General features: G+C 47.4%; 2 protein-coding genes across 8 annotated transcripts; one reads left to right on the top strand and one right to left on the bottom strand.

Annotated features, from left to right (window-relative positions):
• Window positions 1–24,901: 24,901 nt before the first annotated feature.
• On the top strand, window positions 24,902–86,415 carry BCL9 (BCL9 transcription coactivator). 6 transcript variants are annotated; one of them, XM_071563704.1, is made up of 10 exons: window positions 24,902–25,086; window positions 70,718–70,800; window positions 73,948–74,030; window positions 74,304–74,610; window positions 76,181–76,494; window positions 77,416–77,605; window positions 78,068–78,167; window positions 78,593–80,822; window positions 82,643–82,903; window positions 84,237–86,415. In XM_071563704.1, the coding sequence occupies exons 4-10, from the start codon at window positions 74,558–74,560 to the stop codon at window positions 85,352–85,354; spliced, it is 4,266 nt and encodes a 1,421-aa protein (XP_071419805.1). In that variant the 5' UTR covers window positions 24,902–25,086; window positions 70,718–70,800; window positions 73,948–74,030; window positions 74,304–74,557; the 3' UTR covers window positions 85,355–86,415. The 6 variants fall into 6 exon arrangements, with proteins under 6 accessions (XP_071419805.1, XP_071419774.1, XP_071419781.1 ...); XM_071563673.1 differs by lacking the exon at window positions 73,948–74,030; XM_071563680.1 differs by lacking the exons at window positions 24,902–25,086; window positions 73,948–74,030 and adding an exon at window positions 53,064–53,130.
• Window positions 86,416–92,719: 6,304 nt separating this feature from the next.
• ACP6 (acid phosphatase 6, lysophosphatidic) lies at window positions 92,720–100,870 on the bottom strand. 2 transcript variants are annotated; one of them, XM_071572990.1, is made up of 10 exons: window positions 100,607–100,870; window positions 98,848–98,979; window positions 98,624–98,754; window positions 97,916–97,995; window positions 97,057–97,144; window positions 95,525–95,657; window positions 94,739–94,839; window positions 93,367–93,462; window positions 93,007–93,172; window positions 92,720–92,892 (listed from the first exon to the last, which is right to left on the bottom strand). In XM_071572990.1, the coding sequence occupies exons 1-10, from the start codon at window positions 100,775–100,777 to the stop codon at window positions 92,752–92,754; spliced, it is 1,239 nt and encodes a 412-aa protein (XP_071429091.1). In that variant the 5' UTR covers window positions 100,778–100,870; the 3' UTR covers window positions 92,720–92,751. The 2 variants fall into 2 exon arrangements, with proteins under 2 accessions (XP_071429091.1, XP_071429099.1); XM_071572998.1 differs by having other exon boundaries at window positions 98,848–98,976.
• Window positions 100,871–105,885: the final 5,015 nt, after the last annotated feature.

Below are 105,885 nucleotides of genomic sequence, written 5' to 3'. Positions count from 1 at the left end.
TGTAAACTGTAGCAGGCACCAAACTGCAACTTGAGCAAATGAACTCAGAGTTCCCCCTGCACTGTCCTCCTACAAAAATAATAATTGTACTTTACCTGTCAGTTAGGCAAACCCTACTGTTATTACAGTTTATATTTTTATATTATTTGCAGGTGAATAATTACCAGCTATTGAAGATCTGGGGAGCAGGAGATGCATGCATTCAAAAGAGATTTGAAACAATTGGCACAGAGTTCAACAGACAGCTTGTACTCCTCTACAGCACTCTGGGACATCTTGTAACAGGACTGGAAAGAATATCCTTGGGCTGGGGATCAGGGCCCTGGGACCTTGTGCTGCAAGCAGCTGTGTTTATGTAGAGAGTATCCACAAGGCTAAAAGTGCTTGACTTAGTCCTCAAAGCAAGGTAAATCCTGTCCCAATAGCATTGCTGGGAAGAGAAGTAGAAAGCATAAGGAAAAGTGCTAATTAACGTAAGGGGCATAAAGGAGAAAAGGTAGAGATTGATTTTGGCTTTATTGAGGTAGAAAATTTGAGAAAGGCTTTTACTGATCAGAGAGCAGAGCTTCTGGAAGAGAATTCCAAAAGCAGTAGTTGGTTTTCTTGTCACCTCCTACTGTCAGAGAACTAGAACTCTCTTAAAAGAGGTACAGGTTCAGAGACGCCCACCACTCTGAAACAAGCAGTGAAACTTTTCTTCTTATCAAATACAGTATCACTGAAAAGTCAGAAAATAGGACTCAAAGATGCATTGGGGTGCCTTCTAGTCCATCCTTCTATCTGCTAGCATGGGTGGCTGTATCTGTCATTCTTGACCAACATTTGCCCTTTTCTTAAAGACATACAGTGATGGAGCCTTCTCAGACTTGTAGCAGTTTTTAGCTCATTTTGGGCTTGCTTCCCTCGTAAGTTCAAGTCCTACCTTCCAGTGCTGACATTTTAACTCCCGTGCAGCCAGTCCTACCCCTGTCTACTACATTTGAATAGCTGATTTTTCCTAAGTAACTGTAGAATTTTTCATGTCTTTTTGGAATAACATATTTTTTTTCTTCCCCAGACTTTCTCCGATAACCAAAGATGTTTTGAATACTCAGTCTGTTTTCCAGCATATTTTCAGCCCCTCCCAAAAAGGTGCCATCTAAAAGTTTAATAAGCTCAGCCTCTGTTTCTTTGCTCTTTTCATTCAAGAAAATATTGAATAATACAAGTTCTGAGAGAGTTCTCTACCAAAGTCTTGTTTGATGCGTCTTTCCCATCTGATGGAGAAGTTGCTGTAACTTCACTGGATATGAAGTTTCCCTCTCCTCCAACTGACAGTCAAGAACAATAATTTTCACAGATTGTGAAACATTCCATGTTTAAAACCTTTCACAAAGAAAAGTCTCCAAAGGCTGAGGAAGCATACAATATGCCTGACAGCAGAATTTATTCACAGATTGTAGAGGATCCATGCTCTAGTCATAAAATCCATAAACATTTAAAGGGAGATGATCTGCTCAAGGAAATTCTTTAAGTATTTATGGTACCCTGCCAGATACACACCAGGCCAAGACACTTTCTGGCCTTAAAGCTGGAGTGTTACAGAAATAGTCTCAGGAGATTGCTGGAAAACAAACAAACAAACCAAACCTTTGGATCTAAGCCTTTTGGAACAGGTATGACCTCCAGAGAAAGCCTGGAGATTCCTTAAAGGTTTTATTTCTTTGAGAAAAACTCTGTGCTAATTTTGAGTCACACAGTGATCTCATACTGGTGGTACACTGATCTGTAAGTAGTTAAGTCCCTCTCAGACATAATTCTAATTATGCTTAGACATTCAAATGACCAAGAGGAGTGCTTGAATTTTTCAAGGAAATCATGTCTTGTACCTTCAGAATTTAAGTCAACCTCCAACTTTTTGGTATCAGGAAGAGTGCTCTGCAGAAGGCAGATTATTCCAAATGGTTCTGCTACCATTCAAAGAGACCTCAACAGCTTGGAGAAATGGGTGAAAAGGAGCCTCATGAAGCTCTACAAAGGGAAATGCCAAGCTCTGTCCCTGGGCAGTAACAACCCTGAGTCACCAGAACAGATCAGGGACTGAGAGGCTGGAAAGCAGCTTTGCAGAGAAGGACTTGTGGGTCCAGGTGGGTACCAAGTTGAACATCAGTCAGGAGTGTGTCCTTTTGGCAATAAAGGCAAACATCCTAAAAAAACACCAGGCCAAGGGAGGTCATCCTTCCCCTCTGCTCAGCACTGATGAGGCACATCTGGAGTGGTGCCCAGTCCTGGGTTCCTCAGTACAAAACGTACACGGGCTACTGGAACAATTCCAGCAAAGGACAAGAAAAATAGTTACAGGCTTGGAGCACTTCTTACATGAGGAAGGGCTGAGAGGGCTGAGACTGTCCAGCCTGGAGAAGAGAAGGCTCAGGGGGATCTTATCAATTTGTATAAATGCCTGATGGGTGGCAGTAAAGATGACAGAGCCAGACTCTTCTCCATGGTAATCAGTGAAAGGACAAGAGGCCACAGGCAGAAACTGAAACACAAGAATTTTTGTCTGAACATAAGAAAAAAAACACTTTTTTTTTCTTTTACTGCGATGAGGGGTAGAATATTGGAACAGGTTGTCCAGAGAGGTTACAAAGAAGTCCCAGGGTCTATGAAGACATTAAAAATTCTGACTGGATATAGTCCTAAGTAACCTGCTTTAGTTGATGTGGCTTTGACCAGGGTTGAAACAGGCAACTCTCAGAGGTGCCTTCCCACCTCATTGATTTTATGATTCTTGGGAATGCTGTTACATGTTACTCCAGAGCACCATGTGTGGCACCATCATAAGCAGGGCACTGAATTGAGCCCCAGTTTACACAGAAGTCCAAAGAAGGGGATTTGCATTTTGATGTAGGAGAATGAGAGAAAGGTGTCTGTTCCTTGCATCTCTCACACTTAGCAGAGACACCTTTATGTGTGCCAACTGATGCCAAATCAGCCTTTTACACAAAACTAACTCTGGAAAGGAAAAAGGAGGCAGTGAAGAAAGCCCTGTGTGATATAAGTGCAGCCCTTTCCATATGTACAGGTCTGGATATATAATCAACAAAGCTCTCACTCCGTTATACACTTCATCCTTTATTATCATAGTGTTTTCCTATCATTATATTTGTAATTACAAGCATAGATAGATCTCTCATCTGACCTAATGAGGAAGCAATTACATTTTCTTTCTGTGGGAAAGGACACAGCTGAAGCCAGTGCCCAAAGCCACAGCCCTGACAGAAACGTATCATTAGTTCAAATGATGTGTTAGAAAAACAGGGGATGGGGAACTGTGGAGCTGCCACCTGGAAGGTCCATGGAAAAACCTGGGAGCAACAATTAGTGAGGAACATGGGACAGAGCTTGCTCCAAAGGCAGACTCCCACTTCTCTACAGGGAAATCACCTGTCCTAGTGCATTCCCACAGGGTGTGGTGAAAGGGGACTGGAACAGAAGACATAGGCTGCGTATCACGAAACGCTTTGCTGGTGCAATTGATTTCTTCTCCCCATAGAAACAACCCAGCAGTGCATTAAAAGCCAGACAATGAGCAAAGAGAATACTGGATTTTTCTGTAAGGTACATGAACATTATGTATTTTTCTCAGCTTGTCAGGTAGACTTTTCCCTGTTCTGTCTATATCTTATTGCAACATCCTTTTTTCCCAAGTTGTGCAGTCTTTTTGTGCACTGCACTGACACTTCTGTGCATACAGTCTGGCCAATAGGCCCCAATATGTTGTTAAGTGCTGCTTTCTCAAGGCATCCATAGAGCCTTTAAAAAAAAGTATTTCTTTACTTCACAAGTAGATCAGAGAGCATTGCCTATTGCACAAATACAGGATTCCTCTCCTACTGTGGGTGCAGAACCTGGTGTCCTGAATTCAGGTTGTTTTGTGACAGAGCTGCTTGGGTTACCCTGTAACAAAAGAAGGGACATCCTTGTAAGGGCCATTTTAACATGTGTGTAAAGTCTGATTGATATTTCCGTACTGCTTCTCTGTATCACAGAGCAACAGTGCTCCAATCTTTCCATGCTAACATCCAGTAATTCTGGACTGTTACTGGGATGCAACTGGTGCTGTTTGAGGGAGAGCAGCAAAAGAGGCCATTGTACCACTGCATCTGGATGTCATATAAAGTTCCTGTTGCCAACAGCTGCCCAGGTGGTTTGGATTGGAATTGCAAAGTGCTGCCATGACGCTGGTATCTGCAAGTTCTGGCTGCATAGTTGTCAGCCTCTGAGTGCCACCTTCTGTGGAGTTGGACTGGCTTTCCATGAGGGCTTTTCCAACAGATTTCAAGATGTGGTGACAACAGCTGCCTGCCACTGTGACACACAGCCAATGTGGCACACCTTCCCTGGTACAGCTGGCTGCTGAGCTCTCTGAGTCCCAGCCTTGCCATCCCCATAGGACCTCTGTAGTAAAATAAAATGGCCTGCAGGTCTGGGGTGAGGCTGCTGGAGCTTCTATTATCCCAGATCTGAGACTCCAGGGGAAGAAGGAAGCATTCCTCCTTCCCAGAAGTGTTTCTAATTAGTCTAGTCCCAGGCAAATAATTTTTGGATGAACTGACCACCTTCATCAGGACAATAATACCTTAATACCTTTCAGGATCCTGTGCTTTGTGCATTAGTCCCTCCTGCCTTGAAAGCAGAGATGTTTGTATTTACAGGTTTATCCAGATAGCATTGTATCCACATGGAATAGCATACACTGAAACTTTAAAATGTGCCAGACTCCCTGGTTTTTTTTCCTTTAAGCCGTAGGGTGTTTCTGACTTGCTCTTTACTGTGCCCTCTTTGAAAGGGGGGAATGCTGTGTTGCTGAAGTGGCAGCCTTGGGCAAGATGTGGTATGCTCATTCTCTCACCAGCTCTGGGGTTCAGTGCCAGCATCACTATACTTTGCCTTGCTCTCCTCTCTTGTCCTTTTTTCCCTCCCAAAAAGGAGAAAATACAGCCCCCGTCATTTACCTGTATCCACTCAGGACAATGGGGGATCCTGCCTCGGTTGCCAGAAGTGGGAGCAGCCCCTGCTGCTGGAGCATCTTCAGCTGCAGCCCTGCTGAGGTGCCCCTCCTGCTGCTGAAGTGTAAATCCCCAGTAGCTCTTTTAACCACCCTCCTCATGCTACTTGAAAAATAACTTTCTCTTGTCATTAACACTGATCTATAGCCACATTAATGTGTGAAATCACTGGGTGTGAAAATAGTGTACTAACCACTACTTAATGTAATATTACCACAGTAATGTCTCTAAAAATATCTTGTCCACTTGATTGCTTTCATTGTGAACTAGAGATAATGTACCACTTACAGCTGATGATTAAAATTCATAAAGCTTTGGTTCTTAATTACAGCAACTTGCAATCAAAGCGAAATGTCAGATCCTGAATGTTGTTTATCTGTATACAAATTCTCAAAACCAAGAAAATATAAGGATCGTCTACACAACAAAGCTGAGCTGCTTTGCTTTAAGGTTAAGTAAAATAAATATGCGTGTGGGTATTATATTTTGACAGGCTGGAATCAGCGAGCGTGAGATCTTTGACATGGCAGAACTCACCTCATACGAAACACACATCTTTGGAAAATATATTGATGAAGATGGAAACGTAAACTACTTAGAAAACTGTTGTGGGTGGATGGAAGGAACTATTTGATGTGCTGCAAATAGAAATTTTGCAATTCAGGCTCAAGCTTAAACCAAAGATAGAGACATCTGAAAATACAGAGATGGATTCCCACTGCCGTGGGTTATTACTGAGGTGGCTGGAAGGAGAGGGTGGGGTCCTTGGTTTCCAGTGTCAAAATGACCTAACTATAATCATGCTCTTGATCAACAGTGGCACTGCACAGCAAAATCACATTCTTTTGGATGCCCTTAGCACTGCATTTCCAGACATATGTTTTTATTTTTGTTTTGTTTTGTTTTTAAATTAATGCTAAGCCCTGAGGGTTTACAGTGCTCTGAGATGTATCTTACCCTAAATTTACTAACATGTACTCCCAGCCCTAACACTACGTCAACATAGCTCCTCCTTATGCCTTTTAAATTTTTTTTTAGTTCTAGTATGTGAGATACAGGCATAGCTAAGTGTAGAAACTACAGTTCTATTCCATTTATAGTCCTACTGGCGTTCTTCATTTGTTGTATCTGTCCTGTGCCAGTCTGGAAAAATCCAAACCAGAGGGAGCCAATTTCTCATCATTTTTCTGTCAGTAAAACAAAGTAACATTAAAACAATAGGATCACTTCCTTACTAAATCTGAGCAGCTCCATTTCTTTCTTCTGATTAAATGTCACTTTGAAGGTATCTGATCCATTGTTTGTAAACTTCTTTAGAAAAGGTAAGGTTTTTTTTCACAGGATACACCCACTATCTACACACTGATTTTTTTTTTGCCAGTAGATTAAAACCAGAAATATTTGCATAAATGGCAAAACAAACTTTGACAACAGTATTCATTTCCCTAGGCTTTTCATACCACCTGCCCCTTCAGGTGTTACTCTTCCTGGTGGTTTGGTCAACTTCGCAGTGACACTGATGAAGAAAATGCTCAATTTTAAAGCTGTTCCAGAACACCCTGTCAGTTTGTCTCATAGACGTTTTCTGTTTGCCTACCTCTGTTCCAGCGAAGAACAGCAAACGTTTCCGAAACATGAACACCATTTCCCACACTGGCCACATCATGCAGCTCTGGTTCACTGTGATTTGTCTTGGCTTGAAGTTGTCCTGCTGGCTCTGGTGGCTTGTGACAATTTTGTAGCTGTCTGTTCGTGTTTTAGACTACTTGCATGTCTTGAACAGCATGGTTAGTTTGCAGTGGGAAGGATGTCTATGGCTGTGTGGCTTGGTGAGTTCCTCGGTATACACTCTCTAATGCCAGGCTTAACTATCAGCAGTTCCTAACAGTTCAGCACTTCTGGAGTGTCCTGCTGCTACTGTACCTCACCTGCATGGACTGCTGCTACAACAAAAGATGTTCTCCACAGGAATCATGTTTAGACTGGTATGAGCCAGTTCCTTGTGCTCCTCTGTACCTCTTTCATGAGTGCCATCCAGAAGACACCACAAGCAAAGCAGAAGCCTCTCAGCAAGCAGAGGCAAAACAAGTCCCCTTCCCTCCCCACTTCTGCCCCTCACCAACTTCAGGCTAACCCCTTTGCCTAGGGCATGGTGTGAGCTTGCTGGGATGGTAGCTCTTTGTGGCAGCTTCAAATGGCCTCACACCTAGTCATGCTTGGACTTCCCCCCCAACTTAGTACTTGATCCCTTTTCCAGTGTATAAGGTGTACGTGGCACAATCCAGGACAAAAAGGAATGTTCTCATAATGAAAAAATGGTGTCTTGTTCCTCCTCTTGACATCCCAGACAGAAGACTAGCAGGAAATTTGATGCAAGGGTCTTGTTTGTCTTTATGTTGCAGATAACTTGGCCCTTCACATCTCAAGCAAGACGTTAGTAATATATTACTTTCTGCAAAATCTTTAAGTGAGTTACCCACACATTCTACTGCCAATGTCAAGTGGTTTATGTCAAGAGGCTTGCAGCTGCAGGCAGCTTTTGTATATGTACCTCCTAGTCTGCTTCCAGAGCCCCCAGTCTGCTTCCAGAGCCCTCAGTCTGCTTCCAGAGCCCCCAGTCTGCTTCCAGAGCCTGAACAAGCTCATTTGCAGGTAGTTGAGGTATCCCTCCATTCTGTGGCACTGTATTCCTCTCAGCTTACTTTTCAGTCCCACTGTTGGGACTGTTCATGGTTGCTGGGAGGGTTAGATGCTTCTCTTGGGAGCTCACAGCTGCAGTGAGGATGTGAAACGAGGTGCCCTGAGCTAAACTGTGTCTATGTGGAGTACAGAGGTACAGATGAATGCCCCAATTTTCATGGTGCAGTTGCAGCAGGCAGAATGTGGCAAAGTAGTGCAGAGACAGGTAACCAGGAGCTGCCTGGCTTGGGTGAAGATCCAGGATTTTCTGAGCAGCCCAAGCCCACTGAGGAACGTGTCCTCAAGAGACAACGTCTGACAGCTATCCCACTCGCATGAAACACCACATGTCGAGGAATTTAAGGTGAGCACAGTGGGCTAGGCTTGCATTTCGCCTGTTGCCTCCTCACACTTCCCAAATATTGAAAAAAGGCCCAAGCATCAATGGGAAAGCAGTCCCTGGCAGTCATGCTCTGTGCCACTGGAAATCCTGCAGGTTCTTGCTGCCATATGCTGCAGATTGCTCAGGGAGGGAAGGCTCTCTTGTGCCTCTTGCATTAGCCTTTTATTCAGTGTAACAGGTTCAGGGCTGGTGATGACAGCTTTACACCTAGGGGTGAGACAGTTAATTTAGATTGGGCACTTGTTGCTCCCTTGGCCTCTCTGGCTGAGGATAATCTCCTTTAAATACTGCATTCATTACCTACTCTGTGAGCAAGAAATCAGACTGTGCAAAGGAGGCGAAGAGGTACAACATGTAAAAAACATGTCCTCCCACTCTTGCTTTTCCACAGGATAGGCGATGTTTGACTTCGCACTCGAGGAAGCAGCTGAGAAACCCTTCAGATGGTTAAACATTTCAAATGGTTTGGATGGGTAAATGTCCTAGATTTTAAAAATTTCATGCAAGTGCTTGAGTTACAAAGTGGACCATGAAATGTTTATGGAAATGTTCTATCCTCCTGCTGCTGACATCAGAACAAATAATGTAGTAAGGAAGAGGAGGTGGGAATTTTAGGGTAACAGGAAAGTAAATGGGTGATGCTAGGCTTCAAAATGAACTTCTCATCCTTAGAAAGGAAAAGTTACACTTGCCTGATTTCCCTTGTTTCAGAGAATATTTAATTTCTGTGAAAATTTGCCCTTTTGATTAGAAAGCATTTATATTTTGAGTGATGCTTTCTCTCTCAGAGGTCTGCAGTTCTGGTGACCCCGGGCTAAGGCTTGGACTAATCCACAGTCACCAAGGAATCCAAAAGGGAATATTGCCAGCGCTGGTAAATTACCAGTTAGTAAAAGGAAAATGTGTATTCTGGAATGAATAGTGCTGCTCCTCAGGATGCTTGGCTTCAGCTTCTCATTCAGCAGTATGAAGTGAGCGATTCTTCTTACTCTCTGCAGTGAATACGATGTTGGTGAAAGGTCCTGGCCTGAGCGCCCTGGAAATTGAGCCCTGTGTAAGCCCTCAGCAGAGAGGCAAAGGGTCCTGGCTACAGGCTGTTCTCATCCGGTTTCAATGATGAAGAGGAAACAGAGTTTACACGAAACCTAGCCCAACCCCCAGAAACATCTCGCTTTGTTTATGTTTCGAGCTAAGCCTGCGACTCTCGCTGTTTGGAAGAGCTATCCAGACATTTCTCCATCTGACTGACTTCACATCTATTCCTTGATCTCATCGAGAGATCTGGCTTTTAGCTCCCGCTCATGACGTCCCACTTTTCTCTCTCTCTCTCGCTCTGCTCTCCGGAGTCTGAAAGATCCCTGTATAACGTGATTATGCAACCATGCAAATGGACACGGTTCTTTTCATTTGCTGCTAACCCCGCTTTGGGTCTCCCGTTAGGAAAATAAAATTGTCTGCGAGAGACACGCTGGAGAAGGTAGTAGGAAGGGAGTTTTATGTGTCTGTGTTTCAATGCTTGAAGGTGGTATTAGAGATGGAAACAGACTATTTGAAGTAAACCAGTGTGCCACCATCTCTCCACAGGAATCAGCATCAGTTAATAGACTCAGACAGCTCTCCTCTGAATCCTTTTCCCCTAGGAAATGGCAGATACTCGCCTTCCTTGTTGTTTTCCTCAGCTGGAGGTCTCCCCCTCCCTCCAGCCCAACCCGAGCTGCAGGGAAATCAGCGGTGCTGCTCTCCCCGAAGGCCAATTTGCACCCTCCCACTGTAAACAGGCAGCTGCTTCTCCACTTCGCACCCAGGCGGGAGGGCCTCAGGGGGCTGTTAAACACACCCTGTGCTGCTGCTGCTGCTGTTGCTGCTGTTGCTGTACCCGGCGCTCGGCCAAGGGCTCCCAGGACCTGGCCAAGGGCGACTGCAGAGGAGAAGGAGGAGGAGTGTGGGAGTCCCTTACACAGGGAGGAATTTAAAAACTGCCCAAAAATTGTACTACTTGGTTAAAGGTTCAAGGCACTTTGGTCACCCCGTGTTATGCCTGTAAGTGAAGATGACCCTCTCTACTGCGGAAGGAGGACGACCCCTTCAGTTCTAGTGGCCTTTCTCATCGCAGCACCCCGGTCCCTTGCCAGGGCCCTTACCCCACGGGATGATGGATCATCCCTGCCCTACATGTGCTAAGAGCAAAGCTGTGGGGCAGGCTGAGGTCTGCCAGTGGTGTGGGCTGCAAGCTTGTGTCTGTCTCTCTCCAGGAGCCCCTTCCTCACTGTGGTGCAGGGGATACATTAGCTCCCTCCCTGAAAGCTGTTCCTCCATCTCCCTGCCCCTTGAGGAGGGTTTCATCTACACAGAAAACTCGCCTTACGGAGCAGGCAGGGCTCCCTCCCAGACTGGGGCAGCAGTTTGCAGCTGCAGGGTTCTGGCAAGCAGTGAGAGGGAGGGAGGAAGGAAATCCGTGATCCCGCGGGAACGCTGCAGCAGGGGAGACGGCAGACACAGCGAAGGCGCCGAGCAGGGGTCTCCCATCACGGCTCTCCCGGTGCGGGGACAGGGGGTGCGGGAGGGACCCCCGGGATTTGGGGCGCGGCCCCGGCCGGCCGCCAGGGGGCAGGCGCGGAGCTGCCCGCGGGACCGAGCGCGCCTCGCCCTCCCTCCCTCCCCTGCCTCCCTTCTCTCCCTCCCTTCTTCCCTCCCTTTTTCCCTCCCTCCTTCCCTCCCCTTCCTCCTTCTTCCTACCTTTCCCCTCCTTTTTTCCTCACGTTTTTGTTATTTTTGGGGAGGGTTTTTTATTTTTTTTCTTCCAGTTTTCCCCTTTTTTTCTCCCTTCCTTCTCGGGTGTGCGCCGTTGTCGCTGCCTCTCCCCTCGAGTTTCATCTGCTGCCTCCTCTCCCATCTCCTTCCCGCTCCCTCTGTGTAGCCTGGCGTGTTTCTCTATTCCTCTCCCCGCCACGCAGCCCTCGCCCTGTGCAGCTCTCTCCATGAAATGGAGCTAAACAATCGCACCGGAGCAGCTTTTTCTGTTCCTGCCAAAATGCCTGTGTGCCGAGGCACTCCTGCTCTTGCAGTATTTTGGGTGCATTCGTGGTGGAAATACTAGGACAATAACAAAACTGTGGATTTCTGCCCGTGCCTTTTTGGATCATAATGAGATTTGAAATCCAGCGTGAACGAGATGTGATGGATGGCTATACTGATATTTTGAGCCAGGTTAGTTCACAGTCATTCAAGATGCCCAGGATGAATAAAGGAGAGCACGGCCCTGAATGTTACCTGCCATCCAAGCACCAAGAGGACATACCAAGTTGCTGAAGTGACAGCATCATTTCTATCTTTTTTCTACAATCAAAGAACCTCTAGTAATTGCCCCATTCCTTAAATACAAAAAGAAGATGCATGTCTTCATCTGCAGGGTAGCTGAAATGACAGTATCTGTGATCAGTGCACACTGCTCCATTCATCTTAATAAATACAGTGTTAGCTGAGGGAGCCTCTGTCTCACCTTGTCCTGTGATCTGCCACCTTAAAATCCCTGCTGGAGCACCCTGTAGGTCTGACCCCTGTCATGCACAGGGGATGCACAGCCCTGGTCCTTTCTGCTCAAAAGGAGCTTTGAGACTGGGAGCTGTGCTGCCCTGTAATTAATGTACACTCAGCTTCAAATATGCAGTGACAACTTAAATGTCAACATCCCTAGTTAATCCCTTGCTAACAAAATGTGCCTGGAAAGAGATGGTTCTGCATAATCTCCAGTGAACAAGATTTTATTTTAGCAGTACAAGCACTTGGGAGATTTCCCCAGTTTGACCAATGAAACCAAAAGATTGGCTTTGATAATCACAGCTGTAAATGATGCGTTTGATCCTCTCAGAGAAGGAAACGGCTGCATGTGGCAGAGCATACAAACCCTTCTCTGCCTGAGCCCTCCTTCAGAGCAGCACCAGGCTGGTCTTCCTGGGTGGTGTATGTATGACAAGGGATGTGATTTCTGCTCTCTGATGTTCGCTGCTCTACTCTTTGTTCAGTGAGATGTCCATGGACTCTTCCCGAGTCACATTTTCCAGACCCAACAGCTAGCAATACTGAAAAGGAAGTTATAGGGGAAAACATTATTTTAATATCCTTGTAGGAGGATTGGAGCAGGGACCATAGACATGTGGTGTTTGGATCCCTCTGTGTGCTGAGGACAGCCTCGCGTTTATCCTGGGGAGCTCAGGCAGACCTAGAGTGGTGTTTCTGTGTCTCCCTGTGGCTATTTTAAGCCTTCAGCGTAGGCGAAAGGCAGAGCACCCAAGGTGAGGAGATGAACCTCCTCACTGTTCAAAGGAGTCTGATGTTTCCAGCACCCTGCCTCCCTGCAGGCAGGATTCCTGCACTTCCAGGGCTGGCATCCTCAGACACAGGCCAGTAGCTTCCTCCCCAGCAGGCTGTGGAACCATGGGGCACAAACACTGGGTCTCTTGCCTGGGGTGTATCAATGCCAGAGCTCCAGGCCTAGCACAGAAACACAGTAGGAAGGGTGGTGGGCCATTCTTCTGGGCATCACCCCAATATAATGTGTCCTTGCACCCTCGGGTTATTTGTGCCTGTGGTGTGCAAGCACATGTTGAGGAATTTACCATTCTGCACATGCTTTTCAGTCACTGGGTGCCTGCACACCAGTGTCACCTTACACTCAGTGATTAAATTATACCCACATCTTTCCTTTGCATTTTATGGGGTCTTTTCAACTCTTTATCACTTGTTTTCTGAAGGATGTCTGAGGGGTGCTCTCCCCACCATTATTTCAGTTTCTCATTTCACCCTGACTGTGCTCATGCTGTCGTCCTCACATTGCCTCTTTTATTTTGCTTTGTTCTTCCACCACCACCTGTCACCAAAGTCTCTTCCTTCCCTACTGTGTTATCTAGAGACCCGTCTATCTCTTTTAGCTCTATTCCTAATCAATTCTTTCCATTATTTTCTAAAATATCCTTTTTGTCTCCCTCTTTTCCACTGCCCAGCACTTTCCCATGCCTCAGCCATCTCTCCCCAGCTTTCCACCATGGAAACGCCCCTCATTGAAGTTGCAGTTGCTCCATGCATGTTGTACACCACAGCTGTGCAGCAACACTCCCTTTTGCAGCACTGTGGCACTGCTCATATTCCCTTGGTGACCTGAGTGGGCAGGCTGTGTACCCACTGCCATCTCTGTGCACATAAACAGCCACAGTTCAGGCTGAGAGGATAGTGCCTGGGAAGGCTGCTCACCCAAACCTGTACTGCTTTGTTCTCCAGCATCTCCTGCTCGTGGCACTTGGAGACAGTCTACAGGGCTGGCCTGAGCTTTGATTTGGCCCAGCACAGCTGTGCTTATGGGTGGACGTGCCCGCTTTTCTGAGCGTCCTTCCTGCAACCTTTCTTTCCCTGAAAGGAGTCCTTCCCCATAGATGTATTTGCCCTGGTATTCTTTATTGCTCCTCCATAGTGGCTCTTGGGGGCTGTAGTTGTTGCCCCTCCCCATCACTCCTACTCACAGCTGCCTTATCTGCTCTGGGGCCCTGAGCACTGCTAGAGCTGCCACACTGCTGGTTCCCTGGATCCCAGTGGGATAGAAACTCCAGGACTTTGTTCAGCTTAAGCCAGAGTGGAAAGATCTAACTTCTGGGCTAGGATGGACTCTCTAATTATTTAATAATAGTCTAAGATGTTTGAATCCAAATAACTGTTAGAGATGGCTTCGTGTAGCCCTGAGCCACCCTCTTTACCATCTTGGTGTGCAGCACACAGATTCTGGAGATAATTGGGTATTTTTGAAGCCTCCATTCTTCTGCAGAACTTGTAGTGCTGCCTTATTCCTGTCTCTCTTCCCATCCACTTGTGACTGTTTTCTATTTTTATTCTTGACAAAGGGTTGTGGGCTTGGAGGCTGCTCTTGTTGCTGTAGATGTAAAATGCCTGCTGTGTGGTGTTTGTAATGAAAGAACCGCTCCTGGAAATTAACCAATTCACAGACCTGACTAATTAACTCTGCAGCCACATGGAGCTGTGGAGGAGTGTCAGTGTGGTTTCACCGCTGAGGGTCCTGGGCTGGGGGAGAGGGAGAGAAGGGAGGAGGAGAGACTTGTGCCTGTGATCCCAGCTCTTCTCCTGGCCCATGCCATGGGAAGCAAGTAATTTCCCACCTCTGTCCCCCTTTTTCTGTGCACTTGCTCTCTTCTTCAGGGCAGGAGCTGTTTCTCATTATGCCTATTCAGTACAGGCAGTCCTTGACCTTGGTGGGGGCACTAATGGCTCCTGTTGTAGAAACAGTAAGTACTGGAGAGACAAAGAGTTATGGAGTCAGATAGCTCCAGATGTCAGTTTGTTCCTTTCTGGGAGTTCTTCCTTTAGTATCTGCCTCCAGGAGAAGGGCTCTATGGCTCTGAGAAGTGCAGGTTGATTCCTCCATGGTGGCATCACCTTCCATCTCTTCTCCTTCCCTCAGGCCCAAACTGAGTCTTCCCTGGAGACAGTGAAGAGGTTCCTGCAGAACTGCATTGGCTCTTTCACCCTATGGAGCACAGTTTTGACATCAACCATGTGTTTGATATATATATGTATATATGAGGTCACCTATACTATTTCAAGGCTAGATTTTTGACAGGAAAGGTTTCCTTACATGCATCCTCTCATGAAGGTCTGGTAGGTGCACACTACCTGCCCTGGCTCGCTCTTCCTTCCACACATGCCACTGGAGCTTCTCAGGGAGCTCTCTTGGGCATCTGTGCACCTGTGGATGGGATGAATCCTCTGCCCAGGGGCCTCCTGAGAGACTGCCAGGACCTTTCCTGACCCACGGGAGGGCCACCTCCTCTTTCTGCCAACTGCCTTCCCCGAGCAGGCAGCACAATAACCACAGCTTTTCCTTGCTGGGATGGTGGTTAGGTTGGGGCTTACTGAGTAATGCTCAGCTTGGGTGGGTTTCTGAGGCTTGGGGCAGGCAGAGTGTGCAAACTAGAAAAACCCCATTCCACCAAGTCCCAGAGGGTTGAAGTGGTGACAGCTGGTGCTGTTTGGGATCAGGGATCATGCCTGATGTGGCTGCATGTGCTCCCAGCTGACACTCAGGACTGAGCAGTGCTGGGACTGAATCCAGCGTGCACTGAGGCAGAGGCACTCAGACTGCAGACCTAGAATGAGAAGAGGAAGCAGAATAATTGCTGGACAAGGAAGGAGGTATATTCAGCTCCTCGATTTAGGCATGTCTTCCCACAGGATTGCTGGGCTGTGCTTGCCAAATGTAAGCTCTGGCCACCAGGGACAACAGAGGAGCTTTTCTGGCAGTTCATGGAAACTCGAGGAGAAGGCTCAGAGCCAGGCAGTGCCCACTGAGGGAAGCAGGACAAGAACTGCCAGGCTGTGACTATGTGGGGGTGTGTGCTGAAGCATACCTGGCACTGGCGCAGGTGACAAAACACACCTGGGATCACTTTGGGATGAGTTCTCTGGATTGTTCCATCAGAAGCAAATCTCCTGGAGTCACTCATTTTTCCTTTTGCTCCCTGTGGATACCGGAAACATCTTCATACTGTCATGCAAAAGGTGGTGCAAGGATGTCCTGCCAGTGAAGACCCAAGTCACTATGCCCACTCAGTGGGTTTCAAAACTGTGGCCTTGATCCCATGGAGCCATGGCCCCTTTTTGAAGCTGTGCACAAAGTAATGAGGGTAAGGTTGTTACAGAAGTCACGTGGCTGAAAGGAGGAAGCAGGACTAATACTGGCCCCAAGCCACTTCATGTCCTACCAGTTCTGCTATGCCTGTATGCTCTGCTACAGATTTATCAGCAGCAGAACTCTCTGCTCTGTACTGCATAGATGTCAGGGTCACCAAGGTGGCAAATGCTGCAGGACCATGCAGATCGGCTTTTCAGGGCATTGGCTGACCTGACAGATGCATGAGGTGTACCTTTCATAAGAACTGCCTTGTCACCAAGTGTCATCCCCATCACTGTAGATATGTATCCAACTGTGAATCCCAAGTACCTTTAGATCTACCCCTGGTTCGGCACTCCTGCCTTGCCTCATAAGGATCAACCTGATTATTGCTATGGTTGGTGTCTGTGAACTTGTAGAGAACCTAAAGACAAATGAAAGTTATTTGAGTGTTGAAAGCCTCTTCTTTGTAACTTCATTCTTCAAGTATTTAAGGGTTTGTCAGAGCAGATGGTCAGAGGTCAACTATGAGGGCAGAGCCAGAGCCAAGGAGATGAAAGGATTAACGTAGCAAAACCACTATCTGTGGTTCAACATTTGTGCTTTCAAGTTTTGCCAGGATACCAGGGCTGGAGGTGATGTCAGTCTCCTGTACCTGGCTCACACATGACTTGGAGGCTGCACTCCTCTCCATACCAGATCTGCCACAGGTCTGGAGAACCAGCTACTGGACCATGTAGTTCAGAAGAACAACAGCTGAGGACAATTACTGCAGCAGAGTTTTTTCCCAGCAACTTCACTTGTGAATTTGCCTGATAATAACAACAGATATCAGGCAGGGAAAAATCAGCAATCAAACATGAATTAGCAGTTTGAAATTTCAATTCCGCCACTGTCCCTTGTTCATGACACCCAGACTCCAGGTCCCAGCTGTAATGCCCCATCTTTGCTAGGTTTCTTTGGACCAGCACACACAGGTACATGCCATTACCATACCTTTGCCTCATCCCATCCCATCCCATCCCATCCCATCCCATCCCATCCCATCCCATCCCATCCCATCCCATCCCATCCCATCCCATTTCATCCTGTCCCTATTGTGCTGGCCTAATGCATGCCCCTGAGTTCACCCTGCAGCTCTGTAGCCACTCAGAGGCTCCTGGGTGGAAGGTTGGGATGGGGATCATTTGGGCTGGAGAAAGGGAACATGAGGGACCCTCCTACAGCACACACTTCACTTGCAGGTGACTTGAGCACTCTGCCCCAGCTCTGAGAGCAACTGGCTTGTGCTTGAGCATCATTGAGCTGGAAACATAGTCTCTGTAATTTAGGTTCATCCGCCTGAATCCAACACAAACCTGAGCCTGTCGTGTAACTGCTGCTGTGCAGGACAAGCTGCCAGCCCCCAGGCACCACCCCTGGAACCCGCAGGACATCCCTGCCTTGCAGAGCCGTGCTTGGGCAGCTGTGCCAGTGCTGGTCGCTGCTGCAAGTGCTGGGTGCAGGCAGAGGAAGGCAGCCAGCTGTGCCCCCTGCGCTGAGAGCTGGGGGGGAAGCACTGTCAGCTCCAGCCTTGGCTTCAGCGGCAGCGGGAGGGGTGTGTGTGCAGCTGCAGCATTGGGCAAGAGATGCTAATGGGAAACAGAAACAATTCAAGCTGCATGGTGGTGGGAGAAACACTAACAACGTTATGGCTTGGAGCTCTTAACAGTCCTGCTAGTGAAATAACTGCCGGTGAAATTACAGCTTTTTTCCTTTTCTTTTTTTTTTTTTCATTAGGACACAGAAGTTTTCCAGCTTGTTATACCAGGGCCAACAATATCCTTCAGTGTCAACAGAGGCTTGGGTAAGCCAACATTTTTTCTGCTCAGCAAGAAGAGCAGGACGTTGTATGCCTTTCCAGTGTGCTAGTCACTAAGAGCACTGCCTGTCTCCTCAGTCCGTGGGCAGGGAGGGGTCCGTGGCAGGGCAGCAGCTGCTCTCAGGGGAGTGCTGTCCCTCTTTCCCAGCAGAAGTCCGCAAGGCAAGCGCATTGCAAATGTCACCCTTTGGAGAGAGAAGCTGCAAGGACTGGGGCGAGTCCTTTTTCCTCTGGGAGGTGGCAGAGCACATTCTGGATAATCATTTCATGCTGCTTGGGAGTGGTGCATAGTTTGGTTTCTCTTTGGTTGTGTTAATTGTGTGGTAAGGTGCCTAGAGCCTTCTATTGGCATCTTTATTTATTTAAATACAAATGAAGAAGGCATTAAATCAATTGTTCTTTTTTCTTTGCTCTCTCTTGCCTTATCATTGTTTCTATCACGTACTGGGCTTTTGCTCTTTCAGCTGAATCAGTGAGAGCACTAAGTGAGAGTCCCAGGCTGAATTTCCTGCAGACTCATGGAGGCTGTCCTGAGGAAGCACACCTTTCATTGCTGGCTTTCTCCTACTGATATTTCACTTACGTTTCAGGGCACTTCCTAACCTTACTTGCTGGCCAAAACTTCAGTCTGTGATCCCTTGCATGTCTAACCCTCCTGCAATGCTAAAACAAAGAAAAAAGCTGTACAGTATGGCATTCACTGAGAGTAGAATACATTTCTCTTACTCCTTCAGCTACTCTGCCTTTAATCTGGATGGGCTAAATCTATGTTACTCGATCGACCCCTCTACTATTTTAACCCATCAATCCTATAGCTAGGAACAGATCCCAGTATTCCTGGATTTGATAATTCTCCTGCTATTTAGCAAGTAGTTTTTAACCAAATAGTAAGCTAGGAGTTGAGGCCCTCTCTCCTCTCCAAACTCCATAAAATATAATTACTCCTGGAGTTCAAGTGGTGGCATGTTTTGTGAGAGTTCTGGAAGCCTAGTATGCAGCTTTCAGATAGACGTTGTAATTGTGCTTATGATTATCCCCCCCTCCTTTTTTGTTCCCAACGATTTATTAAATTCGCATATTGAAAACTTGCTGGAAAACTATGGTGTCTGTCAACAATCTGCTCACCATGGTCTGACAGAGATCAAAATACCTCAATGCTGATTTGGAGGCATTTTTTATGTGTATGGACCAGTGAAATCAGAAGTGTGGGGTCCTGAGGGCTGAGGTGTCTGCATCTCTCCTTGTGTGCCAGTAGCAGGACAAAGGCAGACTTGGTCCTTCCCAGAGGTACAACTAAGTCTGCACCATGCAGAGGTCAGAGCAAGGGACACTTCACTAGGTACTGGGTTCCCTCTGCTTGGAGTCTTCTTTTCTTGTAAACTTTGACACTTCTTTGGTGATATCTATTGCAGAGGGATGCTGGCTTCATTGCTTGTCCTAAATTCTGTTGTACTTACCTCATTACTCTCCTAATGACAAGCTGACAAATGCTTTTGCCTGATTTACTGGCAGTGTTACAGGTGTGTGGAACACTTGTCAGTACCTTGCTACTACATGCTTAATTTTTCAAATGGCTGGGTGTGCTTGCTTCCTTTGCAAAATGTCCCTGCACATTTACCTGGTGTTATCCCTCTGCCCTGGGCTTTATCACATCCCTGCACCCAAAGCTTCCAGAGCTATGCCCTAGAATTTAAAAGTCATGGAATCTTAGAACATTTTGAGTTGTAAGGGACCTTAAAGATCCTCTAGTTCCACATCCTCTAGTTCCAAATCCTCCTGCCATGGGCAGGGACACCATCCACTAGACCAGGTTGCTCCAAGCCCCATCCAACCTGGCCTTGAACACTTCCAAGGATGGGGCACCCACAGCTTCTCTGGGCAACTTGTGCCAGGGTCCCATCAGACTCACTCCACCTCTCCAAAAGTATAAATCAGGCCCTGCATGCAGGTATTGATGTAAGTGGCCTTTGGATAAGAAGTGAACAGAGGAATGGCACGATGCAGGAGCCCTTTCACCTCGTTGTGGGTACACCGGACCAAGGATAGTCTGGCACCCACCCTGGGACAGGCAGCAGGGCAGGAGATGTCCCTGCTCAAACCCTTGCCAGGAACTCCCGGCCGCCACAGCCAACGGCACAGATTTCCACCCCACCTTTCACCTCTCATCTCTTGGTCGTTTTAAGGACATTTTCACTGATCAAACCCCAGGAAACAGACCTTTCCACTACCTACACGAGCACATCACTGAGCCCAAACACAGCTTTTGGGGCGAGTGAGCGTGGCAGGTGAGAGGTCTGCAGGCATCACACAACGACGGAGTGACAACTGCTCGGGTAGGGAGAAACACCAACATTTCGCGCACACATTTCTCCACCAGTTGGGCAGAGCTCTCCTGCTCTTCTCCTGGCTGTGTTGCTAGGAGAGGAGAGCTCTGCCCTCCTCATGGCTATGAATAGCTCTCGCTTGTTTATCCAGCCCAGCTCCGCCTGCTGGTTACAACCACAGCCGGCACCACCTCACGGCATGACACCACCGGAAAACAATGCGACTGCCAGGGAACAGCCCCCTCCGGCTCAGGACGCTTCAGGATACCTCTGGTGCACCGTTCCAGAGCCACCCTTCTCCTTGTCTTACCACACTCCCCGGCGCATTCTCTGCCTCCAGCAGAACGGGCTAAACCCAGCGGAACGGTGCACTGTCACTCCCAGAGAGCAATGCTGAGAGCCAGGACCTGAAAATCAGGGCATCAGCTCAAAAATCCGCCTCCAAAACACACACACAACCACTTCAGGGTCCTTTTCTGCTATTCCAGTGTCAGAGCCTTTCATGAGCTAGAAAAGTTAGTTTTCTTTATTCAGTGAAGGCTGAGAATCTTGTGTAAGCCCATGAATCTAAGACAAGGGACTTCAAGAAAAGTAACAGATGGCTTGAAAATTGGCAATAATGGGATTCCTGCAATTTTCTTGAGAATATTTTGTCTGAGGTCTGACCGGGAAATGAAACATCTATAGCAATGAAATTAGATGGGTTGTATTGACAATGGGAAATACTACTGGGGTTGAGCAAAAGATTCTCCAGAGTGCTGCAAAATGTGCCCAAGCACAGCCTTCCAGAACATTTACTCCAAGGGATGAGGAATAGGCAGCAAACACAACCCGTTTGCACATTATGAGACAGGATGTGTGTGTACAAGCAACCAGAGAGAGCCGTGGAAGTTCAGAGCAGCAGAGCAGACACAAAACTGAAGTTTTTGGAACAGCCTGGGCACTCAGCTGAGAAGAATAAGCACTGGGCAAGACAGAGCAACACAGATCAGAAGATCTATGGGTTGCTGCTGCCCAGGTGCAGACGAACCACCCCTTCTTTTCCAGCATCATGAGCTTCCACGTGTGCCTATTTTCTTGGACATCTTGTCTTTCTCCACTTTGGAATTTTGTTGGGATGAAATCTCAATACCACATACGCTTATCCAGAATTTCCACATGCCCATCAGGCCTTTCAGATAGTTGGGCTGCTGAACATCCAGAAATCAGGATAGGTTGACTGCACACTGGGGAGGTGAACTGTATAGCATTCATGCACAATGTCTAATGAATCCAAAAATTGTCAGACCTGCTGTGCATATGCTGTGCAGATGATTTGCATATGTACAGTTTGCCCAGTGTGCTCTGAAGGTGTCTGGTCTACCCTGCACGTGCAGAACATCTATATGGTGCAGCTATACATATTCCTACTTGGGAAACAGGACAGACATAGGAGATTTTTGCACATTCATGATGTATTTGTAGAGCAGGGAACAGCTTCACTGCAGCAGGAAAGGAAACTTAAGTATATTCAGACGTATGGAGACTAGGTTGTCCTATGCCATGCTACTTATTTTACAGCAGTCACCTATACATAACTGAGGTCAGGGTCCTATTATTTAAGACCTTATACAGGCACATAGTGAAACGATGTTATTTTCCCTGCTGTCCCTCCAAAGCCCTCACCATATAATCTAAACTAGTAGAAATGCAAGAAAGGGGCATTGCAGTTCTTCCTTGAGAGACAATGAGCCAAATAAAAGTAAGTTCCTGGTCTCCTACAGCAGCACACAGGTGAATTTTAGACACATGAGGGCAAAAATGATCCTGCACATCCTTGTTCAGCTTGTATCTTGCACTGGGGGTGCCCAGATTGCTCAAGCACACCAGATTTGATAATGAGGTCCCACAGCTTCAGTAGCTCTGCTCCACACCTACCTCTTGACAAGGTTAAGCACAATGACAGCAGCAGGAGAAGCCAGACATGAAATGCCTCCTTGCCTAGGGGAGCATAACTCCAGGATGGGCTCTGTGCAAGCTCCCAGAGAGGATGACACTTCTTTTTAAGGTGCAGTGTCCAAAGGGGTTAAAGCAACCATGGAAGATATATGGAAGACCCAACCTGTGTTGCCTCCTCTCCCTCAGAACTTTCATGTCTGCATCTCCCATGGATGTGCTCTAGTTCCCAAGGTGTCGGTTGTTTTGGAGAGAGGGCATGCTCACCTCTTCTGCCAAAGGCATTATGATTTTCTTAAAATAGTTGTGACTTCCCTGGGCACACACACACACACACAGAAGAGGAAGCATCTGCTGGAATCGCCAGGCCTGGCTGTTTGGGGTTTCTGCAAAGAGGGGGGGGAAGCCCATGCTTCAGTCCACTCTTAGTGACCACTTCTGACTTTCGCCTCATGTCTCTTTAACATAAAGTTCATAAACAGGAGCTGGGCAAAGGGACCCATGTTTCCCTCATATGTGAAGTGCCATGAGATCAATGAGATTAAACATGTGCTTACATGCTGTCCTGAATTGGGGCCATGAGGAGAGCAATGGGAAAGTAAACAGTAGGGAAACATTATGGAAATGAAGGAAGAGGGAAAATCCACCCTGCTAAGTGCAGCAGCTCTCAGCAGTTGCAAGAAGATATGGCCTCACTCAGAGATGATTAGGCATTAGGAAGCCCAGGGACTGGAAAAGAAGACAAAGTCATCTTCATCAAGGTTGAAAGGCATCCCAAAAGATGAGACTTAGAGCAGAGAAGAAAGGCTATCCATTTGGTACAGCAGTCCCCAGAGGAGGTAAGTTTAGCTTAAGTTGTTTTACCCCATTAACGGAATGTTGATCCTTGAAATGATCAGGATTCACCTTGTGACAATACAAATCAGAAACAGACTCAGGAGATGTGTCAGAGCCTTTCTGCAGAACCCTGGGCACCTGTGGGCATGGCTGTAGCCCTGCATTCTGCTGGAGAGGCTGTGGGAGATGAAGCTGGACATGATGACCACTCTGCACATAATCTGGCTTTGCTTTCAACAGGCTGAGTGTGGCAGTCATCTTCTTTTGAGGACCTGCAGTGCCAGCTCCCAGCACTTGCCAAAACAGCCTGCTCAGTGGGGCTCACTGACACCATGGCCAAAGCTTTGGTGAGAGTGTGGTCTGCCAAATCCCAAGTACCTAAATGGCACAAAGGGCTGGATTTGGTTTTCCTGCCTGTTAAAAATTCTAGACTTTATGTTATTCCACCTTTTTATATTCTCCACATTGCCCTCAGACCTTTCACCCAGATCTCTTGGTGCTACCTTGCTCTTCCAGCTGGGAAATTTGTAGGTGTGTCCCTGATTTTCCAGCCTTCTCTTCTGGCTTTGCTCTTCCACTTCTCCTTTCTCCCCAGTCAATCTTGATTTCAGTCTCCCTTCACCACTCGACCTCTATTTTTCTTTCCTGGGAAGGACCTCATTTGCATCTGTCATAGTATCCATGCTACAAACAAGACTTGGCTAAGATTTCTTACAGCAAAAATGTGGCTTGTATAAGACTTTTAAGTTTTGGGGGGATTGTAGTAACTCTATTTTTGGGAAGTGGCTTTTCTGTTGAGCACTTGAATCCAAAAATGTACATTCTCCCTTCTGCCACAGGTTCAGAATATGACCTTGAGTAGGTCACTTCGTCTGCTTCAATCTGTTTTAGCACTTGATAAATTGAGATAAAAATACTTGCCTAGGTTAGTAAAATGTCTTTGGGACCACTGAACAACAAAAACTATCCAGGAGGTGATTATTACGGTTATTGTAATTACTTTTATTAAATGAAATCAGCTGATGGTTGTGCAACACTCTTCTGGACTCCGCAAACCTTTTCGGCTGAGACTCAGAGAAAAAAACTTTTGTTGTCCCTGGACAGGGATGTGTTTTTTGAGATTGAGCTTTGTGGTTTTGTTACGAAACCTATGACAGTCGGTCATGTGGTTTGCTTTCTGGGCTGGCTGAACCCTGCTGAATCCCTACATAAGGCAGCAGAGTTTAATGATTCACGTGGGCTGTGTTTTGGTTTAGATTTTGCTGGATAGACGCCGTGCAAACCTGCATGGCCAAGGAACCCTTCGGGGTGAAGTCACAGAAAAAAATTTGCTTGCATCTCTGTGAGTCTGGGGCATTGAAATCACTGAAAAAACTTAGCTCAAATCTCTACAAGCCTGGGACATTGAAGTCAGTGAAATAACAGCTCAAATCTCTACAAGCCTGGGACATTGCAGTCAGTGAAAAAACTTAAGTCTCTGCGAGCCTGGGACATTGAAGTCACTGAAAAAACTTAGCTCAAACCTCTGCAAGCCTGGCCCCAACATGAACCTGCTGTTGGGCAAGACTCTTTTTGGGTGTCTTGGCCATACCATGAGACACCATGACTTTCCCACTGGAGAACTGGGCTCTCCTGCTTTTTACAGCAGTGGGGAGAGCTGCAAAAATTTTTGTGAGGGCTTGTTTTTTCTTTGTGATTCCTTGCCGCCGCAGGGTGAGGTTGTCCCCGAGGCCCTTGGCAGTGGGTCCGCACCGCTCGGTTTATCTGCACGACCTTGGAGCGGGGGGTAAATGGGGCGAATTCCCGGCTGGCGCATCCCGGAGGAGCCGCAGCGCCGGGAGCCATGGTTCGTGGCGGCGCTGCCCAGGGTGGGACGCGGCGGGACCGCGCTCTTTCCGTGGCGGGTCTGGCGCTCCCTTCCCTGCTGGAATGAGACTGGAACCCCTCGGTGCATCCCGGCGAGGGGCAAAGCGGCGCCTGCCGCGTTCGCGGGCGCCCTTCTCCCTGCCCCGCGCTGTCACCGGAGTTGGAGTTCGCATGGAGGAGGCCGGCGGAGGAGGAGGGAGGCGGGAGGCGGGAGGAGGAGGAGGGAGGGGGCCGCCTTGTTTGTGGCTTGTCAGCAGCCGCTGGAGACAAGCCTCCATGTGTGAAAGCCGCTTGGCATGAATGCCTGGGCCGTACCAAGCGCCGCGGCGCCCGCGGGGGGAGGCGGCCCCGCCGCCCCGCCGCCCCGCGCAGACAAAAGGCCCGGCACGGCTTCCCCGTGAGTTTTCCCGGTGCTGCCGTAGCGCCCGCCCGCTCCCCGCCATGGCCGCCTGAGCCAGGTAAGCGCCGGCCCGCGGCCCGAGGGGACGGGGCTGCCGCCGCCGCCGCTCCCCCGGGGCGCTCCCCGCCCGCCGCCGCTCCCGCGGTGCGGGCACTGTGTGCGGTGGCGCGGGCGGGATGCTGCGTGTGCCGCGGGCAGCCCCGCATCCGTGCCCAGCCCTGCGTCCCTGCCCGACCCCGCATCGCTGCCCGGCCCTGCATCCCCGCCTGGCCCTGCATCCCTGCCCAGCTCCGCATCGCTGCCCGGCCCCGCATCGCTGCCTGGCCACGCATCGCTGCCCTGCCTCGGGGCATCGCTGCCCGGCCCCGCATCGCTTCCCGGCTCCCTCCTGCTCGGCCGCCCAAAGTTTTGCGGCTGCCGTGCCTCAGTTTCCTTCCCCGACTCAGTTTCCACCGCCGACTCAGCCTCCCCACCGCGGGGCGATGCCGGCGCTGAGCGCGGAAGGCACAAAAAGCGCCTCCTTCTCCACCTGTTGGCTCCTGTCCCGCCGGCTTTTGGGAATGGGGATGGGGTGTGGGGGGAAGCCCCGCGGGAAGGGTGGAAAAGCCGAGGTCTTTTGTCAGCGCTCCATCCCGCTCCCTCCGGAGCCGGGCAGAGCGCCGCGGGGATGGGAATGTGTTTTTTTTTCCTCCCTCCGGGATGTCGGGAGATTAGACGAGATGTATTTACAGTTGCCATTTATCGGCAAGTAAATATCGAGCTCGGCGTGAGAGCAGCAATGCTTTGCTTGCTCGCTTGCCGGAGGTTTTGTAGCTGTTAACCTGCTGTTGGTTAGGTGATAATGTGCAAGAGCGAAAAAAAAAAAAGGAAATAAAAGGCAGAGAGGGGAAAAACGCTGATCCTCACTCCCGGGCTCATCACGGCATCGGCACTGGTTTTGGTTAAAATTTGGGGGGGATATTTTTTTCCTTTTGGCATGAGGCACAGAAAGCCGCCTGAAATACTAGGTGTATCCTCACGAGGTCTTTTAAGTTTGTCGTGTGCCATCATTGAGGTTTCATTGATTCTAGTTGTTTTGTTAAAAAATAACCTACAAGAATCTGAGCTGCACAAATGTTCGTCATCCTAATGTCCTGACACAACCTATGCCAGGCAGGAGCCGAAAGAGGGGGAGAGAGTGAGGATATGTGCTTTCCCAGTCAAGGCTGGGAGGAGAGCATCATGTGTTGAAGAATATGAGCAGAAATGGGAGATGGGAGGAGGGAGTCTAAATTGTCCTGAGACCCTATTCAATCCAGCAAGGAAGATGGAGGATCTTGCTGCTGCTGCAAAAAAATGTACAGCAGAAATCTCAGCCAGCTTCTCTCTGACTTGTTACCTCCCTTCAAAAAATAAATAAATAAGCAGAGAAAGAATCAAAGCGAAGCCCCATGATTTGCTGTAACGTTTTCCATGATACCTTTATCCTGCATGCTTTACAGTCAGAGAGTCCAGTGATGGAGGTATGTGAGAAGCAGGGAGAGAGACTCTGAGGTTTATCGTCACAGAAGGGGGAGAAGTATCAGATCATGTTTGAAAGGAGACTTGTCAGGCAATGAGGTAGGAAGGAAAAATGCCTGTTCCAGGCAGCTGGACCTGGAGAGGAAAAGGAGGTGGCTCCAGCACCTACGGTTCTGAGGATGGCTGGAAAACCTGTGGAGAGGGGATGTAGACAGATGGGGAGTGGGGAGGAAGGATGTCTAAGGAAGACCTTGGACTCTCTCCTTGGAGGACTTTTAAAAGAGGGGGAATTTTGAACTGAATCAGGACGTAAGCAAGGCTGAGTGTGATAGCTCAACTGAATGTGATGTAGCAGGACTTTTCAACATGGAAGAACGCAGAGGTTGAGTTTTCTGACTTGGCAGAGTTTGGGGCATTTGGTGGGGGAAAGAGATTTTTGTAGGCAGCTCCAGAGGTGTATGTAACTCAGACAAGGATTCCAGCTGAGGAGATGGGAAGAGAACATGTGGTTTGACTTTTCCATAGGTAGTTTGTCTGGTAAAGAGGCCTTCTGTTAAAATGTCTTTGTAAATTTCTGTTCATTTCATTGGAATCTGGCAATAGCAAGGAGAAAATATCTATCCCTTGTGAAAATAAGTGTGGGGATGGAAAAAAGCTTCATCAAGAACACTTCCATCCACCCAGCACCTCCACACGCATGGAAAGAGCAAGTTTGTGCAAACACACCTGCCTGTGTAGCACATCCTTCCTCCTGAGGGGCAATGTGCACATGTTGTAAGCGTGGCTCCTGCACAGACACAGCCCAACTCTTGTGTTTTCCTCAGTTTACAGAATAGTTTATTCTATCAGCCTGGTAGTGGTAGTGTTTGGCAGCCAACTTTGCGATAGCGCAAATCGCAACGTGAGGTGGCTAAGGCTTGAAACCAGTGTGTGCCATGTTTTAGCTTTCCCATTCACGGCAGCATTCCCATGACAGAGAAGGCACATACCACAGGCATTGCATGCACAAGTGATGCCATAAAAATGTTATGCACATTCACACGCAGAGGACGCATCCCGGGTCAAATGTACTCCAAGTTGCTGTCTTGGAGAAGAAGCTGAAGCAGCACCAGCTCGTTGCAGACAGAGCTCACATGCTGCTCCCACACACACAGATCACACGTGTGCATTCTCCACATTTCCTCTCCAGGATCACCTGTTTGAATTCCAGCTGGGCTGGCAGTGTGGGGAAGTTTTGCACTCCCATGCATGGGGATTTGATGGCCTTTCTGTTCCAACTTGGCACTGGATGGGCTTGAGCCACAAAAGCTTAACAACAGGGAACACTAATGAGCCCCTGCTTGGCATGCTGAGAAGAAAGGCCAAGGGCTGAGTGGGCATAAAAACAGTGGCATGGAGCCCCTTGGCCAGAGCCTGAGACTCGGCATGAAGGCTGGGGAGGGAGCAGAGTCTCTGGAGTCAGGGAACGAGATGGTAGTGCTGCAGCAAAGGCATGAGAGGAGACCATGTTGGGGGGAGGAGAGCAGGCTGCTGTTTCCACATCATCTGAAAACTCAACCTGCTGTCAGGACAGAAGGAAGGCTTGTGCATATTTTATGTCACTTTTCTCCTTCTAGGACAAGCTGCTGATCTGATCAGCTATGCACTTTAAAATCCTCAACGTGCCAATCAGCAAGTATGACTTGAGGCCAATAACCAGCCTTGGCCTCCTGCCTCCACTCCTTTGTGGACATCCCATGCCGCCCTTCCCTGGAGAACGTGTGCACAATTAAACTCTGCACGCCACTTCTCAACTATGGCACGGGATGTGACTGGCTGCATGGAGATGGGGACAGAAAATGGCAACGTGTCAGGGCTGGGGGGTGGAGGCAGGGAGGGGAGTTGGCCATTTCTCATGCTGTTTGCTGTTGTCTAGAAAGAGACTAAATGGGTGAATCAGTTTTCCTTTGAACTGGTGGTGTGTTGCTCCAGTCAGCTGCCCTCACCTCTGAGGTCTTCAGTGGCAGCACAGGAGTTGGTGGGACTGGCAGTAAACAAAACGTATTTCACTCCTTCAGCCTGAATTTTGTAGGGGGTTGCCAGGCAAGAGGATTTTTCCTCAGCAGTTTTTCAGTACTGCTTCTGTGTGGCAGAGCCACTCTAGCCACTGGCATTGCTCCTACCCTCTGGAGATGTGAGCACCACCAGTGCTCCCTGCCCTGCACCTAAGGGTGTAGTTCTGACAGCAGTGTCACACATGCTAACACATTATTCCTGTGTCCTATAAGCAAACTCACTGCCCTGAAACACCATTTTGGGTCACATAGGGAAGCAAGTATTTTTGCTGGGTGATGCGGAGTTATGCATCTAGCTGAGTTAAGGTTGACCCTGCTTTATCCTTCACTTGTCCCGTTTGAGAAATGTCCATCTCGGCCGTGGAGGTCTCACAAAACTTGAGATCCTGATGCTGATTTGATGGCCTTAGGCAAATTGCTTTAAAGCTCAGCTTGATCTTCCTGCTGAAATCTGCAGTGGGGGTAATGCCTGCCCAGCTCCCTGGGAAGGAGCAGCACATGGGATGGGTTGTGTACGTCTGTGCTTCTGTGCAGACACTGCGGGCTCGCACACCGCCCCACAAACAAAGCGTGTGGGTTTGCACCGAGCGTAACTCACGCTACGATAAATGTTGCTAGAAGTATGTGCACACTCGGTGCTCTGTTGGACAGTGGATTCTGTTTTGTCCTTCCAGCAGAAAACAGTGCAACTTGCCAGTGACATGGGCTGTACATGTATTCGCATAACAACCATATTATAAACATATGGTAAACCTGGTGTAACAACTGCTGTCCGTGTCTCCACGCAAAACAAGGAGCCAGTTAACAAAAACTTGAGGCTGTCTGGGGCTGTATCTCCCCAGACTGTGATCTCATCAGCTTTCCCAAGCTAACCTCAACCTGGTCACTGCTTGGATTGTAAACTGGGAGTAGAGAGGAGGGGGTGGTGCGAGACCAGTTTGCAGGAATGGCTGTTTGTGATTCAGTCCACTTCCCTGTGACTCAGAACTGAACCATCCCTTGGTGGGGTATTTGGGGATAGTACACTTCAGACATCGCCCGTCAGTCTAGTTCTTAGAAGTTCTGCAGTACTTGGCCTTGCTTACAACTGGGTTTTCTCAGCATCTTTTGTGAAAACAAGACCCTAAAAGCTTCTTCTGACTACTAAAGACGCCATGGTAATTTTTGCCAAAAGAAGAAGGGGGAGTGGTCTTAGCCCTGGGCACTTTGCCAGATTCGAGCTCAGGAAATTGCAGTCTATCTAGGTAAAACTCCCTATAGTTTAAATGAAAAAAAGTATTCATCTCTTACTGTCTTAAAGAGTAAGCACTGTGTTTCTCTGGAGCCTTAAATAGGCAGTACATTCTGGCTGGAGAGGTGGTTACAGTTGCTTGCTGGGAGAATTTTTTTATGCAAAAACTGTGGCCTTTTTTGCATTTTTTGGATGCTTCTAATTGCAAAATGCTGTATACATTTTAAGTTATTGCAGAGCTTGAATGGATATGTGGATCAACATACAAATGTAAGTGCAAGGGAATATGCTGGTGTGGTGTTTGCACAGGAAGCAGGCACAGTGAGCAAATACATGTCTTTTCTGTGGCAGAAAAATAAGGACCAGTATTTAGTCTTGTGCGTGTGCATCTGGGGCTGGATTTTGTATGTTTAGCAGCAATTGCTTTTGTAAGCTGCTGCTAAGGCACGTAACTGGCTGTGTGCAATTGCAGTAATGGAATGTGAAAATGCAACTAACACACAGACCTGTAATCTTGCATGCAAAATACTGCTGGTCTAGTTCTCCAGGTACAAAAAATGGCCTGAGATTGTACTTGCCTTTCCATTTGACTGTGTTGACCTGCATTTTTCAGGTGGCAGCTCTGTGTATGGAGTGCTGAATGATTATCCTTTTATTTTTGCTCCAAGAAGGAGGAAATTAAATCATTACTAGTGATCGTGGTAGTGCGTGTATTGTAATAAGGTCAGGATGGAGTTGGTTAGGGGGGTTGCATTGAAAATTCTGTAACTCTTTGAAATCATGGGGAAATCCGTGGGCAAAGAAGGAGAGCTAAGAGGTGAACTTCTGTTCCCCCCACAGACAAGGAGTTGAACCATTGAGTTGGTCAGTGGTGCCAGGACCTGCCTTACCTTCTGCCAAATGCAGTACTTTCAGGGCCCCCCAAAGCAGAATGTGCATTTGGGCACAGGTGGATGCAGGGATAAATATCAACACTGAGAAGAGTGTCTTTGGATATTCCAGCCCAGGGCAGTGCGAACCCCTGAAGTGTGAAACAGGTTTCCTCCTCCTCAGTCAGCAGATGTGTCTCAGCCCTGCCCTAGTGAGGCACTGGCAGCTGGGGGGACACACGGGAGAACAGCTCACTTTCTCTGCCACTTCACTCTCCAGCTTCTCTGGTGACAATGATAACAAAGGACTGCTCAGCATTAGGTGATATGGATCTCTCAGCCCACTAAACCTGAGTCCTGCAGGCTTCTCACTAGCCCTTGGGCTTGGGTGTCACTGCACACTTGCAGCCTGGGGTGGCCTGGGACAGTCTCCCTGGAGACTGAAGGCTGAACCATCTCCAGGAGCTCTGGAAGCACAGATTTCTTCTTTACTGAAGATAATGATTTTATTTTTATTTTGGGGTTATTTCTTGCCATTCTGGGTCCTTGACTGCAATCACTTCCATTTTGCATGCTGCTCTTTGTAATTGAATCTATCGATGTATATTTAATCCACTTGGCACCATGGTTGGTAACTAGGCACTGCTTCCCAGCCTTCTGTCACTTGTTTTCACAATTACCGTCTGAAGTTCGGGTGGGTGCCTGTCGCTCAGCTCTGTGCCCAATTGCTAGACTGTCTTGGAAATCCTGTGCTTGACAGTCAGGTCCACAGCTGGTGCAGCTCCTGTCCTGTGGTCTGGACATCAGCCAGGTGTGCAGGACCTGGGTCATGGAAGCTAAGCCTGTTGGGTTTAATTCTCCTCTCTGCCACTGATTTGCTTTGTGTGATCATGGGCAAGTCCTTTAACCTCAGATGGCCTCAGCTGAGTTATCTACTACAGAAAGGTGTTGTAATGCTTAATTATTGCCAGCTCTTCAGAAACCCCTGGCGGGGAAAAATGCATTTTATTCAAAATGTCTCTGACCTCCCTGGCCTTTCTAAGCCATCTCAGTGGTGCTAGGAAATACTCTTTTTCCTCCCTCGATAATGTTTCTTCAATTTTTCATCTGTACATTCACCCACTCTTTCAGCTGCATGTAAAAATGCCAAGCTGTCTGAAGTAATGGAAATATTTTTATGAACTTGACAGCCACGACAAACATTCCTCCTTGGCAATAAACAAACAAGGTACACAACCTGCCATTAACATCAGTTTACAGCAGAGACGACCTTCGTCACTCATTGATGAGGGAATCCGAGACAATTTCTGTGCTAGTAAGCCATAAAGTAGTGTTGTCTGCGATTGGAAAATACTGGATCCTTCGGGTTCCTGTGTGCAGTGAGTAACTGGGAAGCTCTGTTTGCCCAGGTGTATGCGGGAGGTTGAGCAGGCACCAAGTATTTGGTTTATTCAAGGTTCTTATAAACTATGTTTGGCTTGGGTGTATGTGTGTCACTGGGGGCTTGGTGTTTGTTTGTATGCACAAAGAGCCTGTTTTCCATAGTGACATTTGAAACAAAATAAAGGTGGTACAAATTCAACTGCATAAATGTTAGACACCTGAAAAAAAAAAGCTGCAAGTGAAAGATGTTTCTGAGCATTGCAGGAGCAGAGCCCCTGTTGTGCAGCCTCCCACGCACCCCCTTCCATTTTCCTTGCAGCTGGCTGTGAGCTGGTGGGGTTGGCAAGTACCTGAACCCACACTGCAACATCTTCTCCCTGTGGGCAATTCTCCACGCAAGCACTCAGACAGTGCTTGTTTTGGTGCATTCTATGTTAATTTGCTCTGAACACCTCTAAACTCAGATCTTGAGAGACACTGGTGGTGCTGGCAAAAAAGAGCAGGTACCCCTCTTTTTCTTATATTACTCTGAGTTATCTCTTATTCTTCTAGAGGGCCATCTTCCTACTATATTTGAGTAGTGGACTATTTCTGATGTGCTCAGAAGAAGAAAAATCTGTTCTTCACCTGTATCTCTGATGGAAGACTCAGCAGGGAGCTAAGCTTCTCTATACCACCTTATTCACTGCCTCTCAGTCTTTGCACCTTAGTTCCTCCTTTCTTAAAACAAGGATGACAACCTCCACTCTGCTTCCACAAAGCCTTTGAAAACTAAGGAGAAAAACATGCAAGGCATTTGTCTTCCTTCTCCAGGAAACCATAAATCCCTCCTCCCCTCTCTCTCTCTTTCCTCTCCCTTCTCCCTTTTCTCCTCTCTCCACTCTCCTCTCCTCTTTCCGCTTTTCCTCTCATTCTAAGAGTTATTATTATATTCTGTCCCTCTAGGTCTCCTCTACTTCCACCGCTCTTGCAATCTGTCTCTCTCTGCTGTTTCCATATCCCCTTCTATTTGCAGCTCTCTTCCTTCTGTTCATGTCATTTTCTTCTCTCACCCTGTATCTCCTACCCTCCCCCACTATTCATGCGCCGCACACTCCTATCGCTTCTCCCTGGTTTAGCCTCCAAATTCCTCCCGTATGTGTCTCTCCCCTTTTTATTGTCCCCGGCAGCCTGGCTGCCTGGGAGCTGCCTGGGGGCTGACTGGTCAGGGCCGGAGGGAGAAGGACAGGGCGTGGGATCAGCTGGACAGCCCCCTGCTGCGGCCAGGCGGGGTGGAGCTGCCCTCTGAGCAGCAAGGTGAGACTCCCTCCACTTGTGTGCCGCCGGCTTTGGATGAAGCCGCCTCAAGTCTCGTTCTGAGCCACAGCACGGTTGTCACTTTAATGTCTGAGTACTTTATTTCTGCCTGGAAGGTTGATGAAGTCTGTAGTCTGAAATTTTGTCTCCTGACGTCACCTTACCTCCTTGGACATGACCTTGTGACTTACTGCTGGTCCTGGTCCGTTGTCCTGTTCCCATTCTCCCAACTTCCCCATGGCTTTAGACACTTTGCCCTGGAAACATGGATTGTGTTGTGCCTGGCAGTGTGGTGGTATCTGCGGTTGTTGAGAGGAGGGTGACTGTCCCACTGTGTCACTTCCAGCTGAGTTCAGGGTCCTGTGGTCTGCCAGGGATAGCCATGATGGAGGAAGGAGGGGAATAGCACCAAAGGTTTGGAGAGGCCTCTGCATCTTGTTGGAGAGTTGCACTGAGCCCACAAGCCAGTGCCCAGCAGGTCAGGACAGCTGTGCTCATTCCTGGGAGACCTTTGCTTAGGGGGGTAAGAGAGTGGCTGCTGCAACAGGACAGGAACAACAGTGTTACTGGATTAGGGAAAACCCCTCTCCCATCTGCCTGAGAAAGCCACCTGATCCCACAAAGAGGCTATCCCACTATCTGGTGTGAACAGAGTTTCTTCCAGGTCAGCCAGAGTGGCTGGATTGTATCTAACTGCCTCTCTTCAGAGATGGGATTTTGGCTGCAAGGATCCTGTCCAGCAGCAACACTTGAAAGATGGTAGTTTTTTTATATCTCCTCATGAACTCTGTTTTATTCCCACAATAGCGACATGTGGCATGGAGAAGATCCTTCCTCAGGGCAGGGAGAGGTGGCTGCATCTAGGCTGATGGGAGAGACAGGCAAATCAGGGCTCCTCAGGTGTTCCTGACAGCAAGGCACAAAGAGGTCACCCAGACGGCCACGTGCTGAAATTCATCCAGTGTCCTACAGGACAGGACATGGTGACCTTCTGGCCTCCACGGGAGTTTAGCTCTGTTCCTGGGTGGCACCACATTTGCCCCGCCAGGCATCAGTCAGTCCCAAGTTCATTAAAGTCATGAGCCTCACCTCTCCTGAACAGACAGTTCCTGCTTTCTCCCTTCTGTCTCTTCCTTGGTGTGCTGAGATCCCTCATGCTCCATGCAAGGTGCCGTACACCTTTTCCCATTTTTCCCACAGCCGTTTCTCTCCCTCTCCATACCTGCTTCACCTGTTTTACCTGCTTTTTCCTTCCTGCTCTGCCTCTGGGCTAGGTCTCTCTCCAGACTGTCTAAAACCCTCGGCTTCGTTTGCCTTCCCGTCTGGACTTCCTTGTCTCTCTGGTCATGCTATGCATTGTCAGCAGCTGGGGCAGAAGGAATATTTCAAGAGCAAGGCAGAGGACTGGAGAGCAGAGGGGGAAGGCAGATTCCTAAATCAGGGTCCATCTTTTGCTGGTGTTTTTGGCTTCTCTCAGCTGTGTGCTGTTAACTACACTGCAGAAGTCCCCTTTTCCCAGAAGTGTGATTTTCCCATTGCTTCTACTTCACTATTGGCAAGCTCCTGAAAGGTTAATGAAGTCATTCACTGCAAAAGGAAAAAGCACATCTTCCCATGTTTTGCATAAATTAATCTTGGAGATTATGGAGCAGCCCGTGCAGAGGGCACAGGACATGCAGTATGTCCCTGAGTCTTGTCACCCAAACTGCAGCTCTGGGAGTATCACGTAGGTGATCCTGTCCACTCCAGTCCTTGAGATCAGCTTAGGCTAAAACTTAGGTAAAAAGCTGTGGCCATCCAAGGCATCTTTATTCATGTCTCATTGTGTGTAACAGGGACTGGGGAGGAGGTACCTAGGAATGTCCACAAGCCCTTCCTCCCACTGCGGTGGATCCTTTTTTCCCACAGATCCTCTTTAGAAAATGCCCTGTATCAGGTTTCATTACCCCTGGATTTTTTTTTCTGTCTGGGAAGTATGCAGAAAATCATTCAATTGGTTTTGAACCACATGAGTGGGAGCAGGAACCAGCCCCAGATGATAAGTGTTCTGACCTTTACCGCGCTCAGATAACTGAAAATAATAACAAATAAATGCATCTTGTTTCTAAACTTCAGACTTGGGGATGTGTCCCTGCCTTATGCAACAAGAGTCTGAGGAGGCTCTTGGGAGGGTTGAGGATAGAACCTGGCAGCTGACTGCAGTAAGCAGCAGCCCCTTTGCTTTCCTTTTGGAAATGGAGCTGGTACCAGTCCAGATATTCAGGATATGAGGGGACAGGGCCAACATCCCCACAATCCTGCCATCTTGCTGCTGGGACCCTGCATGTTTTCCCATGGCTAGTGGTCTGGGAGAATGAAAGTTTGATTATTTCTGGCCCATGTATGTTTCTTTGCACTTTCTGCCTCTTGTTTTCACATATAGGGTTGACCATTTAGGGCCATGCAGGGCTGGCCACCAACTGGGCCTCTGCACATAGGCAGACCCTGGATAAAAGTGCAGAATTTGCTCTGCAAAAAAGGTGTAAACCCCCCCAAATCAGTGAGAAAAATAACTGAGGGAACATGTCTGGAAAGAAGATGCTGCACAGTGACTCACAGAGAGCTGCCCAGGTCTGGGTCTTAGGTCACTAACTCAGACCTCCATCATCTCTGCAGATGCCCCTGGGGAGGTCCGTCTGAGACAGCCTCTCTCTGCGGGGCTCTGGTGACAGTAAATATTTGTACACTGCATGCTGAAGTGCTGATATGGGGCTGGAGTCCTGTTGTGCAGTGTGCTGTCCAGATCCTGCAAAGAGACTGTCCCTGTCCTGAAGGACTAATTGCAGTCACAAATTAGAGCATTCATAGTGCTTTCTGTAGTGGCTGTGACTTGATGTTCCCTCACCAGGATGTTGCTTCCCTTCCCTCCTCTCTTACATAGGGAGCTTGTTTGCTTGGTTTCTGCTTCCAGCTGAGGAGGCGCCTGTGTGCAGACCATGGCAGGATGTTAGGAGTTTTCTGGCACTCTGTCAGTGTAAAGCACCTTATTTACTAGAGTCTAATGCCTGATTGGGATGCACTTCTGATCTGAATTCCTCCCTTTTAATTCTAAAGATGCCATTCAGAGGCCCCCTGGGCCCAATGTGTGCTTTTGCTGAACACTGTCCTGATCATACATCTACCACTGTCCTGCCCAGGCTTTGGGTTCAGCGATTTTGTTTTCATTAGATCTCCCCCAACTCACCTCTTCCTAGAGGGCTTCCAGCAAATACTCAAATAAATATGATATTCAGCGGGCCATGCACATGTTTCCATATGCTATTGCAGCGTATGGAAATATGCATTTTCAACATGCAACCTGATACGTGTCTGGATGTTTGCATTTGTGTTGTATGGATGCTTGCATTCATGTCTTTTAATATTTGGGCTGGAGGAGGTAGCAGCCAAGGCCCTGGCAGCTGGGAAGAAAGGAATGACAGGCTTGCTAGAGGAGGGAGGAGTGAGTTTGGTAGCTGAGATGAGGATTGGGTAACAGCTGGAGAGGGAGATCAGATTTAGGATCCATGTTGCTCACTTAAGAAAATAAGAGAAGAAGCAGTACATTGTTTATTGGGGATTGTGTTATTCCTGTGCATTATTTATTAGTCTTCTGCTAATGGTGCTGCATAAAGTAGTGGCACTTCTACAGAAATTTCACAGACAGCTGGAGGATCAGTTCCAGGAGGTATTGTAACCAGGTCAGGTTGGTGTAGGGAATCCTGCTGGGCTCAGTTTTGACAGGCTTTGGAAAAGAGAAGATTGTTCAGGAGGCATTTGGAGGGGAGAAAGGGGGGGTGTCTGTGACTCACCAGGGAACAATGATTGCTGTGAGGATAAAGGGGCAAGCTGGAAGAAGACCTGGAGACAATGGTGAATTCCTGAGTTCGGCAGCTTCAGGATTCCAGCCTGAAGTACAAGAAAGCGTGAGAAAATGAAGTGTTTAGGAGGAAGCTTTAGGAGTAATAAAGGCAGCTGGTGAGAGAAAGCCAGAAGTAAAGGAAAGCAGGTTTTACTACATGCTACACCTTGAAGCGGGTCCTGGAAGGCTTGAATGTGAGGCAGGAGTTGGAAAAAGGGATGTGCAGTGAGTGTGACTGAACCTTTCTTGCCTTACCTGTACTGTCTGATAGCACAGACCTGCTGGTTTGCAGCCTCTGCAGACATGTCAGGCAAAACAGGGGTGTTGAGGTACTCTGATTACCCAGGGGCAGGAGACAATGTAGGTTTGTGAAGTTCGTACTGCAGACAGATGGGTGCCAGGATGGGCGCTCCCAGCCAGTTCTTGGATAATAGCCCTTCCTTACATTTGAAAGATGCCTGGTCACTTTGAGAGATGGGACAGGAATTTTGGGAGGTGGCATTCATCTTTCACTCAGCCAGGAATCTGAAACTGGCAAATACCACAGGAGGAAATGATGCCACTGGTGCAAACCATCTTTGGGTGGAAACCTAACTCATAGTCCCCAAAATACCCAGACAAAAATGCAAAGGTTTTGGTTTTAAGGTTTGTTTTACCCTGCTATGTTCAACCATTAGGTGGGGAACACCCTACTTGCTGCTTGTGACTGTGTCCAGAAGCTAAGAGCAGGTCTAAGTGGGAGTTGCCTTGGTGCCTCTTCAACCTGAGAATCAGATTGCTGAGCTGCTGAAGAATTTTGGGGTTGGAGGGAAGGAGGAGAAGCTGCAATATAAACACACCTTCCTGGGCTGTCCTTTATTTTTCTGGCTGCAGTATGAAGCCAGCTTTGTTAGATACAGTCAGACTGTGAGCACAGAGAGTCTTGTAGCACAGATGGGCTTCACAAGGAGCTCCATCAGCTGGAGTCAGCCTCTGCCCTCAGTCACCACATATAGCACAGCTGGGCCACCACCACTGAATGGTGTTGGAATGCCATTTCTAATTATATGCAGCATTGATGCAAATCATTCAACAAGTACATGTGTCTGTCTGCATGTTTAAGAGTTGTTTTGGTTTTTGCAAACCTTACTCTTTGCAGCAATTCTGGTGGTGTGGGTAGTGCTAAGTGCACTGAGAACTGTCACCATAACTGTGTGAGCATGGCCTGTAGGTTTGGAAGGAACCAAACCACAATAGGACATGGCTCTGTTAATCCACTGTGTTGATTAGAGTAGAAGGTGATTTGGGACAACCAACTGAAACGCTTTCAGAGAGCATTTGTCTACCTTGGGAAATTGTGATCATCTGAGATTTGGGACTTGAGTTCCAGCAGGGATTATCCATTGGGAAGGGACAGTCCATTTCGAAAGCAAAGTGTGGATGAGTCCAGGAATGATAAAATCACCCTTGGATTTTTTTTTTTGTGTGAACTCCTAGAAGTCATCTATGTTGGTATAAATGAGATCATTTGGCCTAATTAGTTCCAAGCTTAATTAGCAGTAATTATCCCAACATGGGAGTAATACTCGAGTAGGAAGTACTGAGTCCTCGATTAGATAGATCTCTAATTGGTGTTACAATATTGTAATTAAAGCATGCTTGTACGCCTCTGCCTCTGCAAGTGATTTGTTTTATGTCTGATTAAACAGGGAGTCCGGCAGCCTCAAGGAGGCCAGGACATCACCACTGATTGAAACAGTGTATTATTCTTTGTTATAGGAAAGAAATGATGAATCACATATACTAGGAAACACTGTGGGCCAAATTAGTCCTTTGAGTAATTGCTACTGGAGTTAGGGAAATTACAACAGGGGTAAATTTGGCCTCAAGTGCATAAGCTCTATCTGTGTATCACACAGTTAAACAAATACTCATTTGAATGTGCAGTCTGGCAATTACACCATCAGACAAACACAAGTAAGTTAATCTGCATTTGCGATCAGTGGATTGCAGGGTGAGTTTGGCTGCTGTGTGGTGGTTTTTAGGTTGCACATTCTGCTCAGATTTTGCAGGGGGTGGTGCTGTGCTCCCCAGGACGAGCTGCACCCTTAAACAGCCGTGAGAGTTTCAGATGGCCACTACGGCTGCAGCTTCCTCTCTTTGTTAGGGTGACATCCAAAAGGTACCGCTACGGTCATGGGAGCACCGTGCAACTGGAGGAGATGGACAGATAAAGTGTCCTCTTCCAGCATTGTTTCCTTTTATCTAGCCAGTTTGACCTTCCCTGGCAGAACACACTTCAGAAGAGCAGGTAAACATGTTTTCTGAAGAAGTTTAGGATCAAGAGAGCAAAACGGGAACTTTCTGAAATTAGTCAGCATCAAAATATGAAAGCTTCCTATGACTTTTTAAGAAACCACCTCCTTAGGAGTTGGCAAGTGTGCTGCTTTATTACTTATCTGTTTGCTACATGAGTGGGCGACTGTACTTCCTGATTTGGTTCTCCAGTATAGAGATCATCAGCACAGGTCTGTAGAGGACAGTAACTCCTCGCCTACAGAAAGTAACAAATAGGAATAAGGATGCATGCATCTTCTGGCTGTCACAAAGGATTTCAAAGCACATTCAAGCCATATCTGAAGCAGGATGTCGTCTTACTTCCATTTTACAGCTGCAGAAACTGAGACACAGATCAGTTACTCCTCTTGCTGTAGCTCACGGAGCTGGTGTATATGGCAGCACCAGGAGTGCAGTGCAGGTCTCATCACCTTCTGCTTCACCCATACAAACATCCTTCTTTTCCAAGGGGGAGAGTCCTCTGAGAAAGAGGGAGATGACTTGAGCAAGGAAATAAAGTACACAGAATTCTGTTAAAGCAGTATTAGGGGTAAGAATTTAAATACCCCATATACAGGAATTCAACGCAAAGGTTTCCATAGCAGCGTTGCTTGGCCATATTGTATATACACTGTATTGCATTGCATTCATGATGTCAAAGGCATATTCTAATATCTGTGTGTGCAATATGTCTGAATCAGAGTTGCTATGAAACTTAGGGCTGAATTACACCATGGAGGCATATTCTTGTGTGGTGTTGGGAGGAAATAATAGAACTAGGTTTAGTTAGGATTTTTCTCCAGGGATAATTTTTCTCAGAAAATTGCTGATTTGCCAAAACTGTTGCTATTTTCAGGAAAAGTTGATTCCAGTTTTGTGTTTCATCTTGGAAAAAAAAATGGAGAAAAGTTTTGAAGCTGTCAAAATGTAGTGTTTCAAGAAGGTAAAATGAAATCTTGCATTTAGTTCATTTGGTCTTAGTTTCTAGGCATAATTTTTGAAAACTACTTTTTTTTTTTTTAACCTGATCAGATACAGAACAATTATTTGAAATTTCTGAAAACCTCGAAGGAATAAAAAGCATTTCCTTTCACATTATGTAGTTCTGAACTCTTCTGGGAGTGGCAGCTGACAAGGGAGCACTGCATCACCCAACACCCAACACCATCACCCTGCTGCAGTGAGAGCAGTGGGAGATCTTTCCCCCTGAGTACCTCTCTGCCTACCTGGTATGGGCAGTTGTAAGGTAGTAAAAAATGCCTGCACTCAATAAACTGCTCAAATCTTTCACAAGGATTAACTCTCTCTGAAATCCCCAGTATCACTTGGATATGATAAGATTAAGCCTTTGGACCAGGAGGGTTTTGTGTGGTAGCCACTGTCTCTCACATGTTTAGAAGTCCCTTCAGCAGATGATGGGATTTCAAAGAGGAGAGAGACAGCGGCACCTCTCCCTGATTGATGGCCCACACTAGGGATGATGGGATCTGCCCTTACCACCTCTGCAGAGGGCTTTCTGAGTGGCAGCACAGCTCTCCCTGTGCTCACCCCTCTCTGCCCCTTGCTTCCAGCACCTCGTCCATGCTCTGAAGCTGTCTGAGGGAGAAGAAGGAATGCTGTGCCCTGGGCTGGGTAGCAGTGCTCACACTCATGGAAAAGCCCTGTGAGTTATTTTGGCACCACTCTTCCTGCTGGCAGCAGTGTTTCCTCACTGCCAGCTTTCCCAAATGTTGGTGTAGCCCGTATGCCAACGTCTCCTTTCTCCCTGCCCCCTCATGTTGCAATCACTAATTTCTGTGCCTGTGCCTGAAGAGCTGTGGTTTAGACTTGTTTTACCATGCATTGAAGCCATTCTTGTTTAGGGAAGAAACTGCAAAAGGGGTGTGGGAGAGAGGAAAAAAGAAGAGAGCTGGGGTTTTTTTCCCTATGTGGCAGCGGCGGATGATGGGTATTCTAGAGAGACAAGCTGACAAACATCTGAATGAGTGGAAGAGACTTCTAACCCAAAGGGAGGAGTTGTGGTTTAGGTTAAAGCCACAAAGGAAGTGAAGGAGGTTACCACTTTCCTGTCTGTGGGCAGGAGGTTCTCCTTGTGCTCATTTGAAGGCTTAGCTCTAGCTCTTTCTTCCCTAGGAACATACTCGTGTGTACTTCTTGAAAGGCATTCGAGCTGGTGTCTGATCTTGGGAGTGACAAACATCCCCTTTATACTCAGAAAACAGCAGGAGCTGGGAGCTAAAGAACTTGGAATCACAGACTAATTTATGGAGCCAGATATTCTAAAGCGTCTCGTTAAGCCATGTGTCTTGTTTGGTGCTAGATCATGTAGTGTATTTCTCTGTGCTTCTTCCTCTTGCTGCTTCCACTCAGATTTTTTGTTGCAAATATCTGTACCTCCAGGGCCTGTTGGCTCCCCACAGTTTCACTTCTCTCTTGTTCCTGAGTGATTGGCAAATTGCATAGCCATCCTGCCTGGATTGGCAGTCTCCTGTGCTGATGCAGGACAGATTCTGAATGTCATCAGGTTCCTACCAGCATGGCATGTGATCAGGATTTTCCTTCATTCTCAGTGCCTGCTTTTCTTTTAATGGTGCAGAGGCTTTAGCTGTACGTGGTGGAAAAGTTTGTTGTCTCGGCTCTGTAGCTTCACTCTTCATCTGTGAGGAGAGAGCAAGTGGTTAACCCTGGTGTGCTGCAGAAGGCATACCAGGAGGGAGATGAAAGAATACAGAATTGCTTTTAGAAGAGAGCGAGCCTTCTCCTGAGTCAGAGGAGCACGGCGGTGCCAGCCGGTATCTTAATCTGAGCTATCAACTGGTGACTGCACAGCTGGAACCACTGTCAGTGACAGTGACTTTAGTATGTGCTGCCAGTGCCTTCTGATTACTGTGCACTGCTGTACATGAAAAGAGCATCTGAAAGGTGCTCCCTGAAGAGCCGTTTTGTGGTCTCTAACCTTCCATTAACAGCTCACCTTAGCCCCTAACCCTGGCCTTGGGATGCAGCAGAGTAATTTCATTTACCAGGTGTGAAAATCATATTTTGCCATGTGAGGATGATTGCCCTCTCAGGTGTATTACAGCAACTGAGGTTGGTTTTTTGTTTGGGTTTTTTAATGCTTTGTTAAAACTACAAGATATCATTAAAGATTTATATGTGGCAAATGTGTCCTTTTTTTGCAGAGTGTTTCCTTTTAGAGACATTCATGGTATTGATTTTAAGTAGGTTTTCTTTCTCTGTTTTAAAACATTTCCTTTGCCTATGGATTTTCGACATTACTCACTGGAGCAGTACATTCCCCAGACAATTATCAAGCCGAAGTCCCTTATTGCTGCTCTTCAGGGGCCACTTCTGAATGTGGAAGGACCATTCATTTGCTGTGTTCACTCAGTCCTGAGCAACTCTCCAGCATTGCATCCTTATTGCTCCAGGATGTCATCTATCTGAGCCATGTGTCTGCTGAAAGCATGTGCCAGTGAATTCCAGACCTAGTCTGGCCACAGCCTTGAGCCATCCCTTCCTTAGAGTGAGTTGTGTTTGTTGGGATGTTTTAAATGTAAAGGGAAATCAAGCTGTATGGTGGGGAGGTGAAGAAACTGGAGTGGGAAGCAGCTGAAATTGTAAGGTCATTTGGTTTTGGTATTAGTATTTTATTTCTCAAACTCACCGTTGTGAGTCATTAGAGTGGGGAGTGGGGGTTTCTTTTCAGAGGGGGCAGAGGGAGGCTGGGAATGCAGGCACAGCACAGATCCCAGAGGAATGAGGTACCACTGCACTTTGAAGGAGCAGAGTGATGTCCACCAGCATTGCTGTGCTCCACGATGAGGCCCTGGGATCCATGTTCTCCTGGTGGGTCAAAGAGCTTGGTGACAGCCAGGTGAAGGTATGGGTCCAGCTATCTGCTTGTGGATCATATGTGTAAGATGTTGAAGACTTGGATTCAGACCTTAAAGCATCTGGCTTATGGAATTTGGCTTTGTTTACTGTAGTGTTATAGCCCGGGGGCCACAGAAAGTGCAGCTTTATTGAAATCATTGGAGTTGTGCTTGCTTATGGCAGCAGGGAGCTGGGGACATGTTTTTTTGGAACATGTTGCCAGGAACATAAGCCCTTTTATTTGGGAGATGCTTTGTAAGGATGACTCAAGTAAGTGCCTGGGAAATATTGTCTTAATGGAAACAAGACATGGAAATGATCAGGTCTCAGAACAATCTTATTTCTTTCTCACTTCTGTGACTCTCAGAGTCCACCAGCCTAAAACTCAGTCCTTCCCTCCTTCCTCATTACCATGAAGTCTTAGTTTTGAACATCCTATACACCATCAAGAGCGGGAACACCCCTGGGGAACACTGCTGCCTCTGCACATGGGGGAAGTAGGGACTTGAAAGAGGAAGACAGCTGACTTGCATGGGACCCAGGCAGGCTGTAGTTGTGTCACTGGACAAAGCAGCAGCAATCTTTGTTATCTGATTCTTAAGTGGAAGGTATCTGTGCTTCAGCATTTAAATGCTTACAGGAGATGCTTACAAGGGGGCATGGGCTCAAGCTCTGCCAGGGGAAATTTAAGCTGGAGATCAGAAAAAAATTCTTTACAGAGTGAGTAATCAGGCATTGGAATAGCCTGCCCAGAGAGAGGGTGGATTCCCCATCCCTGGAGGTTTTTAAGGTGAGATTGGCCGTGGCACTGAGTGCCATGATCTGGTAAAGGGAGTGGAGTTGGACCAAGGGTTGGACTTGATGATCTCGGAGGTCTTTTCCAACCCAATTGATTCTATGATTCTATGATTCTTGCTACAGCCTTTGATGCTGGATTCTCATATAAAAGAAATTACCAAAAGTACAAGTGGTTCCTAAAGGCACTGTACACAAAATATTACCTACATTTCTTGGATGCTTTGTGGACTGCTGGCATTCATTTTGTTGTGGTTTGACTGAGAGGACAGGCAAAAGGTGCAGGTTGTGTGTAGGAACAACTCATGTAGTAAGCAAGTCAAGGCACAGGGAGTGTCCCATCAGTGTTACATTACCAAGGCAGGTCCCCTAAACAGCATTTCATGTGTTAAATGGATACTCTAAAACATAAAGATATAGATGGAAAAGAGCCATGCCATCCTAGGTGTCTCTCAGGACCTGCAAGCAGGTATTGTCTGCAGATGTATTCATGCTAGAGAATAAATTGGTATGATTTAAAATAAGCTGGCAGATTTTGTGCTCAGATGGACTAGGAACATTCACACAGTCTGTTATTGCAGTTCAGCTGTGAGAGGCCAACACCATTAGCAGAGAGGGACTAGCAAAATGTTTGGGCAGAAGTATGTCCAGTTGTGACATCTGTTGCTAAAGTTGTTCACAGTTTGCACTGTCAAAGTGCAGAAGTAAAAATGCAAAAGAATGAAGCATTCTTTTTGCTAAGCCAAAACTATGCAGTGCCCTCTAATAATGAAGAGTCCTGGTTTTGTAGGTATTGTCCTCTATCTTCTAGGACCCTGCAGGTCTGAAAGTCAATGTTGATTACTGCAGGAGAAAGTGAGCACTACACCGATGATAAGCTGATGTCTAAATTAAAAAGCAAGGGGAGAAATCTGCTTATTTTCTTTGGAGGGATCTCACTGTTTTATGTAATCTTTATACAGCACCTGTAAATCAGTGACTGGTACTTTTGAAATGTGTTTCTTTCATCAAAATCTATTTGAAACAACAGGTAGCACCTATCCATTCAGTCTAAGCTCCCTTGACATTTTTAAATGACAGATAATGAAAACTGTCTTCATTATAACTCAAACAATTTCATCAGACTGTCACCAGCAAACAATGGCAAACTAGAGACTGAACAGCCCTCGACTCTACTCTCCTAAGTACCTGTGCGAGAATACCTGGTGCCTTTTCTACAGCTTCTGGGAAATATAAGAGGTGATCTTTTAGGTAGGAAGGGTTCTGTTGTGCCAGGCACTAGAGGTCAACAGGAACAAGTTAAAATCTATCTGGAAGCCAGTGGTCAGATGGCATAAAAATGGAGCACAAATGCGAGAATGATCATGAGTGAGAGACATGGCTTTTCTAATCAAGTGCTGAGTTCTGCACTGCCTTCAGTTTATGAATGGATTTGAAGCATGGTGCCAAACAGACCATATTGCAGTTGTCTAATCCTTAGGTGACAGAGGCAGGCATGATTGTAGGCAGAGCTGCATCCAAGAGGACTCATCAGAACAGCCCAGTCAGCCTGGCATTATTGCTACCTGATCTGCGGGAATTGGTCCAGGCCCTGGATCTGAACTGCCACAGGGAAACCTGGTTGAAGGAGCAGCTGTTGAGGTATGGTACTGGCTTATCTTACCCTATGTGTCTCTTCCCAGCCAACTGTGCTGCAGGGTTGCCTGGGCTAAGCATCAGTCACCCAGGTCCTTTCCCCTTTACCCTCTTCCCCTCAAAAAATCCATAGACTTAACCAAGCTTACCCCCCCCCCAGTTAGATTAAAGGGAGAGTGAGAGCAGAAGGGGCATTTCGCAATAAAACATTTATATGAGATGGCCACAGTATGGAAGAGGCTAGCAGGGAGTGAATTATAGGGGTCCAGAGAAGAGAGAGGCTGTGGCAGAGAGAGGGTTATTATTGGAGGACACAGAGCACAATGATGGAGCTGGGTGTGTAGATAAACAGTTAGAAATGGCCACAGTGGTGTGATTTGGAAGGAAAATCAGTCACTAGTTCAGTCACCAGTTTAGGGAGCTGAGTGGTAAATTATAGGCAGGTTGGGACTCCAAGAATGTCCGTGACCCTGTGAAATGCTGGAGAGAGAAAAGTTGAAGTAACAATGAGTAAGACTCAGATCTCATCTAACTGAGCATGAGTATCTCAAGGTGAAATAACAGAAGGAGAGGAGGCGGGAATATTGATTTCTGCCTCACAAAACAGACAACAACGCCTACTTTTTCATAGCAAGAATTTAACCATTCGCTTTAATGGGCCAGTCTGTGGTACAGTGGGGGCTTGGTTTCTTTGTGTGCAGTCTAGAGGGGAATTCATGCTAAAGGTGTTTCTATTTTATTGTAGCCTTGAAGGAGACATGAGCAAAATTTTACCCTCAAACATCTCTGTGCTGGCTGTAGGGGCAGGTGTAGTCTGTGAGTGTAACCTGTCTGTGTTGCTGCCCTGTTGAGCAGCAGGCGGGTACCCGGAGCAGCCGGATGCTGGAGCAGCAGCACTGGAAGGCACTAAAAGCCCGTTATGCCAAGAGAGTTGTTGTGTGTGTTGGCGACAGATGACTTCTTCTGTCTGTCTGAGAGCAGACTTAGCCTTCTTCTGTTTATTCTGTGAGAAGGATGTTCCTGATGGGAGGTGCTTTCTTCATCTGGTTATGGCTTTCTCAGAAATATTGCTTTGAAGTTTTTCTTTGCTTGCTTGTACACCATGAAAGTGCACGCATGTGTGCCCTGGTGCTGTGGGGCAGGCAGTGCAGAGAACACAGCTCTGTGGTTGTGCATGGGGGCTTGTTGTCTTGTACCAGGCTTAGCAGGTGGTTGAGTGGAAGAAGGAAGTGAGTTTGGCAATTTTGTGAGCTGCTACCATGTCTATTCTCATTGATGTTAAAGATGGCCATACACATACAAAGGGAGTGTAAAGCCTTGGCTGAGAATCCCCAAAGGCTCAAAGGTCAGGCAATTCCACAGACAAAATTGTCTGGCAGTACCACAGCACTCAGTGTATGTTAGCAGTTCCCGGTGAAACATGGGGACAGCGTGGTGGGAACAGTGTTTCTGGGCAATCATTGGTTTTGGAGTCTTCTGCATGCCAAAATTTCCCACCTTTGTTTAGTATGGATTCATATTTTTCATGTGTTGCATGAGCATATGTTTCCCCAGATTCTGTTTACCTATTTCCCTTCTGAATCAGTATCTGTTCTCTCCTTCTTCTTCCTTTTTTTTTAATCATAGGAGATAGAGCTGAGCATTTATCTCTGTGGCTGCCTGGTATTTGCCTCATACCTGCTTATTGACTTGAGAGATGACTTTCTAAATAGGACAAGAGCTTTCTGCAACTGGAATGTTATACTACGTGGGATTTGTTCATCACATCAGTTGTGATGTGGCATAATGTCTTGAAGGGTGGCAGATGGACAATAAGACTCTCTGGAGATCAGAAGAGTATTTTAACCACAGGCCCAGTCCCATGCTCCAGCCCAAGCTTGATTAAGGCTCAGATTGTTTGGATGTTCATATGAACAGGAAAACACAACATCAACTGTTTCTCTTTCTCCAGTGCAGGCAGGAAAGTGAGAGAAAGGCCTTTTTTTTTTCCAGGTGAATTTGCCATTATTTGTACACTATTGTCTTAGGGTGATGTTGTGCAACCAGCGCTGGACAGATCCATCAGCCAGTCTCCTTCCCTACACAGCTCTGTGCCCTGTGCAGCCAGCTGGGCACTAATCATTGCTGTAGGTGAGCTACAGGTTATTTTATGCCAGCAGTGGGGACAGAGGTTGGGATTTGTGTATGAGTGTTTTTGGGAGGGATGTGTGTGAGTGTATATGTGGATCCTGGCATTGATATGGATATAAATGCATTTCCCTCCTCTGTTAGTTTGTGAAGTCCCACACATGTTGGGGTGCAGAGAGACTGTTCACCCAGACCACGTTAAGAATGTTCTCTGGTGGTTTGCAGGACTGAGGTTCAGCAAAACTGAGGAGACTCGGGATAATGTCTAATACCCAAAAGACACTGAACAAGAAAGAAAGCCACAACAATCTCTGCCCCTCCCCCAGGCCTGATTTCCTAATCTTTTAGGAATGATTTACAATAAATAAAAGACTTTCTGAAAGAAGGTTTTTTTTCCAAGTTAACAATGGATGTTAAACTACCCCTCCCTGTAGTCCTTTCCCATCTCTTTCACATTGTCCAGCTTTAGACTTCATCCTGCAGCAAGATTCATGAAGGCAGCTCCCCTGTGCCCATGCAGAGAGATCACGGCGGTATGCAAACCATAATCACCTGGATTCCTTACAGAAATGGGTTGTTTCCTTTCGAGAAGGCTCATTAGAGCATGCAGCCCTGTAAAACTCAAAGCTGGTAAGAAAATGGTTTCATACAGCCTGATCTCTCTCTTGTCCTGCAGCTTCTCTGATCATCTACACCAGAGCAAAAAAACCCCCAAACCTAAAGCAAACAAACAAAGCAAAGCATCCTCCTAATGGTGTGTGTTCTTCACTTCCAACAGTGATGGTGTTTTACACCCACTTTGTTCAGGTGTACATGAATGCAGGTCGGGAGGCACTACAGAGAGCAAAGCTCTTAAGGAGTTAGTGGAGCTTCCCTGCTGGAAGGTTATAATTGCACTGAAAGAGAGAAACTTTGCCTCAGCAGACAGGAAATATGTGATGCAATTTAAGCATAGAGTTTCTGGAGATAAAATAGCCCATAAACTGAAAAAAAAAGAAAATGTAAGGAACATTTTGCATGGCCCCAATGTGCCATGTCAAAGCTAATAGCAAGGGATCCTGTGACTGCAGGAGCAGCGATGTACTGGCTACAGATGCACACAGCGATGACATTCTTTACCTGCAAGGAGGAGCACATGGCCCTGATCCTGGGTAAAGGAACTGTTAGAAGATTCTTACTGGTGACAGCTTTTCTCGAGGCAAGATTTTTAAGTTTTAATGACTGAAAAGACCCAATCTACTGTTGCATTTGAGGTGAAACTTGTTTCATGTGGAATGACTGTGTGGTTGGAGAAGGTTCCGCTTCAGAGAGTGGATGGTCAGGAGCAGGGTGTAACTTCAGAAGAGGGTAATGCCGCCAGCCTTCACACACTAAGCCTCAGTGTCTCCATTCCGGCTTCACTCAATCCCATCTTCAAAAGTTCCTGTTCCTCAGATGTTTCCACCTCCTCCAGTTGTGCCAGTTCAGTCGCTTGTGGGGATGAAATCTACATCGGAGCTGGTCTGGCGTTAAGGATTTGTTCTTGTTAGTAGGGCTTTTAAAAAGAAGTTGGATTGTTTAAGCAGCTCACCTATGAGTGTAGCTGCATGAATAGTTTAACTGGCACAAGTGAGCAGTGATAACAGAGAGCATGGCAGGATCCTCTAAAACTGGGTCTGCTGCAGATGGAATAGTGAAAAAGCCACAGCCCTACACACTCTCAATGTTATTTGCATGAGTAGCTTCATTGTGCTTCAGTGGGACTCTACTTACACATGTAAAATTAAGTGTTTGCAGGGCTGGGCCCTTAAAGAGAATAAGAGCTGCAATCGGGATGTGCCATGCTCTGAACCATGTACAGAAAGTGTCATGCAAATGTATTTAGCTGGCTGGGTTATCTCGTCTGATCTGTCTGCTCCACAGAACTGGAGCTCCTGTGGCAACTTTCCTTAGGATTGGTTTGCTCTAATGGAAGAGGACCTTGCTTTTGAATAGACCGGCCGATCTCCTGTCCTCTGTGCAGACAGGGAGTTGTGCGGAGAGAGTACACAGTGTGGTGAGAGCTGTAATGTTTCCAAGATGTTCTTGAATTTGCCAGTGCTCTAAAGAGCTGGGACAGCTGGTTTTTCTGGGGCAGCTTTTATGAGGTTGTTAGGGGGAGGGCAAGGCTCCCAAACAGGGGGCAGCTCCCGTGGCTGGCACTGACAGTCCCACTCTCTGAGGCTCTGCTACCTGAAATCCTGACTTACAACCTGTCTTCGCAGTTAAGTTCATTTGGGAGCCTGTTGCCAGTTCCCATGGTAAAACCCTTCAAGGACAGCGGGAGGGAGGGAGGGATTTCTCAGCTGAGAATTCCTGCCTTGGGAATTCACTGCCATGGCAGATTCCCAAAGGCAGTGGGTGAAGTAACAACCCTTGAGTGAAGCAAAACACCTTGATAACTGCTCTCTGGAGCCCCAAAGAGAGGAAGGAAGAGACTTAAAGCCGTTGGAGGGGAGAGGCTTGCTGTGGTTATTTGAGACCGCTGCCTGCAGAGTTGCACAGTCATTTATAACTGCTTGAAATGTGGGGGGATGGGGTCGGGGGATGGGAGGGGAGTCGGAGGAACCACAGCGTCTGCAAACTAGTAGAATTTTGTGCTCCTTTCCCCCGGTCTGACTCCTCAAGGGACAAGACAGCGAAGTACTTGGAGAGAGGAGGGAGGAGAACAAAAAAGGCAGTCCGCTAACACCCTGTAAATCGCTGCTGTCGCGTGTGTCAGGATTGAGGCACAGGGTAGGATTTTCAAAGGTACCCTTGGAAAACAGAAGTTGGGTGCCTGGCTGCCTTAGGCTCTCCCTAGAAAAATCTCAGCCTCTACTGCCCAGGGGAAACAAACCTCCTTTTAAGCAAACCACAATGGGTTTCTGGTGTCGGTGAAAGCGGGACTGGATCTTCTGTCTGAAGCACCGTGAGGCACATCCCTCTCATCCTTACACCAAGTCTGGCTGCCTGGCCGGTCTGCTTTGCACAGCCACTGCTGTGGTGATCTTTCCTGGGCTCAGCCTGCTCCTGGTGAGGGATGCCTAAAGGAGAGGAGGAATTGTAGGTGTTACATTTTATGACCCATATCAATGTAAAAACAGAGGGGGTTTGCACATCAGGGGAAATTTAAGTTGGAGATCTGAAAAAAATTCTTTACGAAGAGAGTAATCACATTGGAAAGGGGTGCCCAGAGAGGGGGTGGATTCACCATCCCTGGAGGTTTTTCAACTGAGATTGGCCGTGGCACTGAGTGCCATGATCTGGTAAAGGGAGTGGAGTTGGACCAAGGGTTGGACTTGAAGATCTCGGAGGTCTTTTCCAACCCAATCGATTCTGTGTTCTATGATCAGGTAGAGGAGCGCATGGAACTGATGGCAGCAAAGGTAGTGGTTCCAGTGGAGCCGATCTGTTGGGGTTTGCCAACACTTCAGCTCTTGAAGGTGCTGCCGCGATCACTGAAAAGGTGCAGGTTGGGGCTGGTGCCCGTACGGGAGGTGGAAAAACTCATCAGGGGCAACAGGTTTCCACCTTCGTGTAGTGGATCCTGGGAAGTTTTAGCCTCAGGGATTTGTCTGGAAAAAAATGTCAGTGGGCTAAAGTCTGTTCAGAGGGAAATGCTTCGGGTCTCTCTGGTCTCCAAATCAGAAGGGACCGAAACCCCACAGTTGAGAAGTATTCCCCTCAAGGGAAAGTATATGGGGTAAGAGGTGATAATTAGCAGTACTCAGGAAGCTGTGAAGAGTTCTTTGACAGTGTTTCCAAGTGGGCATGGAGGAGGGGAGAAGAGAGGGGCAAAAAGAGGAAAAACCCCTTAGGGATGGGAGGCTGAAGAGAGAGAGGAGGTGCTTTTATCTGCCGGAGCAACGCCCAGTGTGAATGGTCGCGTTGAAAGGGTCTTCTTCCAAAGAGTTGTGTTATTTAAAAAGTGGGAGTTGGACTGGGTGGGAGTCGGACAAAGAATGGGTCGTTTGAGGATAAAGGGAGAGGGAGGACACCCGCTGCATTTGTGTTCGCTGGTGTTGCGGTGGCCGAACAGGTTATTCAGGCACCGCGGAGATGCGAAGCCCATCAGCTGCTCGCTGTGCTCGAAAGCGCTTCCTCACAGCCCGCCAGATCGCCCATTTTAAGAACATTTTGTGGAGGTGAAGCAGGAGGATTAGTGGATGTTGAAAGCCCTCTTTTCACAGAGCAAATCTCAAACTGAAAAGGGCGGGGGATCTCGCCGCGGATCCTCAGAACTCCTCGCTGCCAGTTTGAAACCAAACCACTCTGATGTCTAATCCCCCGAACGCGGAGCATTTGTGCGGGATGGGGCCCTTGAGCGTGTTTAGGAGTTGATAGGTTGTGTCTGTTTGCCATTACTGCTGGTCCCTCCCTGCTCGGCTCCGAGATGCGGCTTAACCCCCAGCACAAGGAAAGCCCTGGGCTCTCTCCGCCGCCGCAGGGGGTGCTCAGCCCCGGGGGAGGAGGGACGGCGCTTCTCCTCCTCCTCCTCCTCCTCCTCCTCCTCTCTCCCGCTCTCCCCTCCCGCCTTCCCCGGGTCTGTGTGGAGGGGGACACGTGCCAGCGGCACCTCCGGCCCGTGTCCAAGTGTGGAAACCGCCCCTGGTGCCGAGGAGGGCGGGCAGGGCTCCCGCACCCCTCATCCCGCATCCCTCATCCCGCACCCCCCGCGCGCCGCCCCTGAGGGGCCCCGCGTGCCGTTTCCGTCACGGGGGTGCCGCCGTTGGGTCGAGGCGGGGGGGGGACACCCTGCCCGACCCCACACACCGGGGGCGCCTCCCCTGCGGCACCGGGGGCGGGCACGGGGAGCGGGGGGCGGCTGTGGCCGAGGGGCGTTGCGGGGTGGGAGGGGGAGCGGCCCCTTTAAGAAGCGCCTGGGGCGCGCGGTCTCTTTAAAAGGGGAGAAGGGGCGTAGCCGCCGCGAGGCAGGGGGCGTGGCATGTTAATGGCGGGGCGGGGCCACAGAGATAGGGGGCCTGTCCCTTTAAGGGCCCGGCTGGTACCACCGGGCGGGTGCAGGGGGAAGGGACGCAGGCCCCGCCTACCAGCCGGGGCGAAGCGGGGGGGCCGGGCGAGACCACTGCGCGGCGCGGGGAGCGAGAGGCGGTCCTGCCGCCGGCCGAGTGAGGAGCGGACGGTACCATTGCCGGGGCGGGGCGCGCGCGACGGGCGGTACCATTCCCCTCTCCGCGCGTTGCGGGACGCGGCGGGAGCGGGGGGGGTTGGTGTGAAAAGAACCGGTGCGGGCGAGGGGGAGAGGCGGGGGGGGGGCGGGAGCGGGCGGGGGGAGCGGGCGCGAGGGGCTGCGCTGGGCGGTACCATGTGTGCGGGGCGCGGGGGGGGAGGCGCCGGCGGACAATGGAGCCTGTGTGTGTGTGCGGGAGGCGGACTGAGACGCCGCGCCGCCCCCGCCGGCCCCGGGCTGAGCGCGGTGAGTGCGGGGCGGGCACCGAGCACTGGGCACCGGCACCCGCACCGACCGCGCCGGGCTCGGCAGGCTCCGGGGGAAGCCGTGGGGGGGACCGGAGGGTGCCCCGGAGGAGCGGGAGGAGAGGGGAGCTCGGGGGTGCCCCGGGGATGTGCTCCGTGGAGGGATGTGTGCGGAGTAAGGGATGTGCTCCAAGAGCTGTGCTCCATGGAGGAATTTGTGGGGAGCGGGGGATGCTCTGGGAACTGTGCTCCATGGGATGTGTGGGGAGCAGGGGATGCTCCGAGAGCTGTGCTGCAGGGGATATGCTCCATGGGATGTGTGGGGAGCCGGAGATGTGCTCCATGGGATTTGTGGGGAGTATGGGATGCTCCAGTAGCTGTGCTCCATGGAGGAATTTGTGGGGAGCAGGGAATGCTCCAGGAGCTGTGCTCCATGGAGGAATTTGTGGGGAGCAGGGGATGTTCCAGGAGCTGTGCTCCATGGAGGAATTTGTGGGGAGCAGGGGATGCTCCAGGAGCTGTGCTCCATGGAGGAATTTGTGGGGAGCAGGGAATGCTCCAGGAGCTGTGCTCCATGGAGGAATTTGTGGGGAGCAGGGGATGCTCCAGGAGCTGTGCTCCATGGAGGAATTTGTGGGGAGCAGGGAATGCTCCAGGAGCTGTGCTCCATGGAGGAATTTGTGGGGAGCAGGGGATGTTCCAGGAGCTGTGCTCCATGGAGGAATTTGTGGGGAGCAGGGGATGCTCCAGGAGCTGTGCTCCATGGGATATGTGGGGAGCATGGGATGCTCCAAGAGCTGTGCTCCATGGAGCGATTTGTGGGGGACGGGGGGTGCTCCACGAGCTGTGGTGCAAGGGATCTGCTCCATGGTGGGTTGTGTGAGGAACAGGAGATGTGCTCCATGGGATTTGTGGGGAGCATGGGATGCTCCAGGAGCTGTGTTGCAGGGGATATGCTCCATGGTGGGTTGTGTGGGGAGCAGGAGATGTGCTCCATGGAATTTGTGGGGAGCAGGAGATGCTCCAGGAGCTGTGCTCCATGAAGGGATCTATGGGGGACAGGGGATGCTTCAGGAGCTGTGCTCCATGGAGGGATCTGTGGGGGACAGGGGATGCTCCAAGAGCTGTGTTGCAAGGGATGTGCTTCATGGTGGGTTGTGTGGGGAACAGGAGATGTGCTCCATGGGATGTGTGGGGAGCAGGGGATGCTCCAGGAGCTGTGGTCCATGGAGGGATCCCCGAGGTGCAGGGGATGTGCTCTATGGGATGTGTGGGGAGCACGGAATGCTCTGGCAACTGTGCTCCCTGGAGCGATGTGTGGGGCACAGAGGATGCTCTGGGAGCTGTGCTCCATGGGATGTGTGGGAAGCACGGGGTACCTGGGGGCTGTGCTTTGTGGAGGGTGTGTGAAGTGCATGGAATGCTCTGGGAGCTGTTCTCCATGGGATGTGTGGGGTGCAGGGTGGCCTGGGAGCTGTGCTCTACGGAGGAATGTGTGGGGCTCAGGGAACGCTCTTGGCACTGTGTTCCATGGGATGATTGGGGTGCTTTGGTGTGCACAAGGAGCCCTGGAGGGCTGTGGTGTGTGGAGGGGCACATGGAACGCTCTGCGCTGCATTGTGGTGCAGGGGATGCCCTGGGGGCTGTGCTGTATGGAGGAATGTATGGGGTGTGCTGTGAGAAGGAGTGTGTGGGTTGTCCTGGGTTGCACAGTGGTGCATGGGGTGCCCCAAGAGCTGTGCCTCGTGGAGAGTTGTGTGGGGTGCTCTGGGTTGCACTGGACTGTACTGGGTGCCCACGTGGCTGGGCTATGCTGGGGGGCACTGGGTGCCCACGTGGCTGGGCTGTGCTGGGGGGCACTGGGTACCCACATGTCTGTGCTGGGGACACTGGGCTGTACTGGGGACACTGGGTGCCCACGTGGCTGTGTGTGGGGCACTGGGCTGTGCTGGGGGCACTGGGTACCCACGTGGCTGGACTGTGTGGGGGGCACTGGGCTGTGCTGGGGGCACTGGGTGCCCACGTGGCTGTGCTGTGCTGGGGACTGTGGGGTGCAGCACTGGGGTGCTCTGGAGGCTGTGCTGGTGTGTGGAATGCTCTGAGGTGTCTGGGGTGCCCTTGGGGCCGTGCTGTGGAAGAGGACAGTGTTTGGTGCATTAGAGAAGTGGTTCTGAGATTCCAGTCCCAGTGAGGGGCTGGGACACAGGATGGGAGGGGCTGCAGCATCAGGGCTGGGTGGTTGGATTGGGAGTGAGTACTGTCCTAGGAGAAGGAAGCTGGTGTAAATAGGGTGAGAGCTGCATGTGTGAGCTCTGGTGGAGCTGGAGCACAGGGGTCTGTGGCAGGAATGTAGGGGTTGGAATAAAAGGTGAAACATGCAGTGATGGGGTGGAGGGGCTGTGTGGGACATTAGATCATCTCGGATGTGTTGTGAGCAAGGTAGGGGGTGGGGATTTGTTCCAGGAAGAACTGAAATATGGGTGTTTGCAGGAAAAAATGTGAAGAGATGGATGAAGAAATGTGGAGTATAAGGTATGCTGGGAAGAATTAGGCTGATTCATGAGGAGATGGATGTAGTGATGAAAGGATGAGGAGCTGGGACTTGAGAAGGGAGTATGGGAGTGGGATCGTGGTATGGGGAAACATTGGGAGCCAGAATATGGGGTGGGTAGAAAGTGCTTTCAGCCTGAGGGAGGTGGTTCAAACGGTCATGAGGGAAACTGGGGGGCTGCAGAGCTGGGAGGCAGTGAAGGTAGTTCAGGTGAGCAGAAATCCAGGGAAGCAAAGCATGTAGTGTTGAACTGGTATGTGGGATAGTTGTGCAAGAGGAGTTTGTGGGATACTGGGAGTGTGGGAGGGGATCTTGTATATAGAGACTGTGGGGAAGAGCAGTATCTGCCAAGGCAGGGGCACTGTGGTTATTTGGAAGTATTCCTGCTAGGCAGAGGAGAGGCATTGCATGTGTGTCTGTGTGTGTGTGTCTCTGTGCATGAGAAGCACTCTGTGCCCTGGCTGGCTGCAGAGGAGGATGAGAAAGGCTAAATCTGTAGAAACACTGCAAGTTCATGTGGTCAAGGGTCAGATGATGAGAAAAAAAGGAACACTGAAGACCCCAAATGCTCAGGGAAATGATGGGACAGGGAGATGAATGCAGGCAACAAGGCTCCACTTCTAGAATGGTTGAGAGCACCCCATATTTCTGTCTTGTCCAACTTTCTGTCCCTGAGGTCTCTGTGTAGGTGAGGGATGATGGGACTAAAAGGGTCTCTGCTGATGGAGTGTTTGGGATGTGGAAGGTGGATGTTACTCACAGAGGGTAGACAAAGTGTGAGGACACAGATGGGAGGAATCCAATGTGACAGTCAGTTGTGGGTTGCTATTTGGGTATAAAAAAATTAGGGTGGGATGGTTACATGATCAGTGGTTTAATAGTAAGCTACATGAGAAATCAGGAAATTGTCATGCAGCAAAAAAAGTATGAAATAAATGTTTGTAGGGAGCTGGTTGTGGAACATTTCAAAGCCCAACCATGTGAAAGGGAAGATGCTTTTAATCTCCAGATGCCAAACCTAACTTGGACTCTGAAACTGCTCTAGAAATAACCACGAACCTCACTTTCTGGGAGAGGAACATCAAGTCTTGTAGCTGTTACCTGGTAAAGTAACACCATCTTGGTCTGGGCAGAGAAGAAAGGGTTGTGTCAGGTCAAGTTTGTCTCCTTAAGGCTCCCTGTTGGTGGCTGGTTGCTCTACTGTCAAAACACAGTTTGAGGGAGTGGGGGAGACAGCTCTTCCAATTTTTAGGGGTTCCAACAGCACTTTTTTCCTTGAAAGTATTTTGTCCTCGATTTCTCTGTGAAAAGCCCACACAGACATCATAGGATGCTTAAATGTATCAAGCTTTAAAAGCATGAGGAAAAAAAGTGTTTTGTTGGATTACGTGGTCAGTGATTGCTCAAAATATTTCAAAAACAAATGTTGGAAGACTAGGCAAGGCATTACATCAAATGAAACAGTTTGGAATGAACGAATTAACATACCTAAACAGCTTTATTCCCACTTCTTTTTGTTTACCTCTCTTCTGCTTTATATGAGGTCTGTAATGTCCGATTTCGGCCTGCGGTGGGGTGTTACAGGTGTCGATTTGGTGAAGTTAAACAGAGGCAACACAGTCCTGTGTTCATCCTGTAGCAGCGGATCTGTGCTCACTGAACTGCACATGTCCATAGCAGAGGGATCTGCTTTCTGCTCTGAATTACAAGGGTTGCTTTGGTGAGGTTTTATAGCCATTTTGGACAGGTTGGCGTGATGACTCTGTTGTGCGGTGTGGATTTTTTTTCTTTTAACAGTGATCTCCAAAGAGATTATTTTTAATGAATGTGTCCCTTTTTTCTTACTCAGAGCATAAAAATGGCTCGAGGGCTCATATTCTTTCCCTGTCTCCCTTGCTGGCCTCTCCTCAAACAACAAAAGAAAGGCATCTTTCTTTTTTAACTTGAGGTTAGCAACTATGTCAGTTTTTGGGATTTGGCAATTTTCTCAGTGGGGTGAGTGCGTTTTTGGTTTTGTTTTTTTTTTTTTTTTAAATCTGGAGATTTTTTGGGGTCGGGATTTTATTGTGGAGAGGGGTCTGTGGATCTTGGGTCTCACTGCACTTGTGTGAACTCTTAACACCTTAATTGAAGGGGTGGAGATGCTGAATCAGTAACAAAGACCTCCTTTATCCAAAATGTTAATCAATCATTGACGTTAAATAAGTGTGAACAAAACCAAGCAAAAAAAAGCCCCACCCTAAACAAGTTTTGTGTAAGTCCCCCTCCCATTCAGCTGCTCATCTTTGGTCAGGTTAACATTAGAAATTCTTTTGGGGATGTATTTTGTGCGTGTGTACTTGATTTTTGCAATGTTTGATAAAAGTTCCGTTTCTGACTTCCCAGTGTGGTTTTCCCAGTACAGATTATTTAGCTCATAGATGTAGTAAAGATGTTCTGGGAGAAATTGTGATCTGCTCTGGTGTGAGGGTGTAGCTGGACTATGTGAGCACCTTTTTGTAGGCTAGGGGCTTTTTGTTGTTTGTTTTGTGGAGGTGTTTTGCTTTCCTCTCTTGTGATACAGTTAATTTGTTTATTGGTCAACACAGTCTTCTAAGCTAGTCAGGACCTGAATTTTAATGTGAAAGAAAATACATAATTCCTCTTCGTACAACCTGAAACTTTGTGGGGCTCTTCTGTATGTTACGAGTACAAAGGGTGTGGACTCTTTCTTCCCTTTGCTTCCCCTCCTCCTTCCCCCCCATCCTGCATTTCATCTTTACAGTTCACGTGCTTGGATTGTCTTCAGATGGGGTTAGTCCACAGCCAGAGAAACTACATTTGTCACTAAACATCCAAATATAGAAACTAAGGCAACTATAAGCCACAAGGCTAAAATGTTCATATGCAGCTTTTCTGAGCAGTTTATATGTTAGAGGTGGGTAAGAATGAAGTACTTTGATCCAGATATTTAGCTAGACAAAGGCTTGCTACTCTGTAACACGTTGACTTCCACCTATTTCTACATGTTTCTTTCTAGATCTTGTTTTTTCCTTCTGAATTCCTGACGTGCTGTGTCGATTCTCTTGCCTTTCAGTCTGTGCCTACTGCTTAGGAATTTTGTTGATCTTTTATAAATTCAATAGGAAAAAAATCAAAACCCAAACAACAACAACTTTATCCTGTGGAGTAGTTTCTACTCAAATGAGTATTCAAACTAAACCTGTCTTAAATATGAGTTGTGCTGTCTTGAAGGGCTTCATCTCTTCTGCTTCCTAGAAGTTTACCATAATTTCTTCAGAGCAATGCAGGCAGCCTTCATAAAATCCTTCTCACTAGTTTGCTTGGCCTTGGACTTCACAGAAATCTCCGTGCCTTGCTAAGTTCTGTGCTCTGTTTACATAGATACGAAGTCCTTTAACCCAGCGAGTTTTGCTGTGGGCTTGGATTTCCTGCTTACAAGCTCTGCTGGAGTCCCTCTAGTCTTCCTGCTGGCAAAGTCAAGGTGTTAACTCAGGTTTTCAGAGCAGTTTGTGAATGGAAGCAGATTTCATTGCTGAGGTTTGTCCAAGCTCTGCTCTGCCAATTGAATTTAAAATACCCCGACTTGTCTGTTACATTTTTTTTGTTTTGAACGTTTAGTAATTCTGGAGCTTGATCTCCTTTCTGGTAGGGACTATACAAGCCCAGAAGAGTAGGAACCTTATTCATCATTAGGAATTCCTGATAATCTTGAAGAACTTGAACAAACAAAAAAAAATTATCTGCTGGGAGATTTCTGAAGGGTTACCTTTAACACCACTCAGGCTCACAAACACCTCTTAGCAACGATAGGTGACATTTCGTTGTGATGAGTCCAAGCAAACTGTTCCAATGGCGACTTTTAATTTGTATTTTTGATGAAGCAGGAGTTGTACTTTGTGGCTGAACCCTCACCTGGAGGCCTAGCTGCCCTCTATTACTGTGCCTGTGAGCATTTAAGAGTTGGCTTGTGAGGAGTCCCTGGTGTTTGCCCGTTTTGACTCCACACACCCCTCTGTGTGTGCTGGTGCTGCTACTGGAAAAGGTGGATACTGAGACAGATCAAGGAGCAGATCTGGATTAGAAGTAGCTTGGCAAAAAAGAAAAAAAATGCTTTTACTTAGCCTACATCATTTTGCCAAACTGGTTCAGTGTTTGGCCACACAAACAGTTGTATGAGCACATCAGACAGTGTGGTGCAGGGGTGGAAGTAAATATTGGTAGCAGCAGTTCTTTAAGCTGGCTTTGCTGCCAAAAGGGCTGCTCATCTAACTATACTATTAAGAGTCTGCTAAACTTGCTAAATATTTTTTTACACCTGTTTGTTTCAGCTTCCCTTGCCTGAAAACAGTTCCTTCAGCTTACCTTGTTCTTTTTGCCAAAAGTCATCTCTGAACATACATGCAGGGTATCTAAAGAAAAACCTTCCTTAAGAAGCTTCAAGCAGGGCAAATAGAAGAGTGTGGTGGTTTAGCTATGGAAAAGTTTCTGCTGTGTCAAGTCTGCCTGATGATACAGAACATGCACTGTAAATTGACGATAGACTATTTAGTGTGGTTGCAATTAAGCAGTGAAACTCATGCTGTGAGAATCATCAGGAGCAAGAATTCAACAAGAGTTAAAAAGCGTCAGATGTCTGTAGGAATATGAAGAATATTCAATTATTGTAATCAGTGACAGTAGAAATTTTGGAAGAGGTATTAAGCCTGTGGTCTAAACCTTGTTTTTTATTCTGCTTTAACAGATGTGCTTCTATATTGGGAAAGAGAGGGAGGGAATAGCTTGTTGTGCCTGGGTTTGCTGCAGGGTTCTCACACACTTCTCTGGAAACTTGGTTGAGACCAGTGTGTGAGATGTGCCTTTCAACTGCACAGGCTTCTGATTGGATCCCCCTGAACTGAAATCTGGTCCAAGCCACCAAACTCTGGGTATCACAAAGCAAACTGCTGCTACCCAAGTTTTTACATTTGCTTTACTCCTCTTTCTGGGTTTGTTCTTACCTGCTCTTTGGCAGAGTTGGATCTGAGTGCTCTGGTTTTGATCTACTTTGACAACACTATTGAATTTATTTTAAAGGCTCTTATGAAATTGCTGTTTACTGTATTTGAAGAATGAATGTTATCTATTTAGAACAGATAGACATGCTCCAAGATTATTTTTTTTAGACAGAGTTAAAAGGGGAGGTGAAATTTTCCTTGTTTGGCCTCTGAAAAGCAGCTTGTGGAATAGGAAAAGGAGATGAACAGTGGACTGTAAGGTGGTTGGCCTGTTTGATTTTTAAACCCAGGCAGAATCAGTGAAATCCTTTTCAAGGAAGAAATCTGGAAAGTATTCTTTACCAGAGACGTGATTTCTTTCAGCAAAACAGGGCTGAGAGGTGGTAGAGCAATGTCCTCTGAGAGCTCACTGAAAACTGGGTGCTGTAGTCTTGAAAACAAAGCTGGTTTTAAGTGCTCCTTAGTGGTACAGTCTATGACAAAAAGAGTGCATGATATACACAATAATTTAGTTGCATGTGGAATTGAGGGAGAGTTTGCTGATTTGTGTGTTGAGTTGAGAGCAGTTGTTACTCAAGCACAGATACCCACACAGCTGCCTGTTCAACTTAGAATCACAGAACCATAGAATGGATTGGGTTGGAAAAGACCTCCGAGATCATCAAGTCCAACCCTTGGTCCAACTCCAGTCCCTTTACCAGATCATGGCACTCAGTGCCACGGCCAATCTCAGTTTCAAGACCTCTAGGGATGGGGAATCCACCCCCTCTCTGGGCAGCCCATTCCAATGCCTGAGCACTCTCTCTGGAAAGAACTTTTTTCTGATCTCCCACTTAATTTCCCCTGGCAGAGCTTGAGCCCCTGCCCCCTTGTCCTATTGTTGAGTGCCTGGGAGAAGAGACCAACCCCCACCTGGCTAAAACTTCCCTTCCAGCATTCGCAGTTACTCTGGGCTGGTTGTCTCATTCTCGTGGCTCTTTGGCCTCTTAAGAAAGCACTGTGGTTTTGCTCCTCAGCTTTCTGCTGGGGCTGCCTGTGTAGCAGCAGAGCTTTAAATCACTGACCCATCTTGTCACCGGATGGTCTCCGTGTGCCTGTTGTTGTCCTCTGTGCCTTCTGAACAAAGGGTGCAGATATCTGTTTTACCTTATCAGCAGGATGGCTGGGGCCCATGGGCTCTTTTAAAACCAGGTTAGCTTGGATTTGGTGACGAACTTGAGAACAGAGCCTGTGATCTATCTACTCGACCATGTTATTTACGCTCTACAAATTGCTTTAAATCTGTGAGTCTGCTTGTGTATGTTGTGTCAAGCTCTTTGCCACCTTTGCAGTGGGTATAGAGTTGTGAAGACCTTAACAAAAATGCTGGTTTAGTGGTTCACTGATGAAAGCATTGGGAAGGAGCAGCAGCAGACCATTTTTCAGGTGGCTCAGAGCTCTGCTTTCTGCATTTTGCTGAACTGACTTCTTTGGGTGTCTTGATATCACTGTTGCACTGCCTGTGAAATGGCAGTATTTTATCTATGTACCAATCTCGATTTGTTTGAGGATTGATTAGAAATGTATTTGCAGTGTAATATGAAACCAAGCTGTGGCCTGCTGAGGTGAACAGCCACAGCTTCAGCAGTGAGAGCTGTTACAATGGAGAGTTTAGGCAGTCCTATGTGTGGAGAAACTCCTTAGAACTTCTTCCAGTGGAATGGAAGTTTTCCTCCACATTTCATATTTATGTGAGAGAAAGGAGTAAAGAACTTCAGGCTGGAATGACTTGACAGCTTGTTAGCAAGAAAACACTTTCTTCCATCTCTTAAAAAATAATATGCATATGTATATATATATATATTAACCTTCTTGTGGTTGGGGGTAGAAGGTTGAACTGTCAGGCAAATAGCCACCATCCAGCAGAAATGCCTCTGAATGCTCTTGTGAAAGCCAGCTTTGATTTGACAGTTATGAGTCTTTGAAAATAGCGCTCTGTTTATACAGCACAGTAAATACTTTGAAGTGCTTTAGGCTTTGCTGTACATGCGTGGCTAACTAGAAGAATATTAAATGCGTACATCTCGTGTTGAGTGAGGGAGGATCCCACAGCAATTGGAATTGCATGCTCCTCGTACTTTTTTAAGATCGTGTCAAAGCAGTAGATTTGATAATAGACCTGATTATACAATTGCTTAATTTCTTGTCAAAATAACATTTTTACACGCAGTGTTCTGAGATCTTTGAGGTGACCTCATGTTATTTATCAAATGTCAGTTTTTCATCCCAGCAGCTTTGATACAATCATGTAGCATCGTGGAGTACTGTGTACATGCAGTCTTTGCTTGCTGGAGTTCTTTGAAGTGCCTTACTACTTAGAAGAGTCATTTCTGTGTGGAAGATCCTACATTTAACAACAAGGAAACCAGGGTGGAAGTGCCGTACTGTGTCTCTAAAGGTCGTGCTGCACCTCACATGCCTAATGTGGGTCTAAAAGCAAAGAAATGAGAGGTTCAGTGCACAAGCAACACTTACCCACTGACACACATCTCACCCAGCAGTAACCTGCCAGGAATACGTAACCCTCCAACTCTGCCCCCATGGGAATGGCAGCTTTGTGGTGCTGAGCAACCCAGGTGCTAGAGAGCAGCAGGAGGGCTCGTGTGAAGGAGAAGAGCAGAGGGATGGCTGGTGGTGACAGTCCTGAAGGAGAACAGGTCATAGAATCATAGAATGGACTAGGTTGGAAAAGACCTCCGAGATCATCAAGTCCAACCCTTGGTCCAACTCCAGTCCCTTTACCAGATCGTGGCACTCAGTGCCACGGCCAATCTCAGTTTAAAAGCCTCCAGGGATGGGGAATCCACCCCCTCTCTGGGCAGCCCATTCCAATGTCTGATTACTCTCTCTGGAAAGAATTTGTTTCTGATCTCCAACTTCAATTTCCCCTGGCAGAGCTTGAGCCCGTGCTCCCTTGTCCTATTGCTGAGTGCCTGGGTCTGACAGGCAGTGCCGGAAGGTAGTGATGCTCAGGGGAGCCTTAAAAACCTGCTCATGTGGGATGAGAGAGACCAGATACCTCTAAAGGTGAAGGTTCAAATGAAAGCCGGTGTATGGGTCGCCCCCAGCTTTTCCAGTGGGCATCCTGTGTTATGTCTCCCAGCAGCATACCCAGGGCATTACTGCTTGTTGTGGCACTGGGTTTTCCTCAGAGGAGCTCTGTCCTGTACTGACCCATCCCAGCCTCACTTAGCTTATGAAAACTGACAACACTGCAGCCCAAGGAGTTATGCCTGAGGATTGCTTCTTATCTTTCTTTCTGAAAGCCTGGTGAAGGTATGCCAAGAAGAAAAGGAAAAGCACTTTATTTTCCTGTGCTGAATTGATAGGTGACTTGTTTCTCCCAAGCCTTCTGCTTAAGCAGTGTGGCATTCCTCCTTGTTGAAGAACAAACTTTGTCTCCTCGATCCTGTCTTCCCATCCATTATTTCAGCATATTTTCCCCTCACTCCCTTCCTACAGATTAGTTTGTAGAGAATGGGCTGCTGGCAAGCTTGATACAGGTGTCTTTTACCCCTGGTTGTTCATGCTGATACCCCTATTTAAATTTTTGAAAAAGAAACCCAGATAAGTAAGGGGGAAGATACTGCCTCTGTCTCTGAACACATTGCCTAAGTCCTGAAAAGTGGATGAAATTTTGACAGAAGCCAAAGCAATGAAAGCAGCCCGTGGAAAACTCTTAGCATTGTCCAGTGGACTCCTGCATGCAATGCTGACTGATGCTGGGACTGTTAACTGCTAACATGTTGTATAAAGCTCCAGAAGCCTCTCATACATTAGGGAAATACTGTTAAAACATTTCTTGAAAAACCCCTTATTGCTCGAGCTTTTGGTATTTATCAGTGTTAACAATAGCAGGAACTGTGTGGCAGACAGGCTGCTGCTGAGGCAAGTGACGCTCCACAGAAGGTGCTTAAAACTCCAGTTGTAAAGTACATAGACTGCTCCCAGCACTGCTAACAGAGGTGGTGCTGGCAGCTGTGCAGGAGCATTCTGAAGCTGAGCTGAGGTCAGCAGGATGTTGTGATGCGCTGTGGGGTGTGTGACAGTGTCCTCAACGCCCTGGCAGCAGCCAGGCTGACCTGCACCTCCAAATGCCACTGCTGCTGGAGAGACTGAGATGGCATGAACACCAAGGGGAAACATTCAGAACATTCCTGTGCTGAAGTTGTAGCTTAGGCTTTGAGGGGTTTTCTTAAGGCTTTTTCTTTTGGCATTTCCTCCCAGACTGATTTCTGGAACTGTGTCAGAATCTGCCAAGAGCTTGTTCTAGTCCCAGGTGGACCAAGTAGTTCAAGTGTTTTTTATGTAACAGCAGCTGGGAAATTGAAAGTCTCTTCGTATCTCTCTGTGTACACCTTGAATCTGCTCACCAGCATCCATAAGCATCTGTCTCCTCCATTACTTTGGGGAAGGAGTCATACAGAGTCAGAAGGTGTCTAGGACAGTCATTCATCCCCACTGGATGAATAATACACTGAAGTGTTGTTAGATGCACTGAAAAAAAACGTTTAATGGACATGTAGTTGTCTGTTGGACAAAAGGTGTTAGTGTTACAACTCTCAAAAACAATGCTTATGAGATTAGTGGGCAATGTGTCTGTTGCAAAAGACTATTTTAGAATGATTTTAAGTACCTAAAAAGACTAATTACTTATACAGTAATACTAATTACTTATGCATCATGGCTACTGTTGGTTATTCATGTGCTTGTCAGAAGGAAGAAGGAAGAGAACAGTTGCTAGAGATACCATTTTCTGAGAGAAGGGAATGGTTATATGAGAAAAGTTGTGAAATGATTCTCTGAGCCTTTGGGTTTGTATTGTGCTCTGTCAGTGATTGTCTTAACTGCACATTTTAAGGGTGGAGAGCAAAAGGTTGAACTTTCTGTGGCCATTGCTGTTCTGAATGAACTTCAGGAGAGATTGATTCTTTGGGAAATGTCCATGTGTGGTGATAGGAGTTGAGGGAAATCTATGGGAGTAACGGTCTCTGTACTGTCTGCTGAGATATGGGCAGGCACAGGTAGGCTCAGCAGAGCTGCACTGTATGACCACACTTACTTTTTTTTGCACAGGGGTAATTAAGTATATTCTTACAGTTTCTAGGAGGCTTTCACTGTGGTCCTAAATTCTTATATTAAGTTAAGCAAGTCAAAGGAACTTCTCTCCCATGTAATGGCATAGAATCTTCCATGCCCTTTCCCTGTCAATGTGTTTGTAGGTCTTCAAGGTGCTAATTTTGTGAGCCTGTCTTTGCTCAGCCCCTTTCTCTGCACTTCAGGGCTGGAGATATTGTAGGCAATAACCTGCTCATTCCGAGTTCAACAGGAAGGTGTGTACTCACCATGTGTACAGGAGGTGTTTTCTCTGTGGAGGTGGCAATGCTGCTGTGTGGAGATTGTGTAGTCCCCACATTCGTGTAGTAAAATAAGTTTAGGTGACAGGTTCTTGATTATTCTATTGATCGAAAGTCATTTTCAGGGCGAGACTGTGAGCAGAGAGGTAATACTGTGCAGACTTTGGATTAGCAGTGATTTCTCTGATGTGGGTAAGTGGAATTCTTTGTGAAACTGAAGATTTTGTGTATGCCATCACTTTTTATTGCCAAGAGGTAAACATATGGAAGTCCATACTGTTGCAGTATAAGTTAGAACCATCTAGAAATTGATGACTAGCCATGAGTTGCTATCTAATCACAGAATCATAGAATCGATTGGGTTGGAAAAGACCTCTGAGATCAGCTTAGATAGACAAGTTATCTCTTGACATTTAGAAAATAAGTTATAAATAAGGGGGATTTGTGACTTACTATGGAATGATAGAACATGGTATTTTCTGCTCTTTGAGGCAGAATATTGTCCGTGTGCCATATGAGGTGCCCCTGGTACAAGTGGCCATTGCCTTTCTGGTAGAAGGTCCATGTCAGCATGTCAGCTGACAGTCTGATCATCTGTGTAGTTTAGTTAAGGGGTGATCTGCAAATACTGCAATGGAAAGAGCCATGACAGCAGGTAGTCAGATGATGACAGAGAAGAGTTGTATGGTGTCAGATGGCATGTGAATTTATGTTCCCATGTGACACTGTGTCTTTAGCTCCAGCAATTCTTTAGGTACCCCATGTATTTTCTGCCCTTGTTTAAGAAGAAGGGCAGAGGTACCTGACAGGAGATGGATGCAAGTGTATTTCAACAAGTGTAAGTCTATCCATGCCTGTGGCATCAGTCACTGCTGCTTCCTTTGTGCCAGTGAGCATGTGGCCACCTGGCTGGATGAAACATCAAAGTTGTTTCCTGAAAACTATTCCTATCTTATCTAGAACTAGTTTTCAGCTGGGTCACAAGGGCTAGCTATGGCTGGGAGGGATGGAGCTGGGAGGGATGGAGCTGCATAGTTTTAACCTGATTGAAGTTGCTTTCGTGGGTCCAGCACGCAGCTGGTGTACAGGAGGTTAGGGTTGCATTTTTGACAGACCTGTTTGCGTGCTGGTGGGTCCAATCCAAACTGTGTTCCAAACACATGCTTTATGCATTCCTGAGAAAGGATGAGGAGGACAGCTTTTGCTAAGAGGTAGAAGCAGATTTTACAGGAGTGTATTTAATAGCCCTTGGTAGGGAGCCATATCTAGAAATTGGGACTGGGTCAAGGGGTTGAAGAGTGTTCTGTGTCCTATCATATCCTCAAATGCCATGGGGAGATGTGTGGGGTGTAGAATACTCATGTCAATTTATCTATCTGCTTTTACATGATCTTAAGGTCCAACAGCTCAATAAAAGCATTGAATAACTCTTCCTGAGTCCTCCTTGTCTCCCAGTTGCGCTCCTTATCAATGAGGTGTGTAACCAAGTATTTCATTAAATGGCAGCTTATTAAAAAGTAACATGTGCAGTTCAGCTGCAAGTGTGTAAAATGAGCAAATGCTTAACAAAACTGGTAAGTGCAGTGCGTGATGGAAACCAGTGGTAGCTCTTGGGTGTAGTGGAGTCACCTTTCGCCAGTGCAGCTGTTCTCCCTCTTATGTGGTTGAATGAGGGTCGGAGAAATAGGATGTGCCCTTCCCTGTAAAATTGTGCTGAAGGAGCGCGTTGGCTGATTCACTGCCTTACCCCACCTCTCAGGTCACACAGGGAATCCTCTGGTAGATGCACATGCAGAGCTTTGCTTCCACGCTGTCAGGGTGAGTGGTTGCTCAAATACATCCTACTGCTGCTGATTTTGGTCCTTCCTAAAGCTGCTGCTCTTCCCAGAGCAGTCTCTTACTCCACTCACTCTCCTTCCTGGCCCACTCTGCTGTCACTGATACAATTCAGGGTGCAGGCTCAGCTTGCATTCAAAGTTATCATTTGTTTTCTGTAGCAGCAGGTCTCTAGCCTTTTTTCTTCTTCCGTGCTGACTGTGGGCTCTCACAATCCTCAGTCCAGCACAGGCAGTCTCAGAAAGGCCACGGGGAAAATCACAGCATGCTCTTTCTTGTACACAGAGAAAGGTTTCTTGCCTTTAATGCTTCATGTCACAGTAAGGCCATGAGTCTGATACTTTTATCTACTTGGTATGCCTTTATTTCATCTCTCCACATTCTCCTTCTCAAAGAGGGAGAAAAGACTGAAGTGAATCAGTGATACCTGCAGCTGTTCTACTCGAGCAGCCAGAATGCTGTACACCTCCAAGTACTTGACCACTTGTCACTATTAAGCTTCTGCAGTTAAAGGCATAAAGTACCAATAAACTAGTTTGGATGGGTTTTTTAACCTTTTTGCAGTACAGTAATATGGTGGCTGGGGGATGATTCACAAGTAGTTAACAGAAAGATAAACCAAGATATGCATTTACATCTTGTTGGTTACTCTGGTCTCTGCTTGTGTACATGCTCTCAGCCTTTTGCTCTCGAATTCACTGTGGAACAAACTGTCTTGTGCTGAGTGTGGACTAAGAACACACAAGTGACCATCTGAGATGGGGCACTAGGGAATGGCATTACATTGCAGGAACTGGGTGGCCTAAAGGATGGAGGATACCCCTCTTGCACACCTAAGCTGTAGTCTGTAAGGTGACCCTGCTCTGGTTCTTTGCCAGGTTGGGATTGAGTGTTTCAAGCAGTAGAGCTCTGGCCATTGTGATAGATTCTGTCTGTCCTGACAAGTGCTGGTGTTCACATGTTTTCCTCTTCAAGGGAAAAAGTGATTTCTGTCACTGCTTTGGTTGAGGTGTGTCAGTATTGGCACTGACATGACTTAGCCTGTATTGTTTCACTGGGTGGGGTGGGGGAAAGGGGAGAGGAGATATAGCTGGGTAATTGGATGCAGAGATGATTGTGCTACTGTGGTAGGTTTTACTGGATGAAGCAGCTTGTTGCGATAGCTGTTTGTTTCAGCTTCTGTCTGCAGGTGTGACTTGGCGAGATAAGGATAGTCTATCACGTTGATGATTTCATTGTTTGATTTGGCTGGACTGGGTGGAGAATGTAGCTGCATTGTTTGGGACCAGCTTTGTAGTTTGGTTTCGTGAAGTGGATTACATGGCAGTGCATTGCTACGTTATTAAGGTGAAGCTGCAGTAGATAATAGTTGGAGAATGTTGGAGGGAAGAGAATATGCACAGGGTTTCGCAATGCGTAACTAATTGAGCCTCCAGCTCCTGTGTTTCTGTTGGGAGGTCTGGTCAGCAGAATGGATTGGGATTACAGAGAAAACCTCTGGTAGTGATTTCAGTTTGCAGTTGTACTTTAACTGCAAGGCTGTCCATGCTGTGTAAATAGCAGAAAGTGCTCTGAGAGACCACGCTGGCCCTGACAGTGTGAGTGTTGTCTGGATTCATACTGTTCTTGAGCCCCTACAGTTTTCACAGTGCTGCTGCTTTTTTTATTGATCCCAAATTTACCATTAAGGTGTTCCTTAAAGTCTGTATTTCCTTGTTTTACCAAACTTTCAGTCACTTAAACTTGCTTTAATATCTGAGTGAACATTAATTGATGCAGAGTTGTCTGCATTACTGAAACTGTGGCTGAATGGTTCTTGGGCCATGGACTCTTTTGACCTTGTAGGAAATAACCACAGTACAAGGTAGGGCTAACCACTGTCTTGAGTAGACTTGCAGTATGTCTTACTTGGGAAGGGTTGTTCTTGGATTCCCTTCTCCCTGTAGTGTATATAATGATGTGCAGCAGGAGCTTCCAGAATGGTAGACAGTGCTACCTCCTTCTAAGACCTGTCTGGTTTTCCCCTCGATGTGACTGCCTGGCTTTACCTGATGCCTGAAGTTTTATTTAAACATTGTCTGGCTGTGGAGGAGGTTGTATATACAAAGCAGAGGGTTTTGGCAGGAGATGCTGGGCACATAGTGAGGGGAAGGTGAGCCTTTGAAGAGAGATGGGTGCAGAGAAGGGAAGGTGACATGTCCAGGCTTTGTGTCAGCTTCTCTAAGCACAGATGAGCTCATGGGAATCGAGCTGACTGAACTGTGGGAGTACTAAAGCAGGTTTGACCTATTTCCCCTCCATGGGCAGCACGGATCTTCAGATTCTTCCAGTCTGATGGTGGCTTTTTGGGTGCTGACAAATCTTAACAGTCTGAGCAGAGGCTTCCCCTTGTCAGTTGTTCAGAGCAGGTTTTGATTCCTCTGCTTCTGTGTGTGGATACATGGAAGGGGCACACAGCTTGGCTTTGGCTATGTCTTCTTGTAGGTGAAACTTTTTCTCTCTCTTCTTTTCCAGGTGATCATTTCTTGTGAGACAAGTGGTTTGCAACTCATGGCCTCTACAATGAGTACTGCTGTGTCGTGACACCAGTGGTCTTGGTAAGCTACTTGCTGGAAAGGCAAGGACCTATCATATCTCCACCAGTGCAGATCCATCTCTTTTGTCTCTGGAATTGAGGTTGGAAGTCATTTTAAGCCATCTAAATTTGAAGCTGCAGCCAAGTGGGGTGAGGCTACATTTTCACCTGTTCTCACCTCCTCCTTTGAGCTTGCAATGGCACTGATGTGGTTACATGATCAACCAGATCAGGGGGTAAATCCAGCTGAATAGGGATTTCTTTTGTTTCCCTTGGGTTAGTTCCCATTCAGATCTTTCCCTGATGTGGTCAGGAGAGAGGTGGTGAGAATGAGTAGCCAGTTGAACCATCCCTTTTCCCTGCAGCCGTGTCCTGGCATACCTTAAAGCAATCCTGAAAATACAGCCTTGAACGTAGCTTGCCAAAATGTCTTAAAGTGGTTTGACCATTCACTGTCAGTGACCCTACCTCTAATTTTAGAGCAATGATAAAGGCTTCGCTGTGGCAGGCAGACTCCAGCTGCAAAAATATATTTCTCTAGAGCTTTTTCATTATTGAACCCTCGATTCCCAGACATGCATATGTTAGAAGTGCATTGAGAAAAGTCTAGAGACATTCCATTTCACATTATAAAAGATGGTACATTCCCAGTGTGCAGGAATAAGAAGCAGCCGAGGAAGTTGAGCTGCTGTTGTTCCCCCAATGAATATACTGATGTATCCTTTATAGCTCTCTCTGGTAAGAAGAAATTTAAACTGAGATTGGAAAATACAGTTCCCTTGCAGGGTGCATCTCTTCTAATAGATGGAAGATATGTGTATATAGAATAATCAAAAAGTAGGGTTAGAAAATTGGAGGGTTTCCCCCTGCCCCTGGGTGAAGTACATGAAAGTTTGTTGATGTCAGAAATACTGTGTAACCAGTGTGATCCTGATTCTTCTCTTCATGTTTTCTCATTGCACTGTGCAAGACTGGGAGTCTGAGGCAATTCTCATCTTGTAATAAAAGGTAACATAATGCATAAATATCCAAATGGAAAAGCAGAGGCTGAGACAACTAGAATACTTAAGTTCATCATGCAGGCATCTATGTCCTCTCATAAGTGTCAAGGTCTGCTCCCTTTAATGCTGTTATGCCTTTTTTTGTTTTTGTTTTGTTTTGTTTTTTTCTTGGAACTCACTGTATTTTCAGTCACACCTTCACCTCAAGTGAGGATGCTGAAGTATCACTGAGTTCCACTGAATTTTACAGATTTACCAATCTCTTGAAAAGCGGAGTTGGATGGTGTTGATAATGTTTCAGTTTTGTTGTCAAAACAGACATTGGAGCCAAATTTGCATGCAAAGATGATGCAGTTTAGATATGTGTGAAAAGATTCTTTCTCATCTTTAATGTGTCTGTGTAGCACCAGCTCCAATTGCAGCATGATAATAATAACCATAGTGATAGGATAACTCCAATATTGCCCTCAAAACCAGTGGGATAACCAGCTAATAGTCCCAGAGAGGTTTGAGGGTTCTCTGGAGCGTGTGGCTCAGACTGGAGCTCATCTGATTATGCCTAGTGGGAGGTGTATAAAACGAGGCATTTATTGCAGAAACATTCCCCGCATTAATAGGTTTGTGCAGCACAGTGGAGGTGAGAACAGGGAGCAGGAGGACTTCTGGCTCATGAGGGAGGCATGTGGTAGAGAAGGGAATTTTTCGAGATGATGCAGAGCTTCATGGAACTGCTGCAGTGTGGATCACTACCATGTTAAAGTGCAGCAGGGCAAAGTCACTAAAATGTGTTATGACACAGCCTCCCAACTATATAAATCTGGGGAACTGGAAAACCGTGCTGCTCAGTACTACAAGTTGCTGAAAACTCTCCTTGGTCGGAGGTGGTCATAGAGTGCCTGTGTTTCTTAATCTTCTGGTATCAGCACATAAGAAAGCCAATTTTTGTTTCTGAAACGCAATTTGAACAGTAGTTTCTTCATAAAATTCAAGACATTCCCATTCTGGTAAGATTTAGTTTGTTTCATTTGATATGCACAGGAAGAAACTACTTCTTTGGTGCTGAGAAGGAATATCAGGAATATTTACATTTGAGTAATATTTAACTAGCAATGCTTAATACATTAACAATAAATCTTGGTTAGATTCTAAATTAAGCGGATTTGCATCTGAGTAGGTGAGATGAACAGGAGAGATTTTGTTGAAACATAAACAAGACAGAAATTTGTTCCAAAATTATTTAGCCCAAAGCATGTAAACAGTGATGTTCAATAGTTTCCTCCTCCAGAAACAGTTTTGGGTGCCTTATTGCCTGTGTCATGCATATTGTTTCTTAGAAAGAAGCTGAAAAAGTGCTTTTTTCTTTTTTTTGGTAGGTTTTTGTATTTTCAGCCTCAGTGGCCTGTAGAGTGTTCCTGAGCAAACTGGGATGGGCACTTATCTAGTGCTTTTTTTGGCCTTTCTAATAGATGTGATGAGTGACTAAGCCCTGGTGTTTTCAGACTAATGACACGTAGCTGGTAGCTTTACAGGTGGTCAGGAAGGTGTTTTATTTTATTTTTCTCCCATTGTGTAACCCTTAGCACATGTCATTGAGCATATGTCTTGGTATATTGGCCCAAGGAGACAAAAGATTTAAGCAAAGTTTATGTTCTTAAGAAATATCAGATTACAGCCATTCAAAAGGGAATTCTGGATAGCTAAGTCATGTTGGGGATTTGCAGTTTTGCCTTTCTACTGACTTACTGTGAGGTGTCTTTAAGCTGAGCACAGAGGCAGAACCAAAGTGTTCAGATACAAGGTGCTTCCCTGTTTTGTTGACTCCAGAATGATTTGCTCTGGATAAAGGGAAGATTGCCTCACTGCCTGTAAACTGAATGGCCAAGCAGGGCTGCCACTGGTCTGAAATACACATCCACCTGGATGCTCTTAGAATCATAGAATCATAGAATTCATTGGGCTGGAAAAGACCTCCAAGATCATAAAGTCCAACCCTTGGTCCAACTCCAGTCCCTTTACCAGATCATGGCACTCAGTGCCACGTCCAGTCTCAGTTTAAAAACCTCCAGGGATGGGGAATCCACCCCCTCTCTGGGCAGCCCATTCCAATGCCTGATTACTCTCTCTGGAAAGCATTTTTTCTGATCTCCAACTTCAATTTCCCCTGGCAGAGCTTGAGCCTGTGCCCCCTTGTCCTATTGCTGAGTGCCTGGGAGAAGAGACCAACCCCCACCTGGCTAGAACATCCCTTCAGGTAGTTATAGACACTGCTGAGGTCATGTCTGAGCCTCCTCTTCTCCAGGCTAAACACCCCCAGCTCCCTCAGCCTCTCCCCATAGGACTTATGCTCCAGTCCCTTCTCCAGCCTCATTGCTTTTCTCTGGACCCGCTCCAGCACCTCAATATCTTCTCATGTGTCTTCTGGGAAACAGGGGTAGAGTTGCCATGTACTGCCTCACACCAGACACATCTGCTTGGGAAGTTCCTCACTGGTTTTCTGTTCTCTCCTTGTGGGATGGGTTTGCAGTGTGCCCTGGAGATGCGAGACTTCCCCTGGGCAGCAGGAGGCACGCGTCTAGAGAATGCTGGAGCTGCAGGAGGGAAGTGCCCAGTGCAAAACCAGCGAGGAGCAAAGAGAAAAAAGGCAAGCAGACAGCCAGCACTGAGAGGAGCGGGTGGCAGGAAGCGCTTCGACGCTGCCTCTGGCAGCACGTTCCCCAGGAAAACTTGACGAGAGCCCATCTGCGTGTGTGTGAGACTGTGAGCTCAGGATTTCTGTCAATGCATTCCAGTAACCCCAAAGTGAGGAACTCCCCGTCAGGCAACACACAGAGGTAAGGAGAAGAGCCTGCAGTCAGCTGCTCTGGGCTGGTGCATGTTGCCATCCCTGCTCTGCTGCTGGATTAGCCCAAGGACTGGTGCAGTGTGCTCCGCTGTCCTCCTTTGTGCTCCCATCGGACCTGCCGAGTGCCTGAGCAGTGTGCTAAGTGCCTGAGCACAGTGCTTATGGATCTCCACATTTGCAAGGCTCAGGATGAGCTGAAAGCTGTGGATTCTCCATTGCTTGTGCCCTCCTCCCTTCCCATCAGGTGCCTGAACAGGCTGTAGGAGAGTAAACATGCTGTTTCTATCTTGATTTTTTTTTCCTTTTCTCCTCTTCTAATTATCTATTTCCCAAGGGGTAGTTGGGCAGCAGAAGGTCTCTCTGCCTGTATTTTCACACAAATGCTTCCTCCATATTTTTGGCCTGAACAGCCTGGAGAATTGATCTGCTGAGCACTGAGATCCCCTGGGTCAGTCACCTGCCAGTGCAGCAGGTCAGCATCTCTCCTCCACTAATCTGGAAGGGGAGGAATATGGAAGTAGAGCAGTGTCCAGGGACTCAAAATGGTCTGATTGACAGCATCTTTAGATTTGATTATTTACTCCTAGAGGTCATCTGGAGCTCAGGAGTATTTCAGAGGGAATACTTCTGAGCCAGATGTCTGTCCTAAGGAGGAAACAGCTTGTTTGAGTCCCACAGTGAGGATGGTAGCAAGTGCTGCCTGTTGGAAGTGATAGTGGTGATGGGAAAACAATGCAGAAGATCCAGTAGCAATAGAGTAAGTGGAGGGTGAGGAGGAAGTGGTGGCTAATATGTCTGCAAAACCCAGAGGAGCAAAATATTTTTAGGATGCAATTTTGTGGATGGAAGAAGGAAAGAAAGACTCTGAACCTGCTTTGGCAAATTAAGGAACCTCCATCTGCCCCATTTTGCAGGAGTGTGCTTGGAGATGGTATCCTTCTCTTTCCTTATTCAGAGGCAGGTTGTAGCTGGTTTAATTGTTTTCACGGTCAGAGGTTTGTGTTTTCCTGGCAGCTCGCCCCAATGTATGACGAATGCTGCAGTAATGCTGGGTTTTCCTTGTGCTCCCTGTAGAACTGGATAGGGAGGTGCAAGGGAGGGGGTGGGGGTCTGCTCTGATCAGAGCTGCAGCGTGTAGCTGGGGTCCAGGAGAATGGTGAGGTGAACTTTATTGTGCCTTGTTTGTTTACTCTGAGCTTGTCTTGGTGTGAGGCGCTTCTCTGTGCACATAGAAACCGTTGTCTTTATTGACAGAAGCGCCAGAGGTGGGTCCTCATGTGACAGCAGTTTCTGGGATCTGGCAGGTCTGTGGTTTGCCCTGGTGCCTTCTTGAGCAATGAGATCCCATCTTGGATAATAACCCTTTCAGGGCATGTTCAAAAAAGCACCTGCATGACTCTAAGCTTGCAGGCATTTTTTATTTGTCAGCAATTGTCTTAGCTTGCAAGGTGACAGTGGTTGGTTCTGCTTCACTCTAATATGTTCCTACAGGGCTGAATTAATCAATGGTGTGATTTGTCACATTTATTTATTTTTTTCCCCCCCTCTGTCTCCTGTAGCCCCAAATCAAAGCAGGAGGTGATGGTCCGCCCCCCTACAGTGATGTCCCCGTCTGGCAACCCTCAGCTGGATTCCAAATTTTCCAACCAAGGCAAACAAGGGGGCTCCACCAGCCAATCCCAGCCCTCTCCCTGTGACCCCAAAAGTGGAGGTCACACCCCCAAAGTGCTCCCTGGCCCAGGTGGGAGCATGGGGCTGAAGAATGGGGCTGGAAATGGTGCCAAGGGGAAGGGGAAGAGAGAGAGGAGCATTTCAGCAGACTCTTTTGAACAGAGAGAAGCTGGGACTCCTAATGATGACCCTGAAATCAAAGGTATGCTTGCTAAGATTTGTGTGCAAGTGCAGGCAATTAGTCTGAATCCTCTGTGAGGTGGAGAAGTGCTATGCAAGTGTTAGCAAAACATTTATTTGTCTGGGGCTCTGCAAGTTCCCTCCAGTGAAGTCTAAAGGTGTGGAGAACAGGTGAAGAGAGCAGGTGAAAAGGAGAGGTTGCCGTAGCTGGCACTGGCAAATGTCTTGTTCATGCTCAGACCACAGCCCGGACTCTGGTGGGAAAGTTCCTTTGTAACTCTGAAACTGCCCCAGAGGATTTGAAACTACAAATGCAACCTATTGGTTTCCTTCTGGCCTTTGGCCTTTCAGGAACTGCTCTGTTGTAACGGGTTCTGAACAATCTGCAAGTCTGTTTTGTCAACACAGATACATAACCTGTAGTACCCTGGCTGGTAACACAAGCCAGAGAGTTGGGATTTCTGTTTCTGTTCCTGACTCCAGCATTGCCTCTATAAGGCAGTGCAAAACCAGACTAGATGTGCAGTTGTCCATGTTTCCTGTGTTGTCTCATTTGCTAAGTCACCTGGCTGAGGTGGGTGAAGGAAAAAAAAAGTGAAGTTTTGCAAGAGTTTTCTATTTGGATGCAGACATATTTATATTTGTTCATTTTAGTGTGTAGTTTTACTGCTTTTCTATGTGGCCATTAGAAGATTCACAGGGATTGGCTCTGGGAACTGCCCCTTGCCTTGAAAGGGACAAGATGAGGTTTCTCCCAGTGGTGCCTGAAGGCACCATGGCATTAGAGGAAAGATGCACTGTGTAATGGAATTGCCTTTAGTGTTGCCTGAGGAAGAAGCAGGAAATTTCAGAGGAGAAGAAGCACTGATCAGTTTCCAGAAATGGTTTCCAAAGAGCTCCCAAGGTAGTAATTCCTTTTTTTTCCCTTTTTTTCCTCTTCCAGACTGCAATTCTGCTGATCATGTGAAGTCCCAGGAGTCTCAGCACACACCACACTCCATGACTCCTTCAAATACTTCAGCCCCAAGGTCTTCCACACCTTCCCATGGTCTGACTGCCACTTTGGAGCCAGCAAGTGGGCAGAAGACTCCATCCAAAGTGGTTTACGTCTTTTCTACTGAGATGGCCAACAAGTAAGTAGGTAGATGCTTGAATGTCTTCAGGGAGCAGGAATTATATTTGTGCTCCATTTTAAGAGACTATCAAGGGCACTTTCTCTGTCAAGTAACAAAAAGTCATTACTTGTTTTGGGGTTGTTCACGGGGCTGTAGTGGAGAGTGTCCCTACTTTCTTTTCCTCTGAGAAATGATTGCTTACTCCTCTGAGGTATGGAGATTTTTGCTTTTTTCTGGCAAATGGTGGTAGATATTGTTTTGCAATCCAGTAGCAACCAGGATGGCCTAAACTGAGACGAACTCTGAATGCTGACAAGTTTGTAGATGTAAGCATTTTTCTTTTGCTACTCATCTGGAGTGAAATATGTGTGGTTAAGTCTTTCTCCCTTCTGCCAGCTGAAAGATAGAAGGGAGGCCAGTTAAGAAAAATTGATTCTTAGGTTCAACTGGATATGTGCATCTGCCTGTTTGTCTTTACAGGGCTGCAGAAGCTGTGCTGAAGGGACAGGTGGAAACCATTGTGTCCTTTCATATCCAGAACATCTCAAACAGCAAGGCGGAACGAAACACTGTACCCTTGGTAAGGAATACCTGCATGTGGGTGGTAAGGGGAAATGTGCTTGTGTGTGATTCAGAGAGATGAATGATTATTTGCACTCCAAAATAAATTTTAGGAAGCCAAACAGTTTTTGTTCAAACCTTCTGCATGTAAATGTCTTAGGTCATAAAAAGGAGAGTTTGAGTCTTGCAATATTTAGGTGGTATATTTCCAACCCATTGCTCATGCAGAGCTAGCACAGAAGAAAGGGGTTCCTGCAGTAATGCCTCGAGTGAAACAGGTTTCCCCATGGCCAAGAGGCTGTTCTATAATAGCTGCATGAAGGCTTCTCTTCCCTGCAAAGTTTGGGCTAGTGGGGTTGAGACTGGCCAATTATTGTTTGCACTGCTGCTTATGTGACAGGGCTGTAAGAAGAGCAAGTGATAACGTGTGGCTTTCTCTTGCAGAACCCCCAGATCACTGCACTTCGGACTGAACCCAAGCCCCTGCCACAGCCCCAGCCCCCTGCTGCCCAGGACCAGAACCCTCCCCAGAACACCAAAATGCAGCCGACTCCACCCGTGTCAGCGCCGGTATCCAAACCCACTGGCCCCCCATGTCCCATTGATCAGGACAGTCCCAGCGTGGAAAGCAAAGTGATGTCTGTGGGCAGCCCTGCCAACTCTACCCCGTTGCAGACAGAAGGATTTGGACAGAGTTCGACCCCCAATAACCGAGCGGTTAGCCCAGTTTCCCAAGGTAGCAATAGCTCTGCTGCAGACCCCAAAGGTCCTCCCCAGCAGGTGTCTGGTGGGGACCCATCCAGTTTGGGTGAGAATCCAGATGGACTGTCACAGGAGCAGCTGGAGCATCGAGAGCGCTCGTTGCAGACCCTGAGAGACATACAGCGCATGCTCTTTCCTGATGAGAAGGAGTTTGCTGGAGGGCAAAGTGGGGGTCCAACCCCAAATGCTGGAGTGCTGGATGGTCCCCAAAAGAAACCTGAAGGGCCGATACAGGCTATGATGGCTCAATCCCAAAGTTTAGGCAAAGGGTCAGGATCTCGGACAGATGGAGGGGCTCCATTTGGCCCTCAAGGACACAGGGACATGCCTTTTTCCCCGGATGAAATGGGGCCACCACCAATGAACTCCCAGTCAGGACCCATAGGCCCAGACCACCTGGACCATATGACTCCTGAGCAGGTGGCCTGGCTCAAGCTGCAACAGGAGTTTTACGAGGAGAAGAGGAGAAAGCAAGAGCAGGTGGTTGTGCAGCAGTGTTCACTGCAGGACATGATGGTCCACCAGCATGGACCTCGTGGGGTGGTCCGAGGTCCTCCCCCTCCCTACCAGATGACCCCTGGTGAGGGCTGGGGACCTGGGGGTCCAGAGCACTTCCCTGAAGGCATGAACATGTCTCATTCTCTGCCCCCCAGGGGCATGGCCCCTCATCCCAATGTGCCCGGGAGCCAGATGCGCCTGCCTGGTTTTGCAGGAATGATGAACCCTGAGATGGAGGGCCCCAGTGTCCCGAATCCTGCCTCACGGCCTGGGCTTTCAGGAGTTAGTTGGCCAGATGATGTGCCAAAAATCCCAGATGGCCGAAGCTTCCCTCCTGGCCAGGGTGTCTTCAGTGGCCCTGGCCGAGGGGAGCGGTTTCCAAATCCACAGGGCCTGCCCGAAGAGCTCTACCAGCAGCAGCTGGCTGAGAAACAGATGGGCCTTCCTCCTGGCTTGAACATGGAAGGCATCAGGCCTGGCATGGAGATAAACAGAATGATGCCCTCCCAGAGACACATGGAGCCTGGGAACAACCCCATCTTCCCTCGCATGCCAGTAGAAGGACCGATGAGTCCTTCCAGGGGGGACTTTCCCAAAGGAATACCCCCACAAATGGCATCTAGCCGGGAGCTGGAGTTTGGGATGGGCCCTGGCAGCATGAAGGGGGACATGGGCATGAATGTCAGCATGGGCTCCAACCCATCCCTGGTCCCTCAGAAACTGAGGGAGGCAGGAGTCGGGCCAGAAGAGATGATGAAACTGCGCCCTGGTGTCTCGGAGATGCTCTCCTCTCAGCAGAAAATGGTGCCGCTGCCGTTTGGGGAGCACCCACAGCAGGAGTATGGCATGGGTCCTAGGCCTTTCCTACCCATGTCTCAGGGCCCAGGAGTTGGTCTCCGGAATCTCAGAGAACAGATTGGACCTGACCAAAGGACTAACAACCGACTCAGCCACATGCCACCACTACCTCTCAATCCCACCAGTAACCCCAATAGCCTCAACACTGCTCCCCCTGCGCAGCGCAGCCTCGGCCGCAAGCCCTTGGATATCTCCGCAGCTGGTCAGGTGCATTCACCAGGAATCAACCCCTTGAAATCCCCCACAATGCGCCAGGTCCAGTCTCCCATGATGGGGTCTCCCTCGGGGAACCTCAAGTCCCCCCAGACGCCCTCCCAGCTGGCAGGAATGCTCGCTGGTCCCACTGCCGCAGCTGCTGCTGCCTCCATTAAGTCCCCCCCTGTCTTGGGGTCTGCTGCTGCTTCCCCTGTCCACCTCAAGTCTCCGTCTCTCCCCGCACCTTCTCCTGGATGGACTTCATCTCCAAAGCCTCCTTTGCAGAGCCCTGGGATACCCCCAAACCACAAGGCGTCTCTGACCATGTCCTCTCCAGCCATGATGGGGAATGTGGAGTCGGGTGAGTGCTGCCTCTGGTAGCTGGATTTGGTGCTTTGGTTTGTGCTGGGTCATTCAACAAATGCAGCGAGGGAAGGAGAAGGGTTCTCTCAGCAGGGCAGAGGCTGGATGGGCATTTGCCTGTTAGAGGGTATGGTGGGGGGCTATGTGAGTGGAGGGCAAGGGCTTTTCCTCCTGTTGTGTTCGTGGGTGTGTACTGAGCCTCCCATGGGTCAAGCTGAGGGCTGATAACTCAGAGGACATAAAAGCAAGAGGGGTGGGGTCAAGAGGTGTGAAAAGATGTAGAGGGTTGATGGGAGAAAGTCCTTGGAGGAAGGATGTTCTGCTGTAGGTCATGGTCGTAGCTTCATAGCTTTGTGAAGATCCTGCTTATGTTACGGAAACTCTGTGAGATAAAAGGCTCCTACAAAGACATGCTGAGCAGAGTTAGCCAGCCCTGTATCTAGGTATGGTTCAGGTATGGTTGGTGCTTTCTAGGTTTACACAGGAAGTCATGCTTCAGTTTCTCAGGCTTCAAACACTTTGGAGCAATCTAACCACCGATGTGCACAGCATTCAATAGTGTGCTGAGCTGTGCCATGCCTGGGACCTTGGGCTCCAGGTGCCTCTGTCCTCACCTTCCTGGAGCTAACCCTGCAGCACACTCACCCCTCTGTTCACTCTTCCACAGCCCTGGTTGGCCTTCCCAGCCGGGAAGTTCTGGCTGGGAGAGCCAGAGGAGCCCTTTGCCCACGTTGCCCTCTAGTGCTGCTGCGGGTAATGGCGCGGCGGCGGCCAGCACCGGGATTGGGATATACCGATGGCAAGGGTAACTACGGGATTGCAGGCTGGATCTGTGCTCAGGAGGGCAGCCTGTATGTTGGTGTCCGTCGTGAGCCCAGCTGCCTACAAGTCAAAACTCAGTGCTTTAGTCTGTGCCTTACATAGTGCCTTGTGGGTCCCTTCCAACTCAGAATAATCTGTGAAATCTGTGTGAAGTGTTGCTTAATGAATGCTTTCATATGCAGCTCTTCCAAAGCATGAGTGTTTTGGCATTGCAGAATTTTTATATTCTCTATTCTCCTTTCCTTTTTCGGTTGCGGAAGGGCTGAGGAACGTGCAGTGAATTTTCAGCGAGAGTACAACTTCAGTATAACATCTTTCCTTCATATTGGTCTGGGTTTTGTGGAATTCATCAGTGCAGTTACTTCTAGTTTTGGGAGAGCAAAGGGTGAAATTAAGATAATAGGTGCAGAGAATGCTTCTTTAACTTGAATAAGCAGCTAATATGTATATATGAAATACATAATGAAACATAGGGAGTTGTAGCTCCTCATGCAGTTTGTCAGAAAAGTGCTTGTGTGTCTCAGCATAATATCTGCTGCAGCTTTCCTTCTGCTGCCTGTGTCTTTTGTGCTTGCTTGATGCCTCCTAAAGAAAAAGGGCAAGAAGTTGCAGTTGACATTTGGTGGATGCAGGAACAACTAATTATAGATTTTGATTTTTATGGCTAACCCTGGGATTTAAGTCTGTCTTTGGTGTATGGAAATTGAATAGTAAGATTTTTCAGACTGAACTGGTAATTCTTCATGTGGATTTGTGGAGGCTCAAGATAGTTTCAGTAGATGTGTTTTCCAGTAGGATAACAGATGTTAACCAACTTGAAAGCGGCCTTATTCTTCTGATTACCTTTTACAAGCCTTGACTTACATTAGTCATGGTAGTCTTGTAGTAAAAAAGATCTCCAATTTTTGAGATTTCTAGGGGTAAAGAGTTGGATTTAAGTGAAACAGTAAGAAGGAGGAAAAATTTTCTTTTCTTTCCTTTTCCTTTTTTCCCAAGGTGGTCCACCTCCTTCCACAGTAAGCCAGTCTGCTCCTGTGACTCTCCCTGGAAATCTTCCCTCTAGTAGTCCTTACACAATGCCTCCAGAGCCAACCCTCTCCCAGAATCCTCTGTCCATTATGATGTCCAGGATGTCCAAATTTGCCATGCCGAGCTCTACACCACTCTATCATGATGCCATCAAAACTGTGGCCAGCTCGGATGATGACTCCCCTCCAGCACGCTCCCCAAACTTGCCACCTATGAACAGTGTACCAGGTAAGAAAATCAAAGAAACATAAGCACAAGCTATCTGGCAGTACAGTGAGGATGATTTTTATAGAAGCTTCATCAAATGAAGGTGGTGAGAGGGAATAAACTTGAGGAATATATAGCCATGGGTTGTTTTTGAGGAAGGCAGTTGCAGTTCCCTGAAATGCAGAGACAGAAATTCTCCTTGCAACTGTTTTGTTGGTTTTTTTTTTTTCTGTCCAGAAAGTGTCTGATCTGGAAAACTGTTATGTATTGGGGAGATTTCCACTCATGCAGACTGGAATTAGTTGTGTGAGTGAAGGCTGCTCATGGGAATAAGGGTCAGACTCTTATCCAGAGGATACCATACCTCTTAAGGCACTGTCATAGAAGCTTCACTGTTTTTTTGGGGTGTTGGTTTGTTTGGAGTTTTTTTTGACACTGAATCATCAGGTCTATTCCTGGTCTTTGTGGATTGCCTTTTTAATGGAAGAGAGTGTCAGAGCACTTTCTGAAAACATACATCTTCTCATATAGGGGATGTGTAATGGCAGTGACCTCAGCCAGGACTGAGGGGAACTGTCCAGGTCCCTGCCTGAAAGAGTTGATGGAAAAGTAAAATAAAACATTGCCCTTCTGGACTGTCTTGTGGGTGAGCATGTTTATATGAGAAATCTGATCCCTGCTGATGGCTTAACATTCAGGGGTACATATTTAATACAAAAGTAGGCTGTAGCCCCTCCACTCAATGGAATTAACAGTTCAAAGAAGGAATGAGTGGATGTTTCATGAGGGTGGCAATTGGTAATGAGTTCTTGCTGAGTTTACCTGTAGCTTTGCCGTGTGTTTCACGCAGTAATGATCAGAGTGGCTAAGTATATCTGGGAAAGCTGGCTAATTGAATAAGTTCATGATGATAACTCATTAACCTCATTGATTGCTGCCTCCTAGTCTTACAAAGGTTATCTGATTTATCGCTGCTTGAGTTTTGAAAGGAGATTCAGGCATTTCCCAGTGGACAAGTGTCCATATGCTGATAATCTGTCACTGTTTGTTATTGCCTGCATCATCTGGACTGCCAGGGAGGTAGTAAAGGTATGGGTGGGATTGAAATCCTACTTATAGAGCAGGCTTTAGTCACTGTTTGATAGGGCAGTGACAAGATTAGGGAAGCAACTGCTTGGATGCCATCAAACTTCTGGTTAAAATAACGCTTTTCAGAGCCACTCCTGATGGTTTTTTCCTAGCACTGGCTTTTTTTGTATGTGTGCAGACTTGGTGACCGTGCAGAAAACTCTGTGGTAGCTTTATTGATTGTTACTGACTGCTGTCTAAATGTGATTCCTTATTTCTTCCCTAGGAATGGGCATTAATTCTCAGAATCCTCGAATTTCAGGTCCAAACCCAGTGGGTCCAATGCCAACCCTTAGCCCAATGGGAATGACCCAGCCTCTTTCCCATAACAACCAGATGCCCTCTCCAAATGCTATGGGACCCAATATACCTCCTCATGGGGTCCCTGTGGGACCTGGCCTGATGTCACACAACCCGATGATGGGGCATGGTTCCCAGGAGTCTCCAATGGTACCTCAAGGACGCCTGGGCTTCCCACAGGGCTTCCCTCCTGTACAGTCCCCTCCACAGCAGGTGCCATTTCCACACAACGGGCCCAGCGGTGGACAAGGCAACTTCCCAGCGGGAATGGGCTTCCACGGAGAAGGACCTCTGGGGCGACCTACCAACCTGCCCCAAAGTTCGACAGATCCAGCACTTTGCAAGACTGGAGGCCCTGGCGGTCCAGACTCCTTCACTGTTCTTGGAAACAACATGCCTTCAGTTTTCACTGATCCAGAGCTGCAGGAGGTGATCCGTCCTGGAGCCACGGGAATACCCGAGTTTGACCTGTCCAGGATTATCCCATCAGAGAAGCCTAGCCAGACACTACAGTATTTCCCTCGTGGGGAGGTGCCAGGCCGCAAGCAGCCACAGGGTCCTGGGCCTGGCTTCTCCCACATGCAGGGGATGATAGGAGAGCAGACCCCGAGGATGGGACTAACGTTGCCTGGCATGGGGGGCCCCGGGCCGGTGGGAACTCCAGACATCCCCCTTGGGACGGCTCCGTCCATGCCGGGCCACAACCCAATGAGACCACCTGCCTTCCTGCAGCAGGGCATGATGGGGCCGCACCACCGCATGATGTCACCAGCACAGACGGCGATGCCTGGCCAGCCCACGCTCATGAGCAACCCCGTGGCTGCCGTGGGCATGATCCCGGGGAAGGACCGAGCGCCTGCGGGGCTGTACAGCCACCCCGGCCCCGTGGGGTCACCCGGGATGATGATGTCAATGCAGGGCATGATGGGACCCCAACAAAACATCATGATTCCCCCCCAGATGAGGCCCCGAGGTATGGCTGCTGACGTTGGCATGGGAGGATTTAGCCAAGGCCCTGGAAACCCAGGGAACATGATGTTTTAAGCTGCTACCATAAGACTGGATGTTCTGATCCTTGTCAAGATGAGATTCCAAGTCCTGAGGGCTTTTTTGGGAGCTTCAGGAGTACAGTTTGGCCATGCAATAGGTGAAAAGAGACCAGAGGACGCTTTGGGAAATCTCGAATGTATGGAATTACCTGAAAAAAAAATTATTCATTTTAACAGGTTGTTTTTTTTTTAAGATTTATTTTTTAAAAATTATTTTTGTGGACTTGGGTATCCCGTGACGGCACCTGCTTTGAGAATCTGTAGCTGTATTTTGAGAATCGCCATTTGTCACAAGTTGCACCATTCTCTGTATGTTTACGTCCTTCGGACTGGCTTCTCCCAGAACTCTCGGTTATTTTTGGGGTTTTTTGTGTACTGTACTATATTGTAAAAGGGATTTTAGCAGAGACTTTAGTCTTTGGGGTGAGAGGAGAATGGGATTCTAGGCTGTTTACTTTAGGTGGAGAATCCATCTTCAGAACTTCGGACTATTTTCCTTCAACTCCAATGTATAGAAAAACCAAACTACGACCTCAGAGCAGAGTATTAATGAAAAGCACAAAAAGGAACTTAAGTTCAGTGAGGGGAATCTTTTAAAAGAAATAAATAATAAGTTAAGGACATATTTTTCAAATTATGGCGTGCTGTCCAGCACCTTCTGTCTCTCCCTCCCACTCTTTATTAAATAGGCTTCTCTCTCTCCGTCCCCTTCTGTCTCCTCCTATGGCAGCTGCAATACATTGTGTTATTTTGAGGAGTAAATCTAGGAGAGCCTCTCCTCACGTGGGGACTCTTCCCACTTTTAGGAAGGGGCTGGACTTGGACACTGTTACATCCTACAGTAGTCTCTCTCACTGTTTCCTATTCTCCTTTTCTTAGAAACCCCAAGTGATTTTATTAATGTGGGAGTGGAACAGACACTAAAAGTTATCCAGGATTTTTTTTTGTGGTTATTTTTTTTCCTCCCCAGCGTAAAACGTTCTGTGTAACCTCCATTAAATTTGGTACAAAACCACTTGCCAGGGCTGTGGTGTCAGAAAAATAAAATATATTGTTTCTTACAAAAATGAACTGTCTTCTTTATCCGGTCCAGTTGTTTCTGTGTACATCAAACAGCTGGCCAGATGACTGTTTGCTCTTATGATCACAGTGAGGCTGGAGGCCAGGTGGGGTAAGCTTTGGCAGCACCTAAAAGTATGGTCTGTAGGCAGCTGCATGCTCCTTGCGAGGCAGTTCCGCTCACTTAATCCTGAACTGAGCTTGTTTTCTCTTGGAGAGGGGTCTTATTTCAGAACACCCCAGGGGCCATAGTTACAGACTTCCTCAATTTGTTGAGGGCCAAGGAATAGATGAAACTTACTGTCTCTGTCATTTCCTCCCAGAGAGTGTTTGGGGCTCTACAAGATTTTGAGCTCTCCCTAAGCAGCAGCATTTGTGTGCTGAGCTCTGGAGTCCAGTGCTGTGTAGGGCACTGGGATTGTGTGTCCCTCTGGAGTCTTTGGATTGGGTCAGGTCTCTGACTGCCAGCACTGAGAGCCTGAGATAGTGGGGAATGGATGAACTTAAATAACCAAGCTGAGAGAGAAATTGTCAGTAAGCAGATTTTTATCAAGGCAACCCTGCTGAGTAAATTGATGCTTTGCTGCAGTTCTCATCGATTGTTTCCTAATCCCCTGTCTTTTCAAACTTGCCTTTTGAGAGGATTTCAACGAAAAGGTTTTATGGTTTTGCCTATGAGGAGTGAAAGGCTGGATTACAAAACCTGGACTGGGAGTTGAGTTTTGCTCCTAGAGAAGATCAGGATGAGCCAGATGTGGATCTGTAGGGCAGAGTGTGGGCTCTATGCCTGCTCTCTGGTCCCTCAGCATTGTATGTGGAGTGTATAATCTGTTCTTCCTTCCATTTACCATTACCTGAAATTATTTCAATGAATAGTTTCCTCAGAGGGCTCGCCATTAGTGTGAAACATCATGTGGAGAACGAGTATTTTTAACATGCTGGTGTGTGAGAGATTTTTAAGTTAAGTGATCCTTAACAGGTGTAAAAAGAATTCCTCTCAGTGGCTCCTGTACCAAACTTTTGCTGGTGTTATAAAATGAGTGAAGCCATGCACTGTTGGAGGCACGCAAGCCTCAGAGCCTTCTGTTGCTTGCTTCCAAATTCACCTTCGTGCTGTCATGCAAATTTACGATGATTTTGGGTGAGAATTACTCTTTTGACAAAGTGTAGGATGTATGTTGTGGTGCTTCCCTCTGACAAGACAGGCAGCGTGCCTGAATCAGGGGCTTGTCAAGATTTTAGAAAGAGCTGACAATGACACAGTAAGTGTTATTTCTGTAGAGCGGAATTACCTCTTCTTTAAGTGGTTGCACAGCTCCTTTTGAGGACCTTGCACAGGAATTGTCACAATGCAACCTTTTTAAGTGTTGCCAGTTCTGCCACCACTCCTGACTGTTTTTACCATGTTGAACAAAGCAAAGTTCTTGATCGACACAGAAATAACCCGGAGGGGTTTCGTTTTTTTTTAAACCAGTCTTTTTCAGTGCCTTCTGTGCCTCTTGAGGTATTTTGAATAGCAAAGGATTTGAGGTGGCTATGACTTATTCTAGGAAAATTAGCACAGGGGATTCTCTGTTTCAAAGCCACAAGATTGCAAAAGGATACATTTTAAAGATGCTGTGTCATTAAAGTTCCTTCTGTGTCTGTCTAAATTACAATGCTGGCGTTTAGTATCTTAATGAGCTTTTTCCTACAGAAAATGCAGAACACATGGATACTTCTGAGTCCACATAGGTGCACTTAACCTCAGTCATGTTGCCTGGTTTGCACCAGCAGATGAACAAGAGATGATGTCTTAGGTGACTCCAGGAAAATGTCTGTAGTTGCAGGCTGAACTTCATTGTTTTGCTTTGATTCTACTCTTTCCCTTTCTGCTTCGCAAATAAAAAAGCTTTTTGGCTGCCAGTTTTGCAGATTCACCTTAGGATCTGTAAGTCAGGCTCTGTTCTCTCTGGTTTATCAATAGTAACTTTGACTCAGCTCTGGTAGTCATGGTGCAGTTGAAGATGGAAAATGAAGTTGCCATTTTTAGTTTTCTTCCCCTCCCCCTCCTTTTTTTCTTTCTTTTTTTTTTTTAACTTTCAAATCATCCTCCTCCACCTTTGTTTGAAAGAATGAAATAGACTTTATTCATACATGCTTGGCTGCTCTTCCTCTCTAGTAACATGGGAGGAAACAGTCTGCTGTTCAAATTATCTCATCCCAGATGGCTGCGCAGCCGGAGTGTGGAGAGACTTAAAAGGTAAACCCAGCAGATGGTGAACTTCTGAAACGCGAAGTAATGTGCCTGCTAAATCAAAAGTTTAAAATATTTGAAATCTGTTTGTTTTAAATTAGTAGACTTGCAATCAGGTCATCTATGAAGTACACTGGTAGTTTTAAGAACCATCCAAATAAGCTTGAGCTTTGTATCTGTGTCATGGGCTATCTGATCTACCAAAGAAGTTGACAAGCAAGTAGCCAGCCTTAGGAGTTTAATCCTGACCTCCTAGTGGTGTCTAATGAGTCGCATTTCGGAAGACAGACCAGTACATAGGGATCTAATCTGCACCAGTCTTGACTGGGACTTGAATGCTGGTGGTGCTTCTAGTACAATACACGTGTCTTGACTCAGAGTAGATGTGGGTGCCCAACTCTTCCTGAGGGTAAGTGGAAATGCTGCATTTTTTGTGCCAGACTGTTGGGACTATTACAATAATAGCTGGGACTATTAAATACAATATATGCAGGGCTTAATTTTGTAGTGCTTGATATGCTGTCTGTCTGCTATGCTGATTTTCCCTCAGGTGTCAGAAGGGCTACATTTCATTGGTGGTGCCTCTCTGCACTCATGATGGTGAATACTTTCCTCATGCAGCCTTGGCAGGCTGCTGGCTGAAACCTGTTCCCTGTTGTGATACCTCTCGAGAAGTGATCTGTGTTTGATACAGGCCTGTATTCAGCAGAGCTTACTTCACTGTGTCAGTTGGTAGTAATTCTTAACCTAAAAATGGTTGGTGATGCAGGAGAAAAGGTGATGCATGTTTTGTCTAGGATACTGGGAAATTGTTGATTTCTGGGCATTTTTATTCCACATTCTCACAAATGCCTCAACTTTTCCATGCTGTGCTTGCAGTTCAGCACTTCCCACTTACCTGTGCCCTTTGGTATTAAAACTCTTTCACTGTCCAACTAAACCTCTTCTGAAAAGATTATTTATACCAGTTGTGGTCAGAAGTAACTCCTCCTTCATACTGTGGGCCACAAATGCCATGGAGTTGCTCAGTGACATGAACCAGTGCATGGCCCAACCACTTCTACACTGAGTAAGGCTGGAGCAGGGCAGAGAGGGCACTGCAGAAACTCTGTTAGAGATGATGATGAAGTAGCCTGTTCCCAGATGTGCCTTCTTCCTAGCCACTGCCAGGAAGCTGAACTGCTTTTCTGAGGTCATCTGCTGTTACTGAAATGTATGTTACTCTGCCTAGAGTGATAGGAGTATTTTAAGTGTGAATGCAGCATCCTGTAACAGTCTCACCTGCCGTAGGACGAGCTGGAATGCCGAGTGCTGTGCGTCTTGACTGTGTTGCAGTTTTTAACCTGGTTGCTGGTCAGTTTTGCTGGGAGATGCTCCCAGTTATTACTTAAGAGAAGGTACGTGAATTCCCCCTTTGTTTACTGGTAAGGGCCAAAGCTTCTGATGCCTTTTTCTGAGCAGCCTATGCCTCACAAATAACTTACAATTGTATGCCTAATATTTTCATCACTGTTGTCCAAATATGTGAAACTGTGCATAAGGCAGAGCTTGATTAGAGCAGAACACCCTGTTCTTAAGCAAGGGTAGGGCCATTGATTTTTATTTAATGGCATTATGGTTTTAGGCTGTATAAAAACTTGATGGAAAATAACAATGTTTTATTTGCTTTTTTGACAGCTTCTAATAGCAGTTCAGTGAGACTTCCAGCAATGTATTTAGTATTCAAATTATTCTGTTCACTATGCGTGGTGTCAACATGTAATTGTGGTGGGGGCAGGCTAATGAAAGAGTAGAGGTAAATTCAGCCCACGCTTCTCGGGGAGAAGGTGCTGTAGTGCCTCCAGTCACATATCTGTCAACGATGACATTAACATCACTGCAGTCTGTTTTCACTGAGTGAGAAGGGGTAACACAGAACCAAAACTTCAGGGCTGTTTCAGGCAGTGGTCCCCCTATTTTAACCTTTACCTATCCCAAAGAAAGTAGGTCAGGAGCCAAGTTTTTACTGATTGAAAAACTGAGATCTTTATCAATGCTATAGACAGTGAGATAGGGCGGTCCCATGGTGTAAAGGAGAGCCCTCTGAATCCCAAGGACCTGAGTTCAAGTCTCAGTGGGGACCATCCCCTGGCAGTTCAATGCCTCCCTGCCATCCGATCCTGTCAGATCTCGGATGCTCAGCAGGGTCAGCCCCGGTTAGTACCGGGTGCTGTGACAGTCCCGAGGACTTCCCTGTCACTGTCCAAGCTTGCTCGGCCATGGCAGATGGACCTTAGGAGTTAAATGGTGGGGCCAGTTCTGCGCACACTGAGCCTCACCTAAAAAATCCACTGTGCAGGCTGGAAGGGCACACCCACCTGGGGAAGTCTGGCCATACATACACACAGACAGTGAGACTGAGTGAACCCTCAGCAAGTTTGCAGAGAACACGAAGCCAGTTTGTGCAGTTGACACAACAGAAGGACCTGAATGAGCTTGAGAAGTGGGTCCACAAGAACCTAATGAGGGTTCGAGCATCCTCAATACAAAGTGCTGCACCTGCATGAAGGCAACTCCAGACATGAGTGCAGACTGGGAGAACTCATTCAGAGCAGCCCTGTGGAGAAGCACTTGGGAATTCTGGTGGATGAAAAGCTGGACAAGAGCCAACAGTGTGTACTTAGAGCCCAGAAAGCCACCCATATCTGGACTGCATCAAAAGCAGTGTGGGTAGCAGGCTGAGCGAGGGGATTGTCCCTCTGCTCTCATGAGACTCCACCTGGAGTGCTGCATCCAGCTCTAGGGTCCCCAGCAAAAGAAAGATGTGGACTCACTAGAATGAGTCCAGAGGAGGCCACAGAGATGACTGGAGGGCTGGAGCACCTCTTCTATAAAGATAGGCTGAGAGGTGGGGTTGTTCAGTCTGGAGAGAGAAGGCTCCAGGGAGACCTCAGAGCAGCCTCCCAGTACCTAAACAAGGCTTATAAAAAAAGGGGAGAGTAACTTTTTACATGGACAGATAGTGGTAAGACAAGGGGGAATGGTTTAAAACTAAAAGAGGAGACCTATTAGGAAGAAATTCTTCACTGTGGGGATGGTAAGGCACTGGAACAGGTTGCTCAGAGCAGCTGTGGATGCCCTATCCCTGGAAGCATCCAAGGCCAGGTTGGATGGGGCTTGAAACCAGGTTTAGTGGAAGGTGTCCCTGCCTGTGACAAGGGGGTTGGAACCAGATGATCTTTAAGATTCCTTCCAGCCCAGACCATTCTATGATTCTAAGATTTTGGCAATGGTCATCCTTAGTATTGGCTTACAGGAGAAAGTGTCATCATCTGAGCTAGAAGTACTTCTGTTGGCTATTCTGTTGTATTCCTCTTTCAGCAAGTGCAAAATAGATGCAATGCTGCCCAAAGCTGAGCTCGACAGCAGCTCCCCAGACTTACTTGTTTAAAGCACATTAAGCAGAGTTCACCAAGACTGTCTGTTCTTTGGCCCACTGAGGTTGTTCTGCATGTTGACAGCAGAATTTTCATAATTACAGGAGTGCAGGGAAGAGGTTTGGAGGCTTCCTGTCCCTTTGGAGATGTTTTTTGTGCATAAAAATGCCCTCAAGATGGGGTAGCTCAGTGCTATGCAATTTGGGAGGTTCATCTTTTTTGCAGAGAGCAACCCTCAAGCACAACAAAAGAAAAATCCAAAGGCACAAGGGCTTGTGCAGTTTGCCAAACATAATATCAATTGTTATGTCAAAGCCTTCCATTCTGGTAGCACACAGCAAGCTGGGCTTCATCCCACAGTCCCAGCATATAGGAAGAAGTATGTTTTGTCTCATATTCCTGAAGCAGCAGGACAATTTAAAATGGTCTGTTGTCTCCCTTGCTGTTTTAGCTCCTCCGTGCTTTTGTGTGGCTACCTCAGAAGTAAACCTGAGCCATTCTGTGATGTGGCTTCTTCCACCTTGTTGCCAACAGTGTAAAGTGACACTGTGCCACCCTGTGTCTGGTAGGAAAAAGTCCCCTCATCTAAAATACCTCTGGAATAGGGAAGGCTGGCAAGAATGTAAAGAAGAAGAGTCAAAGATTATGGCAATAAAATAATTTTAATTTAAAACAACTTCATCATGAGTTGGTTTGCTGAGTCCCCTCTGTTTTGGAGCACAGGTTATTGTATTGCTCTGGACTGACTGAGTACTGTGAAAGAACTTTTAAAAATTCTTCAAGTGGGCAGAGAGCTGCTCTGCATCCTCTCACCACTTTCTCCTGCAAAAGTAAAGGGACAGAATCACAGATATTGTGGATTGCCAACGCTGTTTTTTTGCTGTGGTAAATCCAAAAGCCCAAGATTTGTATGAGGGACTTCCCACAGGATCTTACCTCCCCATGGTAAGACACATGAACAAACCACTCTTTGGACTGCTGGTGCTGATACAGTTCCAGGGTCACATCTGAAGCATAAGGTGGCCACTTGTGATCAAAGGTGCCCAGTGCCAACAGCAGAGGAATAATAGTAGAATCATGAGAAGCATAGAGAATGAGCTTTCTGGAAAAACAAAAGGAAGGGAAAACCACAAACCTGGAATGTCAGCTGTGTTCCTCCATGGATAGCCAGTAGCATTCGTGCTTTTTGTACCAGATGAGCACTCATTCTTTTTATCCCACACATTCAATATCTTTCTGAACCAGCTTCACACTGACATCATCAGAATTTATAATGATTGGAGTTTTGCCCTTTACCTGGCTTTTTCAGATGGAGTTGAGGGATTTATTGCCGCTTTAATGTTCTTCTGTAAGGTACTGAGAAGGAGACCAACACTCATCTGAAGAACTTCTCTAGAAAAGAAGCATAAATACATTACTAGTTTTCAGACTTTCAAATAATTACACATGAACACCTGGGAACCTCTTTTCTCTTACAAATTGATAACATGTATGGAGTGTAGCTAAGAACTATTAAATGCAATTAACAGGGTTAATTTTTAGTTCAGCAGTCACCACTATGTGATTGCAGAGTGGGAGGAGAGGTGTTAGCAAGCAGTCTCACTAGGTGTGGCCCACATAAAGGGAAATTAGAAACTTTGATTGTTTTCTATGCTATTTTGTTTCCCTCGTTGTGTTTTTTGGATGCATGGGTTTGTACCTGACTGCAAAACAGCAACTGAAGTGGTTGGGTCTTTGGTGGGGAGGGGCAGGATTCAAGAAGATGGTGGCTATCCATAATAATAACTTATAAATTATTTTTTATCCTTGTATTGAACAAAGAGATGATTTTTATACAACTTCTGGTGGGAAGAAACTGCCTCTACCTAAATGAGTATGTCAGTGGAGATGAAAGATCAGGGTGACTGGCTCTCCTGGGTGTTGTGGGAATGGGAGAAATCAGTCTTTCAGTATTTGAGATCTGTAATACATATAAAAGACTAAGGGCAACTACTCTTAGAAAAGGCAGTCCTATACCCTCACCTGATAGGAGGTGGTGACTATGGCAGCTGCAAATGAATCTGAAAGGAAGATAACTGCTAGGCTAGCCACTAAGCCAACCTTTAGAAAAACTGTGGAGGAGGCAATTAACTGCATGTAGCAGCACATTCTTTTGCAAGTAGTCACATGTGTGCAGGGCCTGCCATCATCTTTTCCACTAGCACCAGCATTTCTCAGCCTTGCTTTGCAGGTACCATCCCTGGGATAAGCCTCCCAAGCTGGAATTCAGATTGTACTTGTGCATCTCCAAGGGCAGCCCTCGTCTGTGCAGCCTTCAGGGTTTGGGCTGGAAACATTTCCTCTTCTTTTCTGCCTTTGCCTTTGACACAGGTTCACTTAAACACCTGTGGCAATGGAAGCCTTCACTGCCAACCTCAGTGGATTACAGACTATCAACAAAACCAACATATAAACCCACATCCTGGCCTCCTCCGCGTGGCCTCCTTGTTCCTAATTCATTACTGACTCAAGGCACTGGACTTTACCTTGAAATGGCTGAGCCACAAACCTCATAAGGGGAAAAGCAGTAGATTGGAAAGGGCTTCTATGTGCTGCAGTAAGCTGTTATAGCACATCCACCGTGGATAAGACAACCCCTGAGGCTGGAGGCATGGATATAGGCAATCACCTTGAGCCATCTTCCAGAAGGAAGAGCATGGAGTCAACAGATCGGCGCTCCACTGTCTGCTGGAAGTTCTTCAGCACTGGGCAGCTTGGCAAATTGTTCGCCTGGAAGAAGAAGACAGCACAGACCCCTTCTGAACCCAGCCAGAAGGCACATGGGTGACTGCCCACAGAGAACAGCTGCTTGTGTCACACCACTGGTACTATGGTATTCATATGAGGATTTTTAGGAGGGTTTTAAACACACAGCCTTGTTCTGTGTACTGAAAGGAGGGATGTTTGTTCCTGAGGAAACATTGCTGTGTGAAGGGGGTGTAACACACCGGCAGGCAGATCAATTACCATTAGCCCCAGCAAAGAGAGAGGTACTAAGAGGGGTACAAATATGCTCAGCTTCCTTCCAGCAGCAGAAGCAATGTGACTCACAGGTACTATGCTGGAAGTAGGACTAGGATGATTATCAGGTGCTGAGAGCCAAAAAAGGAAAGCATTTTGTAAAGGGGCAAGGCAGGCCCAACTGCTCTCTTAGTTCTACACTGCACTTGAAAGAAACACTGAATTTCCAGGTAAGAACATAAATACTGGAGTAAGTTTTCATCCATCCTACAGCAAGGCTGACTCCACATCTTGCTTTATAAAAAGGCCATAGTATTCCTAAAAACTTTCTGGCTTGCATAGAAAGGTACTGGGATACCAGTGGTATCCATGAGTGTTCGCACTGTGATTTCCTCCATGTGCATGGTAAAGGGATGTTCTTTCTGTGGCAGTGCAAGAGAACTGCTCAGCTCACCTGCTCAGCAAAAATGTTATCGAGGAGAACAAAAAAATCCACAGACTCATCACCATCAATACCCATCTTCTTCTTAATTGTTTTCAAGTCATCAGAGATACCTGGCTGATGCAGAACATTCTTAATGTTTTGCCTGTAAGGGAATTCAGAAAAAAAAAACCCTTTCACACACCAGGCTTTCTCTATTTTGTTTTTTCCATGACCCAGCCCAGTGGAGTTGTCTCACATCAGTGAGGGGTAGAAGAGAATGCTGCAGTGAGGGATTCCTGATGTTGGGAGTCTACGTTGCAGAAAGGACAGACAGTGTATTCAGATGTCAAGGATCAGAGCTGGCTCTCTGCTCTCACAGAGGCAGGGGAAAAATTAAGATGTGAACACCTCAGAAGTGGTTCCCATAAGCAAGGGCTGTGTATCAGTTAACAGATCTGGTCATACTGGAACAGTACAGGTTTGTGTCTTCAGGGAGTAGCCTTTAATTGCATAATGAAAGAAGAAAGGGTAGCAGCTTTGAACTGATAGCTGTATGATGTGGGAAAAAGGAAACACCTAGATACTCACTTGTAGCTTAAATTCACCTTTTGCTTTGTTAGAAGCCATTTGCATCTATACACTATTTTAAATTTTGTTTTAAAAAATTTAGCTGAGAATATCCATGCTGGCTATGTATTTCCTAGGTAGACTGTAGGCTGAGGCACTGATTCTTACTGTGGCTCAAAAAGTGTACTTTGACATGGTGTCACAAAATGTGCTCAGTTATTGGGCAGAGGGAGCAGAAGACCCTGCAGTTTATTCCCTTTTTGGACAGCTGCTGTTATTTGAGAAGGATTAATGTACTGGTTCTATGGGCTGTCACTTCACCACTGTCTAGAAGAATCCATTGCTTGCAGGATCAGGCATTATATAGGGAGTTTTTGCAAGTGAATTCTGACAGCTCCTGGATTTTGGACAAAAATATGCTAATGGATAATCCAGCCAAACTTTATGTTCAGATTCCACCCTGGCACAGGCATTTTAGAGTACTTGACTCTGCAAACATGAGTGTTCTGTGTAGGATGTTCCTTATTTTACTTCATTAGTCTTTGTTAAATGTATCAAGGCTGAGTGTATTTCAGTTTCTTCAAGCTGTGAATGTGACTGGAATGTTGAAGTAACTCCCAAACCAGAAGCTGAATATAAAAAGGAGGCCCAATATGTTCACACTTGAAAGGCTTGTTAAGGGATGTAGATGACATTAATTCTGCCCTGCAGCAATGCCACAGACTAGCTGTACATTAGCTAGTAATGAGTGTTTGCTAGACACAGACTAAATTAAATTGGGTCTTTCAAGAAAAAGTCTATTTTCTTCTGGTGCCACTGCTTGGTGTATAACTCCACTTAGCAAGTATTTTATACAACTAGCTAACCATTCCCAAAGAACAGTAAGTGGCAGGGGAAGAAATTGGGAAATGGAAAGAAAACAGTGCTGTTTCAAATTACTACTGCTGAAACGAAACAACAGCGAAAGCATATGGGGAGGTATTGCTGGCAATTACCTGTTCAACCATTTCAGGCGCTGGCAGTTGTGTGTGTTGGGGTACAGTATTTCAGAGCTTGCTTCATCAGTGACAATGACAACAGATCCTGTGGAACACGAAGGAAGTTTCTGTGATCAGTAATGAGTCTGTGTTTCTTCAGACTTCTGTAATCACTCCCACAGTCTTTGTGTTCAAGTCCATTATTGTTAACTAGCAATTCCCCCTGAGGTATCACCTGCAACACAAGCCACTGTGGTTGTTTCTGTGCATTGAATTCCTGCTGTGATGCCTGCTGTGCACCTTGTAAAACTTTCTAATTGTGTGTTCATTTTTCTTAGTGTCTGTACGTGCCAAAAATTAGTCTCTGTGTCATAAGGTGTAAGGAGCTCTGACAAGTCACTTCTACTTGTTTGTGGAACTGAATATGGAAGGAGCAGAGGTAAGATCTTCAAAATACAGAGGGTATTTCCACGGCATACAAGTAGTTACCAACTGTAGGATACAGGTGAAAGTTACTCCAGATACTGAACTTGCAAAGGGTCTTGGCCAAGATACTTGGATTTCTCTGAGAAACCTTTTTTGGATGCATATCTCATGAACATTGGACTTAGAACTTTTTGCCCTCTTAATTCCAAAGCAGGTTAACACAAACCTCCCCAGCAGGTCTGCAACTGTAGCAGATACATAGAGAGAGCAAGGAAGTGATAAGCTGGTAAAGAACCTACAGAACCAGGAAAGTATGGGGAAGGGAGCCAAGTGCAAGGAATCAGGGAAGAAGTAACAACTAGGAGCCAGGGAGAGTTGGGATGTGCAAGGTATGTGCATCTAGGGAAGACTGAGCAATGAAAGGAAGGCACTGTTCAGAAGTCTCCCCAACCTTCTTTCTGCTGTTGGTACAGCCCAGCTAGCAGGCACCGTGTGGACTCCAGATTCCGGAAAATGTTAGTGGAACGGATGCTGAAAGAGAGAAAGCAGTTTGTGAAGTAACACTTCCTCCTTCACGTCAACATGGCTGGGGAGGGCTTGCTGGAACTGAGGGTTCTGCTTCCACTCTGACTTTGGAAACTTATGGTGGGATTCATGTTTTGTGACTATATCTATCTTAAGTAGAGACCTGTATCTGAACTGCCCTTTAACTTCCCTTCAGAGATAGTGGAGATAACAAACTGGCACTTCTTTGGTGTAACTTTAATCTCCTTTTAAGCCAGACACTCCCAGCATTACTGATGTGAGCACCAGGGGTTGCTTCATCTCTGAACTTCAGCTGTTTACAGTGAGTTAAAGTGTGCTCCAGAAATGGTTGTTTCTCTTTGCTTAACCATAAAGGTGCACAATACCATTGCCAATGGCTAAATCTGGGTGAGATGAATCTGTCCCTGGCATCACTCTCAGGACTGCTGGGGAACTGGATGCTTTGTGAGTTCTAGTACCAGGCTCTGCAGGCTGAGCAAAAACAGAGGCCCAGGGGCCAGCCAGTCTCCTGTGAGGTGGAGAAGGGTACGGTAGTCAGAAAGGTTCCCTAGCACAGTTACTTGCTAGGAGAGAGGAAACAAGAGAAGGTCAAGGAGGGAACTGAGACACTCACAAGACCTCAGCAGGCTTAAATGTTGGTGAAAGAAAGTTGGCTTCTTCCACATAGCTTCTCCTCAGCCTTTCCCCCAAGGCAAACGTCTGCTCCATGCCCACTGTTGTCAGCTGTCCTGCAACTGCACCACCCTAAGAGCAAAGAAAATGAAGGGTCTCCAGTGCACCATGGAAATAAACAAGTCTACAGAGGGAACATGAACCCACTGGGAAATACAGTCTCACCTTGAATGTGGTTTTCCTGTAATGCTTCTCTAAGGGTGAGGGAGGTTGAGGTCCTCCATTTAGGTCAGTCACCTTGTAGTCAAACTTAGTATGAGCAGGTACATCTAAAAGTGTGGGATGCCATTCCACCTGCTTCAAAACAAACAAAGAGTGCTTCAGTGGAAAACTTTCACGAGCATTAAACCAATGCTTGGAGTTTTATGCTGTGCTGCCTTGCCAGTGACACAACACAGAGACATAGAGATCTCTTCTTACAGCTTGTAGAGAAATGAGAGCAGTGCTGCACTCTGGATTTGCAGATCTGATGTGCAGGAAATGCAGTACTTGCTTTTCCTCCCCTTACAGAAGAAAAGTCTGTAGGAAATCACAATTGCTACTCATTGTTAACAGACAGAAAGGCTGCTGTAGCAAAATATCTGAACTAAGACCTGCCAGCTCCTGAGGCTGCCTCAGTGGAGGCTGGGAGAGCCAGATCAGCTGAGGTACAACCGAGGCAGGAGCTGTACATTGTGGAGCACCAGCTTCAGGGTGTGGTGCTCAGCCTTGGAGCAAAGTCCATGGGCACTGCAACACTGAGTGTTATCACCACTGCAGCCCCAGGATGCCCATCCCTGCATCATGCCCCTGAGGGCTCCTGGCAGCCGCAGCAGTTCACAGAATCAATTAGGTTGGAAAAGATCTCTGAGATTATCAAGTCCAACCTATCAGCAAACACCACCATGGCAACTAGACCATGGCACTGAGTGCCAAGTCCAGTCTTTCCTTAAACACCTCCAGGGACTGTGACCCCTACCACCTCCCTGGGCAGTCTGTTCCAGTATCTAATCACCCTTTCCATCAAGAAATTCCTCCTGATGTCCAACCCAAACCTCCCCTGGTGCAACTTGAGGCCATTTCCTCATGTCCCATTGCAAGTTGCCTGGGAGAAGAGAATGACCTGACCTCGCTACGACCTCCTTTCAGGGAGTTGTAGAGCATGAGCCTCCTTTCCTCCTAAACACCCCCAGCTCCCTCAGCTGCTCCTCATTAACACTTGTGCTCCAGACCATTCCCCAGCTCCATTGCCCATCTCTGTTCACACTCCAGCACCTCAGTGTTTTTCTTGGAATGAGAATCATAGAATGGATTGGGTTGGAAAAGACCTCCAAGATCATCAAGTCCAGCCCTTGGTCCAACTCCATTCCGTTTACCCAATCATGGCACTCAGTGCCACGTACAATCTCAGTTTAAAAACCTCCAGGGATGGGGAATCCACCCCCTCTCTGGGCAGGCCATTCCAATGCCTGATTACTCTCTCTGTGAAGAATTTTTTTCTGATATCCAACTTAAATTTCCCAGAGGCCCAGAACTGAATGGAAGACAAAGTGTGGCCTCAGCAGTGCCAAGTACAGAGGGACAGTCACTCCCCTGGTCTTGCTGGCCACACTGTTCCTGATCCAGGCCAGGATCCCATTGGCCTTCCTGGCCACCTGGGCACACTCTGATCATGTCTATCCGCTGTCGATCAGCACCCCCGGCTCCTTCTCCGCGGGGCCGCTTTCCAGCCACTCTTCCCTAAGCTTGTAGCGCTGCAGGGGGTCCATACTCCCAAATCCCCGTGTTTCTCCCCCGTTTACTCTCTGTGGCGCCTTGTGAATGGGAGTAAAAGCTAAAACCACCCGGCTGCCATCAGGGAGCACGGCAGGAGCAGGACAGCATCACGGCGGCGGGCACGGCACCCCCGGCATCCCCGCCCTGTCCCATCCCAGCCCGTGCTCACCAGCGCTGCCCCCGGGAGCGGCTGCAGCGGGGTGCGGGCGCCGTGCCGGTACACCACCTGCACCAGCCTCAGCTGCAGTTGCCGCCGCTCCCGGCGCCGCTGCTCCCACGCGGCCAGTCCGCCCAATCCGCCCAGTCCGCCCAGCACGGCCAGCCGGGTCCCCCAGCCCATGGCGGCGGCACCGCCGGGCCGGCGGGAAGCGAGTCCCTCCCGCTAGCTCCGGGATGCTAAAGCAGCGCGGCGCGGACTGCGGCTCCCAGCGGTCACCGCGCCGGGGAAGCGGATGGAGCTGGGCGGGACCGGCGGCTACTCCGCCCCGGGGCCGCTCCGCAGCCGCGGGTACCGCCCCGGGTACCGCCCTGATACCATCCCCGGTACCACCCCGGGTACCGCCCCCGGCACAGCCCCGGGTACCAACTCGGGTACCGCCCTGGGTATCGCTCCCGGTACCGCCCCCGGTACCGCCCCGGGTACTATCCCGGGTACCGCCCTGGTACCATTCCCGGTACCACCCCGGGTACCGCCCCCTGCACCGCCCCCGGTACCGCCCCCGGTACCGCCTCAGGTACCGCCCCAGGTACCGCCGTGGTACCACCCCGGGTACAGCTCCCGGCACCGCCCCGGGTACCACCCCGGTCACCGCCGCCGGTACTGCCGCCGCGGGGAAGCGCTGTCGCAGTGTGGCTGGTCCGTGGCATGTCCTGTCGCCTGTCGCCGGTCCCTGCCATGTCCCATCCCCGTCTTTATTAGGTCTTTTCCCTGTGCATAAGAAGGCGATGTGCAATGATGCACAGGCTTAGAGAACAGTGGCTGAAAAGCGGTCCAGCTGCTGGAGGTGAGCCAGAGTGTACCCAGGTGGCCAAGAAGGCCAATGGCATTCTGGTCTGAGGCAGGAATAGTGTGGCCAGCAGCAGGACCAGGGAATTGATAGTCCCCCTGTGCTCGGCATTGGTGAGGGCACACAAATCCTGTGTGCAGTTCTGGGCCCCTCACTCCAAGAAAGACATCGTGGTGCTGGAGTGTGTCCAGAGAAGGGCAGTGGAGCTGGTGAAGGGTCTGGAGCACAAGTGTTATGAGGAACAGCTGAGGTAGCTGGGGATGTTCAGCCTGGAGAAGAGGAGACTCAGGGGTGACCTCATCACTCTACAACTCCCTGACAGGAGGTTGTAGCCGAATGGAGGCAGTTTTTCTTCCAGCTAACAAGTGCCAGGACACAAGAAAATAGCATCAAATTATGGCAGGGGAAATTTAGTTGGGCATTAGGAAGAATTTCTTCAGAGAAAGGGTGGTTAGGCATTCAAATGGACTGCTCAGGGAGGTGTCACCATTCCTGCAGTGTTTAAGGAAAGACTGGATGTGGCACTCAGTGCCATAGTGGTGTTTGGCCAGAGTGCCATAGTGGTGTTTGGCCAGAGGTTGGACTCGATAATCTCAGAGGTCTTTTCCAACCTATTGATTATGTGATTCTGTGCAGCTTCCTGGGCAAGAGAAACCCTTTTGGGTTGGGATTTCCTCCCCTCCCGAAATTTCATCCACCTGCCACTTCCTGAAGTCTCCCAAGGCTGTGGGAGCGTGTGCTCAGCTGGAAGAGCTGCGCTGGTGCTTTACAGATGGCTTGGATTAGGTACTGAGGAAAGAGCCTGCAAGGTGGGAGAAAGTCCCTGTGTTCCTCCCCATCTGGTTGCTTGTGCCTACCTGTCAGCAGCCATTGATGGGGAGGGGGAGCTTTGGGGAGGGGGGAGTGTGTCATTTGGCTCAGATGTCACATGCACCAGTCAACTCTGTGCAGTGCTTTGATCTTTAATCAGTCTGAGTGGATATGGCATAAGCAGCAGGAAACATTGCCCTCTCCTTGTTCTTTCTAGTTCAGATGTTAATGGCAAATTTTCACTGAGGGACTGAACAGCTCTGCTTCACCTCTGTAACTTGTTTCTCTCCCTGCCTGTACTCACTACCCCATTAACCTCACCTGCAAATGTTTGCAGCTGCTGCTAAATGTGGCAATGACAATTTGTTTGTTGTTCTTGTTTAGTGGAAAGCTTTTTCTACTGTCAGTTTGCTAAACAAGGTCTTTTTCAGTTTGGATGCTGAGGTGCCGATATCCTGGGAACGGAGCAGTGGGCACTGACCTAGTCTTGTCTGTCTTGTTGACACGTGGCTTTGGAAGCCCACACAGTGCTGGCATTGCTGTTGGAAGTGAGATGCAACAATGAGGCAGGTGAAGTCAAGGCCCTGCCATATATGTAACCTGATGTATCTGGAGGGCTTTAGGGTTGTTTGGAATATTGGAGCTGCCTCCTGGCATCCCCCAGCAGCACTTGGCAAAGCTGTCCAGAGTGAATGTGAATTCAGTGCCTGGAGATGCATATTCCACTTCTTGTCTCTTCAAACCATTGCTTCTTCTCTCCTGGCAGTGATGTGGAGGACCAGTGAGTCTGTACAAATTAACACTTTAATTATATTCAGCATCTTTTTAGCACAGTAGCTAATAGATTCATAGAATCTATTGGAAAGGACTTTAAAGATCATCTAGTTCCAACCCCCCTGCCATTGGCAGGGCTGCCACCCACTAGACATGGTTGTTCAGAGTCCCATCCAACCTGGTCTTGAACATTTCCAGGGATGGGACATCCACAGCTTCTCTGGGTAACCAGTTCCAGTGCTTCACTACTCTCACATTTAACTTGGATATATGTGAAAGCTAGAGAGCTGTGCATTCTTGAGCATTTCTTGGACACTATAAAGCAATCAACAGATTACTGTCACCTTGGTTCCTGTGAACCTTCTGGTTCAAGACTCTGTGGTGTTGTCACTGGCATAAGTAATATTTCTATCAGGGAATAAGCAGTTCCCTTGTTTCTTGGACCACATCTGCTTGATTTAGATTTATTAAGGATTTCTGTGTCCCCTCTTGTCTGCCATTCTGCCTTCTTATGTATGTTATAGGCTCCAGTAGGTTTGGATTTCTATTTTACCCAGGATCTGTTTTATCCCTCCCATTCTTCTTTCTGCTGCTGATGGAACTGTCTGTAAAGATCCGCTCTTTAACTTGTCAATAGACAATTGCAGACCTGACTACACTGCATTCACTATTTCTCTCCTTCCTATTTTTCCTATTTGGGAGCAGGCACTGCCTGTTGGGAGCTGAAGCATTCATTGAAACACTGGAGCTGGTGGATTGTGTCCTTGAAAGGTAGAGCACCAGAAAAATATCATGAAGACTGGGAAAAAGAGAACGTCTGCAGTAAAAGATGTCTTCAGAAAAGCTACTGAGTGGAGATTTCTGCAGTGAGGAGTTGGTGTCTCTGAGGCCTCATAAAGTGCCTATGGTTTGTTACACAGGTAAAGAAGTCTCTTCTGTCCTCTGGGAAAGGTCTTGCCTCTGTTTCTAAGATTTTGATTTTCTGCTTGGTCTGAAATGTGCCAGCATGGACTCTGAGCTTTGTGGTATTCATGTGCTTCCTGCTGCTTTTCCTTTGGTCTGTTGCCAATGGCATGCTGTGGGTGATGCAGAGATCCTGAGGCCATACAGACATTTAACACTAGGGCTGCCATCATGGTTGCTAGTGTGGCATCGATAGCCCTTTTGCACCAGCAGGCACCAAGAAAAGTTTTGGCCCCATTGAATTCCAATGCTCAGCACCTGTAGTGAGTGCTGGCAGCTGGAGGGCTGCCCGTGCTGTCTCGGGCTGGCCAGGACAGTGAGGGGGAAAGAACATGGTGTCCCTGTTCCCAGAGTACCTTCCTATCCCATCTACCTCTCCCTGGTTCCCAGCTGTCCTGCTTTCCATTTTTACCACTACAAGCAATTAAAGAAATCCTGAAAAGAGTTACAAGATTGTTTCCCATAAGGTTGCCCCTGAAAAAAGATGAGTCCCCTGTGGATACATGTGGCCTGAGTGCCAAGCAGATGTCTAGGGTGGGAAAGAAGCTCAATGCAGGCTGAATGCACGTGCCTGGAAATGTCCTCCTGACAGACCCAGAATCTCCTGCTCCCAGGGGAATCCACTGGAAACTCATTTATGACCTGTGTCACCAGAGCTTGCCAGACTTTAAAGGCAAGAGTCCTCAAACCATTCCTTGGAGTACAAATACCATGTAACTGATAGAAATATGTGGCAAAGACAACTGAATAATTTGTGTTGTGTTTGAAGACCTGGGTGTAGAAACCTTGAGTGCCAATTCTGAGAATGCCTTTATCTCTTAGGAGCAGTACCCAGCATTGATTCAAGAAGAGCTCACAGGACCTCTGGCTGGAGGGGTGGTTGCAGGAGGCACCAGATACGTGCAGGGAGCAGGGCAAGGGTGAAGGAGAAAGAGGATGGTGACCTGCACAAAGGCCAGAGAGAGGAGCCACTGCAGGTGGTGAGATGTTGGCACAGACACCAGGACATTCAGATGGGGGAATTTGGTGATCTCCTCATGTTTCTCAAAGCTGTATAGTTCTGAAAGGGTTACCTCAGTTTTCTGAGTATGTGGAATACAGAGGCATGACAAGAGCAGAGAGAGAAGGAAAAAATATTTCAGAAGCCAAGAAAATAGCAAATGGAGGAATCAAGCCTAAATCTTGTGTTGTGAGAGGGACAAGAATGCTGGAAGGAGACGTAATAGGAAAATGTAGTTAAGAGGAGGGAGGAAGAGAGCGAGAGGTGATGTGATAGAAATGAGCAGAGATGAAACAGGGAAAGAGGCTCACAGTGAATTTATTTGAATTTCCATTCAAATGTTACCCTGGAAGAAAACCCCAGTTTCTGTGAAGTTGTGAAGACTGGGACTGGAAGGAGGGGGGGAGGCTCTAGGGTGGCCTTGGCTGCTGCCAAGCAGCATTACTGTAGAGATATATTTTAGAATATACCATGCCACAGCAGGTGTGGGCAATTAGAGGAGAGATCTCCAAAATAGCAGGCGGCTGTCAATTTTTTTAGCAAATGGTGCTGCCCTGTTTTTTTTACTTTGTCCAACTGTGTAGAAATTTATTCTAAGATGCACCATCTTTTACAGAAACATTTTCAAAAGACCTGTTATTTTTACCCTTCTGTTGTGTTTTGTGGCCAGACAAGGAGCAGAAGGCTAATCCAGTGGCCAGCCAGAGTGAAGTTTTTTCCACTGAAGGAAGTTAATGAGCTCTAATGAACAAGCTAGTTTCAGGAAACATTTCCCTCTGAAAGCAGAGGGCAAATTTCCTCCTGGTTGGAATTTAACCAAATTACAATGATTACTATCTTTGCGAAATATTACCATTGCTATCACTTGTCTTTTTATTGTGCTTCACAAATGTA

Source organism: Pithys albifrons, chromosome 1 (assembly GCF_047495875.1).
Source record: "Pithys albifrons albifrons isolate INPA30051 chromosome 1, PitAlb_v1, whole genome shotgun sequence".
In the NCBI taxonomy this organism is placed as follows: Eukaryota; Metazoa; Chordata; class Aves; order Passeriformes; family Thamnophilidae; genus Pithys; species Pithys albifrons.
The sequence above is the reverse complement of the archived record's forward strand: the minus strand, read 5'-3'. Positions and strand labels throughout refer to the sequence as shown.

Coding starts and splice junctions, on each gene's coding strand:
- BCL9 (XM_071563673.1), top strand. CDS start 74,558: ATGCATTCCAGTAACCCCAAAGTGAGGAACTCCCCGTCAGGCAACACA. Junction 76,495..77,415: donor TGATGACCCTGAAATCAAAG/GTATGCTTGCTA, acceptor TTCCTCTTCCAG/ACTGCAATTCTGCTGATCAT. Junction 82,904..84,236: donor ACCTATGAACAGTGTACCAG/GTAAGAAAATCA, acceptor TTTCTTCCCTAG/GAATGGGCATTAATTCTCAG.
- ACP6 (XM_071572990.1), bottom strand. CDS start 100,777: ATGGGCTGGGGGACCCGGCTGGCCGTGCTGGGCGGACTGGGCGGATTG. Junction 98,980..100,606: donor CGCTCCCGGGGGCAGCGCTG/GTGAGCACGGGC, acceptor TTTGTTTTGAAG/CAGGTGGAATGGCATCCCAC. Junction 93,463..94,738: donor CTTCTGGAAGATGGCTCAAG/GTGATTGCCTAT, acceptor CTTCTTTTCTAG/AGAAGTTCTTCAGATGAGTG.